This window comes from Epinephelus lanceolatus, chromosome 18 (assembly GCF_041903045.1).
Source record: "Epinephelus lanceolatus isolate andai-2023 chromosome 18, ASM4190304v1, whole genome shotgun sequence".
NCBI classification, from domain to species: domain Eukaryota; kingdom Metazoa; phylum Chordata; class Actinopteri; order Perciformes; family Serranidae; genus Epinephelus; species Epinephelus lanceolatus.
Window position 1 is genome coordinate 21717128 of NC_135751.1, and position 125734 is coordinate 21842861.

Consider the following 125734-nt stretch of genomic DNA (forward strand, 5'->3'; position numbering starts at 1 on the left):
TTGCCTTCCCACAGACGCCCCAGGCTCAATGACTTTGACTTCCCACATTTAAGAGTAACTAAAAAAAGCATCTTCAAATTGCAACCATAAGTCGTCTTTCTTTTTCTTCTCCCATACATACGCACACAAATACACGTATACACACACACGTACACTCTAACAATCCTAATGGGGGTCCCAAACACTGGGAAAAGTCAATTCTCCAGTGAAAAAATTAGTCGTATTTCACCTGTCATTCTCTCCATCGACAGCACTCTGAGAAAGGCCAGCAATGTTGTTCTGTGGGATGCATACTGAGCTGGAGCTTACAGTGAGAAAACAAGTGGACTGGGGAGGGATAAAGAAAGAGGAAGAAAAAGAGAGTATAGAGAAGGAGCGTCCTGGCTGACTGCACAAAGGGGTCAGAGGTCTGTTCCCGGAGGATATGTGAGTTTGACTCCTCCACAGAATGAAATAGAGCCACTTAGTGAAATCACTTCCTGTCAGTGTTTACAGGGTGGTAAGATCTTGGGCAAGTGTGGCACAGCAGGAGAGAAGAAGCTGGACTTGTGCTTGAATAAACACTCGGCAAAGTTGGGCTATCATTGTACAAGCAATTCATTTCACTGTGTAAATGTACCTTATACAGATATAGTGGAGTAACTTACCCATTGTAAATGTATCCACAGTGCAAGCTTTATCTTGCTGAGGGAGTTTTTTAAGGCTTGATGGTGCGGTATGGAACTTGATCTCTGTGAGATAGTCTGACAGTTTATCTTTCACACTCATCCCAGCAGAGAGAGAAGGAATGGAGTGCGATAGGTGTGTTATTGTTGCATTTTCAGCGAAACAATGCTGGCCCATTCATGAGGCCTCCCTGATAAAGCTGACATCAGAAAGACTGAACTACAACCACAGTCTTATCTCATGTACCATGTAGTAGGCCCACATCAGGGTTCATGGAAGCGTGTACAAGCTTTAATGTGAGAAGTGTCAGGGTCAGGCCTGGAAGCTGAGTATACATCACGAGGAGACATTACAGAGTGTAGGAGGAGGAGGAGGAGGAGGAGAAGGAGGAAGACTTCATGGTCAACAGCAAGGGCAACGTGCAGCTGGATACTCTCAGAGATTCAGACAAACAAAATATGCAGTGGTGAAGTGTATCTACATTCATTTACTCAAGCACTGTACTTCAATACAAATTTATTCATATTTTATTTTTATATATATATTTATTCATTTTAACTCTGTGCCTGTTACTCTTTATTCTACAGCTCAATAAAAACAGACAGATAACAAAATGGGTCAGAGGGGTGCCTTTTAACATCACCTAATGGTTATATGATTGTAGGGCGTTAAAGGTTGCTCTATTTAACAGCTGCACAGAGCAAGTGTACACCAAGTTGTGTCTTCACAGGAAACATCTCCCTGTTTCAGTACATGACTGTGTGACAATAGGGATATTACATAAAAAAGGTGACAGTATCCAGGAAGAGGTGAGTCCACACTGATGTCCAGATGTCCAGGGGAAGGGTACAACGGATAGGCACCAAAGAGTAATGCACAAGAGGTCAAGCTCATGCCTGTCCATCCGCTTCCACATAGTTCACATTGGCCTCAGTTCAAATTCAGAGGGAGTTCATTGTCCTGCAGGCAGCAGACCCGTACACATACATCCTGAAATATACCTCTCATAATCCAACACTTTTACATTTACACAGATGCAAAAAAAGGCAAGAAAGGAAACTAATGTAAATGAAAACTCTTGTTAATCCCCCAGTGCATTAAGATGTGGTAACTACTTCATCCAACACTTGAAAGTGTATCCATACAAAGTCTCAAGGAAATAGTCAGCCTTTCCATACTGTAAATTTCCTTTACAGTCCCTATTCACTCTGATTTTGTAGGGGCTTCTTGAACCATCATTTCCTGGTTATGGGTTGTTTTTACTGGCTGTGAGCCGAACTTGGAGAAACTCCAATACAAATGAGTCAGAAATGCTGTTTTTTTTATTTTATACTCTACCACATTTATCTGACAGCTTTAGTTAGGTCCAGCATGATCAGCTACAACAGTAAAATGCATCAGTAACATTCCAGCAATATTATATAATAGTAGCCTATAAAACACACAGGGGGCAATTTTGAGATTTTTTTAACTTGTGTTCTAAGTATATTTTGTTAATACTTACTATGATAAATTGAGAGCATATTAGGATATGGTTCTCATTGGAAGGAGCTGAGCTGGTGATAATTCCATAAACCGCTTATCAACAGCAGCAGTGCTGACAGAACTGACAATATTAACCAGGGGAGAAATGGAGGGTGGGCACCACAATGTCATTTGATGTCAGCAGTTACCATTTATTTTGAAGTACAGTGAATTTTCGACACAGAGGTTTTATTTTGAAGTGCTGTTTCCTGCTTTAGAGCAAGTGACAGAGACAACAAACGAGCTTGACGACATGGCCAAACCCTGAACTTATTAAAGTGTGCAGACCTTGAACCAATGCCTAAGGAGAAATCTGGACCCCATGGCTGGAGCAGTTGGGAACCACTGGTATACAGAACTTTTAATCCCTCTATTTACAACGCAGGACTTTAACTTTTATGCAGAAGCATTTTTATATTTTAGATTTATATGAACATTTGCCACTTTTACGAAAGGTATACTATGCAGGATTGTCGATTACTGTGCTCGCCAGCAAAAGTAAAAGTCAAATTCAATCGCAGATGCAATGTCGTTGAGCGTTTTGCCTCACTGTATTTGTGTTTTTCCAATGCTGTGTCTGTTGGATTGACACGCCCATAAACATCCTGAGCACAGACAATAGGGAGAAATTAAGAAAATACAGGCAGAGGGCAGAGTCTCTGCAGAAAAATACACCGATGCGAACCTCTAGTGGTTAATAAGTGGTTAGTACATACATTGTTTTTCAGGAAAATCCAGCATCGTATACCTTTAAATACAGGGTGGACCATGAGTGGGCAGCTGACAGCCACAACAGTGATGTAACAGTAATGAAACATGTGAATGGAAAACCTGTTAAAACTGAAATTGGCACAAAAATAACCTGAATTGAACAGGCTACAACACATTTACCAACCACATGAAAGCCTCTGAGAGTCATAAGCGACATCTCATCATCAACTCCAGGGTGAGAAAGTGGGCCCTTTGCTGGACATTTGTGTTTATGAGTCCCATTGGAAATATTCTGTCAGAGCTTGTAGCTACAGAGGAACTGTCACCAGCCCCAATAGCAGTCAGTCACACACCACTGCTGCTGAAAGCCCCTCGTCTCACCAGGCTGACAGTTTAAAACACACAACTCTATGAGGGTCCTAGTCAAACAGAAATATTTAATAAAGTCTGTCATGGTCCATAACTCGCAGTTCAAATGGACCTTAGTGACCCTTTCATTTTTCTACCTTCAGACATAAATGCTAAGCTGCGTTGTGATGACATAAGAGACCATAAGAGGAAAAGAAATGATGAGGTATAAAGAATTCTCCCTCGTTTTATTTTTATGTTTTATATCTTTTATGGTTGTGCAGCTCAGTAGAAAAGAGCAAATGCAGAAGTCTCTTGTTAAAACTGCCAGTAATCACCCAACATTTTGAGGACAGCAAATAAATATGCCAAGAAGAGTTATATGACCCTGTTTAAAAGAATAATAAAGCAGTCTTCGTAGCTGTCACTACAATAGTGGTAGGAAAACAAAGTCATCGTTTAAAAAAAATGTGGGGCCCACAAAGCATTTCCATGTCCTTGAAGCATGTTAATGTTAGCAGACGAGTCAAAAGCTATTAATTACAAAAACAAAAAACGTTTTTGCTTTGAGTGTGTACTTGCGCTTAGTCCCCTCATGCTGTACTTCATGTGTATGCTTTTGCGTCATTCAGAGAGAGAAAAAGAAAAACTCAACAGAAACTCAGGTTATAACCTCACTCTTGGCCCTCTGCAGTGGGGTTGTGAGAGAGAGGTTTCTTTCCCCAGGGTCTCTCCCACGCCATCTCCCCCATTCCCCTCCTCTGTATATGAGAATAACCATAAATCACAGCCAGCTTCGACCAGTACAGAGTGAGAAACTCTTTCTCTGTTTCGCTAACAGGGCTCAGTGGTGTTGCAGAACAGACACACCTTTTGCAATAGGCTACAGATATGAAAGTTGAGTCATAGCATCAGCGGTGCTCTGGGGTAAGGCTCAAAAGTTCCGAATGCAAGACATGATTGTTCAGGCAACAGTCACACACACTCAGGCTCGCAGACACACTCACACCCCTCCTCCTTTTCTCCCTGACTTAAAGGCCAAAAACAACTATACACGTCTCTCTCTTGGGCTTCATTAGATGGAAAACATAAAAGATAAATAAATGAACAAACCCCAAAATTGTTGTGCTTGCGTGGGAGAGTTCAAAATGTACCAAAATAGTCTTTCGTAAGGCCAGAGGAATGAGGGTCTGCATCGTTTCACCATACAAGGGCCTGTTCACTGTACCCTGCCGAAATCCCTCCACCAACCACATTCACCACAGTGACCAGTCTGCTGTGGGTTCCGCACATTTCTTTGTCCTTTGTTCTGTGACATTCTCTCATGTATGTACGAACGCTTAAAGGGATACTTTGCAGATTTTCAACCTGCTTTGTATCATAACAATGTGGGTAGTAGCGGCAGTATCTCCCTGCTCATCTCTCTGCGATGGATTTTCACTGGCTTTAGAGCTGTTGCTTGAACTACAGATTGCATTTCTGCATTTTTGTATGCCCGCCAACACAGACACATAGACTATAGAAACAGATCAACCATCTTGGATTTTTGGGAGCCAGAAGTGACCATTTTCGGGTGAGAGGCTGGAGCTGTGGGGGAGTGCAGGGTGGATCTGACGGAGAAACAGAGGACTTCACTTGAAGTTAGTGGCAGACAGACTCAAAGCAGCCCACCCTTAAGTCTTAATAAAATGTAAATGTGTAAGTTTATAAAAACTCACCTCTGTAGAGTTGTCATAAAGGGGAAAATTAGCTATAGCCTAGTGACCAAAACCATTTTTGATGCCAGACTGTAAAAAAAGTAAAAAACAGTGAAATACGTCTTTGAATGCATACACAGCCACAATTGTGGGGGGCGACTTTTCTTCTGCCCTGTATCTGCATTCAGTGCATATGTTCCTGAGTTCCACTGGGCGATGTGGCTCCTGGTACTCTGGTTGGGATGAAGCATGTTCCTGTTTCCACATGCACATGCTGTGTAACAAACATGCAGACACGCACATACATGCACACACATGCACACACGCTCAGAGGGAAACATAGAGAAAGAGACATACACTTGGGCAGATAGACAAATAGCAGCAGGTTGCGCATGGTATCAGTTTCTTGATAGCAGGAATAAGTCTTTAAGGAGTAATGTGAGAAGTCATTTGACTCCACGGAAGCAGGAGGGAAAGAGCTCTTTACATTTGTGGCCAGAGACTCACACAAGCTAGACAATAGAATGACTCATAGACACACAAACAAGTACACACTGATCAAGTCCAGACACACTTGCTTTCGTCACTTCAATCTTGCTGTGGTGTCGCTGCAACCACCTACTTTATGTGGACACACTTCTGAGGCTCCACCGCTTTGCTGATTTCTGTTCGCATATGTGTATATACTGTATATGTGTTTCTGTGTGTGCACATGCATGTCTGTAAAACCTTGAGTATGTGTGTCAGTAATTCAATATGTCTATGATGTCAACACTGTCGCAAACATCATCAGCTCACTATGATTGCAGTGTTTATTCTGTCATTGGCCAACAGATGGATCCAAGTGATACAAAAGCATATACAGTTGGAGCCAACTGAAATACTTGTCTGGCTCAAGAGAGTCAGTAGGGATAATCCCGTGTTCCTAGACCCTCTGACCTGCAGACGTTTAGTAGTGTTGGCACGTAGCTGGAGCTGTCAGCCCAGCATCTATGGGAGATCTGTGTTTAATTTGCAAAAGAGGACTTTGCCAGAATACAGAGAGAATAAGAGGAGAGAGGGAGCAGGGGGGAAATGAAGCCAGTACTTTTGTCTGTGTGTCTGAGTGTCGAGCGGAACTGCGTCTCTGAACTCTGTCGCGGGTGATAAGGCTGAGGCTGGGCTTTTCCAAACTATGTGCATGTGACAGACAGAGCCATTTTGAATCTTCCAGTGGTTCTGTGTGTCAGCTGTGGAAAGAGTTGTGCAAGTGCTTATATGTTTTAGTATGTGGGTGTACACGAGGGTGTGTGAAGGAGGGGGGGATTACTGTGAAACTGAGTAGTTAATAGTCCGTGTTTGTCTGCAGATTACTCTGGCACGGGCCTGGGCCCACAGGCCTGGGAGAATCCACCGCTCTCCAAGATTACCCAAATGTGAGCACAGCCAGTCTCAAACAGCTATGGTACCCAATCATGGAGAGTTGCTCGTCACAAAACCGCACATAGTACAAGACAGAACAACTTATCCTCACTGACGCTTTCTTTGTAGAAATTGTTGTTTTACTCTCAGTTCCTCCGTTTGTGTGTCCAGACTTGTGCAAGGGGGTGTGTAGAGCCGGTAAATTGGGGGATGACGGTGACAGGTAACGGTGATTTCTGTCAGGTTTTTCTGGTTTTACTCAGTGACTGGGACAGTCAAGCTGAGGCCTGCCCTCTTCCCTCCAGCCTGGGAACCAAAGCAGTGATGCCTGCTTACCTAAGTGCCTGGCTGCTCTCGCTGGGAGCTGTTCCCATCCCACTCATCTGTTTATTATTTTCCTGTGAGGGCTTGTGTTGTAAAAAGAGAAAGGGAGGGGGGTGGAGGTCAAGATGGAGGGAATATTCTCACATGTTTCATTGACAATACCTCTAGAGACTTGGATAGTGGGTTTTTGAATATGAGCAACACATAAATACATCTGAGGGGAACTGGAAAACATTTTGGTCAAGTCCCTGCAATGTTCGTGTAATAGTAAGCCCTTGATTTTACTAGGCTAGTCATTTTGTGAGGTGCCGCTTTCTGCTCCACTGGTTGGTTTGCTTTATGTCAGGAACAAAACATAGGACACTAACCTCAGGCAACAAGACACAGAAAACAGAGCTATAAAAGTGTTAAAAACAAAAAAAAGGACATACACACTGTACATAATAGACATGCAAGAATATCCAAGCTTACATCCTCTTTGAACTCTGGCACATTTCGGCTGCAGGTTTGAACACCTAGTTTCACCTGACTGAGCAAACATTACTCATCTGATGAGGCACTTACTTACACTCCTCAAGATGCAGGTGTAAAACCCATACACTGCTGATAACTTCCCCTGTCTCAAACACACATGCAGTTGTGTTCTATCAGACTGAGCACAAAAAGAATTGTGCAGCTAGCTGTGTAGCCAGTTGTTTCCACTGCTGCCCTGAGGGTTTCTGGATAAAGCTGTAACATCAGCTGTGGGTTTTGTGTGCTGCAGAGAGTGGGCACTGGGTACATCTGACCTCCGACCTTCCCACAGCCTCAGGAGGAGAAGCCTTTTTAGTGAGAAAGGGAAGACCCTCTTGCTGGTCCCACATGGTTCTCCCAAAGTCACATTCCAAGGGATGCTTTTCCCACCATGGACCAAACACATCATTCTGTTCTTTCCTGGAAAAAATCCAAGGAAGTGGGCGATCACATGAGTGGGGTCCTGCCCAGTACTCATGGCAGACCTGACCTTCAGCAAATGTCACAGTTAGGCCATTCTCTACAGGTCAGGGGAAATATGGAGAGGGCCTGGATCTGGGATAAAGGTCTGCTCTCTCTTATTCCATTAAAAATGTTTTCATTTTCAGCTGTATTCATTACTAAATTCCAAGACATGGTATGCATATTGTGACACGGGTAAAAGTATACTATGTGTTGATATTTATACAGCAAATTCAAGTGTGCATATATGTTGATTTTCTAGGGGGATGCCAGTTAAAGAGCGTAGGAATGTACAACCCAGTCTCACTCCAAAGTTGTCAAAATCAGGCGCTTGGGCAGTGACTGGAGGTGTCAGACACTGACACCAAAAGCTGTCCTTTAACATCGGCATGATACGCAGCTGGTCCCTGTTATACTTTAATGACGCTTGTCAGGGGGAAACGTCGCAGGACAAGAACGAAAGTTAAGGCAGCGAAGGTCAAAGTGGGGCAGGTGGGACGGGTGGTGGATGGGTCCAACAAACACTGACTTTCAACTGGGAGGGTGGTGTTCACGTCCTGTAAGATTCTAAAGCCAAACCCTTTTCTTTTTTCCTAAACCCAACCACTTGCATCAGTTGTTGGAGGGGGCAAAAGTCATTTAGCGTTGTTGTACTGACGTAGTGCGTTTATTTTGAGAGAGACTGTATATAAATGGCAAATTGCCTGTGAAAACTGAAGTTTATTTTGAAAGAAGACAATGCATGTAACAGAAATGACTTAACACAGCATCCCAGAACATCAACAACCAACACATCCAGAGTACCTTTCATGCCATATCTGGTCATGGAAGGTCTATGACCAAACATCGATATGTGACTAGGTCAGAGTGAGAATGCAGTGGAATGTAATGATGAAGTTACTTTGAAAAAAGAGAGATATATGACTGCTGTTTACACAAACTTTGACCATGTTTCACAATTTGCTTAATTTACCATGACAAGACGAAATGTTCTCTCAAGAATATTTATCAACATGTGGCCTTACAGAATTTATCATTTTGTCTTTGAAGGAGCTTTGCTTATTTGTCTGAACCATCTTTCCACTACGCAACAAGAGTGGCATCGCTGGCATGCTTCTTTAGTGCCATTTTTGGATCGAATCATTTCAAAAAATACAAAATGATACAGCAGTAATTTGAGGACTCTAATGAAAAAATGAAAAATAAAAATAAAAATGTCCTCCGGGTTGGACTTTACCTATTTTAGGAGCAGTGGGCAGTGGCAGTTAAGCACTTGGGTACCAATTCAAGTTCTGTGGCCAGTAGCAGTTCAGGGCAATGACAGGAGCTCTCATATTACCTAATATGCATGTTTTTTTAGGGTGGTTGGAAACTGGAGGAACCAGAGAAAACAGAGGAAAACACGGGAGGAACATGGATACTCCACACAGAAAGGCCTCAGTCGGTCCCAGTGTGTTGTTGTGTATTTATATATATATATTTTAAGGTTTGAATATATTTCAGTAAGGTATTTGTAATATATAGATGTCTTAAGCATTGTTTGGACTGAAAGTAAATCTAAGTTCTGAACAGAATAGCCTGTGTAAACACGCAGAGTGTGCTGTAGTTACTGTTTTGCTGGCGGTTGAGCTTGTTTGAGTAAAGCAATCACAGATTTTCAGAGAAGTGGTCAGTGAATGAAAAGTGATCCACAGTTTTGAAAATGGGAATTAGTATTGAGAAATAACCAACTGTGAGACAGATTCATACATTGCACAGAAAGGAAGATGATAGGAGCTTTCTTTTTACTGTCTTCTTCTTCTTTTTTATTTCTTAAGAATCGTTCAAATGCATTTCCAAAATAAGGCTCCAAACACAGCCAAAGGATGCACAACACAGTCAGTGCATCTCTGTCAATATGAAACAGTAGCCTGCATTCTAATGTGTATTATAATAACACACATTGAGTTTTTGAGATGTACTGTTCATTTTACATGCGATTTTTTTATCTTTACCCTTTTAAATCTTGCTTAACATTTCTTTGTTATACAACACTGTACTGTGTGCAGAATAATTAGATATTAGATAAAAACATCATGTCCCTCCTCCTCCTCCTCCTCCTCTTATTGCCTCTACAGCAACAACATCCAGTTAGAGCAGAGGAGTCTCTAACGCAGCTGTCAGTCATGTCAGTCACTTCATGAAATGCGGTCAAACTGTCAAACTAGTCAGTGCTGATCAAATATGAATCAGGATTTTGTTACTGCATTGCCTATTTCTCACCTCAGATGTTTTCAAAAACAAATTTCAGTGTGAAAACATTTGAGTTGGGAAACAGGCAGTGCAGTAACAGCATCTTGATTCATATTTCATCAGTGCTGCCTAGTTTGACAGTTTGACTGCACTTCACGATCAAGGATTGACATGATGGACAGCTGTGTTAGAGACTCCTCTGCTGTGAGTGGTTGTTTTCATTCATATGCTGTGGTGCCATTAGAAGCAATGCGAGGAGGCAGATGAGTATGATTTTTATTACAGATTATCTGTCTCATGTACTACTATGTGGATGTTGTGACAGTTTCAGCAAATATGACAAAAGGTAATTTTTTTTTGATAAAAGTTACCAGCTACAGCTTTAAAACAAAAGGACAAATGTTCAGTACAGTCAACAGAGAACATGCTGTGGGTTTATTTCTTGTGAGATCCAGTGACAGCACAGAGAACCTGGAGTGACGTATCCAGCTCTGGAGAGAGCCCACATCAATATGACCACATCCCTCCATTGCCTGAAGAGCAGGCATGTGTGCAAAGGGTTGGCAGTCATACACTTTCCAATGCTGAAAAGAGCTCCTCTATAGGATTCAGAAGTGCAGGCCCAGTGGCACATATAGTACTGTGTTGTGGTGAACTTTGGAGTCCCTTCCAACTGAACAGAATATTTGATTTCTGAATGTTTAATGTAAAAAAGTGACATATAGAATTACAAACTGGGTGCAAGCAAATGAAAGTGTTTGTAGTTTTTCATTGAATTCAGGTTTCAGGGATTTTGTCTCAGGTTTCAAATTCTGGACTTAATAATCATCCCCTTTTTTCTCTGAAATGTATCATGAGCTTATATCCATGTTTTTGTCGCACATAATGGTTGTTTGGATCTGGAAGTGGGTGGTATAGTGTGTGTATGTGTCTCTTTTACATAAGGAAACTGTAATCTTGAACATATTCAGGATGTGACCACCCCCGTATTCATCAGGAATCCAGCACAAGTCTTCCCCCTTAGGGATTCTCTTTACATCGCAACACTTCCCCTCAGGCAACCGAAACCAGGCTGTGCACAGACAAGCAGAGTTAATGTATGCCAGGCCTCGGTGTCAGTGCCTCAGGGAGAGAGAGACACACCATCTAGATGAGTAGATTAGATAGAAGGAAGATGAAAGGGAGAAAACAAATCAGAGGCCAAGGTGGGAGGAAGAGGGCCAGAGAGATTTACAGTGTGGTGTGATTTTTCTTTCTACTGCACATGCACACACACACTAATAAATAAGCATTTGGGGAGAGGGGATCTAAAACACAGAAGTGAAAATGAATTGAGGAGGGAGAAAATAGAATCTAATTTGCAGTGTTAGTTAATAAGAGACGGCCTGAGAGAGAGGGAGGGATGGAGGGTGAGAGGGAGAGCAGCCAAATGACAGAGGCGTGTTTGTGTTCTGATTAGGCCTAGCCAAATGGAGGCGGCTCACCAATGGAGATAACCAACAAAGACATCTCTTCACTGGGGACAAATCTACGAACATCTTTTCACGGTCAATAGACAGAGGCATTCTTTTGTTTTGATGAAGGAAAAAAAAATCAGCCCCGGTGGATCCATGAATGCAGCACAAAGTTTACTGTTCATCCGCTCTTGAATCAAACTTGAACAAAATGTGTACTGGTTGTGGAGTTTGGGGGCATGAAAGTGTTTACAAGAGCCATTTTCATCACTCCTTGCGCTTAAGCAAGCCCCTACTTGAAGCTATGTTATCATGACGTTCTGATGGAGTAAAAATTTGTAACGTCTATTCACTCTCACCCTGGCTGCCAAGATATGATGCACTCAAGCTGAATAAACAATGATGTGGGCTCTTTTGGGCTAAGACAGGCTTCCTGGCATGGGTGTGCCCGCACCCTGTTTGGTTTCTCATCTTTATGGTTGGAGACAGTGAATAGATCAGATCCATGGCAGTGCTGATGGGGTCCAGAGCGAGGTTTTCTCTCTGGCAGGGAAGTAAGTTTGGGATGCAGCCAGGGTTGCCAGGCAAGGACAAACTTCAATACTGATAGACTCTTTGATGAAGTCACTGTCTGTCACACAAAGACTAACTGTCTCTGTGACTTTACTAGTATCTATCTATCTATCTATCTATCTATCTATCTATCTATCTATCTATCTATCTATCTGACTGTTTGTCTGTCTGTCTGTCATCGTTCCTCTCAGTGTTTGTCTGTCTGACTCATACACACATCCGCATAAACACTCACTAAACTCACTCAGGCGCTGCCAGAGGCATAAGAGAAAAACACAGCCATCCTTGGGAAACAAATTAAAAGGATAATCATCCCTTGAATGAAAATATTCCCTCCTTGGTGTCGGTCGAACCAGAAAAGCATATGCTAGATTCCCAGACGTCTAATTACACCATTGAATGAGAGAAACAACTGAGCCATGGTGGAAGAGGTTAGAAACCCAAAGAAAGATGATATGTTACAGGAAGAAATGTCAGTGCACAGGATGGTGAGAAAAGTGTAATTTGTTTGTTCGAGTTTCTCATTTGTTTATCTGCTTTTTTCCATTTTAGACACACAAAATCTGTGCATCTACATCAGCGGTTTACCCGTCAGACTCCCCTTGTGACATATTACACCAATCTTAACTCATTGTCCACAACAAACACAAGAGCATGGTGTTACCCCAGCTCAGGTTACATCATCTCTAAGCCCAGCACAATCAACCACCATCCCCTTGCTTGACAATTATAATGCTTGTACACAGAATGAACCCTCTAATCACGGAGTTTCACAGTCATTGGAACTGGTAGTTTTGAGAGAGTGAACGGAGCGGAACAAAACGATACGGTAGTGGGCAAACTGCAGTCTGGAAATTCCTGCTGGATTGTTTATGCTCGGGAAGAGCAGTAGGGAAAGGGGACAACGCTAATGCTGTAATGATAGCGACAATAGCGGTTCTGTGTCTGTAAAACAATGTGTATGACTGGCCAGCTAGAGTCAAGATTCTTTTTGATTTATGTTCTGACCTCCGAACGATCCTGAGTCCAAACAAGCAGCTCTACTCAGAAAGAGAGAGATGATGACCCCCCCCTCTCCGTGTGTGAATAAACAAGTGACCCACGTTGGGTCCGTGAGAGGTCACTGCACAGCGGAGTTATGGAGATGGACAGAGGAGAGGGCAGACAGACAGTGGGCCTCAGAGAGTGAGTGAGAAGGGAGGAGAAAGGGAATGGACAGAGAAGGAGAGATAGACGTTGTGTGTTTGTTTCTCCCTGTGGCCTCTGCTGCCCTAATGGACCTGGCTGCCACAGGCCAGCCACAGGGCAACTTGGGCTTCTCCTGTTTTGACTATATAAAGATTGATAGCTCCCCTCAGACCCCAGATCAGCTTTATGGATATTGATACGTCCCAAGTGGCTACATCACATAAAGCCATGTTAAATGTTGGCTGACCTCCACCTTTTCTTCAGCTTTCATCTGTCTTGTTATGCCTTGAATATATTCCTGATCCACAGATCAAGTCGTATGGCAGCTCTGTCACGCTATTCAGCATTACTCAGGATGGATCCTTCATAGTGAGGATGACAGAAACAGACAAGTGGAGCCTAATCTTGATCCATCCTGACCTGGGATCAGCCTGAAGCACCCTGTCTAGACATAAGCGCCACTTAATGCCAGCATCTCACAGCACCCAGACCTCTTTCTTTCTTTTGCGTCCTCTGCATCACACTTTGCTTTTCTTTCCCATTTTCACAATTCAGTTCTCATAATTTTCTGACCTCCGCAGCTCCCTTCGATGTTTGATCCCTGACTCCTTAGTCTGTCTCATCATCACTCTCTGAGTCAAGCTTAGGTGTGGTTTTCTGGTGATGATGACAGTGAAAGGAGGATGCGGTAAAAGTGCTGAACTAGCAATGAACCAGCGGCACCAGGGGAGGCAGACAGATTTCAAAGAATGTATCCTACAAACATGCCAAAGATAACTTTTGAGGTTCCCCCTTTTTTCCTTCTCTCTACTCATGTTCACTGCCTAAAAATGCAAGTGGCTTATTTGTCAGCACACAGCAAGGGTACATAAAGGCAGAGCCTGTGCATGTTTAGTGGCTCAGTAATTGTGACAGGGTTACAATTAAGGGAAGACCTAACCATGTCACGCTGCCCTCATTATACTGCAATTACATTCTTGATTGTGAAACAAAGATATACAACAATGGTTTGATAAGACCTCTTGTTTAATGAGACTTTTCTGTAACTCCTGTGTTCATTCAATTAGTAAACAGGTCTTCCATTCAGGCCTGGGCACCCCAATTCTCATCTCCCCAAATGCAACACACCCCCACCCCTTGCTGCCCCCCCTCGAAACACCCCCACCCACCCCCTGCCCTTAGCCTTCAGCGTCCTACATTGGGTCTTGGCATCCCCCTGAACATTCAAGACACACAGACTCCTCCCCCAACCTCCTACCCCCCTTCCCCTCCACCTTCCCCCTGCACACACACCCATTTGATTGTGATTGACAGCGTCTTTGTTCCATTGTGCGGAGCTGTCGCCTCTGATGAAGACACATACACAGAGCCGAGGCACTGCACTCATTGTACACTGTGCAGAAACTACAGGTCTGCAACCAGTTGCACTGTCCTTTGATAATGAGCTCCATGCAATCAGTGAGTGTAACCAGCCTGGGCTCAGCCAAGTCTGGCAGGATGGGATGGGACGGTGTGTGTGTGTAGACGGGACAAACCAGGCCAGAGTGCAGGCATCTCCCAGTGTGGACCAGGGGGTCCTGGCCCTACAGGCTGAGGGGGCCAGCTGGAGATGGAGGCTCCGGGCTGCGCAATGTGTCTGAGGAGGCCGTCATTAGGGTTCACCCCTCCTCAGGGATGGGAACCAGGTCACATTCTCTCACACGGCACAAAGCAGGGTGTGTGTGTGTGTGTGTGTGTGTGTGTGTGTATGTGTGAGAGGTGGGGGTTCAAGGGAGGGGTTTTGATGGGGAACAGGCCATGACCTCTTTATATCCATCAACAGATCACTAACTTGGCCCATAGACATGCTCATACAACACTTTCACATACGCACACACACACACACACGCATGCATGCAAACACATGCTAATGTGTTTGCGTATGTGCACAGACAGAAACACACAGATGCATATGCAAAAACAAGTCTGTGCTCTGCAAGAGGCACCATGTGTCCTCACCTGAACGAGACAGCTTAAAATCTCTGTTGGCCGAGATGCATTTTTTTTACATGAAACATTTGCTCAGTGCCGACCACTAAGGAATATCTGTGTTTTCAAATTAACCATCCCAAATTATCAGTATGGATTGATGCTGACTATCAGGACCATGTAAGGAAATTTCACTTCAAGCATCAATGTGCACAGACTACTTTCAAGCAGATGTGTACGTGGTGTCAAACTGTGGAATTCTCCACAGAATAATTTAAAAGGTTGTATGAATTTTTTTTTTCAGTTCAAGAAAATGTATAAAAAAAGAATATATGAAGTTGTCAGGTAATCTGTCACACTAGTTCATGGTCAGTTATTGTGTATAGCTTCTTTTTCTTGGTTGTTACAGTAAGTAACTGTAATTGACAGATACAGGGGCAGGCAAAATAAGATTTTTTTTCTTCTTTCTGCTCCTTTTTGGTCATGGAATGTGTGATTACAGTTATGTTTTGATTGTGGATCTGATTAAATGATACTGATCTACTGCATTATGAAGCATGTGATATTACAAATCCATTGTATGAAACAAATATGTTAATAAGGAACACAATGGCCGGTGTAGGCTATGCGAGATTTTAACTACTCAATTATATTGCGCCTCTCAGGCCAACAAGGCCAAATTCCTTTATACTCCAGCTCGAGCTCTGCTCACTGATGATCCTGTGTAATCCACAGGTTGGTGGACAGGGGAAAAAAACAGTAAAATACTGCCCCCTCTTGATGCCAAAAGAGTCTTGCAGACAGAGAGAAAACCCCTTGCAGAACTTTTACAGTAGTATCAAAAACACATATTATGCAAAGTGGTCACATTTTCTTATTGATGTCATTAAAAAAAACTCATAAGAGTAAATCAGAATTCTGTTTATTTTTAAATCAAGATGCTAGATTAAAAATATCTGACCCACCCCTTCACAAACCTTGAAAAACATTCAGTTTATCAAAAGATTAAAAATATGATTTAACAGCAGTTATGACCATGAGAACACTATGCTCAGGCAAACATGAAATTAAGGGCACATCACAATAAAGCAGATATATTCTTTCTGTCTCTGTCATACATGTTATAACTCTGGTGAGCCTGAATGTATAATCATCTAGGCTACAAGTTATAGCATTATAATTTCTCTATATTTTAATTGTCTCTCTGTGTAACTGAGTTTGTGCTTTGATTTCTGTCCATGGGGCTCGTATCTCATGTCCTGTCTGTAAGTTCTCATTAAAACGATATAGACATCTAACCTCTATATAACCGAGCTATATCTGGCTAAGGCGAGGCCTTAGCTTTATAGTATGTATGTACAATAATCCAATGTGTGTGTTGTCTGTGTTTACATGTGAGTACATGAGGTCATCCTGCATTCAACATCTCTGAGACAAACTTGTGCAACTGTGCATGTTGTCTGGCAAAGCTTATCATGGTAGTGTCTTTGAACTAAAAGGCACCTCCTCTCTTCGGGGTTACTGGCTCTAGACTACCTGCTTAGGCCCAAAACCTCAGGAAAAATGCAGTAGGAACTGGGTGGGGTTCAACAAACTGGGAGGGGTAAGGGCAGGATTGGACGCCCTCTTCAGTTAGGTGAGATGGTGCGTCTGCGCAGGCAGCTGCATGTCAGGCACTTGAGGATGCTCATGGTGATGTGCATGAGAGGGCCGAAATTGAATAGTAGGTTGTAGAAGGTGTTGACAGACAGGCCACCAGTCTCATCTGCGTATTTTAAGGCCACAATGGGAGTGTAGAGGCTGTTGGTCAGATTCCTGAAGCGAGGGCTGCTTGACTCAATAACCTTTTTAGTGCACTGGAGAGAAACAACAGGAAGTCATTGCTTTGTAGGGTGACTCAATGTTTGTACCAGTTAGGGATCAGACACAAAAAAATGATTCTATTCCCTTACTTTGGCTATGTCCTCTGGCGTCTGGCCCATGGCTTCAAATATATCTATGGATGATGGCAGGTAAACGTCTTTAAAATAACGAACTGTGTCGGCGTCTACTCCTGGATACTCCATCTTGGCCACATCCTCCATCATCTTTGTCTCAAACTCAGTGTGCACTGGGCCAGGCTCAATCATGGACAACCTGTGCGGGAAGTCAGACGTGGAAAAGGTCAGTGAGGGAGTATGTGTGGTACAAAGCAAAGACAAACGTGGAGGAAGAACAAAGGAAAGAGGGTAATCTACCGGATATTGAACTTCATCAGTTGCACGGCCATACTCTCACAGAAGCCTTCCATGGCAAACTTAGAGGCAGTGTAAACATCATTGAACACCACTCCTGAACCAACAAAAGAGAGAGATAAAGCACAGCGTCACTTCATTGTGTTATCAAATATCACAGTACTCAGTTAAAAGCAGATGTGAATTAAACATCGTTTACACATAAAGGCCTAAGATATTGAAATCAACCAAGTAACAGATATTGATCACATTGAACAATACAAGCGTTATCAACTTCTCAGACAGTCTTTAACTTGTTCTGGTAAACTCCACCCATTTGGCACTCTATGAAAGCAAGTAAGAGACATAAGCATTTGAATTTTAAAGCCACTGAATACTTAACATTGATTAAAACACCACTGGATTCAAAGCACTGTAATATTTTACTTTGAAAACCATGTATCTAAATGTATTTGTTCTCACCTCTTTGAAATGAAATCTGATATTTCATCATTTGCAATTTCAAAAGCTGAATATGAACATATATTTTTTATGTTCACAAATCAAGTTTCAGAATTTTAATATATACATAAAAGAAAAACATCAAATATTGACATCCAGGCTGCCGAGGACACAGACTGGTAATTGTGCCTGAATGTTTTGACCAATCAAATTTGAATGATGTTCTATTACATCAAGTAGTAAATTAAAATTAGATGTGTGTACGCATATTTTCATTTTTATTTCTTCTTAATTTATGTGTTTTTTGGATAAGTTTATGATTTACAAGTGTGAGTTTTGTGTCCAGATGGCATATGTATAACACCTTTATTTATCTGTGTTCTTTAAAAGAAAACCTAATAAAAACTACAACAATGAGTACAACAAATAAAACCAGCTACAGTGTTTTCATTCAGCATTCAAAAAGTGCTTCTGTGATGTAATGTTTCAAGTTTGGTAAGTTACTGAAATTGGTTTGCATGGTATTATAAACTGATTTCTGATTTAATAGATCCTAAAGCACAGAACACATTGCATGATTTACAGCTCAATATAATTATACAGATTCTCAAGATGTCAGATTTCTACTGGTCTGTCCAAAAAAAATGAAATCTTGCAGCTTGCAGACATTTACAATTGAATTATCCTGCTTTTCAGCCAAGCTTTAGACAAGCTAAATATGTCAGCATTATATCAATAGCACTTTTATGACAGTGTGATGCTGCAGTTTCATTAGCTAGTTTACAATTTCTGAATTCTTCTGTCTACAAAAGTCTTAAAAACAAGTATTTTTCTTATAGTTGTTTAGAGTTGTAAGTATCTTCGCCTGTGTTCTTGGATCAGATTTAATTGGATTACAGATTTTTTTTTGCATTGTTAAATCCTCACAGATCATACCCTGAAGCCCCATAACACTGCTCATAACCAAGATGTGTCCGGAGCGCCTCTTTTTCATGTCTGGCATCACTTCCTTGATCATGCGAACGACGCCAAAGAAGTTGGTCTCAAATACTCTTTTCATCTCCTCGATGCTGATGCTCTCCAGGGGTCCCAGCAGGCCCACACCTGCATTGTTGACTGACAGGAAACACACAGATGCAGAGATGACACGTGGCTTATATTTCCAAGATTGCCACTAGAGAAACAGTTTAGATATTGTTGATTTAATATGACGTATAGCTGTATTGTTAGAACCCGTGTTTGCAGATGATACTACTGGATATTGCCACCAGATGTCAGTGTGTGACAATAACACAGAGGTGTGATGTAACAGCAGTCCATGTTGAAGGGCCTCTTGGTCTTGAGTTATTAGGTGAAGAGGGATGTAACTTGGATTTAGAGTGAGATGGAGGCAGGTTTATAAATAGAGCCTTTATCCAGACTAAAGATTTAAACACAAAGAACTGATAAGAGTCACCTATTCACAAGTAACTAAACTAGCAACATTCAATTAACCAAATTTCCATAATATCACTTTTTATAAGGTTTTAGTGATTGATGGAGTGATTGATCCACACCAAGGTCCCATTTACTAATATACTGCTGGGATTTCTGGGTTTCAAAATACATTGTCTGCTTTGTTTTAGCTTTAAGGAACAAGCAATAGAAAGTGGCATGGGCAGACAGAGCTGCAGACTCAGCTCAAGCTATATTTTACACACTCAGGATATCAGTGTGGTGGTCCTTTCTGTTTTGGTACAGAATCTATCTGCCCACTGGAATTTCAAGACTCTTCCAATCTCCTCCCCCCACCTACTCTTTATGTCAACTGCTAAACCACGGAGGAAAGTGCTACATGAGACTGACCACCAAAAACATTTCAGTTGCTTCAAAAACTTTGTCCTAAAGTCTTGATATTATTTCAGAAATGACACTGTACTGTGACTGTTTGCTTTTACTCCTACTGACAGAGCTGATAGATGTGTACTTTTAGTCTCTCTCAGAATAGTATGACATTACTGTTGGTGTTAAAAACACGTGACTGTCACTGGAAGGGTCAGGGTTAGTGTTCTGTCTATTTGGGAATCACTATAAGAAACTGAGTAAGGTCCATGGGTGGATTATAAGGCAGTGGGTCCCTGGGCAAGGACCTGACGTAGGCTCCACAATCACACAGACTGTATTGTTGTTTAGCCTCTTTGTAGACATAACGCATCTCTCCGTGGTTCTGTGTGTCTTTAAGGTCATTCTGTGTCTCTTAGTGTTGTGCCTCTGGTTGATTTGCCCTATACTGTAGTTACACTGTCTCTCTTTGTAGTCTCCGTGTGGTCATTTTGCATCTGTTTGTAGTTGCTTTGCAAGTATGTGGTAATTTTGTGTCTCTTTGTGGTCATTTTGTCAGTCTTTGTGGTTGTTTGCCCCCTTTTCATAGTCATTTTGAGTCTGTGTTTTTTGCAGCTGTTTTGCATCTCTGTGTAGTTGTTTTGTATGTTTTTGTGTCACTTTGTAGTCATTTTGTGTCTTTTAGTGTTACTTTGTAGTTGTTTTGTGTCTCTGTGTCACTTTGAAATCATTTTGTGTCTCTTTGCGTCACTTCGTAGTCATTTTGTGTCACTTAGTAGTCGTTTTGTGTCACTTTGTAGTCGTTTTGTGTCTCTTTGCATCACTTTGTAGTTGTCTTGTGTTACTTTGTAGTCATTTTGTGTCTCTTTGTGTCACTATGTAGTCTCTTTGTGTCACTTTGTAGTCTCTTTGTGTCACTTTGTAGTCATTTTGTGTCACTTTGTAGTCATTTTGTGTCTCTTTGTGTCACTCTGTAGTCTCTGTGTCACTTTGTAGTCATTTTGTGTCTCTTTGTGTCATTTTGTAGTCTCTTTGTGTCACTTTGTAGTCATTTTGTGTCACTTTGTAGTCATTTTGTGTCTCTTTGCATCACTTTGCAGTCATCTTGTGTCACTGTGTAGTCATTTTGTGTCTCTGTGTCACTTTGTAGTCTCTTTGTGTCTCTCTGCATCACTTTGTAGTCGTTCTGTGTCACTTCGTAGTTGTTTTGTTTCTCTTTGTGTCATTTTGTGTCTCTTTGTGTCACTTTGTAGTTGTTTTGTGTCACTTTGTAATCATTTTGTGTCACTTTGTAGTCATTTTGTGTCTCTTTGTGTCACTCTGTAGTCTCTTTGTGTCACTTTGTAGTCATTTTGTGTCTCTTTGTGTCACTTTGTAGTCATTTTGTGTCTCTTTGTGTCATTTTGTAGTCTCTTTGTGTCACTTTGTAGTCATTTTGTGTCACTTTGAAGTCTCTTTGTGTCTCTCTGCATCACTTTGTAGTCGTTCTGTGTCACTTCGTATTTGTTTTGTTTCTCTTTGTGTCATTTTGTGTCTCTTTGTGTCACTTTGTAGTCGTTTTGTGTCTCTTTGCATCACTTTGCAGTCATCTTGTGTCACTGTGTAGTCATTTTGTGTCTCTGTGTCACTTTGTAGTCTCTTTGTGTCTCTCTGCATCACTTTGTAGTTGTTCTGTGTCACTTTGTAGTCGTTTTGTGTCACTTTGTAGTTGTTTTGTTTCTCTTTGTGTCACTTTGTAGTCGTTTTGTGTCACTTTGTGGTTGTTTTGTGTCTCTTTGTAGTCGATTTGTGTCACTTTGTAGTCATTTTGTAACACTTTGTAGTCGTTTTGTGTCACTTTATAGTTGTTTTGTGTCTCTTTGTAGTTGTTTTGTGTCTCTTTGTGGTTATTTTGAGTCTCTACTTGGTCGGTATGTGTCTCTTCAACTTAGATTTTGCAGGTGAAGGCCAATAGGGTCACTAGGCCTGTGCCAGGTAGGCCTGATCAGGGTCATGTAATACATTATGCATTATACTAAAACTAGTTATCAACTGTTATTATTTATAAATAAATAATAAAAGAAACAAAATGGGGCATCAGTGGCTTAGTGGTAGAGCAGGTGCCCCATGTACAAGGCTGTTGCTGCAGCAGCCCGGGTTCAAATCCAGCCTGTGGCCCCTTGCTGCATGTCACCCCCCCCTCCCTCTCTCCCCCCGCCCCCACGCTTCCCTGTCCTGTCCATTAAAGGCAAAATGCCCCCAAAAAATATATCTTTAAAGAAACAAAATATATGCACACACATATGTTCTTCCACATACAGTGGAAAGATCATGTGTATTCAAAGCTGGGGAAGGTGTCAAAGAAGGCCTAGTTCCAGGTGTGTTCCACTCACTCAGGATATCAATATGGCGGTCCTTGACGTTGTTGATGCACTGCTTGACTGACTCGTCACTGCACACGTCTAGTGGAAGCAGCATCAAGGTCTTGCCATATGCATCTCCTGCTGCCTCCACCAGTTTGTCCTTCTTCTTCAGGTCCCGCATGGTGGCAATGACTGATAGAGAGAGATGGAGAAGTGGAAAATATTATTTTACTTGTATAATGTGGCTTCAGACTTTACAAAATATTGGAAAATGGTGCGTTAGAGTTGCACAGTAGCCAAACTTGGAACCAGAGCGCTCCAAATGATCAGTATCAAGATGACTTTTTGTTGGAGTCAATTTTTGTCCATTTGTTTTTAAAATCATGAATCATTACTTTCTGTTGTCAAAAAACCCAACAACTCTTAACCCATTGTCCCAATGATGAGGTGACGCACAGGAAACCTCTGATCTATGAGGCACCACTTAACGACTTCCTTAACACGAACACAGACAAACACGGAGTTGTGACAGAGCCAGGCGTGTGGGTCAGAGTTCCCAGTAATGACCACGCCAGTCAGTTTACACAACATAGAATTGATTTCCTCTGAACTTTACACGCTGGGCCACATTAACCCACATACAGCACAGGAATCTATCATGGACAGTGACAGCAGCTATCAGCTCAGTGTTGACTTGGCTTCCTCCATGTTGTGTGTTGTGCTAACACTCTGCTGACTGACATTATCTAGCAGAGAAAAGAGAGACAGTGCTGTTGCACAATAGCAATCTGTGGGAGTAAACAACCTCTTCCTCGCACATTCATCTGAATCTACCTGTTGCCCTCGGCAGATAAGAGCAAACCCTCACCTGATTCTTGTCTGAACAGAGACAAGGTTGGATAAGTAAGATTAAAAGAGGTTTTGCTGTGCTGTGGGAGGTTTGCATTGCCTTGCAGTGTTACTGATGTAAAATTTCACAATGTCTAATAATGAAACTAGGTGCATTTTTTGAGAATGTTGCTTTGTTTGTGTAATGCAACTTGTCTTTGTAAGTACATACTTAATGGGGTCTCATAATTAAGTCTAATCTTATGATTCGATAACTGTGTGTCCATGAAGCAACAAAGATATTTATGTGTTGGTTGAGAAGTGAACAAGAGTTCCATTGTTCTTCTGGCTCCTGCAGGAATTACTCTTGGGCTGCTTAAACATTCTTAAATGAACCACATTGCATTGCGCACACAGAGAAGTCTTTCGGGGGAGTTTCTCTTGAGTTTGGGGCATGCTACTGTGACTAATTATTACTTTATGCACAATGCAATATTTAATCTCTGTTGGATTTCCTACAGACCCTGAGAAAAGAGCAGATCAGCTTCATTGCTCACAGGTGGCATTAGTAAAATCAGGTCACATTGTGGAAAAAAAAAATCTGCTTAAACCAGTATTATGGGAGCTGTTAATCACTTTTTCTTTTCTCATCTATTTCACAGTTATAAATCCCATCAGATCCCGATGCCCCCTTGATGGCTACAGTGGCAAAACGGAGCAGCTTGGCTAACTTGAGTTTACTATTTTACACTATTAAAATCATAGGTTTCACTGTGAGCTCACTGACTGTAGGCCAACAGCCAATTAAACTCCATAGAGTCACATCTAACAACAAGGGGAGGGGGTCTTGAGGGCCAACTCTTACCAACAGGGGCTGTGGGGGTGGGAAGGTGGGTGAATGTAATTCTGTCTGAAGCTCCATGACACGGAAAGGTTTTGGATCTTCCATTCCTGGAGTGACATTAATGATGGCTGGGAAGCAGGAGAGGAGACGCACAGACCAACAATGTCAAAGTGGGACACCCTAACTCCACTGTGCACCAATGAAGACTTCAAACAAGGCCCTTGCTTTAGAGTGAACCCTCGCTTGTACAGGTCTCAAACTTTGTCCCCCTTTCAACACTCGCTCCAGTGAGGGAACTATAGGCACATTAGACACGGCACTAAACCGGAGCAGGCGGTCTACAATTCACTGCGATAAAAGGGGGCTTTGTGCTGGAGAAGTCACTTGAAAGAGAACTGACAAGACTCCTTTTATGATTCCGCCTGGAAAGCGGCATCCTTGCAGAGCCCTACCCTGGAAACTGCGCTTTCAGATGATAATTGTTAAACCAAATGGGGCGACTGAATCCCACTCTTTACAAAAGGATATGGATCCGATATCACTAGGTTTAGCTATTCCAGTGGCCACCACACCAAATCACTTCTTTGCGTTAAGACGAAGAGTTGCGCATGAAACTCAACCGAACTTTGTGCGTAAAGGAGGGTTGGTGCAACAGTAGAGCGTTGCAGGGAAAAGTAAACACGGAATAGGTTTTCAAGCGAACCACACTAGGCTATTATAGGCTTGCTACTAATAGGTCCGATCAAAGAAAACAATGTAGAAGAAAGCGCATTTACCATGGTAACGCTTCTTTTCATCTTTGGCCAGCGTGACGGCGATTCGTAACCCGATGCCGGAGGAGCAGCCGGTGATCAGCACAACTTTCTGCCCGCTGTTCGCCATGATTTGTCCGGGTAGGCGCTGTGTTTTTCAGCGGTCCTCTGCTCTGGATGGTCGCTGCCGAGGGGAGCTACCGATCACCGGACTTTAAAAAACTAAAGCGGATCATACAGCCACCGCAGCCATGTGAGCTTCTAATTCAGTCACATGTTCAATAAAATCAGTAACCGAAAAAAGGACGTGGCATTGCAAACACCCCTCGCAGACAAGACTTTTAACTTGATAGGTGCCGCCTGCCCTGAAAATGAAGTTAATTCCTTTAAAATGTGTGTGGCCGTGCATGCGCGCACGTGCGTGTTGGAGAGGGGGCAGTGCTTATTTGATTTCTGAGCTGGTGACCCCAACAACAAACAACTGTGAGATTCATACAGTTGTCACATGATGTTTTGCTCATACCTGATAGCATCTCTCTTTCATAACAGTTATTATCTTTAAAAGGAATCATTAGACGTTTTACCACGGTATATGTTACAGTAGCTTTTCCAACTGTTTTTCTTTTATTTTTTTTATAATTAAATTAAACAAAATTAGATTAGTTAATTACGTTTTTTCTCACTTTTTTTTAAAGAGATAAATATTTGGGTTGTGCATTTAATTTCATAACAATTATTATTATTATTATTATGATTATTATGTTTTTTGCTGTTACCCAAGCTATAGTTAAAGCTAAATTAGGCGCTTGTTGTTTGGCTCTAGTTGACTTCTTAATAAAACTAGTCCTCCCTTGATTACCTTACGTTTGGAAGGTAGTGCTTATAGTAACTGAATGCGCTGCATTGTACTGCCATCTGGTGGTGAGGATCGGTGCAGCACACCTAAGAAGCATTCAAGCTTACTGAATGCATATAATGCCTGATTAAAAATAATCCTAATTGCATTACTGTTATCTAAATATTAACTAACTATAACGAATGCTCTGAGTTTGTTTATAAGCCATGTCTCAGTTTGGTTTGACACTGATGTTATAAGCAAGGGTCAGTTAAAGGGACTGGTGTACCCTACTCGTGATGGATGTTGTAAGGGGTCAAAGTGCCGTTGATAAGATCACAAACCAGACTCTTTTGCTTTGATGAAGGGCCAGAGTGCAAGAGTCAGAGTCTGCCTGTTTGGGCCCTGTTGCTACATGTGATGCAACCACATGCAAACTGTAAGTTGTCCATTTACTCTAACGTTACCCTCATGCGGGGATGAGTGGACAGTCCAAAGAGCAATCTGGAGTGATATAATAACCACCTTAAACTGTTTTTGCTTGGCAGATTCACAAAGTGCTTGTTCCCTTAATTAAAAACAGACATAAATTCTTAATGCTTTAAAATATTTTAAATGTATTTAATGCATTCATGAAATAATAATATATTAAGCTCAGTTTCTTCTGTTTTTTAAGAAGTGGATTGAACTGGGATTTACTCTTGTTCTTTATGTGGACGGAGTAAAGAAGTATTAAACATTTCGTAATAACTAGTAAATATAATAATAAGTCTGATACATGTGGCAAAAAAGTAGCTCCACACAGGGAAAAAGGAGTTAAGGTGTGTTTTTGTTGCTTATTATTTTTTCCACTCAAGCAATTAAAATAACATTACGCTTATTTTCTGACACAAAACATTTCTTCACTTTAAAAATGGGCTGTCAAAATCATTTTAATTCATGGGACGAATACAGCCCAGTTTGATCTCAAGTGGGCCTGACTGGTAAAACCACTGCATAATAACCAATAAATAACAACACCTCCAAATTTGTCCCTTTCTTGTTGTGTAAACAACAACAAGTAGGCTACATTCTTAAAACAAAACAGATGATAAACAGCCTGAGATGTCTCATTAAGAAAAAAACCCCCCTGTAATTTCTACAGTATGTCTCAGTTTGTACACATTCGGTCAGTCTACTATTCACTGTCATTACATGTGCATATTTCATTTCCACTCCAGTGTACTAAAGTGGAAGTTGCTGAGGAACCAGGTTAATTTATCCCCTGCCTTACAAACCATTCACAAATCCAATTTTTTGGCAGTGCTATAGCGCTGTGGTTTCACCACTATTGTTTTAAGATGGAAGTTTTATACAGATGCTTTTGTACTGAAGCTGCTGAGTCACAATATTTTGCACAATGTTCAGTATCCAAATGTGACCACAAGACATAGTCTTTTTTTTTTCTTCAGAGAACTGTACTCTGGTCAGGGTGCAAGCCTCTGAAGCAGCATTATGAAAAAAGCTACTCACTGCTTAGCTTGCTCTTGAAACCTGGCACCTCTAAGCCTTCACAGGTGAATCAATATTAGGTGTGCAAAGTCATCTATTGGGATGGACTGGACCCTTTGGCGGGTCTGTTCTGGCCTGCAAGCTGTATGTTTTACACCCCTGCTTTGAAGGTCTGGCTTAAAGGATTTAGTGGCATCTAGTGGCGAGATCACAGATTGCAATCAACTGAAACTTCTCCCATGTGCCAGGCATGGAGAGCTACAGTGACCAATAGTAAAACATGAATGGTTCCATCTAGAGCCAGTGTTTGGTTTCTTCATTCTTGGCTACTGTAGGACAACATTGTGAACTCCATGTAAGAGGACTCGCTCTGCATGTAGATATAAATGGCTTATAGGGTAACAAAAACACAACCATTCAAATTTTCAGGTGATCATACACTTATAAAAATATAGTTATAAATGTTGTATTACATTTCTGCTTATTTGTATCCCCGTAAATCCTCCACACTGGACCTTTAAAACCTATTGCAAGCAGATGCACAGTGATGACTATAGGTCCCCCTGTTGCAGTGCTCCCCCCTGGTTAACCTTTTTAACCCCATCCCCATTTTAGCACGTGTACCACATTGTAAAGCATTTAGGTCACTATAAGGACAAGACAAAAGCAAAGGTGAAAACAGAGGACACTCACATACAGAGATACCAGCAGAGGGAACAGTGTGTGAGGAGAGGAACGGGTTCCTGAGATTTGTGGCCTGTTTGTCTCCTCCCAGGGTAAACTGAGGTTACTACAGGCATCATCAAGGGCAGCTATTCATTTCTGTCATAACTTTGAAGGGATTCTCCCAAAGGGAAGACATATTTTAACAATGAGTGGAGTCCTTGCCTGATCCATTTAGGGTCAGCCAGTATGCTTATGGTGCAAGGACAGGTTTAGTCAAGCTCAAGCATGTGACGCGTATTTCTTAACATATGAGAATACATCGTGAAAAATCTTCAATCATCACCGTTTATGATAAACTGCCTGTAATGCTGACATCAGAGAGCAGACTGTCAGCTTATATAGAGTTCGGGCCCAATTTCCTCTTGCTGTCTCACAAAGCTGATGTCTGCTTATTGAGAACATCCCAAAGCTATGACCCATTTCTCTCACCAGAAAGCAGAGGTTTACAATGAGATAATAAAAAGTATAATTTGCATTGTCAGATAAAGCAGCTTTAAATCCAAGATGACAGTGTGCAAAACAACATGCGCTGCAGTGACATTTCAGTTTATATATTTATATATTCAGCTGCATTTCAGATTTTAGGCATTTGGCTGACAATCTTGGAGTAACCTACAACGGAGTGTAAAAGCAGAATAGGTAGAATAGCAATAGAATAGACACAGCAAATATAAATGATATACGAAAAGAGCCTGTTATTGTGAGTGCACAAATCCATTAGTGCATGTCACCTTTTGGATTTTTATGGCAGAGCAACAGGTGGTGATCTGAGCAAATGTAATGAGCAGGGACGGACAGAGAGTGAAAAATGACCATGAACCTTTGACCCAGACGAGCCCACTAACACTGACCCAACAATTAAAGAATAACCCTAAGACTATTTTGCTGCCAAATTATTCACCTGAAGTCAGTTTTAAAATTATTTGACCCCTAATGTCATGTCACAGTACAAGAAAGTGCTAAAAGTCAGAAAACTCAGTAGAGACAAATCTTAAAGCTGTCCACAGGTGGATGTGGTGTTTAAAGGGCCGGAGTGAGCTGCAGGAGTAAGGTCATGGCCGTTCCTGGCATGCTTTCCCTTGTGCCTCCGGAGAAAGTGGACAGGTGTGGATAGAGATGAGGAGGGGTGCCGGGCAGCCACTGATGTCTACCAGCCTCCAAGCTATAGCTGTGGAATTTCAGAAGATTAAGGCACTAAGACAGAAGGAGTGAGGAAAGAGACAAAGAGGAGGGGATAACACAAGCCCATACATGCTTTCCTATGCCACGTGCCTTCTCTGCTTTAAATGTCTCGTTGTAAATCCTCTTTCACCTCAAACTTTCCCCTCTTCACTTTCTTTGCTTCACATCTGAACCTCTTTACCTACATTATTTAACCCTCTTGTAGCAATCAGTTTTTTAACATCCTTCGTCAGAATTCTCACCTGATTCCTCTGACACCTCCGTGCTTACTCCAGCTGTGCTCTGAGCCCCAATCACCCGTCCGTAACCTCTTTATCAAAGTCCTAGTCATAACAAATGACACCCCCATTTTCTCTTAACATACTTTTATAGTTTAAAAGTCAATTTCCTGTGTACTGACTGTAAGGATACACGAGCAGATGCTCTGGAACCTTCGCTATTTTCCCAGCTGACTTTACAAAGCTGATGTCTGTTTTCACTCATCATAATTAAAGATGGATTGTGTGATTAGGCAGAGATCCTGTTCTATATGTACAATGCACATCAAACTATTTGTTGAAATAAGCGAATGTATACACTGCATTTTATATTTGAAATATATCATTTATTGCATGATTTTCTTTTCTTTTTTTTCCACAGTAATATTCCTCATCATACTGACTTTCCATTGGATAAGAGGCAGATTCTGGTTGATGCTACTGGAAGGATAAGGGACGCTGGCTGTGTGAAAGGGCCCAGAGGACTGGAATGTTTGCCACAGGTCAGGAGTGGCGCTTTCTGCTCCTTTGTGTGCAGTCTGCAGAGGAGGTGTGGAATGCAAACTTCATGAGAATAAAAGGGACGAAAGGGAAAGAGTAGCTGGAGGTCGGTGGGCGGGAGGGAGACTTAAAAACACAGAAAGAATGGGTGCAAAGACTTAGAGTGGAGTGAGCTGGGAAAGTGTTTTAGGGGCTCTGAGGCAGACAGAGAACACAGTTAATTGAGAGAGAGAGAGAGAGAGAGAGAGAGAGAGAGAGAGAGAGAGAGTGCGAAAAGAGGAGCCCACGAGCTGAACCAAAAGAGAAGAGTTAAAACAGTTGCTGCAGCTGCAGACCACATACAATGGGTACTCCACAGAGAGCTGCTTTGAGAGCGATGACACTGTGGAAATCATAATGTGGCATTTCTGAGCACCAGTTAATGACATTCTTAGAAACATTTATGGAGTTACAGCTCATCAATATACGTCATCTGTACAGTCTCAGACACATGCCTGTTGAAAAGCATTGCTCAAAAAGTGAAAATAGGATTGGATTGAAAAATGTAAATCAATTTATTCAAATACAAAGGGAATGATTTTTGTGGCACAAAATGTCTTCACGAAAACAAGCTGAAATATAAATATCATTGCCACTTGGATAGGATATTCAGAGGTTTGTCCAATAGGGCAGTAAAATGAAAAAGGTTGGTGTCAGTTACATCTGATTTTACCAGCCAAGTCGCCACAAAGAAATGTTGGCATTGTACGTTTCTGCAAAGCAAGAATATGTTAAATTTAGACAATTCAAATGTATCATATCAACATTTTTTTTTACCTATGTTTTACCTATGTGAGATACCTGCCAAGCTGCAGGCCACTGTTCGAAACCAGCAAACAACAACAGTGGTTTCCTTTCCCGGCGTTTTCACCAGTGTTTGTGCCACCGAACTTGGGTGTTTTTTCATCAACACATTACAGTGTTTCCTAATGGCACTGAGCTACCGAACCAGGGTGTTTTTCACAAACGCTTTGCAGCGTTTCCTAGCAGCATTCGAGCCACCGAACTTAAGTGTTTCTCACTTCACATCACAGCATTTCAGCAGCGTTTGAGCCACCAAACCTGGGTGTTTTTCACTGACACATCATAGTGTTTCCCAAGTACCGTTGAAGCTGCCAAACCCGAGTGTACTTCACTGTCCCTGCTTGTCTAACAGCTTTTGTGCCACCAAATGTGAGTGTATTAAGCCAAATCAAGCTCTTTTCTCAACCATAACCAAGTGGTTTTAGTGCCTGAACCTAACCACAACTTCACAGCAGCATTGTTGAGAAACATAAAGTATTACAGTATGTGTTACAAAATATAAAAATGTAATGTATCTATGGTGTGCAGAAATGTTTTTCCTGGCAAAGAGGTTGGATCTGAGGCAGGCAGAGTACACAGATGGATTCCCAGGTGGGCTGTCCACTTATACACCATGGCACCATATTGCAGTCACCACTGACCAAAGTATATAGGCTTACTCATTCCTTGAGTGTTCCCAATATCAATATATATCAATACATGTTATATGATAATCTTGAATTCATTAGGCTCCTGCGTTTTCTACCATATTTGAAATGAAATCTGAATGCCCTCCACTCTGAAGAGACATTCAAAGAAATGAAGGTTTGAATCATATTTGGCGTCAGTGTTTGGATTTACCTTTAGTGCCCCTGCAAATACCAGTTTTCAATCTAACTGCCTGCTATTTAGAGATCAAAACACAATCACTGTGTTTTGTGCTGTAAACTAACAGTAAAGTGAAGGGTGCACAGCAGGGTGAGCTCGAGTGTGGTCGCCGGTTGAGTTTATTTAGTCTGTTTGTTTGAGCAGTTCATTTAACAGACATGGTCCTTAGATGTTAATTAGTTTAGTCTCCCGTCATCGCTCAATATTATAATTATCACCAGACTGGCAGTTCCCCCAGTGCAGAGGGGAAAATTTCCACACACTTTTCTCGTGGTCACGTCCCTGGTTTGGCAACTTAACAAAAGGGTTAAGCAACTGGCTGTGTGGAGTAATATGTCTGAAAACACAGCTCTGCATCCAATCCCTACTTTGGTTCTGATGGTGATCTTGCTTCTTTGAACAAGTATAGGCCTACGGCTCTTTTTCAAATTCCGAAAACCATAATTGGTTAAAGGGATACTTTGCTGATTTTCAAACAGCTTTGTATTAATTCTATGTGTGTATTATGTGTAAATGAACTGTGGTAAACTTTCCTCCATCTTACCAGCACCCAGATCTCCCTGCTCATCTCCAAGCTAGAATCCACCAAATGATGCATCATCTGGCAGATTTTTCGCTGGCTATATAGGGCTGTTGCTCAGACTACAGATTGTACTTCCACATTTTTGTATGCCTGCCATCATGGACACAAAGAGTATGGAAGTGGATTGAGAAAGTCGATGTGTGAGTGTGTTAAAAACTGAATAGCAGGTGGCACCTTGTATGGTAGCCTTGGCTACCAGTGTATGAATGTGTGTGTGAATGAGTGAATGTAATCCTTAGCGTAAAAAGCACTTTAAGTGGTTGATAAACTAGAAAAGCGCTATACAAGTGCAGGTCCATGTAACACGATACTTTGTAAACAGGAAGTGGGTACCATACTGTTTCCTGTATTGTAAAAATGGAGACTGAAAATGTGACAGTAAAACAGTAAAACTAAGCAGCTGTTACTACATTGCATATTTCTCACCTAAAATGTTTTCAGAAACATATTTTAGCTCACTGTTTAACTGTAATTCAAGATTGTTTGTTACCTGTCAACTGCCATACTGTTTCCTGTGACAAAACGGCCAAGCTCGAATCACGTCACCCACCAGTTTGAGCATTTATTGGTCTGATGTGGTGGAGTACATTCTTTTAGTTGTAGATTTTATACCTCTTGAGCAAAAGTGAATACCACAGCCCCTTTCTTGCTGTTTTCTCTGGTCAATGTAGCACCAATTTCAAAAGTATTTGCGTCTTTCTACTGCATAGAAGCCCCGTTTTATCAAAAAGCCATCTTTCCAGTAGTAAAATACTTCTTAAGGGGGAAGTGCAGTGGTGATTTAATACCAAGCTGACAGTCTCATCCTGTTTGATGTACCCACTCTGCCCCCCTTTTAACCGCAGGCAGGCGAACCCAGAATACCTGTTAGATGATGGATTTGTATGTCAGGGTGTGGTTTGGTGTAGCTCTTATGTAAGAACAAATGCTTTCTAATATATGGAGATACTATCATTAGCAGTCTGTGGGTGGCACAGTCACATTTCTCTTGAGGTGCTCTCATAGATCAGGGGTTTTACCAGCCTCTGACAGATTAACCTACATTTACCCCCACAAGCAAAATGTGCATTCGTTCAGTACCTGTGTTTTCTTGTCTTTGTACTTGTACTCTTGATCAGCAGTGGATGTCTGACTTTTTTCACCCACAAAAGCCACATTTGACACACATAAAAGACCAGATTTAAGACCACATAGCTTTTCCTCCATGTGATATATTGCATGCAGATGTTGGCTGTTACAGAAAAAGAAAAGCTGCAGTTGTAATCGAGGGCTCATTCATAATGCTGCTATAAATAGTGAAATGAAGTGACAATGGATAAGCTGTCAGGCTCCACCACACACACACACACACACACACACACACACACACACACACACAGACCACAAACTTAGATACACAATCATCATTCACACTCATCTCTAAATCCCCATTATATGACAGAAATTAATAACAATGTTTATCACACAATATACAACTAAATGACACCACAAGCCCATTAGGAAGCAGTGGTGCAGGATCTGAAATGATTTGTATGGTGGTTTATTTCACAATGACTACATACATAAAAGGTGGTTTTTTTTTCCTTTAAACATACATAAATCATTTTTTGGCAAGCTGGAAGAGTCAGCTGTGTGTTCCTTTGTAACTTCACATGCATATTTTTCCTGGATGTTGGCCTGTTGTCCTGTTCTGGCATGTTCTTCAACACAAGGAGCAGACCGGAGGCAGACTGAATTGGAAGCCCAGTTTAGGGTCCTTAATCCTAAACGCTCATCAGCTGCTCTTGAGGATTTATAAAGTTAAACTAAGTCTCACAGAGTCTAAAATGTGGTGATGACAGATTACTCCACTTCACCTTCCAGCCACTCAGTGATTCGATGATAAGAAAAGTCCACCATCATTTATCAGCACAGAGTGACCTGCAGAGGGAGAGAGAGATACTTCCAGTTCCAGTTTTTAACACTAAACCACATGACTGGGATAAATTGGAAGCATAATTTATGTATTTCTCAGGAATTAGGGAATAAATACATAAAAATGACAAGTGACTGAAACTAAAATAGGAAAAGTACAAAGACACATCCTCAGTCTTTTTTTTCCTTCCCCACCATCTGTGATAGATTCATCTCCTGCCACATTGCATCTGTGATTTTTCTTTCAAACCGCTTATCCATAAAATACATGTCAAAACACATACAGAATATGATTTAGTGTGCCGTTTCCATGTGATTTTTAAGTGTGTACAAAACAAAGTTTCTATTGGTTACTGACAGTTGATTATCAGGATAAAGAGACCCCCAGCATGAACTGACTTTATTCTCCGAGCTGAGCACTTTTTTTTTTTTATCAGCATTTATGTGTTTAAATCAGCTTGAAAAAGTCCAATCTATTTACCTTACATTAATCATTATCAGTCTGATTTATGAGATCCTCTTGGTTAATGAAAGATGACAAACTACTGGCGTGGGACAAGAGGAGTGACTTTTAATTGAAACCTTCCTGCGCATCACGGTCACGTCATGTGTCATAATTTAAATGTATGTGTTTGGTCCCAGGCCCAATCAATGCCTGTTTGGTGCCAGTTGTGTGGAAAAGTCTGGGTGAAGTTAATGCTAAGTGTAGAGCTCATCAAAAATTTGTTTTTCTTTGTTTAATTGTTTGTTGTGTGTTTTAAAAATGATTATCTGTAACAGGTTCTGTAGTTGGACAAAGGTACATAGCACATGCTCTGGAAATATTTCTCACCCCGACCTCAGACTACCCACTGCACTCTTAGTAACTATCTGCTAAAAGCTGTTAGGAATGTGGCTCTAACTCAGGCTGGCTAAGCTGGTACTGAGAGGGGAGACAGTGGGAGGTCAGGGGGTCCGTTGTTTACCCACCAGATCAGCATCAATCTGTCCAGCTCTCTGGGTGCTTCTGTCAAACCTCCTTCTATCTCCCACTTTCACGTTCTATCTAATTGCTCTCTGTCTTCAAGGCACAGGAAATGTATCTTTTATTGTCCTTATTTTGAAAAATGTTTACATGTCGCTGATGCTAACTGTTCTCCACAATTATTTATTTACCATGAGAAAGCAACATGTTTTGTATTGACTTCATAACTGATGTCACTGATGTTTAATGTTCAGTAAATTGCGGCTAAGAGCTGGGTTTGGCAAGAAATAATATGGAACAGCATCTTTGGATAAAGGAGAGAATTATTACGAATTATAAATGGGTGTGTTTCTCTCTCTGTCTGTGGTTTAAGACTCTTCTCCCTCAAGAAATGATGGTTTGGCTTCTTCTCTCCGCATGCTCTCTGGGATTTCAGTTCCATGTTACTTTACAAAGGCCTGTTGTAGCTTGGACTCTAGGAACGTTATCTTTGGTAATTTTCCAATTAGACAAGGTCTTCACAAGTCTTATCATCGAGCATGTCTCAACTGAATACCACAGTCTTCCTAGAATTAATTAGGCTTCTGGCAGGACTATATTCAGCCTGCACAGGTAATCGACACTCTATAGGCCAAAGTTCTGCCAGAGGATTGGGACAGATGTCCCCAGAAGTATAAAGAGGTGGCTGACTTGTCACAACCAATTATTTCTGCTCATTCCTGTCAGCAGTGTCCCTATCAAGGGATTACTAATTTGGTCTTGTTTATGCAAACTCAATTCATATTAAATTATACCTGAGAAAACACGTTCATTACAAAATGGAGAAGCATTTAATTATATCCTTTCATTATTGATGATGAGGTTAAAAATGTGCAAAATGGATCTTTACTTTTTGTGGAAAGATGACTTTCTATTGTCTGGTGGATTTTGTCTACGTTAAAGGAATACTTCACCCACAAAATGTCAGTTTGTATATATTTAGTTGTGCTGTGGTAGCTGAAATTAGTGTTGTTGTACATATCCTACATAATCATAAGCCAGTATATGTGTATAACCCATGCATTTGGGAAGGCTGTGATCATGCGACTAATGCACAGAAGAGAGTAAAGAGGGAAGAGGTCCCCATAAGGGATTGAATTGGTGTGGTGTATGGGCCACAATACACAGGACATTACCACAGGACTTTTCCCAGGAGACAGGTGTTCTGCACTGTGTGAACTTTTTGTCACTTTAAGCTACGTCATCACCATGTTTCTTTTCTTAAACCTAAGTTACGTGACTGTGCATTAAGTATGTATCTTTACTTTGAGCATGTAACATAATTACAAACCTTACTATTGGAGCCTGGCTTTGAAGAGAGTATAGATAAATCCACTGCTAGTTCAGTTTTAAATTTTTATGCTTTAGCAAAAATGCATGTATTTGGGAAGTGCTGAGCATAGGACTGGGTAAATGAGACTTGAATTACACTGTACGCGTCCTGCAAGAATTTGTAAAAGGATGTTGTGATATAGTTTACTGTTGTTAAACGTGTTTCTACAATCAATTCATAAATCAACATGTGCGCCGTTTCCGCTACAGGAATGTGAGAAAAAGTTTCTCATGACTTATTCTTGACTAATTGATTTACAAATGGTCATTTCGTGGTGCTATCCATGGTGTGATGTTCTCTCAAATTAGGCACTGTGCTATAACACACCTTAGTGTTTTAAATTATGTTTTTTCCAGGTGTTTCTTCAGTGCAGGACTTCTAACCTGAGGTGATTCAGCCGCCAGCCTCACTGAGATCAAGCTCCAGCCTGAACAAGCATCAGTAGGCTGCTGATGTGATGCTGGACAGAGATTAGATTTACGGTGAAGATAACCTGTCATGGTCTCTATGAACTGACCAGAGGTGTTATAATGATGAGATGTGTTTAACTGGGGCTGTGTGTGAACTTCAAAGCTTGGATACATCCTCCAGCTTCAAAAGATTTACACAGACCTCTGATCTTCACCATCAGGGGAAGGTAATAGGAAAACTGCAGGGGCCTAATAACAGGAGCTAAAAAAAAAAGGAGCATTATTGCATCACCATCATCCCCATCATCATCATCATCATTATGATGCAGTGGTGTGGACTTGAATCAAATGGCTTGGATTCGACTCAGATTCAAGTCAAAAACTTGATGACTTTGGACTCGACAAAATGAAAAAAAAAAAAAAAGACTTGCAACTAGACTTAGACTTTAACACCAGTGGCTTGTGACTTCACTTCACTTTTAGCGTCCCCGAGTCCAAAGATTAAAAATTACATATGGTATTTAAAAAGTGTGCCATGAGCCACTTCATTTTCCTTCATTTCCTGAATTGACAACATTAATGCTATTCATTCTAGTGATGCACCGATCCGATATCTGGATCGAATATCGCCCCGATATCATCAAAATAGATGGATCGGGTATCGGAAAATGCAACCTATACCTGAGGTGATCCTTTCCCTTTAAATCTATTGTGACTCGAGCTACGTCATACGTCATGGAGCGAAGGAGAGAATCTGCTGTGTGGAGGTATTTCACACTATTTCAACTGCTGTTGCACAATTGTTAATTTTGTTAAAAATAAATAGTTCATCATTGCATTAAACAGTTTCATCTTGTTTCATTTTATCTTAGGAAAGAACTGTGTTGTCATCAATGCCTGATGCCTCTAGTCTTTTCTGTTCTTCATGTAAAGGTATATAGCTTTTTAGGTCAACCATTTTATCGGATCGGTATTGGCTGATACTCAAAGCCACAGCTTCGGGATCTGTATCGAAACTGAAAAAGCTGGACCGATGCATCTCTAATTCATTCCCAACAAGTCGACGCTTAATTCCTCCTCCAGTTTGTATGAATGAATCCGGCAGCATCGAATCAAGTGTCAAGAAAGAACCATGAAGAAGTTAGGTTACGTTACTGAGCGCTAGTTCGAAAAAATGATACCAAAGATCATTTTTGTGCATGTAAAAAGCTGAAATGGTGGTGAATAAAAAACTTACAGGTTGTTATAGAGATGCGACAACTTCTAACTTTGTTGCATAAGTCAAGGCTAACAGCGAGTTAATGACTAGCTAACGTTCTCTTAACAGCCAACATTCTCTTAACAGCTACGTAGGGCCTAACATTTCAACAATCTTATTTTAAGATGCAGAACAACCACCGCATCACCTGCACTGGTGTTGGCAAGGTGCTGGAAAAATCAATAAGTCCAAAATGGTGGAAGATTTCCGCACACTTACATCTATGCAGTGTTAACAAATGGATAGCTTATAATTTCTAAAAAGCATTTGTGATTTTAAATATATCATTATTTGTTGTTAAAATTGCATCATATTTGGTAAAGAGCACATTCTGATTAGTTTAGGACTCAAAACTTAAAGTTTAGGACTTTGGACTCGATTTGGGACTTGTCAGTCTTGACTTGGGACTTGTATTAGGATTTGACTACAAACACTTGAGACTTTGGTTACTTGTGACTTGCACAACAATGACTTATTCCCACCTCTGTTATGGTGACAGTGACATATTCAATCACTGAGACATCCTGTTCAAATCCAGTGTAATCCCATTTCCTACACTGAGGTGTCCTGAGTCAGAGTTAGGGTCTCTGTGGATTATATAACAGCCTACATCTGCAAAACTCAGGAAACTGACAGGTCACATGGTTAAAGTGCTGTGCTCTACATCACTTCTGTGGCTAATGACCACCTTTACATAGTGAAAACTCATAAATTATCGCCAGTTACAAACATGATTTAAGATGGGAGTGTTTTTTTTTCTTTCCTTTTCTGCAGGCGCACTGCTCATCCATGCGTCCCCAGGACCGTCCTATGGGAGGGAAGAGGCGGAGGAGGTGGAGAGCAGAGGGAGGGAGTGATGGTGAGAGGGAGAACTTGAATGAGAGGGACTGAGCGACACTAAGAGGAGCCACCACAACAAAACTTCCAACTCCAACTCTCAAGCAAGTGGGACTACAGACTGGCTTCGACCCTTTAATCCCCGCATGGCTGCTGAGTTCCTGCTAATATAACTTCAGTGTAAAGTTCTGGTGGCGGAGGCAGAGGGGGGTCTCCGCTTGGAAAGATGGAGCATTTAATAAGGACCAGGTCGCGCAGGAGAATACCGCTATTTCTTTTGATCCTGCTCCACATAACGACGACAAGAGCCGGTAAAGTATCCAGTTGAACATGAATGACGCACGGTCCCCTTTATCTAAGTTTCCGTGCCTTTTATTCAGGCACCTTCATTCATTACTTGGTCCCCAGCTAACACGTTACTGGCGCAAAAGCATAATCTTTACTCTGTCTTTTAATGTTCACTTCTGATCCTGGTGCATTAAGTTCTTTTATCTGTGCTTTGAATCTGGATGTTTTGGTGATGCTGCTACTTGCTCCACAGAGTCGCTGCAGGCTGGGATTAAAAACTAAGAGCTGGCTCAAATGACTTACAGAAGTTGTCGTTCCCGTGCAAATGCAATTATGAATAAGTTTTTTTTTTTCCTGTATGCATACATATTAATTATCCGCGTCGTTGCACAAGGGAGTTTTGATTGATTTAGCGTTTCCTGCTCCAGCTTGCATTTCAATTGGACACATTTCCAAAGTTTTTTTTTTCTGAATTTCAATGTTACTTCCTGCGTCAGGTGAGTTGCAGCGACCTCAGGAGATGTATGATGTCATGTTCGAGTTTGCTTGTGACCAGCGTCGGTTTACTGTGAAAAGGTTTAACGTTGGCTTGAGAAAGAGGTGAATGGCTGAACACTGACCAAACAGAGTGGATTAAAATTCCTGTCATGGATCTGTTTAATGTGCCCTCTGCACACATAGGTCTTAAGTGAAGGCGCTTAGCACTAACACTCTTACTGCCTCAGTTATGATTATTCTGGCACACTTAAATATTTTACATGTTTTATTGCAGGCTACTACCCCAGGTCATATTTTACACACTTTATGTCTTGCAGGAGGGAAGTAGCTGGACTGATTTGTTCAGTATCCACCTGCGGGAAGAGGGCCTGGTCTCTGTCAAACAGCTGTCCCTCTCTGTGTCTCTGGTGTCCACATATGTTGCACTTTCAGGCTTGTTGAGAGGACAGACTTTGTTTGTTGTGTGTGCCAGGTGAAATTGAGATTTCTTTTTTTCATTTTACTGTCCTGTTTACAAGGACTTGACGGATGTGGTTTTTAGTAAGATGCCAGGAAGGGAAATGTTTCTGAGAGGGCAGAATATTTTGTTTAAAACCAAGCTATGAAATGAACTGTAAGTTTGAAATCAAATGTTTGATGTCTTGGTGTCTTGGAAACCCATGAAGGTTGTGTGCATGACACAAAATAAGGGACATTAATCAACCATAAGCAAGTGTTGCACCCACTTTAAGAGTCCCTTGTTCCCAAGATAGCCAGTAATAGCCAGCTTGTGCATACATACTGTATGTGATTTGGCCCACTGCTGTCTGTCACCCACACAGGCCTCCATGCCCTGTGGCCGAGTCCTGAGTATCTCCAACTGGCAGCAGACTATTTCCTTGCAGGTGCTGCGGTTTAGAGACTCCCTGATGGAGTGACATGCCTGAACAGCAGGATTTAACCCTGTGGTCACCAGAAGTGCTTAAAGATTTTCAATCATGGCTATCCACATGCACCCACTTTATGGCTGGTGGGATTTGTGGGAATTCACTGGCTGACATAAAGCGATGATGGGAGGAAGTGGGCCAGTCGACACGATCACACTCAAGTCACACTGTGTGCTGTGGTGTCCACTGCTCTCTAATGAGGGGCCTGTGAAGTGAGAGGCTGAGATGATTTCAAAGTGCATGGGACATATGGTGGTGCTGATATGGCAGTCTTAGATATGTGCATGTGGTTGATAATGTGTTTGTGTGCATGTGTGAGTGTGCAGTGTCAGACTGTTTTCCCATATGCTTTCTGTGTGTGTTCAGTAGAGATGAGAGAGGACTTTGTAGTTATGTTTGCTGACAGGAAGTGAGACATTCTTGCACACGTCCACAGCTAGTTTCAGTTAGAATCCTCTGTTCTTTTGCCTCAACACATTTGTGTTTAGTTTTTCTTTCCCTCATTCCTTTTGTTCTGTTCCTGGGAATAGGCGGTGTTTGTTTTTATTTTATATGCCTTATCTCTTCTTTTACATCATCGTTCTCCTCATGCTCATGCCCTGCCTCATCCTTGGCTGGTTCTGTGACAGAGGGGAAATCGTGCATACAGCCCCCTCACTGCGTCCCGTTTGATCCAGCCTTCTTGCCAATCCTGCACCAGACTCCCAAAGGAAGACGGCAAGCCTTGTTCGCCTTTGATCCAGCTACAAATTAGTGGCAAATGAAAACAAATGAAAAAGGCAGCTGAATTTAGCAGGATAGAGAATAGAAAAAGAGGAATTTTTACGCCTGTTACAGCGCTTGTGTTTTTCTTCTGTCATGTGAGTTTGTGTTTCTGTAATGGGAAAGATTAAACATCAGAAGTGTCAGAGATGCTGATGTCTGTCCCGAGTTGCTGATGCTGCAAGTGTCATATCAAGCTGCTTCTCAGACTTCTTGATGAGGCAAACTGTTTGGAGTGGCACCAAGTCTTTAATATGTAGAAATTATGCTTAAACACTTCATGGCGCCGGACTGCAATCTATAGTGTTCAACACACATCTGGCTTCCAGAAACTCAGCAACTCCCTTCCCCTCAGGCTTCTATGGCTCTGCGTTTCTGATCACTGGATGCTTCAAGAAGCTTTCAGTGGGACTAGTTGGAGATGCCTTCTGTGGAATTGCAATGAGCAGACATCAGAGGGGCTGACTTCTTTGCAGTGTCCCCTTACATGTCATCTGCCTCTTTATCCCACTTTATGGGCCTTAGAGAAGTTTATATCAGTCATCCATCAAATGCACATGCACATTTTAGTAGAGGCCATAAGAGTCTGAGAGACTTTCCTCCAAAGCCATCTGTGTAGACTCTTGAAAACAATATGCTACCCTCAGTGACATTGTGACCTGGCTCATATTTCAACTTCCTTGAACCTGCCAAGTGTCCTTTAGCATAGACACTAAGCTGCAAGCACAGCAGCCCACACAACTTTTTGAGAATTTCTTTAAAGTGTTCCTCAGAAGTACAAAGGAATGGCACTTCTTAAAGAAGTATATCCCTGCTGGAAAGAAGGTCTTTTAATAAAACTGGGGTGTCATAAAGTTTTGAAACTGGTGCTACAGTGTACGTGACCAGAGAAAACTGAGGAAAAGGGCGGTGGCATTTGCTTTTGCTCAAGAGGTAGAAAACCTGCAGCTTTCAGAATGCACTGCGCTGCACTGTGATGAAATTCGAGATTGTTTTTTTTTCTTTTATAGAGGAAGCAATATGGCTGCTGGCTGGTGACAAGTGGTATCAAATGACAGTTAAATGGTAAGCTAAAATATGTTTGTGAAAACATTTAAGACAACGCAGTAGCAAAAGATGAGCACTACTTACTTTTACTATCGGATCTCATTATTTTCAGCCTTACATTTTTACAACACAGGAAACCGTTTGGCACCCGCTTCCTATTCACAAATCCTCATATTACAGCCAAACAGTGCACTAAAATATGTTTCTCAAAACATTTAAGACAATGCAGTAACAGAATCTTGGTTCGTATTAGATCAGCACTACTTAGTTTTGCCATTTCATCTAATTATTTTCAGCCTTCATTCTTACGGGAACAGGAAACAGTATGGCGCTTCTTCCTGTTCACAGATTCTCATATTACAGCCAAACAGTGCACTAAAATATGTTTCCAAAGACAATTTTAGAAATATAACTGGGCAATGCAATAATAGAACCTAGGTTTATATATTTTATGGGTTTGGTCTGCTTTTGAGAGGAAGAGGGGCAGGTCTCTGTCTTTGTGTCCGCGGTGGTCAAAGGTGGTAGTGGGCATAGGAAAATGTGGAAATACAATCTGTAGTTCGAGCAACAGCCTTCGAGTGGGTGAAAGTTGGACTTGAGCCGAGAGATGAGCAGGGAGATCTGGGCTTTGGTAAGATGGAGGGAAATTTATCACAGTTCATTTACAGATACAACCCACATTGTACAAAGCTGGTTGAAAATTGGCAAAGCATCCCTTTAGGGAGCATGTATACTGTATATACCAGAAGTGGTGTGTGTTTGTGTATGTTGTATATAGTGTTATACTTTGATTTGGCCAGCTCTGGTGTTACATTTCATAACAGCTGCCTCATTGTTATGATGTCTAAGAGACTAAATGATGGCTTGGGGTTGAAACTTGAATGGGCTTGGTCATGTGTACGCTTGCATGTTTGTATCTGGGTAATCCTCTGCCTGAGGAATGTATGCACATGTGCATAAGAAATGGTGTGTGTGTGCACTTGTGCTTGTACTTGATGTTATGTTACATATTTATGAAGACCTGATATCCTCAGAGGGATAAAGAGATGAGAAAAGATCTTCCAACATCAGGACATTTTAAACCCTCAGCCCCACCTCTTACAGGGATTTTAGTGATTAGAAATGGTGTCAGTATTAGGTATGCGGTGGAGATTATGGAAAGGGAGTGGATTTACTGTCGTCGAAGAACATCCTCGCAAGTATAGAAGTACAAGTGTGTGTTTGTTCTGAGTGCCTGTCCAGTTATGGGCCTTGAGGGGCAGGTGTTTTCTCTGAGGGCCAAGCAGCTTTTGGCCTGTGTTGGCCCATCATGCTGTGAACAAACATGAGCAGAACAAACTGTGGAGATTGAAGAATGTGGTGCTGATGTGAATTGGAAGGAAATGTGTAACCAGATGCTACCAGAATCTTCAGCAGCTTCAACACCAAAAGTAACATCAGGACACTGACCCATATTCAGCACAACACTTTGAGTGGGAGAAATTGTTTAAATGATTGTTTAATATTTGGGCCTTTTGGTCATTCACCTATAATCTGTGCGTCTGCCCTGTGTAGTACAAAATGTTCGAGGAGCAATGTAGCCTGCATGCAGTACTGTATTTCAATAGAGGCACAAACTGAAGCTATGTAAGTCCACTTATTATGATGAGCAAATAGGATTGTAAGGTAAGATAAACACAGTGCCTACATTTGTGCAACTGGCAGGCATGTTTGATATGATACAACACAGTGTGCCCTGAGGTATGATCATTTCAGACATTGTTCTTCATGTATGGTTTATCATTGTGGTTAAGAGACAGTCAGTCAGTGGATTTCCCACTAGTATGAGAATGCAGATGCACAATAAATAGTTACAACTAGAGCTGCACAATTAGGGCAGATGATTGGATAATGAAAACAATCATTTGTTGCAGCCACAGTCACAACAATTGTTAGTATAACACATTTTTAAAAAAGAAGACAGATTCTCACACACACACACACACACACACACACACACACAGTATTGTTTATCCTGCACTCTTTTCCTCATACTTGACCATGTTTCACCTAATGTAAAAGGCTTGCTCATATCTTTAGGGAGCAAAAGGCAATGCCCTAGTAAACAGCTTTTCTTACTGAATGGCCTCAGCAGTGTCGTTTGCATGTAAATCCAGAACATTTCCTGTTGCTGGTCAACTCGGGTCCAGTCCTCCCTCTCACTCTCCTTCAGTGCATGTGTAGTTCAGCAGAAAGCTCTCCAACCACAGAAGTACTTACATCAGCCATAATCTCTTTGTTTGGATGTCATTGGTTGTCTTGTATCTCATCAGGCCTACTAAGACAAGAGAATATAATTATATAGATATTAATCTGCCCCTGATAATGTGGTATTACAAATACTTTATTGCAGACTGTGTGCTTAAATTGGATCAAAAACTTAATTTTAGGCACTGTTGGTTGTTTTCATTGTCTCTTAATAACATCCATGACTTTGTAACCCCTCACAATATGTTAAAAGCCATTGCCCAGCAGTCGTCTACACAACCGCTGACTTGACTTGCTGCTAAACTCTCAGCGATAACTCAAAGCAGACTCAACCACAAAGCACATTCGGGGTGATAACTATCACTTCCTTTCAGTTTGCATGCTTCCAGCGCAACAAATGTCTCCGTTACAGTAAATTTACCTTTGTCATAGATATTTCTAACACGCTTTTCTTTGTTTTAATAACCTCTGTTTATATGGAAAAGAGCAAAGTGTTTGACAGATAAAATAGTACAGTGATTCAGAGAGAAATTTTAACTAGGGCAGAGGTCCAGAGTACTGTTTTTTCCCCCCTCTGTGGGCGTTATAATTGAGCTACATATAAACAGTGTGCTCAGGCTGTTTGGTCATACTCTGTGACTGTGTGTGTGCAGTCGATGTATCATCTTATTTGGCTGTTCACGTGTTTACATTTTCATCTGTTCAGTGCGTGTATTCACTCTCCTCACCTCATGGTGTTCTTGTCCTCACACAGCAGTGACCCAGACAAAAGGTCACACCCACTGCTAATTAGATTAAGGCTGGTCTTCTCGGAGCACGGGAGAAACAGTGTTTGGATTTATTCAACCACTTCCACTGGAGCTGTCATGAATTTTTTATTATTAATCACCTTATGTTTTGAAGCTTGTGTATTAAAAATGTTTTCTGAAGAAATTCCCCTTCAACGGTAGTTTTTGTGGAATTTCAGAAGAAGGGTTGCTTTTCTTCCACTCATCACAGGGTGTGGTCCGAGATGCTATGGGAAATTGTCATTGCCCAGATTCATTTTGGCTTCATTTCTTGTTAAAATTCCCCAGTTCCCATGCGCAATCGTTTTTGACAGAGTAGTATTGTGTGTGTGCGAGTGGTATTTTCAGGCTGAGCTGGGAGTGTAGGTGGTGTGAGTCATAAAGAATGTCTTCAGAGACATTAGCTTTAGAAACACAGAGAACACATTATGTCCATGTATGACTGAAGTGGTGCTGAGTTGTATGACCGCAGGGCATGGAGAGAGTGTGTCAAGTGTCACACAGTCAAAGACACACAGATGGGGACTGTTTGGTGGCATTTCCAGGGGGATGGAGCAGGATCTGTGAGGTGGAGTGCTCAGCTGTCTTCTGTCAGGAGGACTGTGGACAGCTCTGTTGCTGGGCAGACATGGTTGTCTCATAGAAAAAAAAACACACACACACACACACACACACACACACACACAAAAAGAAATGCAGAAATGCCAGATGTCTGTGAAATTGCTGGAAGCTTCAGCTCCTTCCCATGTACTCTGACCTTTTGGTATGATTGGAAAACACTCTGAGTCATCAGTCCTTAGAGATTCTACAATGCTATTTCAAACATGTTGAGCCATATCTTTAGATGGTGGGGACAGCATGCTGCACATGCAGAGATCAGTGGCCATAACAGTGTGTTCTTTTAGACGTTGATCTCTTTCATGCTCATTCGCTTTTCCTGCGTGTCTTTAGAAGTCACATATTTTGACAGGTGAGGTAAGGACATGATTTGCTCAAAGCTTAATGAGATGCGAGAAAAGCCTTCTCAGACAGTCAGTGCTGCAGGATAGGTAAAGAGACTGCAAGAATTGGCATGATTTAAGGTGACATAGATAGATCCAAAGCTAGGAACATATAACTTTCTTTTATTGATTGTTGCACGGATCCAATCTTAATATGGCTGCCTGCCACAAGCCTGGGGTTCTTTACTTGACGCCAGAGTCGGGGTTTGTGGTATTGAAATGGTGAACGGAGGAAACTGCACAGAAAATTGCTTGTATTTTATGTGGGTTGTTCTCATTCAGCTTGCTTTTGATGTTGTTGCAGCAGCTATCAGGGTTCCATCCTCTTAAGTCCAGCGCAGGTTTTTCCCACGTTCTCCGAATCAGTTTGCCAAACTTATAAGAGTTTATTTTGCACACTTGGGTTTGGGATGCCTGTTATTCCCTGCACGTTTAACTGACAGACAATTGAGAAGGCAGTTTCTTTTTTTGGAGGAATTTCTTCTCCTTGTCTCAGATTTCTCCCTTTGGCATTGTTGCACATCTTGACTGTTCTCTGTTGTTCTCTGGTGTCAGAGGTCAGCAGTCTCCCCACAGCCCATAGCTGGAACATGCTTAGAATTGGGCAATAGATATTTTTGAAACTCATAGTGGTTGAGGCAGAAATGTACTTTATGTGGTTCACAGGGTGCACTCATCTCTGGATTACTTGAAATGAAACAGTTCTGCTGCAAAGTTAATTGTGTTATTTTGTTTTGAGGCCATTTTGTCAGGTGCTGTTCTGGATGGGCTGACAGTAACCCAAGAATTCTGTATAATTAGATCCATGTTGCTTCAGTTTAGAACATTATTCAGACTGTTCCAAACATCACAGCCTAATGACCTCTCTTCCTCCCTGTGCGTAAGTATATATGAGAGAGAAATAACAAGATAGATAGACAGCAAGATAGATAAATGTAGAGAGAGAGAGAGAGGGAGAGAGAGAGATTACTGGACTCTGACCTTTGACTAAAACACCAACTTTAAACTTTGCTATCCAAAAGGAAATTGATTTGCAGTCAAGGCCACAGCAGAGCTACAAAGAGCTCATTTGGGATAAGACAAAGACAAAGATGCTCCTACCAATTCAATTAAATACAAACATTAAGGATTAGGACCCAGACATGATGTAAAGTGCAAAGTAAACTGTTGTGAATGATAAAGTGTTTGACAGAAATGCAGATGCTTGCTTATATATTTAATAATTATATTTTAAGAAGACTGAGCCTTTAGCCATAATAATAATAGGGACTCTGGCATGCAGCTCGCATTTGTGCTGACTTCCTTAATGGAAATATCATGAAGTTTTAGGCAACCAACTTTCCTGGCCATCTTACAGCTGGAGTGGGCAGTTTTATTTTGGCGTCACTGGGAAAAAAAATCCCTCAAAAAACTTTGAACGTATTGTAATTCAAGTGGATTGGGAGAAAACTAGACTTCTGCAACTCTTCTTGGCTCTGTTTTCAGAATTTAGAAAATGTAGCCAGTGATGGGTGACTCAGGCCAGTCACAGGTCATTTCAGAGAGAAGGTGTTCCCTACAGTAAAAGCAGAAGGAGAGATGGAGAGAAAATGTTGCTAAAACTTCAGCCTTCTGCTAACTGCAGGTAATGGCTCATGTCTGCAGCTAATTCAAGTTCATGTTTCTGTGGCTAACATAAGCTAAATCCTCAAATCACTGTCCTCCACCCATAGACTGTATAAAGATGGACGACATGACCATGCCCCAAAAGTGAAGCCAAAACATCTTGATTATCCCCCTTGTGGCTGGCTGCAATACAAGTCATAAAGCCCATCACCTCCATGTTAGTGGATGGGGCATGGACCAAACTAAAAACTCAAAATACACATCAAATAATTTTTTCCCTAAAGACGGTTTCTGTCATTTTAGGTAGTTCTGTTCATGCTGCTGTATGTTCAAGTGTTCGGATTGGTTTGGTTTTGGTTTGACGTCATGATTGACAGCCAATTGGTGTACTCGTGATCGGTGGTATTGCTTGCGATTGGTTGGTATTTGGGCGGGAACTCGACACGATGGAAATCACTAGTGTATGGACTCTTGCTCCAAATGACGTCAACATATTTTGACTTCATTTTTGTAGAGTGGGGGTAAGTGGAGACATGTCATCCATCTTTATATACAGTCTTTGCCTTGGCCTAGTTCCTTGCAGCTATAGACCACTGAGCTAGGCAGCAGCTATGGTGACCGACCCCTTGCGGCTACAGCAACCGACATTGCAGCCAGTGCAAACCCCAGTTCTGGGGAACCAAACAACCCAGACTCCCTGCCAGATAAGCAAACTTTCTGTTGCTGCTGTTACACAGGTTAGACCCAGTGCTGTTGGGGGGCTGGCACTGGCTAAATTTGAGCCACTACAGCCGCTGACTTAAGGTCTGTCTCTCGAGCTATATTGCCAGCTCTCCTCCAGGGGTAGCAGTCCGCAGTGCTGGGGGGCAAGGCTTTGGGGTGGCTAGCATGCTAATTCTTGTCTCATTTGGTTGAGTGGTTGAGTGAATGCTTTGCATGCAACTCAACAACAAAAAAAAGAATAAATGAATCAAGGTATGGGAAACACTGGGTTACTGTATGAAGTGCATTACCTGTGGTCATCTGGTGGGAGGGGCTTAGGGCAGAGAGGGGAGAGCGGCAGGAGGAGGGTGTATTTTCAAATGCTACCTTTTTCAGTTTTCTGCCTACCCGAGCTTGAACCAGCATTGTCAGTTAATTTTACTTTATCAGGCAACCGTATCACACCAAAATGAATAAAGACTCAATTTGAATGTGAGAATGCAAAATCAAAAACATGGTCAATGTCCTTATTCTTGATATACAGTAAGTGTGGGCGACTGGACTGTAACCTTTTTAAAGTCAATAGACACCTTATTCCTTGACATTTAGTTCTTGGTTGATTGTCATGATGGCTAGAGCAGATCTGAAAATGATCCTAGACTGTGTGTGGGTTGTGGGTTTATTACCACTTGTTTAAATAACAGCCTGAGGTTTTTACTGTTAGAAGCCAGAAACTCCTGTGATTATTTAATATACAGTGCTTGTTTATGACTCTATATAAATTCAAAATTTAAGCCCTAATGTCTTAAATACCTTTAGATCTGTGCCTAATGTTTTTCCATTGTTGGAGCCTGGCTGTAATTTACAGCTTAACCTATTTACAGCCCCGTTGCTATGCTAAGGGACTGAGAGGGCGAGCTCCCAAAGCTGATTGGAATAAACTGCCTGTACTATGCAAATAAATAATGCCATAAAATGTAACGTAGTGTTTTTCTGCAAGCAATGTCTGGGCAACGGTAAACTCTCTCCACATGTTTAATTAACAAGGAGAATAAAAGGCGAATTCTGTATGAGCGGCAAGAGCTACAGGAGGCAATTTGGGGTTTAGGATCCTCATTTCAGATGCCTGGAATGCTAAGTGCTGAGTTACCCGGAACGAGCTCTCTCTAGCAGCTGGTGGGAGACTGGCTGCACACAAAACTCTGATCCTGGCTAATGCTCACGGCAGCACTTTATCAACATAACATCTGATAACACGACCAGTGGACTGCAAATAAAGCTCAGGCTCATTGTAATGAGAGAGCCAACCCTAGGAGAAACCTCATAGCTACAGAGGCTTTCGCTCAACAGAAAAGGGATCCCTGTTTGCAATTAAAATCAACTTGTTTCAAGATTTTTTAATGAGAATACTATCAATTCTCTTGATAGTCTTGCAGCAATTGGCCTTATTCTGTCTTGTTCCTAGATATTTATATGCGCTTTTGGAAAACACCTGAAACAAGGGAATTACATGTGGAACAAATAAAATGATCTTACCCCACTGGCAGAAATCTTTCTTTTCTCAGGAAAATAAGCTTCAAAGGTTTAACACAAAACTAGCTGACTTGTTAAGACAGAATAGCAGCCAGAATATATGAATCACTGATGCGCTTTGTGCCAGTGAAGTGTTCAAATTGTGATAAATGGGATGTGGACATATTGTTTGCTCACTGGTGGAGGGTGAGCGGTGTGCAGGTGTCAGCTGTCAGGTGTGCTGCAGTAGGATTATGGGTTAGGCTGTGTACCACCCCCATCCTATAATAACACCCACAGAAGCCTGGCCACCTGCCGCCACATCTCAGAGGAGCTCGTCTCTTCCGACTCCTAGGAAGCAGGAAGCCTCCACACTTTAAAACCAGCTTCCAGCCACACTAAGCCCTGCTCTTCAGCTCAGTAACAACCAGCACTTAACTGAGCCAGACAACAAAGTGCTGTCACACCAGAAGAGTTTAAGTGTTACACTGACATGACTAAAAGCATGCTGCTGCAATCTGACACCCTATCATAAGTAGTTTTTACAGTTTTTCGCACAATGCTAGAAACAGGCATAAACAGAAAGCGGCACTTATTTAAAAGCATGTAAACTTGTTCAAAGAGATGGAATTAGCCACAGTCTGAGAGCATGAAATAAAATATACCAGCATATTTCTTCTATCTGCTCTATAACAATGTGCAGATGGTTCATTTTTTTTCTCTCTTTCCATGTCCAGCTGATCCCATTGATGTTCTGCGAGTACTGGAGCTGTCAGAGAACATGGAGGGGGTGTCCTTGGAGGCTGGTCTCTGCACCAGCAGGAGTGGCCTGGAGGAGACGGACCTGGCCTACAAGATAGACAAAAAGATCCAGCTCAGTGCTCCCACCAAACAGCTCTTCCCTGGTAGTTGACTGTATTTTCTCCACAAAGTGGATTTCTGAAAATGTCCCCTAAAGGTCCTCAAATGTGTCACTTTTGTGAGGGATTCTTCCCTCAGTAAAAACCTTAAGAGATCTGACTTTGAACTCCCTTTACTCCTCCCCACGGGTGCCCACTGCTTTCATGGGCAATATTTTTCATCATTATTATCTTTACTCAGGTCTCACTGGCAGCGGGTGATGCCTGCATGTTATAAAAATATCTGCACCCTGCTGTGCTCTCCCTTGTACGACTTAACATCACATCTCCTCTCCTCTCCTCTCCTCTCCTCTCCTCTCCTCTCCTCTCTCCTCTTTAATCCACTCCACCCAGATTCCCCATTTCCCGAGAATTTCTCTGTGATGGCTACAGTGCGAGCTAAAAAGGGATCCCAGTTCTTCCTGCTTTCAGTGTATGACGACCAGGGGGTGCAGCAGCTGGGGCTCGAAGTGGGCCGTTCACCTGTCTTCCTGTATGAGGACCAGCACGGGCAGCCCACACCAGAACTGTACCCCACCTTCAAGAAGGTCAACCTCGCTGATGGAAAGTGGGTAGTTCAAGGGCCTATTATGTCTCCATCAAAGCAGATATTAATGAACTATCTGTTGATTTGACAGCACACTATATGTAATGTATGAGTTAATAGGTCTGAGATTCACCAGCACTATGTAATGTATATTTACTGTGCTAGTCTAACTTACCCAAGCTTTGAAATATATTTCTGTAGCCTGATTCATACAGCTTACTCCATGTGCTTGTGCTTGAGCAACCTTAAAGGGAATAAGATGCTTGTGGATTGCTAGCTGCAATGATTTCACTTGATCAAAGGATCAGTCCTCTACATTCTCAGGCTCAAAGGCACCTTTGGTTTGCTTGACTTGAAAGAGGTGTGAAACAGCTCTTTGCATTGCTGATTCCGGACAACCAAATGCTCAGACACAAAATCCACTCCTTCCACTATATTTCCACACTAACTCCCTCAACCGTCTCCCTCAACTTGCTCTGTGTTCTTTCAGATGGCACAGGATAGCCTACAGTGTGCAGGACAAGTCTGTGACCCTCTACTTGGACTGTGAAAGGATAGAGACCCTGGATCTGCTGCGAGGGGACAATGCCGTTGTCAGCACAGACGGTGTCACCGTGTTTGGGACACGGCTGCTGGATGAAGATGTGTTTGAGGTGAGACATTATCAAAGTATGGGAAACTTTGAAAGCAGTTTTTTTACTTGGTTGTCATACGCTTAAATGTACCTCTTTAAAAAAATCGAATTTCTTTTTTTTCATTGTATTTATTCAAGATTTCAACATATTTGGTTTGGCAGTTATTATACAGAACAAGACATTTAAGTACATCATGTACTGTGGCCAAAGAATGCAGCAAGTGTGTTTTTTTTGTACCTTTCTGCATTGAGGCCAGACACAGGCAGTAAATAAGAGTTAATATCATGTCAGCTTTGTGTCATTAAGTACACAGGTTTAATCATAGGAGACTGTTTCACTGGGGTAACATATAATGCATATGCAAAGCATATTACCCGAATCATCTGACAAGGCGCAGTACGAGGACATCCAGATGACCTTGTTTTGTCTTTTTCTCACAGTACATCTTGTTCAACCAAATTCAGTGTGTTGTATCCACACTGCTGCTGTCTTGAACATTTCTATAGCCTGTTGAGCAAACTGATGAGGATTTAGAGAGTTTATCAGATTAGATGACCTCTTCATTCTGCACCAGTGGCCAAGCATTGCTCATGTCCTTTTTATTTTGAATTATTGTCAAAATCTAAAACATGTCACGTATGTCAAGGTTGCGTTGTGGAGAAATGTGCATAAAAATGTATGAGAAATGAGGCTGGGTTTGAATTGTTTCCTTCATAACTTGAATGCATTACCAAATACATAATGTTGTGTATATGCTTTACATTATGATTCAATACACAGTTGCATATGGGAAATGTTGAAACAAAAGGAAAATAACTTGTACGTGGCACTGTGGATTTTCCTCCTTCCTATCTTTAAAGCTACCTTAGAAAAGTGAAAATCTCAGTTCAAGGGGCTATCCTGTCAATCAAGTGCTGCAAGAACAAAGCAATGTAGAGAAAAAGAGGGGTCTAGGAGGGAGTGGGGAGGAGGGGATGTGCTGTTCAGACATGCCCAGCCCCTCATCCTTTCCATTGCAAAGCCAAGAAATGACACATTATCTTTGCTTTTTGGTCAGTATAGATCTGTCAGCTGGATTAGGGTTAATGTCTGAATGGCCAGCTGTGCATTTGGACATTAACAACATGCCTGACTGTGAATGTGTGTAGTTTGGCAGGGGCAGACTGGCAACAAAAAGCAGCCTGGGAATTTGCTGTCAAGCTGCCCCAACTTGATACATCGTATTCAAACACAATCCGTAAATAATATTTCCAATGATGAAACTTATTTGCCAAGTTTTTAATTAACGCAATAATCCCCTGATGTCTAATTTGAGTTAATGGCCTCCGAATTATTTAAAATACTGCAGAACAGTAAACAGTGTTTAAATACAAAACTAAATTAAAACCAGCAGACTCTATCCACCGGAGCACACAGTAGTCACACTATATACTAACACAAAGCACACTGTATTTACACTGAGTTAGTGTTTAACAAATATTATATGCCTTATATGCAGTGGAAGCCAACACGGTGCCCTGAGAGCACCTGGTGACCTGCAGGGAGCCAATGAGTCGCCCGCAGGGCATGTTCTAAAAATAGCTGCAGTCAAGCCAGCCGTCACTTGCATCTTTGTGGTCAAATCAGCCAAAGCTACAAGTGTAGTGCTCTCATATTCCGACAGTCATGGTAAATGCATTCAAACAGCCCCAATCAAGCTGACGAGGACAGCTAGTGAGTGACTTGGCAAAGTTAGCAGAAGAATACGTGTGACTACATCTGGTTTTCAAAATAAGGCGTTACCATAGTGTGTATAATGGCAGAGTTGGGAAAAAAGACCCTCATGGGTCCGGGAAACTTCCTGATGGCCAGTCTGCACCTGTTGTTTGGTCATGTCTTGTGATGGTTAGGACTCATCCTCTTGCAGTAAAAATACCTGCTTCTTGTACATGTTGGGCTTTTGTACATCACTGAGAAGCAGGAGATGTGTATCACAAATAAAGCTGTGACTTAAAGGTATTGGTATAGGATCTAGTGGCATCTAGTAGTGACGTTACAGAACTGAAACTCCTTCAGTGTGCTTAACATGTAGGTGACAAGGGTGGCTGACGCTAGAGTGCAAATGGCCCTATTTAGAGCTAGTGTTTGGTTTGTCCATTCTGGGCTACTGTAAAGCAGCATAGCAGACTCTGTGGAAGATGATCTGCTCCATATGTCGATATAAACGGCTCATTCTAAGGTGACGAAAACACAACAATTCTTATTTTTAGGTGATTACTAATACAGAAATGAAAATCATATACAGTTTCTGTCAATAGATGGCCCTAAATCCTACACACCGGACTTGTAAGTCTTTCCAAATTGCGTCTATCTGAAAAATATGATAATTTCATCTTTTTGGAAGCTGACATACAGTTATTGGAGTATTGGAATACTGTTTGTTGACACACGTGTATCAATATGCTGGGACAAATAGAGCAAGTGGATTCAAACTAAGCTCTAGGACTGGTTCCAATTCCTCCTTCCCTCATCTGTAACCTTTATTGTCATAAGTCATTCTCTGTGCTACCCATGACAATATGCAACCCTGGCTCCATTGTCATTCAAAATGAGGCTCCACTCTAGATCTTTTGCCCACAGCATGAAATAGAGATCATCTCAAGCCCCCTCCCCTGTCATGCCCTCAGGGCTCTGTCTCTGCTCAGCAAAGGAGCAAGAAAGAAAAGGAAAGACAGACAGAAGTGTAAGGTACAGTCGAGTTTAGAGAAATGACCATCTTCCCAACCCTCTCTCCCCTCAGTGTCCTAAGAATACCCCACAGTTTGCAAAAGGGAACATACTGTTAAACTTAGAGGGAGGGTTGTTGTTACTCCCTGTTGGCCTAATAGACAGAAACCTCAGCTTTTTCACTTTCTCCAGGAGAAAACCAGATGTCCTCCTGACAAGTAATCACCTACTGCCTTTGGGTTTTGTGAGTATAGTCAGTAACTACCTTCTTAACCTCGTCCACACATTAACCTTACCTTCCCTATGACCTATAAATTCAGCTACCCCTCCCATGCTATAAGTTACTCTCCGCTCCCTCCTACCCTTCCCTCTCAGACACTGACAGGCATTCCAGTTTTTAAATTACTTTATATCCCACATCAGTTAAGAAATGTTTCTCCTTGTGGGCTCTATAAATTTCCCTTTTCAGAAGCAATGGAGAGCGTTTCACCTTTGGCCTCACTCCAAAAACACTCCCATGCCTTTATTCGGCGTCCTATGTGAAGAGATATGATGATGATGATGATGATACATTATTTATAGTGATGACTAAAACCCCTTGAGATTAGATCCATCCTCAAGTCCAATCCATGCACTTTAGGTAGTTGTTGTGGTCATGTGTGTCAAAGTGCACTTAATTTAATTTAAAATTAAGTCTTAATGTCTTGTTTTCCGTGGGGCAAGAGGAAAATCCTCAAATGACCATCTGGTTTAGATTTTTTTATTGATACATGTGATGTCAAAATATGAGTTTCAGTGTGTGTATTTACAGTATGCATTCACAGCTATGTTTGTCTGACTGTGCATATCGAAGCATCAGTGCTGTGCACCTCAGGCGAGGCTGGTACCAGGGGAGGAGAGATTAATCAGACTGACCTCTGGGCCTCTGTTCCCAGGCCCTGGTTCTGGGGGAGGAGGCCGGTGTTCCGGCCTAGTTCTCCCAGCGTGGGAGCTCAGCGTGGGAGCATGGGGACCGTGGTCAGCCACTAATGTCTCTATTGCTTCCAGATTGCCCTACAAATGATTGCAAAAGTTTGGGTGTTTAAACTCAACACTCTGCTTGCATTTGCACTAAAGCAAACATCAAACTGTCTACAAGTCTGGTTGTGCTCCTTCTTGGCGGCTGTGTGCCCCATGTGTGTGCCTCCAACACGCTGACTGCTTCGATAAGATCCAGCCCAACATTTATTTGTGAGGAAATACAGATCCTTTCCATCTCGATTAGTGCCTGAAATAAGAAATGTTTTTGGCTCACAGTTACAGGCGTGTTGAAACTAAGACCTGTCAAGCATATCATTAAAGGGCAGCTTTATTTGAATTCTTAGCAACCCCATCGATTTACCACACAAATCGAGGAAGCACATTAAGTCGGTCAAGGTCTGTTTAAGTCATATTTTTGCCTTGGCAATGACTAATGTTTGATGGTAGTCAGATGTTTTTGGTTAGTCATGAGCATCTGTTGCATTTTAAGCAAATGAGGAGCATCAAAATGCTGATTCATTACGGTGAGCTTGTTGCTCCTTCACCCACACGAGGTTGTGACTCACACAAGAGCCAAGTTATCTCTCAGAGATTGAGATCTGATTAAAGCACTGCCAATGAGTGGACAGCAGCTCATAGGTCTAGTTAGTTAGTGATTTGGCAAAGCAGTATGACTGTTGGTTAGCTGGCACCAGACACCTTTTTGCAGACAGCAGGGGAAAGCAAAGGGGTCATTCTGTGAAACACTAATGAACCTTTGCCAGCGGTGCCATGTGTGACCTCGTGCGGGATGTTTGTGAGCCATCGAAAGTTTGTGGATTCAGCTGAGGTGCTTTCCTTTTCAGCACATCCTCACATGTCCTCTTCAGATGCCCTTGCCCCGTCCTAAATGGAGAATGGCAGCACACACATGATTTTGGGCAGCACTTTGCTCGCTGTGTGTTTCTAGAGGAGAGAGCCCCCGCTAGGCAAGAAAAACAGGAAAACTTCTCTGTGAAAGTGTTGCCTTTGATCTCAAATTGAGATTGGATTAGATTGGATTAACTCCCCGTTGCCTTTCTCTCGCACTCTTTCTCTCTGTCTCTCACCTTAGAGTGCAATAATTTCCTTGGCTTGACACTGGCTTTTGGCTGAAACAGGAAGAAAAAGTATAACTGGATCACAGCTCCTTTCATGTTTGGTGTCACACATGAAAGCATACTGCCCACAGTTATTCCTAGATTCACAGTTTTCTGTATGGTGATCCAGACTTTGTGCTGAATTGCAATGCTGATAAGGCATGAGCTGTATTTGAAGATATATGAGCTGGTGGTGGGTAACGGAGAAACGATATGTTATGATTTGTTTCACCTCTGGCCTCTAAAGCCCAATTAAAGAGATTACAATGGGACTATAATTACCAAAACATCAAGCTGTTAATCTGACTTGATTTATCACAACTGGCTGCCCAGCTGTCCCTGGATAACATTTCACCCAGCAATATGTTTGCAATGGCCTGTCAGTGACATAGATTCTTATCGTTGATGCAATCTAAATGTTGTCAGACACTGTGCCATGGGGCTGCCTGCATTTTGTTTATATTGAATTACTCTCTGACCCGTGTCTCAGAGAATTAGCCCTGCAGCTCACAGTTATTTTCACTATCAGTGGGGCTTTTGGATATATTGTTTTTCATTATTCAACATGTAAAATGCAAAAAAATAATGAAAAATGCCCATCCCAGCTCACTTAAACCGAACATTTTGCGTTAACACTGTTGTCTTAATTGGTTATTGTTGTAATATTTAACAGTTGGCATTTGGTATTTTGCTTGACAACTGACAAATTTGTACTTTAAAGGTGTAATGTTTAATACCCGGCCACGTGCCCCAAAGAAATAGGTGGCAGCATTTCACCAGTCTACTAATGGGTCCATACAATCTTAATTTACAGTCATTAGTTATTAAACACTGACACAAACACTTAAAGGAATCATGGTGTTCATGTGTTTCTTTAATGACAGCAGTCAATAGTATAACAATTGTTTGAATTGTACATTGAACTAAACATCGGAACATTTCTTCTTCACCGTATTCACCACCCTAATATAATGGTAGGGGAAACACTGACCTGAAAAGCCACACCATTGTTTAATCACTCTTGTTGTACTTCTTTTTAGTGTAAATCACTTCAATTGGGGGGAATGTAGCTCTACTTCATCCTCCCATGTTGGACTGAGGGCAGACTGAACATTGCAGTGACTCAGTATCACTTTCCCAGTTATAAGTGGTATTCTGAGACAGGATGGGTCGACAACCATTCACACATTAACATTCACATTCACACTTACGGCCAATTTAGAGTCACCAGTCCCCAACCTGCATGTCTTTGGACACAGAAGGGCTCCCTCCTGGGAGTGAACCATGAACCCCCTTGCTGTGAGGCGACAGTGCTAACCACTAAACCACCATGCCGCCTTACAATACACAGATGTTTTTGACATAATGTCAAAACTGTTACTTCTTTACACACATTGTTAGTTCATTTTTTAAATGTTTTCAACTAGAAATAGTAATACAGTCTCTCTCAGTGGCTTTGGCTCATTTCTTGAAAAAGTGTTAACATTCTTAAAGCCCCAGGTACATTTATTAAAACAGCGTATAAGGTAAAGCACAATACCATAGCTCCCCTAAAACATTTTTTCATGCTTCAAAAGTTATTGTCTCAAATAAAAAGTCAGTGCCCTCAAAAAAAGCTCCTTTGGCACTGTGAGGTGGTCAAAATGTTCAGATGTGTTGACAGTGTGGCAGTGGACCCTGGAGATGGTCCTCATATTAGTCTTACATCACAGTAAAACTGAAGGGAGCATGCTCATGCAGAAACCTGCAGCAAGTCACGTCTGGCTTTGTGTTAGGGAGGTCAATTTGAGACCACTGGTGTTTTCCCCAAATCCATAACATTAAGAGCATTCCCTCTGTGACACACCCTGTGCAGACATTTTTTATGGCTCTGTATCTGTCTTGCTGCACAGACCTATTGTCCTTAGGGGACAAGTGAAAGTTTAAAGTTTAAGTTAAAAGTGAAACAGAAAACTTACACAGCACAGTGTAATACAAAAACACATCAATACAAAAAGCAAAATATTTTACAGCCTAACACCATAAAACAATAAATCTCATGTGCTCCACACACTAAAGACTCCACCTCTCTGGATGTCCTGTTGCTCCTTTCTGTCTGGCTACAGATTCTCATCGACATCACACCTGATATCTTTCCTTGCATGGGGGAAAATCCTCCTGCATGCAAGGGAAAATACCATCTCCTGCAAGGTTCTGCTGTGATTTGATCAAAAGCAGCATCCATTGCAGCAGGCAGAGACATTTGGATTTGAAACCAATGACAGATTTTGACGAATGGAATATTTTGCATGTGATGACTTACACAATGAAAGATTTGATACATGTTTTGGTGAGTGCAATTTTTTAACTGAGAGGCAACTTCATCAGTTTTGATCAGCAAGATATATTCAATGAGTAATTGTGCAAAGTAACTCGTTTGCATGGATGTGCTAAAACATTTGCAATTTGTTTAAAAGAGTGACAAATTCAAATCTGTCGTGAACAACTGCTCTGTGATTTGGAGGTCTGCACATGTTTTGAAAATATTCATCATCACTTGAGAATTGTGCCAAAGCAATTGAGAAAAACTCTAACATAATGTGGACCGAAGACAAAAGTGATGCTGTATAGAAGGCCATTAAAGCTAACAGAGGCTCTGGGCTTAGTGCTGCAGGGCCCAGCAGTGTTGTCTCTGTGCATGTTTGTATATACACACTGGCTACGCCTCCAGGGCAGGATGGGAAGTTAAAGGTCCTGACAGGGGGGTGAGAAAGAACTATTTGACTGTTTCGTGTACACAATCAGGCCCCTGCTGGAGTTATGGGAACACAGAAGCAATAATCCGTAGCAACTGTACAAGTTGTGACAGCCTGATGATGCTACTGTATTATACTTTGCTTTATATCTGTGGCCAGTTTTGTCGCTCTCATAATGTCTATGGTGTGTTGTTACAGGTTCAGCATTCTGGCTGTTGAAATATCTCTCCACTATACAGTATAGCAGCTGCTATATGTTTCTGTCAGCACTCCACTGAGCATTTCTTCTTCTGTATGCCTGGCATTATAACAAGACACACATTTCTGTTTGCTTTCTGGTTTATTTCAGGGAGATATTCAGCAACTACTGATTCTGGAGGACCCTCAGGCCGCTGCCAACTACTGTGTAAACTACATACCAGACTGTGAATCTGTTTTACCCTACAACAGCCATGCACTGGTCCTGCAGGAGGTCAGTACTGCCACCAGCAGGAGGTGGCAATGCCCACTGGAAAAACACATGTAAATCTTCATGCAGTTCTAATACATGAAGCAAGCTTTAAGTGCAAACACACTGCAGACATGATCATATACTGTATTTGTATCTCAAGTCATTCTATTGTTTTATTGTGTTTTCCACATTTCCTTAGAGGTCCTATGTTTTAAAAAAAAGTTTTAAGAAACATGATGAGCTTTTACTTCTGCCACACATGTTAAGACATATCATGTACTTCTGGCTGCTAAACTGAGCCTGCAGAAGCCCTTGCTTCACAGCCAACCAGTAAAAGGAGCTCAAGCATGCCTATCAATAGTGCTATGTGTCCCTAAGACTCGTGTGATTTACAAGCAGCCAGCAGCCTGGGCCAAGAAGAGGTCTGAGTTCAGTGCAAATGTACTGAGTGTTTGCAAAAAGAGACTTGAGAGATTAAGACAAGAAAGGCCATCAGTCAAACAAGTGAGTGTCTTCTTTCAAATGCAGCCAGCAGTGGAGCATTCTTAAGGTCAGGTGCTCACACACACATACACAGAGCCAGGAGCCTATAACTTATACATGATATAATAGCTCTTCCCCTCCTCTAGGCGTGCATAAAAAATTGAATCAATCATGGATATGAATTACTGTATATTTCTTTGGTGGTGTGTGAAAGATAGAGATAAGGAGGAAGGAGGCAGCCAGAGGAAAAAAAGGCAGATGTGAGTGTGTGTGTGTGTGTGTGTGTGTGTGTGTGTGTGTGTGTGTGTGTGGCTGGGCTTCAAGGAGTACACAGTTTTCACCGAACACTTAAATGTTTTATGTATGTCTCCACGTGTGTAGAATCATATCCGTGCACTCCCGTGTGAGGACATGTCTGCACGCAAATGTATGCGCCTGATCATTGATTATGCTCTAGAGATGGACCATTAATGATAGTGTGAGGCCATTCCGATAGCCATCCAGCTGGCTTTTAAAGAACTACAGCTGACCAATGAGCTCCGAATCCAGAGCATGTCAACATCTGTCACCCCACTGACCTACTTCCCATCATTCTCTCTTACACACTGACCTTGTTTACAAGTGGATCTAAATCACGTCATTGATGTCTTTCACAGACTGGGCCTTCAGTGTCATTTTCAGGCAGAGGCCATTCATATCACTGACACGCAGTGGACATCACTGACGAATGACTCAACCCATATTTGCCCACTTGCCAGAGCACACTGAGAATTAGCACCTCTGTAGGATCACAGACAGCGTGACCCCCTGATCGCTCAAGCAAATATGTCCTCTGTATGCATGAGGAGGAAACAGCTCTACATTTGTTTGTCCCTTCTCATTTCGTGTTTGCTGTAGGTTTTTGCCAGCTCAGTGGAAATCACAGTAGGTGTCTCACCCTATAAGGGTGTCACAGGACTTTACTGTTGCGGGCTATTTCCCTTATTGTATTATCATTCACAAGAGTGTTTGTTTTTGTTTCTCCATCCTCCACATGTGCCCTCATCTTGCATTCCCTTTTTCATAAAAGAACTCTCAACTTGGGTCTGATGCCTTGAAGCAAAGTGACCAGCCCGACGAGCCAAAGGAAAACTCCAAAAAGGACAGAAAAGGCAAAAAGAACAAAAAGAAGAGGGACAAGGGCTCTAAAGGCAAAGGCAAACGCAAAGGCAAGGGCAAGGGCAAGGGAAGGAAGGGATCCAGAAAGAAAAAACACCAAGAGGAGGGTCTTGAGGATGGCTACCTCAGAGTATCCACAACACTGCCTGAGTATCTATCCCAAGAACCTTTTCGGCCCACAGAGTTGCCAGAAATTAAGAGCACCGTAGAATCTGTCAGCCCCACTGAAGTCTTCGACAAGACCTTCATGGAGATGCCCACACATGAGCCTGATTCTACGGCTGAGGTCCCCACTGTGATGCCCAGTGCATTGCCTGAATCAAAGGTTACCGAGGAGGTAGACAAGTATACTTGTAGATGCCCTTTACCCCAAACCCCCTCCTGCAGTTTGCAGTTCTAACCAATCACATCCCTAATACTCCCTAACCATAGAGAGCACCTCTTCCCTCTCCAGTTGCTTACCACCGCCACTAACCAGCACCATCCTAATCATCACCTCTACTACATCCCAACCAGAAAACATGGAGAATGCATCTTAAATGAGACATTTTTGATGACCGTGTGTTTTTGTAGAACATGCTGCAGTACATGCATACCATATATCCAAAAAGTATGGTATGCATGGTACATACAGTATATATCTTCCTGTATTTGAACCTACAGAAAGAGTGTTGTGTCTCCAGTTCATTCAATGTGAATATATACTCAGATCTCAGTCTTTTAAATTATGATTTTGCCATTTCATCTTTTTTTTTTTTTTTTTTAAATCCAAGCAATTTTTAACTTCCCTCTGCATCAAACAGGGAGTGTTTGTGTACGTTTCCTTCATTTTTATTATTTGCTAATTTGCCAAGTAAACTAATTCTTCATGCTCTTGCTGTTTCTGTAGCTGCTGCAGTCTCTGCCATGCTGCGACATGATTCTGATGTAGTCCATCAGCTAATTACACTCCAGTGTTGTAATTAACTGCACACCTGTCAACCTGTATCCTGGATAATCAACACAATCCCGTGAAATCCACCTGTTTTGCTAACATTCATATCGTGCATCACAAAATGTGCCTTTACTTGGAAGTGCTGGGTGCTAATGAGCTGAGCTCAGTGTCCCTGGGTTCATTTTTGCTGTGACTCATTTAAGCCCGTGTGTTGGCCTGCAGGAGGACAAGCCAGTGAAGAAGCCTGTGATGGAGGAGCATGAAAATGACCTTTACCAAGACCTCTATGATGATCTCTCAGTTTCCACGGTAACAGTGGGCCCGAATGTTACTGACTATGAGGTAGGTTAAATGCAAATGCAAGAAATGTCTCCACCCTAGCACAAAACACTAAGAGGTTATTTTGGTACGCAACGCACCTGAATGGAATTTCTTTTTTTTTTCCATTTCTTAACAGATTCTCGAATATGAAGATTACAAGAACGACACAGAGTCAGAATATGAAGAGTACGAGTTATACGAGGACAGCTTTGAGTTTGCAGAGCGGGAAAGAGCAGAGACGTGGGATGGAGAGGTAAATCTCAAGGTGAACTCACACATCAAGTGAGTGGTCACGTCTTCAATTGCCTGAGTCAAGTGATTTCTAACATCTATTCATCTGTTTCTCCTCCTCAGGCTAGACTCAGAGCAGAGAAAGGCCAGAAGGGAGAACAAGCTATTATTGAGCCGGTGAGCTACTAGAAACACTTAATGAATAGCCCAGTAACTTTTGTTATGACTGTGCCAATGAGTTGATACTCTCTGAATGTGCATCTCATTTCACCTGTGCTTATTTTCAGGGTACATTAGTTGAAGGACCCCCAGGTCTCCCAGGACCACAGGTATGCTATGCACTGCTTGAACACACAGGAAAATGGAAATTTTGACAGTGATTTTTCCCTGGTTATTATACAGGATGTGGCATACTGTAATACAAGCAGGCACTGTCAAGATGTGGTGCAAAATGTTGAGAATTTTGGATTCTAGCCATCAGGATGCAATGTGGTGTTTTTAGAAAAGGAAGCAGGGTTTTCAGAGGTGACCACCCTAAAAATACACCCCTGCACTATAATGCAATGCAAAATGGAACTTTATGAAAGACTGGTGAAACAAGGAAGTGAAAATATTTTCATTCAAAACTACATTAAATAAAAAAACAAAGATTATTGTCAAGCATTTGGGGCGTTAGAATATGATAGAAGACGATGATCATTTTGTTGAAAACTAAGCCACAATATGGCAGTGTTCTATGATGTTTGTTTATGTGCTGCGACTGTTTCTTTCACAGGGGCTTGCTGGCCCAGCGGGACCAACAGGCCCTCCAGGACCCAGGGGAGATCCTGGTGAATTGGTGAGTGTGACTTTGGCGCAGACCCGGTCTGACCCCTTCACAGAGCTGTGGTTTCCACTATGACCTCACATTGAAACATGTCCAGTCCTGAAGTGAACCTGCTGGACTTCAGGGACAGATGTTGACTCACACGTTTGACCTGATTCTTTTGTGTGTGTATGTGTGTGTGTGTGGGGGATTGCTCAGATACGTGTATTTGTCTGTGAATCATCACAGTTGAACACACACACACACACACTCACACACACACACTCACACACACACTGACAGATGCTCTGTCATTCCCCTGTTGTTGATGTTTTTTATCATTTCACTTTGCAAAGATGTTGATGGCAGTTTATTACCATGCAGAGTTATGGCTTACAAGCTCATCACCCTCAGTCATTGCACACGCTTTAGGAGCTATTTAAAGTTCAGGTTCAGCCCACATAACAGATAAGTCTTTATTTTGTTTCCTAAGATGAAATCTGCTTCAATTATGGTGGATATCACTGAATCAAATAGGACTGAATGCTTCAAAGCTTAGAGGCTTCTACCATTGCCGTGGTAACTAACGTCCAAATCAGTATTTCTTCTTCTTATTATTATTATTCCTCACCATTTTACATATCATTGAGGCTTAAATTTATGCATAATTAAGGGCGGGCTGCTTTGAGTGACAATGACAATGTCCAAGGCTTCTCAGTCAGATCAGCCCCTCGCTCTTTCACAGCACTAGCCTCTCGCCTCTCGTCATGGTAGCTACGTCCATTATTTTTACAGTCTATGGCATTACACCAAAGAAATAGTAATCCAGCATTATCCAACACTGGCACAGGCTACAGTCTGTCTTTTAGATTAATTTGTTTATATGCTTACATGAGAGTAAATTTGGTTTTATGGGGCTAATTGGTATAAAGGAAAATCCTTAAAATCCTTGAAGTCCCTAAAGTTCTTGTCTATTATTAGACTCATAATTACAATATTAGCAAAGTATATAAATAATGGCAGCAAGTTTGTGGAAAGTGTGATAGCTTGTGTTGCCCCCCGGCAAAAAAAAATTGGAATATTCATAGATAATTCTCACTGAATCTTCGAAGCCCCAAAAATAGTATTCAGGAGAGGCCTAGAATCTGACAGTGATATCAATAAGTGAGGAAAGGATGAGCAAATGCAATATCCACAAATAATCTCTCATGGCATTGAAAAAAGCATGAATATAAATCACTATCAAGTTTTGCTCTGAAAAAGTACACAAAACAAAGGACTACACTGCTTCTTCATGTATTATATATACTGAGTCTTGCCCTCACTATCATAGATTTATTCCCAAACATTCATTTATAGGATTGTTTTAAAAGCCTACAAAACAAATCACTTATGCACAATTTATTCAACAAATACATGATGCCCATTTGCACAGGCTAGTATAACTATAACAGCAGCAATAGCCTCCAGGTCCTCCTGACACACAGGTACTGTGAGTTTTACGTGTGAAGTAGCCAAAGGCGCACAGAAGGAGCTCTTCCTTTGTTCTTGCAGTGGCATGTGACTCATAACACACTTAAGCATGTTGAGCAGTGATTGACACATATGCATTAGCTCATGTCTTTAAGCATTCATGTAACACTTATGAGGACATCCTGTAGACATTCAGTGCTTCAGGTGAAAAATCATAAACCTGCTGTGTGGTTTACTAGAACTAATTTTAATGCATATTGAAGATTATTATATATATGTTTTTTAAAGAATCAAATAAAATGTTCACCAGTAAGGTTAGATGATTAAGCATCTTTCCACTTCTGCTTCACTTGTGCCATAAACTTCTTGTGTCAATTATTTGACAAAAGGCAGAACCAAGAAAATTACCCTTCATCCATAAAATATTGTCCCAGTAGAAGAATGTATCTTACCGATTTGAATACTTATCAGATAACTTTACAGTAATCTGACGAACACAATCTTAATTACTCAATGCTGCGTTAAATGACTTGTTAAAATGGAAATTTACAGAGTGTAAACAGGAGATAAGGTAGTGTGTATGTGTGTGTGTGTGTGTGTGTGTGTGTGCGCGCGCGCGTGTATGACATGCCCTGTGGAAATGGAGCAAAGGTTGTTTTTACAGTGATTAGGTTGCAGGGCTGTTTTCTCTCCGTTTAGACCCCCCCTCTCTCTTTTTCTCTCTCTCTCTCTCTTTGTCTCTCTCTCTATCACACACACACACACATACACATCACCCACACAGTAGCTGATGTTTATCTCTTTCCCCGACCTCTCTTTTCAGGGTCCCCCAGGACGTCCTGGTCTTGCTGGGGTTGATGGGATTCCAGGTCCTCCAGGATCGCTATTGATGCTACCAGTAAGACCTTAAAGGAGAAACATGCATGCTCACACACACACACACACACACACACACATGCACACACACAGTTACACACACACCTACACACACACACACACACACACACACACACACAAAGCACTTTTACATGCACACGCACAGTTACACACACACCTACACACACACACACACACACACACACACACACACAAAGCACTTTTTTTTTTCCCAGTGTGGTGTAGTGGCACGACCACAAGGGGGGGCTGTGTGATTGAACTTCATTTACATCTGGGGAATCCTGCAGTGGGAACTGATTCCTGTTTTTTTTGTTACCTCCAGTTCCAGTTTGGCGGTGACTCCCAGAAGGGACCAGTGGTGTCTCCCCAAGAGGCGCAGGCACAGGCCATCCTGCAACAGGCCCAGGTACACTTTACAGAAACCCATACTTTAGTGTCATCAGTTGTTGCTGTATGAAAATCAAATAGTTGCATATTAGAAGTCAGAAGGTATCTGGTGAAGTGTACATTAACCACCCAGTTGTGTTTTTCTCCCAGCTGTCAATGAAGGGACCTCCAGGTCCGCTGGGTCTTGCAGGGCGACCAGGCCCACTGGTAAGACACTCCCCTGACCTTGACCAGATTTGCATCATACCTCAAGGGCTCCCACAACCTTTAACCTGAACTTCACATTCTGCCTGACTGGGCACAAGCTCTACTCTCTCCCTCCCATCTTAACTACATCAATATGCATGCTCAGTATGTGCAAATTGCTTGTGAAATCACTGCAGGGTTGCAAAAATGAACAGATTTTTAAGATGGTCTGTTCTCAGCTCATTTGTTTTGTGTTTGATCAGTGCTGAATTTGAGTTGAATCGCTCCTGTCCATCATGTTATGCTTTAATGATTTTTTTTAAATTTATTTTGCAGGGACTTCCAGGTCCTACTGGGCTCAAAGGAGACAGCGGAGAAAATGGCCCTCCTGTAAGGCCAACCATTATATTTACCGCATTAGTGGCTTCCATCATCCCATTTTTTTGTTACTGTTAATTTTCTTTTGCCCTTCCCTTTTATTCCTCTCTCCATTTGGCTTGCTCTCGTCCTTTCTCATATAGGGACCACAAGGGTTGCCAGGCCCTCAAGGACTTAATGGAAAGGCAGGAAAGAGGGTGAGATATCTCGAGTATTGCAGGTTTCCCATGGAAAATGCATATTGTGTTAAAAGCATACTGTGGCTGATGTACCATGAAGCTATTTTAACTGAATGGTGAATCTTGTAGGGGCGTGCGGGAGCAGACGGAGGCCGTGGAGCTCCAGGTGAAACTGGCTCCAAGGTAAGCTCTCACTAAACTGCATTGCAGTACTGATAATCTCAACTAATTGAGCTGCATGAAGAGCCCACAGATTGTTATGTGTTAACGTCCTCATGGCTTATTTGGATATTAGTTAATAGTTGTGTCTTGTGTGAAAGTACATTGCCAGTTGTTAGACCATATTGCTTATGTGTGGTGTTGAGTTTCCTTGAATTCAGTTTCCTGTTTCCATGAACAATACCACAAGTGTTTAGGCAGCAAGGTCTTGTATGATAACGAACTCCACTTGCAAGTGTAAGCCTCTAGGTATCCGGCAGCCCACAGCTTATTATATGTATTGACAACAAGGCAACTCAATACCTAACAGCTGCAGGAAGAGCTTAGCAAATAAATCAGGCTCCCTTGATGCCGGGTCTGACAGAACAGCAGAGTCTTTATCAGTCAAAGCAGCATTTTAGCAGACCTACAGCTAATCTGAAAGCTCCCTCTCCCCAACACATACTCAGAGCAGATGGCCGAGGCTCTGCCAGGGGAGACTTTCAGTACAATTCTGCTAATGTTTACACATTACCGTATGTGTGTGTGTTTCAGGGTTTAATGCACTTGCTTCTCTATTACTTTTCAGGGTGACAGGGGTTTTGACGGCCTGCCAGGTCTCCCAGGAAACAAGGGACACAGAGTGAGTAAGATTTGGTAACTTAGCATTGTGACTGTATTTATGCAGTAATACAGGCAATAACACGCTAACACGGCATGCATGACTACCTAACACCTCATATGGCAGGTGTTTATTTGCACATTGTGATCATGATGATTGTGATTTCTGTGATGACAGTGTACACCGAAAAGCATCTGCTGGATTCTGCTCTGCTATAAACAGAATATCTTGAGGCTTGCGGCTAATGCTTTTATCTTGTAGGGGGACAGAGGAAAGCCGGGTCCTCCTGGGCCTGCCGGAGAGCCAGGAGAAAAGGTGAGTGCACAGTACTTTACAAAATATACTTGAAGCAAACAAAGCCTAGAAAACACATCCTGCAGCAGTGCTTTGTTTTATCCTAATTTTTCCATCACACAAGGTTAAAAGGGAAAACCTTTCCAGATCAGTGAATCAATTCTACAAACCATTTGCATGGTAAAGCACCACGGATCAAAGCAGGCTTTGCTGAATGAAGTCATACACTCTCAAATATTTTTTAATTCGGTTACGCTGGCCTGAGTTCATTCAGTATCAAAATTTGCAAAAGACATGAAAGCTATGCAGCGCATCCCTGACACAGAATTGAAAATATGAAAGATAGAAGCTCTGTCAAGATAGTATCAATCCATGCAGGCGGGCGGGGGAAATTTGAGAGAGCGGTCTATTAGTCTTTGCTCGAAGATAGTTGAGCCTTATCTGTCAGGCAGTGAATTTCTTTAATGAGCTATTTTCACAGATTATGTCTGTGGGGATATAAATGTATCCACGCCTCAGGTTGACTTAGAGAGGTGCATGAGATGTATGTGTTGAATCTGTTTCCGTCTTATATTTTAGGGATCTGAGGGGCCTGTCGGGCCAAGAGGGCAACCTGGCGAACCTGTGAGTAACCACATCTTGAATGATATAATGCTCCAGTGTAATGCACATAATGCAATATCTAATGTTTATTGTTTTGCAACATTAAAGATATTGACTGTAGAGGAAATGCAGTGCTCCCATGGTCATGGAAATCCTGGAAAAGTTGTGGAAATTTGTTGTGTTTAATGCAGTTAATTGTTACAATTATCTTCTGTCAATAACCTTCCACGTAGCTATGTAATGTAGCTCTAATATGCATCGATACGTGAATTTTTGTTTACCCCCTTCTGTTTTTTCTTTATTTTTTCCCTGTATTACATCTCTATCTCTGTGTATTCCAGCTAGCTGGAGCTGTGGTTAGATAGAGTTTTAATCTTCATTAATTTTTCTCCGTAACCGCTCATCCTGTTAGGGGTCGCGGGGTTGCTAGAGCCTATCCCAGCTGGCATTGAGCGATAGGCGTAGTACACCCTAGACAGGTCACCAGACTATCGCAGGGCACATAGAGACAGACAACTATTCATGCTCACATTTACACCTACGGCCAATTTATAGTCACAGACTACCCTGAAGTGCATGTCTGACACGGGAAGAACATGCAAATTCCTCACAGAAGGGCTCCCCCACCCCGTGTTCAATCCCCCCACTTCGGGTTTAGACCAGAAACCCTCTTGCTGTGAGGCGACAGTGCTAACTACTGCACCACCGTGCTGCACAGAGTTTTAGTTTGAATTGTTTGAATAACGTTTAGGCAAGTGAGGCAATAAAAGTAATGTTGTGACAGCATGATTTAACATTTAGATCAGGAATACTCAACTTGCTTTGCCTGAGGGGCCCCTTTTGCAAAATGACAGGAGGCCAGGGGCTAGATGCAGGAGCCCCAGACAGGTTAGGTGTACGCAGGGTTGTTTCTGGGAACTGAGGACATTTGGGGCATAGACTGGACCTCTTTCTGGGAGGTTAGGGGATCCTCTCCTGGCAATTTTTTGAATAAAGAAGTTCTATTTTATCCTTTTTTTTAATGCACCCTGACGGTCTTATTTATATTAAAAGTACAAAAGAATTTGAGTATGAATCAATTTATTTTCATTGGGAAATAAGAAATGGTTGAGGGGGCCACCCAGCACCCTATCAAGGGCCGTCAGTATCATTGATGTAGGCTCATAAATCCCAAAGTCTCTATACTTATGCCCCACTACTACTTTTAAATGGTATCACAAAATTTGAGCTCTACTGCTCCAAGTCAGCGGTCTGCCTATAATAAAATAAATAACATTTAATGTAAAGTGTACTATACGGTTCTGTTCTTTATATACATTGTAAATGGTCATGAAAAAATTCTTATGGGTCCTTGAAAAGTCATGGAAAAGTATTGAAATTGTGTCCATGGAAATGTGTGGAAGCCCTGGATATATCTATCCTGTCTTTGCTTTGGGTTCTCAGACAAAAAATATTCTTAGTATATAGAATCACAGAATCAAATGATTTCCACGACAAACCATGAGGGGATTATAGGAGATCACTAGATTTAAGCTCAAGCAGAAGATTCAGCCAAAATCTCACAAAATATCTTACACAAGTACAAAATCTACTGCTCATACTGTACATGTACAAAACAACAGAAACATTGCAGAGTGTTGTACAATATACAGTTATATATATATAAAAAAACCTTATTAATGAAATACTGCCACATTGTTCATCCTAGCAGTAAGCAAGAAAAGGTCACTGGGAAAAGATGCACAGCTTGAACACAAGAATATACCATTGCATAATGTGCATAATATGTATATTCAAAATTTGTCATACAGACTCTACCTGCAAACTAAATCTGGATCATAGAGAAACCACAGAGATTCTTGAAGCACTGAAGAAGAAGCTGTCATCTTTTCTGTGTAGCTCTGCGGTGAACACTGGTTGATTGGTTATGACTCACACTCTATCTTTCTCCCAGTAGGTGAGGCTGGGGCTCAGCAGGGTTCTGTCCCTCCAAATGGATCATCTAGTGCAGGAAGAAATAGAGTGCCATGAGACATGTTAGGAAAGCTGTGTTAAACTACAAATATACCGGAAAAAGAGAGGAGTTGGCTGTTTTGATGAGAGAGGGGGAGAGAGAGGGAACGATGGGAAAAGTGAGGCAGCGAGAGAGACAAACGCGAGGCAGAAATTTGGTTGGTGGTGAAAGAGATAAGAGAGATGGAGAGAGGAAAGAGGAAAGAGAGAGAGTCGGAGAGGGAAGAGATAAAATCCTGGCCTGAATGATTATATTTCCATATCAATCACTTCCCAGGAGATCACAGATGTGGCTTTGGAACAGGTGGCTTGGCCAGCCTACAAAGAGGGAGGCTGACAAAAACAGAGCACACAAACACACTCGTGCAAACACAGGCTAGTGCAGTCTCTGTAGCTAGCACATACAAAACCAGATGCGCCCACACACACACACACACACACACACACACACACACACACACGCACACTAAAATATATTATTTGTCTCTCCCTGTTTTCCACTCTCTCTCCTTAGTTCTGATTTATGATTTAGTATTCCACCCTCACCCAACCTCATCATGAATGCAGGTTAGCTGCTGACTATTTGCTATGTTTTGTCTCCAGGGTTCCCGGGGTCTTGCTGGGCCAAGGGGGCCACCTGGCCCACCTGGCCAGCCGGTAAGTCAACATCACCTTGATTGCACGATCAGAGCTATTCGGTCTCTTCAACTCTATAAAGGGTCCTCTTGTGCATGGAATTATCAATATGCCACTGAAGACAAACAAGGAAGCTTTTAAACTGTGTCTCATTTTTGCATCAAACTTTGACATTTTATCATTTGTTTTCTGAAATCTTGTATTTTGTCAGGGTATTCGTGGAACTGATGGAGTACAAGGGGCAAAGGGCAACCAGGTCAGTCCTGCTACTTTCATAAACACGTAATTTCACCCCTGTAACTGTCATAATATACCACTGATGATTGCAATATATGTAAAAGTAATTAAATGACATTGAGCATGTGGGTATATAGGGATGAAATGGTGTCAGAATTTAATATCACGTTAATAGTGACCAAAATTTTTAGGGTTATCAGTATTAAAGAGTACTGATACACACACTAAAATCATTTCATTAGATTTTTTTTTATATTGAAAACCACAAATAAAACTAGCAGCACTTTCTGTCTGCATAAACATTAAAATAACAACAACATAGGCAATACCCAGAGGCTCACCTAGAGAAGAGGCAAACCAGGCAAATATTTGGGCCCCCCAAAAAGTTAGGTAAAAGGTGCCCCCAGTAGCCGCTCATATTGGCACATTTTCCAATGACACTATAAACCCCCTTTTACCTCTAATAAAGATATTACTCAGTGCGCTGCCGCTGCCCCAAGAAAACCCTAATGGGGCCCCTAGAGAGAAAGAGGCAGAGAGAAAATTTTACGGTGATGGTGATGGTGAAGTTGTGGCGACCAAAGCAGAGAATATGAATTAATATGTAGCAGTGTATGTTTGTACAGTTTAGGCAATTTACCAGTGAATAAATGTTACAACTCCTCAAGTCCTAAGCCAAGTTCCCATGTCTTGCTTGCCACATGCTGATCACAGTGAAGGGGGTTAGCCCCAAAGTTAGCATGCAAAGATAGCCTCCCTCAAGGTGGACCGTTAAGGTGGACCAGTTGTTCTCATTATAGTGACAATCTCAGCCTCTCCAACACAGATAATGGATAAAAGTCTAGCTGCTGAGTCCCTCGAGTGTAACACAGACAAATATTGTTCCACACTCAAGACTTATTTCACTGTCGTTAAGGCCGTAACTGTTATTTAGTGTGAAATTATTATTAAAGGTTTTATTCATTATGTGAAGTTGTTACATTAATATGTTATTAGTGTTTACAGTATAAATATATGAGTATTCTTGACATAAAGTACACTTTAACTGGTAAGAGTTAATATCTTCAATTTCAAGTTCAAATTTGGCCTCCATTGGCTTCTTTGTCAGGGCCCCCCAGAGCCTAGGTTCACCACTGCCAATAACTTATGTAAACATTAAACCATATCAAATGTGCATATGCATTAAAGATAGCTGGCATCTGGGAGACTGTTGCTAACACAGGTTGATGCTGGACAGTATTTACCATTAGTTTGTGTGTTAATCAAATAAGGTTTTAGTGATAATTACATTTTGATACGATGAGATATGATACGATGAGATACGACACGATACGATTCAATACAAGATGATGCAATATACATTAATGTTCCTGTTAGGAAATTCTTCTTGGACTTAGGAGCTGCACAAGTTGTTTTACAATAATAGTCCAGAGTAAATGGACTACACATAACAGTATTGCACTTCAGCCTTTCATGTATTGCACATAACACCAGCACACAACAGAACAGTGTGGATGGTGATACAGTACTAATTGTCAGGAATTTTACCACATTTTATCATAAAACCAGTGATTGTTTCATCCCTAGTTGGTAACAGTTTTTGATCTCAGCTACAAAAACATCACCTGGAGTGGCTTAGTGTGGCCCTCTAATGAACTTTTTCACCAGTCATGTGATAATGAACTTATGACAAAGATCATGTGGAGACAGAGTGTGTGACTACCAGTGTTTTGTGTTTTTAGGGTTCAGCTGGAGAGATTGGACCCCCAGGTCAACAGGGAAATCCAGGAGTACAGGTACTGCACTGTCGCTATGGGAGTTAATCCACTCATTACACGTCCTATAAATGTACTCAAGTCATAGACATGCTTCAAATATGCACAATCACTTGCAAACAGGCAGTTGCATAAGAACACAGTCTCTCTCTCTCTCTCTCTCTCTCTCTCTCTCTCTCACACACACACACACACACACACACACACACACACTTTATCTCTGTGTTTTTGTGGCATAAAAACATCCTGTTTGTTATGTTTTTTTTACTTCAGCCAAAGGTTTGCTTGTTCTTCTGCATGTTTAGAAATTTTTCCAGCATTTTTGCATATAAAAGTCTTTCACAATCTAATTGCATGACACTAAAATGTATTCAGGATACAAGGCTGTTCTTATTATCTTATCAAAAGAATGTTTTTGGAGATACGAGGTTTCCACCCACACGGCAACAAAATGTGATTTAAAAATGCCGTCAGAGACGTTACAATCATTTTAAGAAGATTTAATCATGTTTTCAGCTCTGAAGCATGTCAACAATCCATCCAGCCACCCAGCCCACACAAAGGGCATCCACGCGCTGTTCGTGACTCCTGTACACACATACCAGATGCACGCTTACACACAGACTAGAGCAAAACCTCAACTCCCAGCCTTCTCCTAGTCTTGTGACACTTAACCTGATTGATGCTTTGTTCTGGTCCAGGGCTTGCCCGGTCCTCAGGGTGCCATTGGATTGCCAGGAGAGAAGGTATGTAGCATGTCTCTCACTTAATTTTAGAATTAAAGCTTGTGACCTTGTGACCCCTGTCATCAGATACCCAGGGGAGGCCGGTTGAGCTGCTGAGTGCGACACAACCACTTCTGGCTCCCGTTCAGACGAGACACGGCTAGACAGGAAATCAATATAGAAGAAACACACACAGGCAAAACAGACACTAGGGACAGCCTTGGCCACTGCACATCATGAGGCTACGCTGACTGAAAAAAGAAATAAAAAGTGGACTTAGTCATAAATACTATATGTTTGGTAGAGGAGCAAAAAAGTGGGAAAATGGCGTCTCTTAGGTATAAGTTAAAGTACTATGTCATATATGAAGATCACCTCAGTATTCATAGCTTTCTCTGTCCTATACAGGGTCCCCAGGGGAAACAAGGCATGCAGGGGCTACCAGGCATTGATGGCCCACCCGTGAGTACACACACGCACACAATTACACATGTGCATGTATTATATTTGCACAAACATATAAACATGCACATATCCATGCAAACCTCTGCACATCCAGTATCTGTGTACATATAAATAGAGAGCCTACTGCTGCCACCACTGCTGCATCAGTCAGCTCGGTGCTCAAGTGACAAGACAACTGAATGACAGCTCCACAACATCAACTGATTCACTAGTAGAGTCTGTGACACATTTTGGCACAGGTTGTTTCTCTGTTTTTTTACAGAATGGGTAAAAACATACGTAACTTATAATGAGCAAAAATCTACATACACCACATAATGAACGAAAGAGGACTAGACCCAGAGGACTGGTCTCTATAGCAACGATGGAACTGGTGGCCTGTGGGCCACATTTTGCCCAACTTGAACTTATCATCTGGCCCCGATATCTGATATCTAGCATTTCTTTTCGTCTAATATTGAAGCAACCCCAAAAACAATTGGGATGGAAATAATCTCATAAGGAATGATTACCAATCCCAAATCCGGTGTTTGACCCATGAGTTCTTAAGACATTATAATGGTTTAGGTAAGATAACTAGAAAATGTCATGGGTTATGAATTATTAGTTACTTACAGAAATATTGCGTGCAATAGTCCACCTTCCACCTTCTCCCCCCCCCCCCCCCCTTTTGCTCTTTCCCTCTCTCTCGCTCACACACACACATGCTGCAGAGCTCAGTCTCCGTCCTTGTCTCTGTTCTTAGTCCTGACAGTTGTGCTACTATAATGCATAAAACTGGCAGAATGCAAGTCGGATACGGCTGGTACCATATTTTTGCTGGTTGCTCCGTACAGATTGGATAAATTAAGCTGAAATCAATTTCTGTTTTTGTGTCTTGTCAAGTTCTGTCCCATGGAAGAATGGGGACACACTCATTGCTCTCATCTAACAGTTTGTTTTATTTTTCTTCCCACATGCTCTTATTTAACATTTTGTTTGAATTACTTTTAAGTTCTTATTCAAGCAATTGTATTATATTATATTGTTAAGTAGTAGCCTATAAACAATTATTAATTAGTTAAACTAATTAAGTACTAACTAACTAAGTACTTTTTTGTTTTTGTTTTTTTAATTCTTGCCCTTGGACAAATCTAGCCTAGTGTCAGACTGAAGCTCCCAGAACCTTCAGTCTGACATGGCTTCCATTGAAGGCGATTTACAAGGGGGAGGGAATTTGATTTTTCCCTAACCAATCAGTAGAGATCAACGACTCACCCAGAATCTGACGTCATTAGTATCCATGCCTCGGGGGTGCCGAAAACAAGCAAGCATTGCCCGTTTAAAATGTCTCCATCGTCGTGCACGCCCAGCTGCATCGCCGTTAAATCCAGTTTAGCAGCTTCCTTAATTTGGTCCTCCATTAACGCGAGTAGTGGCGAAATACCTCGATAGCATCGTTAATGTGGTCTGTAGGAGCTGTAGCGGTCGCCATTGTTGCAATCCTCACCAGTTACCCACTGGCGTACAGCTTGACATCAGCGTGATGCTGATTGGCTAATCGCTAGACCCCCGGCGTTCATTGGTCCGTCCAGCGTTTGGACGAGATAAATCGCAAATTCATTGAAGTATGCCAGACCAGAGATGCAAGCCTACTCAGTTGAGTGGGCAGGGTCTATGGTCTGGAACCAGGCTATGCTGTCTCTGTCACGTAGCTGTATGTTAGTCACTCTACAGCAGGAAACGACGCTTCAAAAATAAAAGCACGACGCCAATTTTTTTTAAAATGCACTTTATACAAACTCGTTCGCAAGTCACTGGCGGTCCATTCAGAATGGACTCATGACCCACTTTTGGACCGCAACCCACCAGTTGGGAACCACTGCTCTGTAGAAAGCTGCACCTCTATTACATACATTTCAAAATAAAAGCTCACATCATGCTATACCAACAAAATACAGCCAAATAAGTTGTGTATATATCCACATGTTTATGTCTACTCATATTAATCTAAAATAGCCAAGAGGATAAAATTTGCCAACCTACACTTTTCTGTGGCATGACATATAGCAAAGAATTAAAATCCTCTAAAGCCTATACACACTGGGGGTGGCGAGAAGAATAAATGACACAAAAATGAGAATCACCCACATCAAAACAATTCATACTGGCCACAATGCAAATTTGCAACAGTTGCAATGGGTTCCTTATTGTTGTTACGTTGTGACATGACATCTGTTGCACACAAAAAATGTGTGAAGAAAAATGACACCACTTTTTTGCCATGTAATTTTCAAATTCTGTGTGAAAGTTAAAAATCTGTTGATGTGTGAATTAAATGCATGAAAAAAAAAAACACAGACACACAGACACACACACACACAGAGTGTAAAGGCCTTAACGGTGAGGCTTTTCTCATCTCCAAGAATTAATTTGAGATTGCAGTCAGACACATTTGAATGAGTTTCACTTAATGCTCCTTGTATTGTTCTGCAAAGCTTTGTGACACACAATGATATTTTTATGGGGCTTCACTCTCACTGCTGCTGGCGTTTCCTCTTTTTCTCTGGTTGGTTGCATTTGGAAATTTCCATCAAGGAGTAATACAATAATGATGTATTTGCAGCGGCGCTAAGTCAATCTAATTCCTGTATTTTTTTTTCTGTTCCAGGGTCACCCAGGAAGAGAGGGCCCCGCGGGAGAGAAAGGCATCCAAGTGGGTAACTGCATATCTGAGGCTTGTCTACTGCAGTGTCATAGCAAGATATTAAAAGTGCATGTTGTTTCTTGCAATCTGTAACTGTGCACTCACTCACATTAGGTTATAATAATGCTCACTCCTATCATTGTAATCATTGTGTTGCTACAGTGTCATCATCTTTATTGTGCAAGAGCAGCAGCTCATTAGAGTCAGCAGCACGCTCTCATCAGCATCATCTTTTTTGTTTGAAAACACTTATTGGCGATTAAGGATGCGGGGAATGAGTGCAATGCTTGTTTATATCCGGTCAGGGAAATACAGATTTCCTGCCTGCTGCCTGCGAAGACTAAAGACTGTTTCTTTTTTTTTTTTTATGTAGGGTTTACCAGGCGCTCAGGGGCCTGTTGGGTACCCAGGGACCCGTGGAGTCAAGGTGAGACAGAAATGCATCATGATCTCAGGTGTAATGTCCATTGAGATGTTTATTCCCTCGCACATTTCATTCAGCTAGTATGTCTACCTGTGATGGACAAGCTGTTTGAGTCTATGACTGACAGCTGACAGGTGGAGGGAAAGCACCTCAGTTCTCAAGGGGACTGCTAACAACAGAGTGAGGAATGTTTGACGGATGGGAGAGTCAGATAGAGCAGCGCTGTGTGCGTAGGCTGTGGAGCAGTCCATTTTGACTGCTTTTGAAATTGAAGAATAAAAGTGAAATCATGACAAAGGATTCTGCTTTGTTTTTGTCACCATCAAATGTATAGTATTTTATCTGCTAGTCTGGCTCAACATCCTGTAGGGGAAGCCTGACCTTGTTGGCAATCATCTGTATAAAATGAATGTAAGGTCAAAAATGAGTCAATAACAGAGCGATGTTAGGTCAAGAGAAAATCAATACACACTTATAAATCATTTCAGTGTTTTGAGATGGGGCATTTCTGGAAGTGTAGGCAACCAGTGATTTTTCTGTGTGACGTCCAGAGACATTTTCTTGAGAGTAGACTTTTGAGTGATGTTACATTGTTGAATCCCCTCTTTTTCACAGGGAGCGGATGGAGTTAGAGGTCTAAAGGGGAGCAAAGGAGAGAAGGTGAGTGAAACAAACAGTGAGTCTTCATTTGTTGTCCAACTGTGGAATGTGACTGGGAGGACACTTGACGAATTACAACGTAATGACGCCATTTATCATCAAGGACTTTCACTTGACAACAGCTCTTCTCAATGCATCACAGGGAGAAGACGGCTTCCCCGGATTCAAAGGTGAAATGGGCATCAAGGGAGACAGGGTGAGAGCTTCCACAAACCACAAGCCTCAGTAACAGTTTCTCCAGTTATTCTCTATTAGAGAGCAAATTGTCACTTCCTTTCTACCATCATTCGTGACTTTAGGGTGATAACGGAGCTCCAGGTACCCGTGGAGAGGATGGACCAGAGGGGCCAAAGGGCCAAGTGGGACTCATGGGAGATACAGGACCTCTTGGAATAGCTGGAGAGAAGGTACATATATATATATATATATATATATATATATATATATATATATATATATATATATATATTTTTTTTTTTTAAAGTTTTCATTTACATTACAAGACAAGGGTAGGACACGAATGAGGAGGATAGGCTGCCAAATGATGAGAAAACTCTTATCTTATCCTGCATTGTGCTGCCATTATAATGTTAAGTGGTACAGTTTCATTTCTTTAGCTCTGCTGCGACAAAGCTTTCTTATAAAATGAGTGTCTGAAAATCACTGAAATACTTAACATATGGATTTTAATGCCCTCGCATTTATTACAACTGGTTACAGCCCATTCCTAAGGCAAAGCTGCCACTGAAACAGTGTGCGTGTTTTAAGCATTTAATCTTTCTGTCAACACTATGTGCATTAATTTCAAAGATACCCTGCTGTATAGGTGCATGCATAGTCAGCAGTGTGTCATAAAAATCTTAATTTAAGTGGTTCTCATGCACTTTTCCTCTGTTTTTTTCTTCCTCCCCTATTATTTCGCCGGTTTCTGCAGGGTAAACTTGGTGTGCCTGGATTGCCCGGATACCCAGGAAGACAAGGTCCTAAGGTGATTTAGCATTGATGAGCTATTATGATCAGCTAATGTGTCCTCTGGTTCCTTTATCAGAGCTTTAAGCAGCAAGATGTTCGTCTTTGGCTGGACTGTTTCCTGTCTGATTAAAAATAAAGAATGATAAATGGCTTATTAAAAAAGGCTATTTTATTAATAGTTCATTAGTGACATCAATTCATTACATGTTGATGAATGGTGTATTTAAGACTGTGTTGGGCTCATGGATTAGATTTGCTTTAATTTGATACAGTAGTTAATTATACGTTAATGAGGCATCGGGGGTGATGTGTGATGAATGGAAGGCTGAGGCTGATTAACCTCTACGTGTGTCTCCAGGGATCACTCGGCTTCCCTGGTGTGGCTGGGGTCCCAGGGGAGAAAGGACGAAGGGTGAGGACTGCGGTGACATTTTATTACATTCTGACTGCTGCAGAATATGTAAACTTCTCTGCATGGGAGCTGATAAATAATTGTTGACCTCTACATTGCAGGGTCCAGCTGGTCAGCCAGGGCCTGGAGGCCAAAGAGGTTCCAATGTGAGTACAGCTTAAGTTGCCATGCCTATACCACCATGCTTTTCTCAATGTATAAAGTTTTGCTGTAATTAGATGCCATCAGTTTACCACTGACTTGTGGGAGGCACACTGTTATTTTACCACAGTGTTTTCGCATCAACAGACGTTTATCTTCCACCTCCAGATGAGTTATGCATGTGCTAATCAGAGTGTTGTTTGTTTTCCAAAAGGGACCCCGAGGGGGAAGAGGAGCAAACGGGCCCACTGGAAAGCCCGGAGAAAAGGTGAGCTTATACTGACAAACACACAGACACACACACACACACACACACACACACACTGACATAAACAAAGACATATGCACATACAGTTACAGTCACATAAACACACACCTGGCTGTCTCATAAAGTATGGATGAATGCGCCGACCGAGTTGGAGCTGGTTGTTACTGTGCACTTCTAGATGACAGGCCATCTGGTGCAGTGAGAAGCGACTGTCTGGCAGGGAATGCTTGAGTTTACACTCTCACCCTCGAAGACCATCTTGGGAAAGCTAAAGATTTGTTGGCGGACAGAAAACTAAAAAATGTTTGAGTGGCTCATATTTTGGTACTATGTTTTTATTTGTTTTCTGACTTGTCCACCTTGTAGGGTTCTGCTGGGCAAGATGGTCCTCCAGGATCCCCTGGGGAACAGGTAATCTTTTCACTCTCGGATAATACTGCACATACAGTACAATGCCTAAATAAAACCATGGATGTATAGCGACAGAGATGAAAAACATATCTTGGCATCACAGATACACAGTCTCATAAATCAGTGTAGGACAAAGAGAAAATACAATCTGGGGTTTGAGACAGAGTTCAGACAATCTGTGTTATTATTTTCTAGGGCCCCCAAGGACCAGTGGGAAGAAACGGTGAACCAGGACCTAGAGGGCCTAATGTAAGTGAGCTAAGATGTTGTCTGTGTGTTTGCCCTGTGATTAAATGTAACTCATTTGACCTCAGCCAACATTTTATGCACACGTTCATAACAATGATGTAAGAAAATGCTTCTGTTTCAGGGTCCACCTGGAAAAGATGGATTACCAGGTCACCCAGGCCAGAGAGGGGAACCAGTGAGTCACCTTCAATCTCAATACAGCTACATATTTAGTATTTAGCATTATTCTTCCTAGTCCTAACATGAGTTAGCATTTTTGCATTTCTGTTTCCGTCATTTCCAAGTCTTTTCAAAGACTTTACGTTTAGTTGTACGACATAAAATACATCAGTAAATACCCCACTTCTGAAATTTGGCCCTTTACGTGTCTTTAAAAAGGCATTTGCTAACAAGTGGCTAATTGAGACTTCAGAACATCCCAGTGCCAAACATGGCTTTACAGCCTTCTTGTGGTGGTGATGTTGAAGTCATGTGACTGTGGTGTAGCTCGTTCATAGCCTAACATTAGCTTATCACTTCTGGTGATAGCATTTAGGAGTCAAAACTCATAAAAGTAAGGTTCATTTGTGAAGATGATGTTGCTGAACAAAACGTATAAATATCATAAACTTTTACCACAATAATCCAAAATCCAATTGAACAATATCATTGGCTTTTTGTCAAGGGAACCGTGTTAGCTTCCAGGTTGGCCTGCAAAAAACATTCCTGCACCACTCTATTAACTTAACAGAATTAAGAGTCAACATAATCTACTACATGTGTCAACGCAGCAAGTAAGTCAAAAGCTATAACTTAAGCAATGAATTACTGATGTCACAATGCAAGTTGAGAGGTCAAAAATACAAAACCCAAAACCAGTGAAGTTGGCACGTTGTGTAAACCGTAAATAAAAACAGAATACAATGATTTGCAAATCCTTTTCAACCTATATTCAATTGAATACACTGCAAAGACAAGTTACTTAATGTTCGAACAGGTAAACTTTGTAATTTTTTGCAAATATTAGCTCATTTGGAATTTGATGCCTGCAACATGTTTCAAAAAAGCTGGCACAAGTGGCAAAAAAGAGAAAGTTGAGGAATGCTCATCAAACACTTATTTGGAACATCCCACAGGTGAACGGGCTAATTGGGAACAGGTGGGTGCCATGATTGGGTATAAAAGCAGCTTCCCTGAAATGCTCAGTCATTCACAAACAAGGATGGGGCGAGGGTCACCACTTAGTGAACAAATGCGTGAGCTGATTGTCGAACAGTTTAAGAACAACATTCCTCAACGAGCTATTGCAAGAAATTTAGGGATTTCATCATCTACGGTCTGTAATATCGTCAAAAGGTTCAGAGAATCTGGAGAAATCACTGCACGTAAGCGACAAGGCCGAAAACCAACATTGAATGCCCGTGACCTTCGATCCCTCAGGCGGTACTGCATCAAAAACCGACATCAGTGTGTAAAGGACATCACCACATGGGCTCAGGAACACTTCAGAAAACCACTGTCAGTAACTACAGTTCGTCGCTACATCTGCAAGTGCAAGTTAAAACTCTACAATGCAAAGCGAAAGCCATTCATCAACAGCACCCAGAAACGCCGCCAGCTTCGCTGGGCCCGAGCTCATCTAAGATGGACTGATGCAAAGTGGAAAAGTGTTCTGTGGTCTGACGAGTCCACATTTCAAATTGTTTGTGGAAACTGTGGACGTCGTGTCCTCCGGACCAAAGAGGAAAAGAACCATCCGGACTGTTATAGGCGCAAAGTTCAAAAGCCAGCATCTGTGATGGTATGGGGGTGTATTAGTGCCCAAGGCATGGGCAACTTACACATATGTGAAGGCACCATTAATGCTGAAAGGTACATACAGGTTTTGGAGCAACATATGTTGCCATCCAAGCAACGTCTTTTTCATGGACGCCCCTGCTTATTTCAGCAAGACAATGCCAAGCCACGTTCTGCACGTGTTACCCGCGCTCTTTTACTATGGAGCCATGCTGTTGTAACACGTGCAGCAAGACAATGCCAAGCCACATTCTGCACGTGTTACAACAGCATGGCTCCATAGTAAAAGAGTGCGGGTACTAGACTGGCCTGCCTGTAGTCCAGACCTGTCTCCCATTGAAAATGTGTGGCGCATTATGAAGCGTAAAATACGACAACGGAGACCCCGGACTGTTGAACAACTTAAGCTGTACATCAAGCAAGAATGGGAAAGAGTTCCACCTGAAAAGCTTCAAAAATTGGTCTCCTCAGTTCCCAAATGTTTACTGAGTGTCGTTAAAAGGAAAGGCGATGTAACACAGTGGTAAAAAGGCCCCTGTGCCAACTTTTTTGCAATGTGTTGCTGCCTTTAAATTCTAAGTTAATGAGTATTTGCAAAAAAAAATAAAGTTTCTCAGTTTGAACATTAAACATCTTGTCTTTGCAGTATATTCAATTGAATATAAGTTGAAAAGGATTTGCAAATCATTGTATTCTGTTTTTATCTACGATTTACATAACGTGCCAACTTCACTGGTTTTGGGTTTTGTAAATCTAGGAACCCCCCTGCCCTCTGTGCATCCTACTGACTCTGTTTCAACTTTGAGGGTCACCAGACTCACTTGTCTTTTCTTTAGGGCTTCCAAGGCAAGAACGGACCCCCCGGCCCAGCAGGTGTTGTTGGACCACAGGTAAGAGGATCAGCCCCTGGTATATGATATTCTTCTGCTAACAGCTGTCTATATTCACATAGCATGTTTTGAGATAACTGTTATGCAATATGTATTGTGTAATTTGGCTATTTTCAGGGCAAATCTGGCGAAACTGGGCCAACTGGAGACAGAGGCCATCCAGGTCCACCGGGACCACCCGGTGAGCATGGTTTACCTGGACCTGCTGGAAAAGAGGGCGCCAAGGTGAGTAGTTTTCATCATAATGTCAGGATCATAATCACTTACCAGCATCACCTTATTACTGTTATATTAGATAAAGCCCAAGGACTCTCTCAGCACTGCCTGAATATCTTATCTCCTGGGTCTCATCCTATCCACTAATTTGCTAATAAATAACAGCGGAAAACCTTGCGGTGTTGAGTGTATTATGGCTCATAAAAGATAAATGTTCCTTCTTGGTGTGACTTGCTGGTTGGTGTGATTTATGACTGCATAAGGGCCTGCTGTCTGCTGGCTACTTGCCGTATATCTAATCACGTGTGTATGTGTGGTTTCCAGGGAGACCCAGGTCCACCAGGAGCCGCGGGGAAAAGTGGCCCTGCTGGGCTTCAAGGCTTCAGAGGGAGCAGAGGGACCCCTGGTGCAACGGTAACACAGATTACCCTACATTTCACTTCCTTGCCTTCACTAGCTGACATCATCAGATCCTCTTGAAATGTTCATTTTGCGATTAGATCACATTGTAATTCACTGATGATAAATCTTGTAATGGATGCGGCTGAGGATTGGTTGTGAAGGCTATTTATGTGTCTCCCCAGGGTCCTGCTGGTTTGAAAGGAGGAGAGGGCCTACCTGGTGTTGCAGGACCTATTGTAAGTCTCATTTGGTTAATTTCTATCCCATCCTCTGCTCTCTGCCCATCTTCTATGTTATATAGAATTCGAGGACATATGAAGGAGGAGGCTGTTTCCATGGTGATTGCTGATGGTGACCACCACATTAAATCAAAGAGTGAATCATGTGACATGCTCACCTCACCTCCACTCTCACCTCTACTTTTTTCCAGGGTGCAACTGGAGAGAGGGGCCCCGCTGGGCCGGCTGGTGCTATTGGCCAGCCAGGACGACCTGGCGGCGTGGGACCTGCTGGGCCGATGGGAGAGAAAGGCGAGCCAGTAAGATTTGGAACACTGCTAATTTTGTTTCTTAGGCAACAATATCCACTAACACATACTGTACCATCTCCTCCCACCATTGGATAGTAAACAACATGCTGTGTCACTTTGGAACATGTCATTATGAAACGGAGAGCAGGAGAGAGGTAAAGGAGACAGAGAGAGAAAGGCCAGGAGAAAATATGAATGTGATCAAGCCTGCTTTCTTGGATGCGAGTTTTCTTCCTGGTTTGATTCATTAATCAATGTGTCATGCTGCTATATGAGGATAATAAGTACTGTAGCATTTGCTAGATGTGCGCTGTTTTCCCATCTGTTCCCCAGGGAGAGAAGGGGCCTGTGGGGCCCGCTGGGCAAGATGGGGAACAGGGACCTGTCGGGCTGCCAGGGGCTGCGGGAACTCCTGGGCTTCCAGGAGACGACGGAGATAAGGTATTTACATTGGACAGACAGCATGGACTGCAGCGCTGCAGCAAAGTGCTTGCTTTTTGGATGTAACATTTGTGTGATCACGTGTCTGCATTTGTCCTATAGGGAGAGACAGGAGGACCAGGCCAGAAGGGCAGCAAAGGAGACAAAGGCGAAGCTGTAAGTTTGACGTTTACATGAATATTCCGAACATCTCATGATTAACTTGTATCACAAGGATTTAGAGGTCAAACAGCCTTATAATGACTGTTTGCCTGGACTGTGTATCATCTGGTGGAATGAGCAGATGGTTTTAATCATGTCTCTCCTATTGTGAATGTACATTGAACTGTCCTTCTGCTTTTCTAGGGACCCCCAGGACCTGTTGGAACTCAAGGGCCTGTGGGCCAACCAGGCCTGCCAGTACGTTACATAAAACTCAGAATGCATTGTATAAAAACACATCATTGTATAATAATTTTGATTAAGTTGTGCTGTGTTAACAGTGCTGATCTGTCTGTGTGTCTTTCAGGGTGCAGATGGTGAGCCAGGTCCACGTGGGCAGCAAGGCATGAACGGAGCAAAAGGAGATGAAGGACACAGAGGTTTTAAGGGGGCAACTGGTCCCTCTGGACTGCAGGTAAAGAATTACTATCAGCTCCACAAGCTAACTGTATCTCCATTGGCTCATCTCTTATTTCACATTTCTATTTAACTTCATATTTCTTTCCATTTCATAACTGAGACTGCACTTCTCACTGTATCTGCATTTGCAGGGAATGCCAGGGCCATCAGGGGAGAAAGGAGAGAGCGGGCATGTTGGCTCAATGGTGAGTTACTGTTCAGCAATCTCAGCACATATAACACTCATCTCAAGTCCACCGCTCTGGTCCAGTGTCTGTCTCAAGTCTGTTCTCAACACCACTTTACTGACATCTCACACTTTGCTTCATTATTACCATGACTTTGACTTGTCTTGGGCTTGTCTGATATTGGATATCGACTTCACTTTCCTTCACTTTCCAAAAAACCTTCAACCTTCGTCCACTTTTCTTCATTTTCTCCACAGTATCAAAGTAGTTTAATGGATCTTTTTGAAGATCAAACACGTGTGCATTCATTAGCAGAAAAACAGTGAATTATTTACCAGGAATATTTAGGGTGTAATGCTGCAAATAGAGTAAATTTACATTTCTGTTTGACATGGGCACTAGATTGTCAGAGATGATTACCCAGCTCGGTGTTTTCTCTGACTTTCAGGCAGGTGGTACTGAAATGTCTTGTTAGTGTCAGAAATCTTGTTTGTGTTTCTCACATGGGTGTTTTATCGATACTTTCACAAGGTGCACGTCTGATTAAAGCATTCTTGCATGTAATAACGACATCCAAGAAGAAAGGCCATCCCCCTTTGCTTCGAAAAATAAGATGGTGCGCACAAAATTATAAGGAGGGTGCACTACTGTACAAACAAAACAGCACCTACAGCAGTGATAAAATGTTGCCCTATTAGAGGTGTACCATAACACACTGTGTACACGTTTAATATTGTAGTTGTAATCACATTATTTGATACCTATAGTTCAGGGGAGCTCAAGGTTTTGAAGACTGAGTGCCAATTTAGGGAGCCGGCATATAATGAAGGGCTGCACATGGAAAGTGCAGTTGCAAATTTGTCCACTGAAATTGCTAACTTTAGCTAACAGCACTAGCACTGATGACAGAATGTAACAATCGTGAGGTGCCACCAGTCACCATGTCATCCCCAACCTGACAGGTGCTTGTTCGGGGGCACAGTTTGACGCAGTAGCCTAGTGGTGTCTGAAAAGTGAGCTATTAAAAGTGAAAGTATTGAAATGGACTGCACATGATTTAAAACATGAGTGCATTCCACGTCATGGTCGGGGGCCGCCATTAGCCAGCAGGCTACACTTTAAGCAAGCTCTGACCTACTGTTGCCAGATCATTGTAAAGTACAGCACTATAAAGGTTCAGCAGTCTATGAACTACAGCTGTTACACACACAACCCACCATAGCTCTTCAATCGTTAATCATTAGTGTCGTCTATTTTGTTTGTTAGTGCTAGTTGTGTTGATCCAGCTGCTGTGTTTCAAACTACTGAATCAACCTTTTTCGTCCGCCGATATTTGTTAACGTTACCTGCCCTCAGACCTGGTTTGTTCTGGTTCTTGATTGGTTTCAGTATCATTTAGACCCCAGGTGTACAAAGAGGTGTTAACAGATCTTTGGAGTAAAGCCAGTATTGGTTTTAGCACTTAGAGCAGTCTAGTGTTGAGAGTCTTGCACAAAATTTAAGATCGATTTAGCTACTCTGCTCCCGGATTACCAAGAGCTGTGTTTCCATTGTAAAACCCTCGACAACACTTGACACCTTACAATCAAAACAGCCTCATCAGTTTAGGAACTGAGGAAAACGACTATATCTGTGGTTTCATGAACGAATGAGCATTTTTGAAAGCAGACAGACTTGTCATAACAGATAAAGCACAGGTGTAACTAAGAGCATTAATGAGGATTCTGCTGTAGGTATGTAAAGGATCAGACATTGATTATAGTTTGTATGGTACAGACATATCATAATCATGACACGCTTAACAATTGAAGAACACTTATACTTTGTGTTGGGTTTTGAAGTGTTAGTCAAAGCAGGGAACAAAGCAATTACTTTACCAATTTCTGCATATAAAAGTAAATATTTACACGGTAAAGTAACTACTTCCATTTGTTTATTAAGGCACACAGTATGGTTTGATAAGCCTATTTATTGTAGCCACAACAGGCCTTTAAATCAAGCATCACAGGTTAGTTTTTAGTATTCAGCAGAATTCAGTAAGTGTTTGACAGGTATTCCTTATCGCAGCAGGCCTAATGAAATAAAAGTGCTAAAAGTCATTTACGTTTATTCTTTGTAACATTAACATTAATTTAAATCTTGCACATGGAATACAGCTTCCCACTATAGGCCTATTTTTTTCACTGATCTCCAGGAGGGAAATGTAATGACAGTTTAGCGCTGATTGATTGACTGCTTTATGACATTTATTGTGCTGCTGTAAGGTCTGGTGACTAGTGGCCCTGCAGTGTTCCAAGTAACGTTAAGTTATTAGTAACTTACAGAAACATTGCGTGCTGTAGTCCACCTTCTCTTCCACTCCCTCTGTCACTCTCTGTCACAAGACAGAGGGACTGAGCACCGCTCACCCGGTCCAGGCGTCATGAGGGGTGACAGTAGATCGTAACTCTATATGTCTGCTATGATCAAGTCACGAGTAACAAACACATTTAAAGTTTTGTAATTGTAATTGCCTTATTCGATTTGAAAAAGTATTTAGTTACATTTCTCGTTACCACCAAAAGTATTGAAATTACAGCAACGTGTTACATTTGTGTTACTACTTTTGTGTTACTCCCAAAGTAGCTGCAAACTAGTTAACCATACAACCATGGCATATATCACATATTGTGTTGAAAGAATACAGCCTTAGGTTAAAAAAACACATGCACTCCATTCAGCTGCTCTTTTACTACTGTTTCTTATATGTCTGTTGGCTTTGGTTATAGCTTTCTTTTATCTGATAAAAACGATATCCACGGTAATGTTGTTGAAAAGAAACCATAAAGCTTTTAACAATCTCAACTCGCCTTTTCAAAGTGCGATTGATCTTCAAGGCTGAGTGTGAATGACAGTAGACCATGTCTTCATGTGCAAGAAAGACAAGCCCGCAGAATGAAGTGGTGGTCCTGTATGCAAAAGGAAGAAAGGAATAAAAGAGGAAAGAGAGAGAGAGCGACACAGAGGATGCAGTGGAGCAATGGAGTGGAAGGAAGAGGCGTGGCACTGATTGTGAGCAGGAAGACGGTGTGACAGCTGCTAATCAGATTAGCCTCAGCCTTGGCTGTCTAATGAGCATCCTCCTTTGTGACAGTCATCTCACAACGCTGTCAACCATGAACACACGCTCAACAAGATTCTCTATAGCCCCTCTTCTCCACAGCCAGATTAGGGAGCGAATGCATCAGAATGGAACCAAAACAAAAGAGAGAGAGAGAGAGAGAGAGAGAGAGAGAGAGAAAGAGAGATAGGAGAGGAGAGATGCTGAAGACTCAGTGGGGAAGTTTCATTCATGTGTGAGCGTTGCGGATCACAGAATTCTCCCCTCTAATGCTCAAGTATCTCTCCGGCAGAAGGATATGTGTTTCCTCTAGTCCCACACAGTTTCTCTCTGGGCAGATTGTCTGTCTTTCTGTCTCAGTGTCTTTACAACACATGGCTCCCTCCAAGACTTCAGAGTGATTCAGAGCACAGCTCAACATCTACTCAACTGAAACTGAAGCTGAGCACAGTTAGGATTAATTGCTTGCCGCTCTCTCTTGAGCTGCACAGAGGAGTCAAATCACATGCCGTCACTGTGGCTGAGAGAATATGGTCTTGCACATCACAGGCTAGAGGTTTCTTATTAATAAGAGAGAATAAGAGAGAGGAGGGGAGAGAGGAATCAGAGCTTGTGTCATATTGAGGGTAATGACCTGTCTGGATGTCTTCATCATGTCACTACGATAATGATCATAGATACTGGGGCCATTGCATAAGCAATCCACCATGGCCTGACTTCTAACGCTCATTTAATTTAGAAGGCACCGGCCAACCCCTAGCTCACATTCAGTTTGTATTTCTGTTTTATTGATGCAGTATATCCTCATTGTTGGCACTGAGATCCTACTGACAACATTTCATTTCTCTCTCCACAGGGGCCTCCAGGACAGCATGGCCCACGAGGCCCTCAGGGACCCATTGGCGGAGAGGTAGGGTGCAGCATGACTTTATAATCCATTTCATCTTCTTCTTTTTAATCACACATTTGGATTCAGATATGGGCATGACTACAGTGGTATTCAACGCATCTTGTTATGACAGTTTGTATGGTATCTATCAAATTAGCGCCCAACAAATAAGTGCCTTGGTTATGCACCCTAGGTTATGTATAGGTAAAGAATCATGGTTGGGTATTGTCATGTTACGTACTTAATGTTAAATTATGTACTGAATGTAACATGAGTTCACTGGTTTAACAACAGGACACAAACACCTGTCTCCTGGGGGAAAGTCCTGTGTTTGTTTGACCCATCCACCACCCCTACCTGCCTCCTTGCATGGACTTTCGCAGTTTAAACTTCCTTCTTTACTCCTGTCAGCACACTGGTTAGCACATCAGTTTATGATGTCATGCAAAGAAGCTATTTGGATGACATTTCAGCCCTCAGGCCTTCTTCAAGATCACTGATCATAGTCAGATACAGGCACTGATATGTTATATAGGCTATACAGTCACACACCTGATGTTGATTAGATAACCATGTTCCACCATCCACCATGGCTGAAACATCATATGAATAAAAGAGAAGTGCATATGGAGCCGGAGTGTGAGACGCTTGTTTACTACTTTAATATCCATCTTTATAACACAACTGTAAACATTCCTTTAAAAACATTACATTCAAACCAACCTATAATGATTGTTTAATTAGTTGAAACAGTAAATGCATCATTTCATTCGGCAATGCTAATTAGCACAATCAGTATTGCCAAATATAATAATTTCTTATTCATATTTTTTTTCATGATTTCTCTCAGACTTGATATTCTTGCATTTTTTAAATATTTATAATTAATTCATTGAGGTTTGTAAATATTCATGCTTTGTTTTTGATTTGTTCATTTTGAAAATGTATCACTGAGGCTAAATCATTAGTTTTGTTAATTAAACGTTCTCTATTTTCATGCCTTTGTGACTCATAAAGAAAACATGATGGTGGATCAGCTTAATTATCAAAAAGACCTCCATTCAATATCTAAATTTCAAAGTGAACAAAAGCTTAGTCCTCACACACCACAGACGTTTTGTATTTTCCAGCTCCTCATCTCTTCATATACAGTTTCTTCATTTTGAACACTTCCTGCCACAGACCCTCCACTGCTTTTGAAACTTGAATTATTAAACAGTATTAGGATATAATCCCTGGGAGAGAGTTATATTTACTGCTCTATGAATCATTAAGAAGTATTAGACTATCATCCCTGAGAGGCAGTTATATTTACCTCTAGTAATGGCTGTCTCTCTGTAGCCTCTCACACCGGTCAATTATTCAACAGCAAGCTGCAGCAATCAGTGTGAGCCATGCTAGTGCTTCATAGCAGGATGCATAGAAATACAAGGGTGCAGAGATGGAGGGATCCATAAATGGATTGATACAGGAATAGTGGAAGAGAATGAAATGGTGGTGGGATGGCATGTGAGGAAAGCAGTTGACAGCAGGAGCTCAGCAGTAGTGCGGGGCTGTACTCAAGCTCTCATGTTTGTGCACTCTACCGAAAACATGCTTTTACTGAGTTTGTCTCAAGGCACAAAGCACAATACACTGGCACACAAGCATGTTAGCTTACATGCATGCACATACACATGCACAAACGAACAAACAAACTGATTGAGAAGGGGGGAATAGCATCCACCCCACTGTGTGACTCAGACACTATCCACATAGCAAACCTGACACTCAGTATTTTTCCTTGTGTTGTGATAATTCTGTTCCAGTTTCAGCAGAACTGCTGACAAACAACAAAAACAACAAAAAAACATACTGCACCAAGAACTTGATTTTGAAAAATCAAATGAATATTTCAAACTTGCCTTTGTTTTATGATATTTTGGCTCAGGCTGTTTTCTCTCCTCCTGCCTCAGGGCCTACCTGGATTGCCTGGTGGAGTTGGTCAGCCTGGACTTGTTGGAGAGAAGGTCAGAATTTCTCATTAGCAACTACACAGCATGTGCCTCTGCACACAGAGTATAATAGTGGTTGTTTGTGTGTGTGAGCTAGTGCGCCATTCTGTGTGTGTGTGTGTGTGTGTGTGTGTGTGTGTATATATGTTTGTGTGGTGTGATTTTATCTCACTGACTGTTCCCTCTCTCCCAGGGTGAGGACGGAGAGGCTGGAAACCCTGGACCAGTTGGAGAAACTGGCATTCCTGTAAGTCACGTGATCTCCATCTTTCCTTCCTTGCAACCTCATCCTATCTTCGCCCTTTCCTTGATTGTCATTTCCCATGCTTTTGTCCCAGGGTGCTAAAGGCGATGTAGGGGAGAAGGGTGACTCTGGCCCTCCCGGTGCAGCTGGTCCTCCAGGACCCAGAGGAACACCAGGGGAGGATGGAGCCAAAGGCAACCTTGTAAGTCTTCATCTTTCTGGATCAGTGACTTTTTCTTTCTCTAGTTGTCAGGTCAGTCAGTCTGTTATTGCCATGCCATGCATGTGATGGTTTCTAATTCACTGTATTTGCGCATAGGGCCCTATTGGATTTCCTGGAGATTCAGGACCCTCTGGAGAAGCTGGTGTCAATGTGAGTATTATTGATATTCATTTGATCACTAATTTGTCTATAAATTATATTATAATAATTTTTTTCTACATAACGTTTTCTCATCCAGGGTATAGATGGTGGACCAGGGCCTAAGGGAGACAGCGGAGAGCCTGGCAAAGCAGTAAGCAATGATTGTTTTTCTACTTCTTGCATTCGTTGCCAACACAAGTGGCTCTTACATGCTTAACTGAAGTCTTTATTCTCTTTGACATATTGAGGTTTTGCATCATGATAATTATGGCTGGACATTCTTCTCAGTGATTTGTGACTGAGTGGGAACATGTTTATATTTAAATTTTTTCTGTTTTCTGCAGGGACCTCCGGGAGCCTCTGGAGAGCCAGGTCCTTCAGGACCTCCTGGACGGAGGGTAAGCTACACATTTTTTGTGTGTGTGTGTATGAGTATGTGGTTACATGTGTGTTTGTTTGTAGTCAGTAGCTCTTGTCTTTGTGTCAGCAACACTGTCTCTCTCAACCCCAGGGTCATATCGGTGCTGCAGGAAAAGAAGGGAAGCAAGGCATGAAGGGAGCCAAGGTAAGGATAATGACTGACCCTGAGCTCAGTGGTTGTGCATGGTGACTTCCAACATATAGCCTTTCTCAACTATTTTGCTCCTAATGCCTTGCTGTTTATGGCTGTTTTTCTGCTCTGTAGGGGACAACAGGAACCCAGGGTCCAGTGGGGAAGACAGGCCCAGTGGGACCCCAAGGACAGCCAGGGAGGCCTGGTCCAGAAGGTCTTCGAGGCATCCCAGGTCCCGCGGTCAGTATACAACGTAAAATGCTGCTTTAACATTATTCTGAAGCTGGTACCGTCTCTGAGTCTGAGGCAACATCACTGAAACTGATCCAAACATGAGGTCTCATTTGTGCTTAATCATTGTATCAAAATACTTTACACTGCAAATTATGTGTTTCTTTTCTAGGGTGAACAAGGATTAAATGGGCCGCCAGGACAGACTGGACCACCAGGACCATTAGTAAGATCTTTATATTTGATTGTTACTGGAAAAGGGCAATTTGGGACATTTAAGATAATAAATCATGTTCCAAACCCAACACAACCAAACCAAACCACGTTTTATGTACAGTATCTACAGCACTGGCCAACTAATACATCTACCATTGTTAACAGGGGCCGCCAGGACTTCCAGGATTAAAAGGAGACCCTGGATTTAAGGGAGATAAAGTGAGTGTTTAGTCCATGCCAGAGAGAACACTCTGTACTAGTTTAAACCTTGGCAACCAGTGCTGATGTACCATGTCTCTGTCTGCAGGGTCATGGTGGGTTGATCGGTCTAATTGGCCCCCCAGGAGAGCCCGGTGAGAAGGGAGACAGAGGCCTGCCAGGAATCCAGGGTATACCAGGGCCTAAAGGAGATGGGGTACATGTAGTTTCAACACAATGCATCTGATTCTCTGCGACACAAAAGAAGTTCAGTTCACTAACAAGATATGCTTGTCCTCATATCTAGGGTACAGCTGGCACACCTGGTCCCACTGGCCCACTGGGACCTCCTGGACTGGCAGTAAGTGTCTTAGCCGTTGCAACATTATATATGCTTTTCTATGGTGGGGTTATAAACAAGTATGTCTTCGTCTACTGTACGTGACAGTAATTTCACATTGCAATTGTTTAACTGCCCATATGGAGTTTATACCTGTGGTCTACTGCATCTTGTTAATGCACATGTAAATCTGAATCAGGAGCGCATCTTTTAATCTCAAGCCATCCGTCTGCAATTACTCTGCAGGCGTAAAACAAACAATGAACAAAATACACATACCCTATGCTGAGAGAGGATTTCTTAAAAAATAAAAGGCATCACAAAGTACAGTCATTGTTATATCTCTATATGCTCTCTATTCTTTGCTCCATAACTTTGGTGCAAATTGGCATAATTTCTTCACTGAAACTCAATAAATAGTAGGGATGTCCCGACTGAGTTTTTTTCCCCCTGATCCTGATGTGAGTCATTAAATATTTGGCCGATACTGAATCCCAATCCGATACTCCTATTTTCCTAGATAATACAGCTGCACAATGCACACTTCAAGTACTTTAAAGTTATTAAAATCAATCCAATGAGTAGCTCTGCAATGGAGATCCCTGCATCCAAGCTATTTCATAATGATTTTTTTTTTAATTTATTTTTGTTTTTCACAAAATAACAAAGTATAAAACAACAAACCCTCTCTGTAATATTTTTGGCCTTGTCGCTGTATCTAGGGAATTTCTCTGTCCCGTTAAGAGAGAGCATCTTTTAGTGTTTGTTGCTTCGTGCAGCCTTTGCCTGAGTGACCTGAATGATGATTGCACGGATTAAGCTACATGAATAAATTACTCTTATTGGCTTTTTGCTCGCAGGGCTTTTTTTGTTGCACTTGCAGTGGCGTGGTGAGACTAGTTGATCTGTACCGCTGTCTTCCTCTTCTCAGAATAGGGCGGTGAAACACCATGCGCCATAGATGACAGCAAAACACAAGAGACTCTCTCACTGAGCTGAACTGAAACCAGTGCTTATAAATTTAGTTCAATCAGGAGAGACTTGTTTTTATAGTAAAAAGATTATTTATTAAAGCTATAGTTGGTAATCCTGTTCAGAAACACTTCTTGTTATACTGGGTGAAATGGTCCTTCTATCCTGAAAGTAGTCAGTACATAATGTGTTCAGAAAAAGGGATAAAAAAAGGGAAAAATCCGACCTCTGTGGCAGCTGCAGGCCTGTAAAATCTCTGACCAATCCCTGCCATTCGGTGCGAATGGAAAGAACCAATCAGATGCCTTCATGTCTCGTCCTGCCCGAGCCCCCCTCTGTCCCTCCCTCCCTCCTCCCTGCGTGCACTCATCACGTGTCACCGTTGCTGGAAATATTCAGCACACTCCTCAGCAGAAATACCGAGTTAGCAGGAGCTGGCTGAGCAATGGCAGAGAAAATGCAGCCAAAATTACCACCTCCAGCTTTGCTTGTAACGGCTCGCCCCGCTAAACAGGCTGAGAAAAGAAAGTCGGAGGCAGAAAAGGCTGCGATGAAAAAGGCTTTGGATAAAGCGAGAGGACAAACCAGACGTCAACATCGGTGCAGCTTTTGAACGGTGGAGACAACTAAGGGAGCTCAAGGGCCTGAAAAGTGATGCAGAGGTTGCTGTCTTTCTGTTGGACAGGTAATTATTTGTTTGCTTCGGGGGGGATTAGTTATTTTACTCGGCTCTCCTCTGCCCTGCTGACTCCTACCTACTGCAGGATGCGCGTTCAAGTTTGTGGAGCCGTGGCTTTGGACGGAGCACTGACGGGAGGGGGAGGAGGGGGTGGAGCTTAGAGGAGGTGCCGCTTTCAAATCTTGCTAGCTCTCCAACATTACCAACTATAGCTTTAACGTGCACATAAGAATGAAAAATGTGAAAAGTCTTTGGCGATTAGACCCCATCGAGATGGTGTGATTTAAAGAAGGGTGATGAATCCAGAGTCGAATAGGGAACCCCCCGGGGTCTAGACGCTGGTGGTGGTAGAGGTGGTGAAGATGAGATGAGAAGAAGATGGAGAAGTGCTGGTGATGTGGATGAGTAGGAGGATATGATGGCTTGAGGTGAATGGGGTGGAGGAGGGCGCGACAATTCTGCCTAAAATGACAGCTGACAGCAGCAGAGGAGAGAGCAGATTTAAAATTTTGTAGTGGCATCTGGATTGGCTGATACAGATTGAGGCAAAGTTATATTGGATAACTAGAAGAGTGAGCCAGCTGATTAGAGGAAGCAGCGGGAGTGGGAGGGAGGGAATTGTAAATGGATGAGCACAAAGAAAGTCTTCCCAATTGAACATGCGCTGAGCTTCGTTAAATAACACAAATAAAAAGTCTCATACTGCATTTTGCTGTTGTTTATGGCGTGTGGTGTTTCGCCATGGGCGGGGCTGAGCAGAGGGGAAGAGAAACAGACAGAAGAGAGTTGAAGAGTTGCCGAAAGCTTTACTTGTGCATGAAAGCTTCGAAAGTAAAAAAACCTGCTGACATCAAAAAAAGAATCAGATCAGGCTCTATATAGCTCAATATAGCCGATCCCACTCTGTTAAAAAGTGTGTTTATCAGGTCAGGACATCCCTAATGATTACTTATACACAGGTCATAAAAGATTTAGCTCTCTGGGATTTAAGTGATGATACCAGCTAAGCACCGTTTTATCCAGAGAGCATACAGTCCCGTTATTACTCATTGTTACACATAGTGAAAGTAATAATTCTGACCTGCCCTGTCGCAAAGCAGGTGCATGATTTTCCATTGAATAGCTGATTTTGTAGTGCTTACTTGAGTAATTATATAGTTTAGTAAGCATTTATCCTTTAAATTTATGTTTTCACTACTTACTCCTCCTCTCCACTCTTAGGGTGCAGCTGGCGCGAAAGGATCGAAGGGAGACACGGTGAGTTCAGTAATCTGTCTTATTTATACATTGCCATTGCTGTACTCACACCTTAGCTTGGTTAGCAGCTGCTTGGAACATATGTTATGGGGAGAAAGAAAAAGTGTGTTTGTTGGCTTAAATGTACCATGCTTCATAATCATAATGCTCCACTGTGTTTACTGCATGTCTTTGGAACTAAAAGCCTGCTGTACAGCCACGCTTGCCTTGTGTGTGATTTTTCCATCGGGCCCTTTTAATAGGATTTGGTTCTGGTGTGTGTGATGTTATGAAAACCACTATAGTGTGTCTTGAGAGCCAAAGCTTTGACCACAGAGTGCTGATGCACATAGCTGGATAATCCTATAAAGCAGCAGCCATATCTGCCTGGATAAAGCTGGGATTTGGCCAAGTGGTGCGAGAGAAGCTCCAGGTGAGACATGATTGAGACAAACTTTTGTCCTCTTCTATTCTTCAGGGTATCGTCGGCCCCAGAGGAGATCCAGGCCCTGCTGGACCCCCAGGACCCCCAGTGAGTATCGCCAATGATCCACACCATGGCCTTCTCAGTGTCAGCTTTACCCTCTTTCTGTCCCTTTTACCTCTTGCTCACCTCTCTGTGCTGCCTCCAGGGACTCCCGGCGACAATCATTGAGCCCCTGCCTATCAGGGAGGGCAGGCGGAAGAGACGAAGGCACTCCGATCGGGCAGGAGGAGCAGTCCAAACCAGGGAGGAGGATGTGGATGTGGATATGGACGAGTTCCTCCAGGGAGATCAGCCTCTGGAGGATGCTGAGGGAATGGAAGAAGTTTTTGCCATCCTATCTTCCATGAAAACAGAAGTGGAGTTGATGAGGAGGCCCCTGGGAACCTTTGAGAGCCCTGCCCGGACCTGTAAAGAGCTCATGATGGTCCAGCCTGACTATAAAGATGGTTAGCACAGACATTGCTTCATAGGTTTTTATCCAAGAAAACAAGTCCAGGAAAAACTGGAATGCATTTCAAATATGCCCACATCCCCTAACATATAAACTTTATAAAGGCCAAATGCTCTTTATCACTTCATCAGCTGCATGTTACCATCCTGTTACGCTCGATGTATTCATTATATCAACATCTGGTGCTTGATTGTTGTCCTTTCTTTGTGCTCATTGTAGGAGACTACTGGATTGATCCTAACCAGGGCTGTAACAAAGACTCCATCAGGGTCTACTGTAACTTCACAGCTGACGGAGAGACATGTCTCTACCCTGACAAGAGGATTGAGAATGTAAGTCTCCAATCTCTTGCTGTCAGCCCTTACAAAGTCGACCTCGTCATATTACATCAGCGCACAAATCGCTCCCTATATCTCTTGAGCCTAAAATTTTTACTCAGCATCCTCTCTCTCTCTCTCTCTCTCTCTCTCTCTCTCTCTCTCTCTGGGTGTCTAGGTGAAATTAGCAGCATGGAACAAAGAGAAGCCAGGAAGCTGGTACGGCCAATACAGGAAAGGCAAGCAGGTACAAAAAAAAACAAAAACCCTCCTCTCCTACCATTAATCTCAGCTGGCTCCAAATGCCAGGCAGTCTTTTTTTTTCAGCTAAATTACTCATCCTAATTGAAAGCTTTTGAATGATATTCATGCATATGATTGAGGCCCGAGCATTTGTACAAATGTGTTCACGTGTATGTGTATGCACACGTGTGTGTGTCCATCCATGTGCAAATGACTGCATGTGAATGTTTATTTGTATATTTGCACATTGTATAATTTGGTATCAATTTATTAGACCATGTGCAGCGAGAGAGCCGACTTAATATTGCCAGCAGTTGATTTCAGCAGTCTGGATGACTCACACAGAGCCATTGCCAGCTCTTTTATTGACTAGCATTCAGGGCAGCACGCTCAGAGCACTGGCCTTTCATGTGCACCTGATCAGAGGTCTCATACCCCTCTCAGATAATCACAGAGCTGCCAGCACAATTGCAATTTACCAACTTTCACACAGAGTCCTTGGATCTGCTTAGAGTTTTTTTTTCTCTTTCCTTAATTCCCCTACTTCCTACTTTACTTTCCCTGTCTGTTTTGATTTTGGAGAGAAGTTGCTGTAACTTTTTCACCCTGGCTTACGTAAACTCCTTCATCAGCACAAGCTGGGAGATTTGTAATTTTGGTGATGTAATTAAAATTAGAACTCATATTTGTCTGAGACAGATTACAGGCTCAGACGTGTTTTTCTGTGGCTTTGTCTCTTTGAGAGAAAACCTGTTTTTGTGTATTTGTTCTCATCCTGTGAGATTTGGTGTAATTTAAGGGTAATGGTGTTTTATACATTTGTCTACACACAATATATTTCTCTGCCTGGTTAGTACACCAATGCCTGTGTATCTGTGTCATCCAGTTCTCCTACATAGACAGGGATGGGAACCCTGTGCATGTAGTTCAGCTGACCTTCCTGAAACTACTGAGTGCCACGGCCAAGCAGAGCTTCACCTACACTTGCCAGAACTCGGCAGGCTGGTTTGACAGCACCTCCCGCTCCTACCAGCATGCCCTCCGCTTCCGGGGCAGCAATGATGAGGAGCTGACACAAACCAAAAGCCCCTTCATCAGTGCAGTGCATGATGGATGCCAGGTCAGTGCAGGAACTTGTAAGGGAAAGGGAGTAACTGGACAAATATGTTAGACTTAATGAAACTAATGTGTTTATCAATTGTGCTGCAGTAGCCATCAGATCACTGACTTGAATAGGGATTCAGGCCAGAGAGTGGGAGGAGAGCTAGTTAGTCGTATTAAGCCAAGCAAATTCTAATAATGGCTTTAATTTTTCTCTTTCAGTCCCGCAAAGGTCAGGAAAGGACTGTTCTAGAGATTGACTCCCCCTCGGCAGAGCTGCTCCCTATTATAGATGTGGCTCCAGTAGACTTTGGCAACAGCAACCAGAAATTTGGATTCCAAGTTGGACGAGTATGCTTCAATGGTTAACGAGATGCCAGGAAAAAAACAAAAAACAAAACAGACCTGCACAGCAAGTTTTCAGAAAAAGAAACTGGACTTTTACCGCTGCCCCAAGCAATATTTATTATATTATGTTCCTGTATGTGGTGGGTTTGTGGTATACTATTTAAGACTCTTCAACAGCCGATGAAATAGGTTCTATGGCTTTACAACAATAAGAAGAATGGCGAGAAAGAGGACATGTACCAGTGGGAACAAAGCACATTTACCAAAGGGAAACATTCCAATTAGATATATTTAATTTTAAGTGTCTTTAAGTGTTTTCTTTTATTCTCACTGTTTGAGTGTGCTGTAGTTGATCCTCTAGAATAAAGAGAACCGCACCACGTGTCGATGACCACTTATAAACAAGACAGATCTGTCGGAAAGGAGCCTGTCATTCTGTGGTGTGGGTCAGTTGAGTGGGACATCTCAGACCTTGGATGAGCTAGTTGCTACCTAATGTTTTACAAAGACTGGGACTGAATAAATCAGAGGTGTTGCCGTGCTCATTTGCATGCTCAAATTTCACTATAATGGCAATTGCATAGCAGTTGTGAACTAGCCTAGCATATTAATTCCACACAAGCGCCATAATTAATTTCCTATGTGCAGGAATGATAAATGTCCTTTTTACCCTTCAACTGCAGTTTGCTCAGTGAATAACCTTGATTAGTATTCAGTAGGCGTAGCTAGTTATTGAACCTGACACTTACTTGAACGGATAAGGTTGTTTCCTCTATTGGACTGCTTCCCTCCATGGGCTTGATAATAGCCTTTTTGAGCCCTCCATGTTTCCAAGGACTACAGTACTGTATATGTCAGACTAACATCCTGTCTACAGCAGTATATACCTGCTAATGACATACCTCAGCAACCAGGCTGGGGATATTTCAGGGGATGAATTATGAGCATGCTTATTAAAATGTTCTCTCATCTTAACTGCAGTTCTTAATACCAAGAGACATTTCACGCATCTCTTGAAAGCATTTTATAATTGCTGACATAACCTGTTTTCACTTTTCTGCCCCACTCAGTTTTTTTTTTCTTTTTGTTTCTTGGTTTTGTTCATGTGTTGAAATTTCGACGGAATATGTTCCTGTTCATTTGACAGGATTTGCTCTTCAGTGGTGCTAAAGATGATTCTGTTATTATTGTGTCACTGTGTTTGTGTGTCTCTGTGGGCAGGATTATCGGACTAGAGAGGAAGAGGGGTTATTGCTCTTTCAGCAGCACAAAACACCCTCAGAGGCTTGGGGACTGGTCTACTGTGTTTTTTGCACATCTTCTGGCTGATTGTGCCAATTTCACAGGGCCAGTGAAAGGAGGTTAGGGACAGTTCAGAGCAATGTGGTTGATAGCTTTAAAAGGAAAATCCGTCTTAAACCGAATTCACATTGCGACATTCTACTGATATAGTAAAGCCAGTATCTACAAATGCAGATGACTAAACTAGAAATTCCAGCATCAAGACTTCATCAGGTAACATTCTGAAAATCCATTGTATTTTCTTTTTAATATTTATTTCAAATTTCTTTTAAAAATTGTAGAGCTGTGAATTAGAAATTGTCCTCACATCCCACTGAGCTTACCAGGGTGCCATTACAGTGCCATGTTATTTCATTATTCACCGTCTGTGGAGCAGCTCCAGGATTTGTTTTTAGATGAAATTATTACTGCCGTCTGTCGCTGTACGTCAGCTTAAACAGACTTGTTCAAATTAACAAATGAAACTGTGAAATATTACAGAAGATGACATATGCATGTGAATTCTATTTTACGGATGATTTTCCCTTTAGCAAATGAAATCTTAATGCTCTGCCTACCTTCTCCGACTCAAACAGTAGACCGTGTTCCCAGCGTGTGTAATTTTGCAGTTCACACTATTTGTTTCATAGCATTTAAACATTCCACTTATAAACTCCTCTCCTCCGGTCCCATCCTGCGCTGCCTCTCCTGTGTATAGTGTTTTTGTTGTACTAATTTTATATACTGTACAGTTATTCTGAGGAGTTTATGAGCAGTAACCTGCTGCCTGAATGAAAAACAAATGTATTTGTCACAAATTGAGGTGCGAATAAAAACAAACAAGAAATCATTCTGTTATCTTTTACCATTCCAGACCCGCCATGCAGGCAGGAACAATATCCATGACAGAATGTGGCTGTCTGCAGTGTCCAGTCAGAGTGTAATACACAAACAAGGCTCTTCATTACCAACTAGTTCTGCAACATTCCCTCAACAAGCTTGCAATCAGCATCCCCACGCAGCCGATGTAATCAACTCTGATTTGCTCCCCAGTTCATTTATTTCAATTAGCTCTGTTTCAGTCCTCCAGGGAGAAGGTGGGGAGGAGACAGAGGCAAGGGAAGGATGGAAGGATGGATGGTGAGAACAAGAGAAGAGATCTGTAATGAAATGGCTGAGGCTGAGAAACGCAGCCTTGGAGATTTGGTTGGTTTTGGGGGAAGTGGAGCTGTTCTGATGGGTATTGATGTGAGACAGACAAAAAGCAGACAAAAAAAGAATTGTAAAAGCCCCACTACTTTATTTCTAAGCAGTGTCTGAATTTCTCTTAGCCCCTTTCACATGCTCTCTCTCTCTGTATCTCCGTCTGCCTACTTATCTCTGTTGCTACCACAAACACACACATGCAATAATTGCTTTTTGCTACATCTCGCAAACTCATGCACGGACACAACATGCACAAATACACACATGTACATGCACAAAAGCCTATTCTCTCACACACATTAAAGTACAAGGCGCTCATCCCCTTTGGGGCCTACTGTTCAAGGTTAGCGTCAATGGCAGAATAAAGGTTACCATGTTTTTTCTCCCCTCCTTTCTGCTCTCTTCCACTCAATTGAATTTTAACCACACTAAGCTCTTGACCAGGAAAGGTCATCTGTTGCCACTAACTCAGAATAATGATCAAGCAGAAGAGCATTGTGACTGTCAATATGGTATTTCCGCGGCACCATGCCCTTTTCTCTCACTCACATTCCACCCTCTAGTGCCCGCCATTCCTGTGACATTGTGTCTCCAGAGTCTTGTATTTCTTCTGCTGAGAGGTGAACCTTTTGTTAGATAGTATCGCTGCGGTGCTTTACAACTATTTCCTCTGTTGAGAGCTGGAAATCTTTATGATGGGCTAATGTACAAGAATAGCCCACTGAATTGAGTCGTCAAACACGACAATCATTTGGAAACCACTTATACATAGTCTCCACATTGCACAAAGATAAACCAGCTTGTATAAGGCATCAAGAGGAGCTCTTCATCCAGCTGATCCCAGAGCTCAGCTTTGTGAGAGGCAGTGGAAATCCCATGGAAATGCACTCCCTGGTGAGGAAAATTGATACTGTATGCTCACATACGCAAACATATAACATATATACAACAATGCTGAACAGTGTGGGTGAATAGAGTTTTCTAACCTGTCAAATCACAGTGCTTGGAAAAAAAAAGACAATGAAAAATGATGTGTTGCTGCTTTACTAATTCTTCCCTTCAGGATTCTCTAAGCTGTTTCATAAGAGATACTTCAAAAACTACAATAGGCCACTGAATAGTAGTTGTGGAGCAGACAGCAGAAAACAGGAAGCTTGTCATGTGTCGTTTTGAATTGGCATTTTTTTATATCATTATCACCTCAAAAAAAACTTGCTCTTTTTTTTAACAAGATGTTTTTATCATCTATTATTTTATGATTTCTTGCTTCCGTCTTTAAAGGTGCAATGTGTTAGATATGACCATGATTTTAAAAAATGAACAAACATCAACAGAATTTTATAGAAACAGTTTTGGTATTATATTAAAGACATCTACAGTATATACTGTGTTGTTACTGTGTAGAGATATCCACTGATATGAGCATGCTAACCAGCTAGTCCCAGCCTATCTTGTCTAATAGCAATCACTCTAGAATTGGATTGTTTTGCCAGTCCGGTCCGGTTTATGAGCTCAGACCAGTTTGATTTTATGCACCGGCATTTGTCATATTGACATGTTGACATGTTGCCTACATTAGCTATCTGTTCTGACCGTGTGATGACACTGAATCCAAGAGAAGAGTGGGAAGAGTGGCCCATGTTGATTTGTTTACTGGAAAGCTCGTGTTTTTTGGGGTGACGAAGCAAGACATGGTTGAACAGTTTTGAACAGTATATACTGTAGATGTCTTTGACAAAGCTGAACGCTTGTTTGCTGTTAGGACGCGAGCGGACACGAAGTGCGACACCTGGTAAAATTCAGTATACAGTATTCGGTATATATTTTTACACTGGCCCACCCCCGACCTCAAGGTGAGTCACTGTAGCATCCAGTCTGCCCTCAGTCCAACATATGAGGATGAATAAGTCAAGTCCCATTTTAGTTTTTGTTGTTTTGAAATACCTGCAATCTCTTACTGTAGTATCGTTTTGATGTGGCTGATTTCTTGCTACAATGGTCTTGTTAAAACAGCCGCATGTTAGTAGTCAGATGCAGGTGAGAGGTGTGGGGGGATGGCTCATGAGAGTAGTACCAGGTGAGTTGATTGTCACAGCTGTTGCTGGTTTGTGCTGATTTCATCTCTCCCTTTTTCGTGCAGTAGTGTGTTCCATGGATGAGTGTGGTTCAAACCAAGGAGAAGGACACTGCCTGAAGTTTTGGTTTATGACTGAATGGGCTGGAGGAGCCGGGAAGCCATAGGCACATGTCGTGGACTGATTTTGCTGTTGTGTGCTGGGCCGCAGTAAATAAAAGTATTGCATTTAGACGGAGTGCTGAATCCGTGCGTCTGTGCTGGGGAACTCACAGGTGTAGCAAGATGGCTACACTATGATATGGTGACCGTCTCTCAGAGTTTCAGAAGTTTGGTTGAAGTTTGCGAATTCCCGCCTTGCTGTTACTTGGTAGTTATTCCAGTAGTTTGGAGCATGTGGCAAAGTATTACACATTGCACCCTTAAAAAGTAACTTTGGTTTCAACAGATGTCTTTGACTTTTTATTTTCATGTCAGCGAAGCACGATCTTTGGAAGACACCGCCCCTGCAGTGCTCTGTCTTTTAATGCAATCTGGAAAGGATTGTTATCTTATAATAATATCTTTGTATCTTTGTTGTATCTCTCCTGCTGTATCTCAAGGGTGACACACCAAACCCAATGCACTCTGATTTGCAAATTATTACCTGTGTTAGATACAGAATATCTACCTTGAAAGCCTTACCCTATAGATGAAAATCAGGTGAAAGTATTAGGTTTACTCTTGAGCTAAGCTCCTGGCCAGCTCTACATTACTGCTTGCTGCTATTCCATCAGGGATTTGAGCAGAGCTGTGGGTCTACAGTTGGCACTGATGAGCTACTTTTAGGCCCAAGAGTACATTAGCGTAACCCACAGGCAGGAGGATCCTTGGTTGCTGCATATTGGGAACAAGATTGTCTCTCTTATTCCATCTCTCTCTTATCTCTGTTCTCTGTCTCTCTGGCTCCCCCCTCTCCTGCTCCTCTCACATCTCTGTCTCATTATTCTGGAGTTGAAAATGTTAGAGACGTTTCTTTGTCATTTGTTGGACTGTCTAGTCTCCCTCCTATATTCACTCTCTCTCTCTAGTTTCCCATGCCCTCAGCTCCTCTCCTGTGACGTTGATTCTAACTAAGCTGAACGTGTCACAAAGTCACAGAGAGAAACGTACAAATTAAACAGACGTTCATTAACGAGAGAGCGAGTCAGCAGGAATATCTACATTTCCGGGTGAACAGGGACACTCCCTTGGTCTCAACACATCCACCCAAATCCGGATGTTGTGTCACAGTAGATAACAGCAGACATTATTTTCCACACCACTGATGTGTGTATAAGTGTGCATGCTGCTTTCAGTTTAGCATCTTGCACTGTACAAGTGGCAGGGAATAACTTGGATCATTTCTAGCTTGTGTCGAACGTGCTCCTTGATGCGTAGGCCTGTAGATGTTTCTGCGTGGGTTTGTGAAATCATAAGGACTTGCGGCTAAGCAAGGGCGCTCTTATTAGTGTGCATGCAGGTGCCTCTCCTGCCAGGTCCCATCCACAGCTCCTTTATCTCAGGGAGGGTGGGGGGAATCATTTCCGCAGATGCCTTTTCCATCAAAAGCGCTTATCGACAAAGCAAACATTAGTAAAGCAGTTTGAAAAAATGACTTGAAGGCGAGGTAGGGCAATAGAAATCCCCGGGTGAGTGGACAAAGAGCGTGGTGACGGTTCAGAAGCCCAAGACCCTGTGCGTCTGAGAGAATGTCAGATGATTATCTGGCAGACAGAGAGCCCAGATTCAAACGCACAGCTTGAGAACACCCCCGCCGCCTCCACCACACACACACACATCCTACTCCTAATTTGCCGTCTGCTGCAGCTCTCAGCGTCCACAGCCACAAGCACTACTACTGCCATGCCATCCTCACTTAACTTAGTCCTTGGTAAAAGGAGGACCGAGTTGTCTGCGAGCTCCCCAAGACAGCCAGAGTAATCAGTGGTGTCTTATTTACCACAGTGCGAGAGGGACACGGAGAGAAATTGATGTATGATGAGAATGAGAGAGCAGGAAGAGAGAGAAAGAGAGAGATAGTCATTCATTTGACAGGCTCGTGTTGTATGAATCACTCAGGCCAATTTAAACATGCACAGCTGTTCATAAATCCAAGGCAGAGCGTGTTAATGAACAAACTTAGCCCTGATCAGGAAAACAGGAGGAATAGTCCCAGGGGATCTGTTTGACTTTGTGTGTGTGTGTGTGTGTGTGTGTGTGTGTGTGTGTGTTTGATTTGTTAGTGAATGAGAGTAAGCTAGAGAAAGTGAGGGAGAGAGTGCTAACTGCATGACCCCATCGCTCAATAGAGATGATTTTTCCCCATAAATCAGATGAGGCAGCAAGGGGAAAGAGCGCGAGAGAGACAGAGACTGAGCGATTCAGCTGTGGGAGTACACTGGCTCAGACCTCAGTTGAAAAGCCAGGGAAACTAATCGTTTCCATTCACCTCAACGAGCTTGTGGTCCTGAATGCAAAGAAAATCCTCTTCCTCTCCCTACCTCTCACTCTGTCACCCCTCCGCCCCTTTCCCTCCACTGTCGCTTCCCTTTCCTTCTCTCTCCCTCTGTGAATGATCAATGCACCCTGTCCTGTATCAGTTCCTGCAGCGGCACTGACATGGTTGTTATTCTATCACAGAGAATCGGATGTGGCAGCGTTTCATGGGCACCTGGACACTTTTCATAAATCTTGCAAAGGCAGAGGTGGACTGCAGAGAAAGCACAGCTTGTTGTGTGACAGACAGACCTGGAAAACCTCATTTAGTCTAAAGAAAGACATAGTAAAAATACCCTGGTTGAGGTCTGAGGAGGCTGAAACACATGTAGTGGTCAGAGACGGTTTCCTGACACTTGTACAAAACTACCACTGTCGTGTAATCTCTGTACTTACACCAGCAAAATGGATAAGGCCAAGTAATCAATACACCTGCTGACGAGATAAAGTGCATTCCTTTCTCTCCGCTCGACAACTGGCAACGTTTGACTTATGCTTTCATATGTTTCACAGTAATGAGTACAATTGGGCCTGACTCTGCTGCTCTTCAATAATTCAGAGCCAACCTGAGACATGAAGCAATATCCTGAACCTGCAATCGGGAATTATTCCTGCAGTCACTCGCTTTTCTGTGTGTGTCTTTCTCACTAACTGTGATTAGCTCTTTCTTTTTACTTTTTCCTCTTTTTCATACTGTCTACTGTAAGGTTAAAAAATCTTTTTATCTCACTCGCAGATACAGTGCGCACTCTCAGTATTTTCACACAAGGCAAGGCCATTCTTTTGTATAGCATCTTTAAGACACAGAAGCAATTCAAAGTGCTTTACATAAGCAAAAACGTACAACACAAATACAGCAGAAAATAAGGCAATTCATTGAACAAAACAAACAAAAATGACAGATTTAAGGGACATAGGAGGCATACAAGTATAACAATATAACATCTTTAAATGACCTCGGGAAAAGTGGTGGCAAACAGAAAAGTTTTAAGCCTCAGTTGAAAAGAACAAAGGGTTGGGGCAGACCTCAAGTACTCAGGAAGTTTTTTTTCCAGATCTGTGCTGCATAATAACTGAAAGCTGCTTCTGCATGTTTGGTTCTGACCCGGGGGACGGTGAGCAAGCCTGTCCCAGATGATCTAAGCGCTCTTGATAGCTCATAACAGAGCAGCATATCAGACGCATTATTTTGGCCCCAAATCATTCAGTGCTTTGTACGTTAATAATTACAGTTTGAAATTAATTATTTTATTCATAGGAAGCCATTGTAAAGATCTAAGAATGAGGGTGACGTGTTCCACTTTCTTGGTTTTAGTGAGGACACAGGCAGCAGTGTTGCTTGACTAACACTGATAAAGACTTGATTTTGACTCAGTATTCATGACTTGAGACCTGACTTAGACTTGAGACTCCTGAGACTTTTTTTTTATTAAATATTTGCAGTGCAGTGTGCACAAACCTGGCACCCACTAGGATGAGGCAATGCACAAGGCAGCTATCATGGAGGGAGCTAGTCCAAAAACAGTAAATTTGGGATGCAAGGATTATGTTGTGATGAAGGCAGAAAGAGGAGAACAGCAATATGCAAGGTCTGCAGCTCAAAAAACAGTGACATGACCACCACAACAGCCAGCTTCATCCAGCACTACAAAATCCACATTGAAAGGCATATGAATGTGTCTTTTTGGCTAACTAATAAACTAATCAGCTGCACAAATGTTAGCTAGAAAGCTAAGGTTTGACCAGATCATTAAAATGTCATATGACCTGACTTGTGACTTGCTTGGCTTGAGCAATGACTTGACTCCTCTTGCTTGACTTTTAGCAGGGACTCGACTTCCTTGACTCTCACCACAGAGATTTGCTTGTGACTTGCACATGTGTGACATAAGGCCTTTTCACACCAAGTATTTTTTGCCCGAAGTTGTCGCATGTTTAAAATAAATATGACCTCATGTTGTGTCGATCACGTTTGCACACTGACTCTGAAACTAAAAGACAGGTTCAATACTGCATTTTTTGCATCCCTCAAAAGACTTCAGAGAGCTGTTTGACCAAGAAGCAGAGAAGAAAATGTGGCGTAACCCACGAGACACATACATCCGCACACAGTATCATTTCATAACTCAGATTGCTTACCTTTAACAGATCAGATGGTAATATTCAGGTGGATGATGAGGATTAGAAGGAGGATGTGGACCGCACACTGTCAGGTTGAGAGACAGTGTGGAGACAGAGAGGGAGGACAGCTCAGCCCCTTCAGCTGCGGTGCCAAATCCAAGACGTGGGGAGAGAGTGGTGACAGCCAAGGAGGAACCTCCAATAGAGAGAAGCAAGAGAGCAAAAGTGTCAGTCCATTTTGTCTCATAATGAGAATTTTTAGACTCAGTGTGCAAGGTTTCTCTGTGTAACAGTCTTGCTGAGACATGAGTCCTTTAAGTCTAGCTATATTTTTTAATTTACAGTGGGCTGATTTTATAATTCTGTTAATGTGGCTTTTGAAATTTAGGCATACGTGCAGACTGCACCAATATTCCTGATATTGTTTAAGATCTGAAACATCTGGAATTGAGGTGAGTACTGATATTTGATGCATCAAAAACAGCTGTATACATTTATTCTCATTATTCATAATCATCTTGGTTTATTTTAATGTAAATCTGTGTGTCGTCTGCATAATTATGGTAGGGTATTTTATTGTTTTCCAAAATATGACTCAGTGGGAGTATATAGATAATAAATAGAGCTGGACCAAGAGTGGACCCTTGAGGAACTCCATGTGTCATTGCTGTTTGTTCAGATTTGTAAGAACCAACTGAAGAAACAAAAGTGCACCCATGGCTTTGACTTTCAGGTTCAGGTGGAATTTCCTGGCAGTAAATAAATTCAGTAATCAGTAATCTGAGAACTGTAACCATCACTGCATTTGATGATAATTTTCCAATCAACACAGCACCTTAAGTTGACAAGGCCTTCTCAGATACATCTCAAATACATACAGAAGGCTCTTGAATACTATGTTCTACCATGTAATGATAAAAGTACCAGTCTTTGCTACTGAAAAGCCCTGACCTGTTTCTTTGGGGTATAGTAGATGGGTATGAATGCAAAGAAAGCAGGCCAATAGTAACACTATCCCACATACTGTGCAGCACAAGCAGAGGTCTTTAGCTAAACCCCAGTACTCTCTCTCTATCTATTTCCTCTAGGACACATCAAACAGTCGTTTCTAGTCAAGTCCCATATGCACGCCTGTTTCAGCATCAGATGAAAGTGCAGCGATATACTGATTGAATGCTTCGCTGTCTGAATAAACCAGAACTTATTCTGTTTAAACCACAATGCTTCAATTTGAATTCCATTGAAGATGCTAGCTCTGCTGATGCTTTGTACGCTGTATGATTTTTTACAACTTTATACATGTATCCAAGTATCGCGGTCATGGTGTAGAATTCATGTACGCATGTATTAGAAAGACTGCGTGTTGATGCGTGTGCCCATGCTGCTGCAGTGCTAATGAGAGACTAGGGGTTTCAGGTGCTGGTGCTTTGAGAGAGGAGGTGAGTGACAGGGCTCATGAATAGTGATGGCCGACAGCTGCTCATTAACCAAGAGACTGTCTGTCAGCCAGCAGACTGGAACAGCAGCCCTTCCTCTGTGTGTACACAGAGTTGCACATAAACACACACACGCATGAAAAGACATACAGATTCACACAAGCTCATGCAGACACACACACACACACACATAGAGTTCTTATCTCCTTCATCTGGTTCCCCTGTGCCTCCTGTTGAGTGGAGGCCAATCCTGCCTTTCCCCCTGACAGCATGAGCCGAGTGTGCCCATTACCTATGTGCTCACACCACTCCCACTGGGGCAAGCCCCTCGCTGAATATGGAAACACCTGCCAGATGTAAATTCTGAATGAAGCCCAGAGTGCAAAAGGTACAAAAGACTAAGGCTAAGGCACTACCCATCAAAAAAATTATATTCACTTTTTAAATGGTTCTAAACTCCTTGGCAAAGGAATGTCTGCTGCCTTCATTTAATGCCTCACTTTCATTTTAACAACCTTTAAAGAAAGTTTTAAAATTCTGACACAAGGTGACCTAGATACTGTACACACAAGTGTGTGTTCATTACTTTTGTGTCACGTTGCTCTTCAAAATAAAACTGATTAAAATTGCATAGACATAGTAACAAAGTCTGCACGCCTTTGGTGGTCACATTTCCTTACAAGAATATTCACTGGAGGCTTATCCAAGGGGACAATGTAAGCCTGGTGCAACACAGTAAAATGTAAATATTGAAATTATCAGAGCGTTATGTGTCATGTTGTTATTTTTCCTACCAGATGCAGGTAGCTCAGGTGATGGTGAATTGTTTCCCCTTTGGTGTTTATGACTTAAAGGTCCAGTGTGTAAGATTTAGGGACTACTGGCAGAAATGGTACATAATATTCATAACTAATGTGTTTTTGTTACCTTGGATTGAGCGGTTTATATCAACATAAGAAGCGGGTCCTCTCCACCATATTGTTCCTACAATTGTTTTCGTGCCAGCCACCGTAGTTCTCCTACACGCTAAGCAAACAGGAGAAGTTGCAACCTCACTATTAGATGCCAAAATTCTACCCACAGGACCTTTAAAAACAGATGACAAGAAGTTTTTGTATTTTTTTAAGCTTTAAAAAATTTAATCTGTGAAACAGACGTTTTTCCAGGATCATGTTTTCTGAGTTCTGAATAGGAGAAAAAGCATTCATGTTTTCTTCCAGGTGAGTTTTAAATTCAATGTTCTTTAAACACAAAGCACACACTGTATATTGTGTGTTACCAAGTTACGTAACATTACTGTCATGTCTTTCTTTTGGAACATGGGGAAGTGGTGCACCTCAGCTTCTTCAGGCTGATAAGAGTATCACAACAACAAAGAGATACTGAAAACCTTTTTTTTTCATTAGTTTTTACATATGGAAAAAGTAACTCTGAAAACTTTTTTCCACCTGTTTCACAGATGAAAAAATAAGCAATGGGGAACTTAGAAAGATTATCCTGGCAAAAGCTTTTGTCAGCTGTTTTTAAGTCATAAGCACAGGTGGGGAAACAATTTAGAAAATGACTCACCAGATTTTTTTTTTTTCACTTACCCTCGTTGTTGTGTCTCTGTTGGTTGCACAAGAGCAGAGTGGGAAGACTGTCACTCCCATTTCAGTTACACTCTTAGATGGATTTGGCAGAATCTTGGTTGCTGAATGACAAATAGCAGAACAACATCTAAATTAGGGTCTGTCTTCAGTCCAAGTCCCTGCATCTTTCTTTCTTTAAACACTTGGAATGCATGCCGACAATCAAAGATTGCAAAGCATCCTGAGACCTCTCCATTAAAAGCACTACATAACCAGCTGGCAACCTCCAGGGCTGAAAAATTAAGCCAGCGCTGAAGTGCCAAAAACCGTCCTTGAGTCCTTGACTTGCCACTGGAGGCTGTCTCCAAGAGTCAGTCAGTCCCCAATGACCCCCATGTTAAAATGCCAAACTTTACAGCAGCCTGGTCTATATCTAATATCCCCGTATGTGACGACTGTATGGGGGGGTGAATTTTTATATAACTCTCCCGTTTAGATGTTATTAAGGCTCAAAGTCATGCACAATTAAGGTAATGGCCACTTTGAGTGACTCTGAGTCGCTACCATGGCAACAGCATTGGTTAGGTAACGTAACATGGTGTAATCCCAGACTGTAGGTGAAGCTGTAGTTGTGTGTGTGTTCAGTGTGTTCAGCTAATTGTAACATTTAGTCATGAACGTTTTGTTCTGTGTTTCGTTGCACTGGAGCACCCTCTCTGGAGTTGAATGTGTCATTTTTTCAGAAAATGCATTTTAATGGTTTTAAGGCTGTGTTTCGCTAATGAAAGTTAGCATTAGCACTAGTATTATCCCACTTAAGCATAGCTAGAAATACACTTTGAAATACACTTTTTTTTTTACACTAGGGTTATCTCCACCCAATTGTCCAGGGTCATTTCTGGGTCCAAAAACACAAGAAGGTCACAGCCAAAAACTCAAGGCTTCAAAACGGGAGTCCACAAACCAACAGGTGACATTGCAGCGGCTACATTGATTATTTTATACAGTGTACCTGAACATGTTAAAGCTTAAATCGGTAGCTCTACAGTAAAGACATCAGTTGTTGTTGATTGCGTAGAGGTCTGCTGTTTACTTGCACAACGTGAGTATGTTTGCAGCTTGTCTGAGGTGACGTGATCTGTGAAAATTCAAATCTGGTGTGAAATGTGTTGATTTCAATGTGCTGGTTCCATTTTGAACTTACTTTATTGGTATTGTCGAACAAGCTCCAAATTACAGCCACAGTTAATGTGTGTTCTACAAATGTGCACCATATACAGATCTATGGTACTGACAGTTTGTTAATCAATTAACATTACAGGCACCAGTTTAAAAAGGTGTCTGTTTAGACATTGCAGTAATGTGCTTAATTTTGCATCACACCACATTTGTTATATTAACATAAGTCAAAAGACACTCAGTAATTCCATAGGAGCTGCTCATGCTGCTGATACCTCTGACAAATGGCTCACTTTAAAACCCAAAAACAAATTTTGTCAAAGGTACAAAGTAAACAGGTGACAAATGAATAAAATCAGTTAACAGGTGAGAGAGGCACATATCATTTTTCAGGATTCAAATGCCACTAATTATTGGCATCATATCTCACAGGTGGTTGGAGACAGAACTTCAATAGGATGCCCATGTTGCTCTCTTTTATTTGGATGTCTATGTGTCACAGTGACTGGCACCAGGACACACACTGGACTCAAATGCTGGCAGATGACTTGGCAGGAAGGCTTAACAGGCAGTTTACTTAAAACAAAGATCAAAAACTGGCTTTTTTAAAGTCAGCAGGTGGTCGGATAAAGTAAACAAACCAGAAGGGCTGAGACAGGAAGACAGGAAATAACAGGTGAGCCGCAGATCATAGACATGTTGTCACTTGCAGACAGGTTTCACAACAGATAACACAAATGATCTGGTGATGAAAACTGGTAAACTAGGGCAAATTTAACTTATCCACATAATATTTTTGCTATAATATTATTTTATTTTATTACAACTTTAATAAAAGAAAAGCTGAGACTTCTCCTGGTTAGAATTCCTTCCATGTTCATTGTTAGGGAGGTTTTTAACAGGAGTCAAAATACCCGCAGAGGTCTCCTCCTCTCCAGCACAAGCAGACTAGGTGATTAAACCTGGTAAAAACACTGAATAAAGCAGTTTCACATCACAAATCAGTGCTTCTCCTCTGCTGTTACACACGTGACAGACGAGCCACAAACCCAGCACCTGCTAATGTGTGCTCACCTTATTTATGATCCAGACGTTCAGGAGGTTTTTACCAGGAGCTGAATCATCCACAGGAGTCTCCACCTCTCCAAATTAAATAGACCCGGCGATTTAAACCTGTAAAAACACTGAATAAAGCAATTTCATGTTACAAATCAGGGTTTCTCTGATGCTGGACAGGTTGCTTGCCTAGCACCTGCTAATGTGTGCTCACATTTCAGATGACTTAAGATCCAGATGTTCAGGAGGTTTTTATGGAGAGCTGAATTACACTCAGAGGTCTCTTCCTCTCCAAAACAAACCTAGTGATTTATATTGGTAAAAGTACTGAATAAAGCAGTTTCACTTTAAAAATGGCCCTATCTAGATCCAGTGTCTGGTCTATCTGTTCTGGGCTACTGTAGAAACATGGCAGTGCAACATGGCGGTCTCTGTGGACAAGGACTTGCTCCCTATGTAGATATGAACGGCTCATTATAAGGTAACGATAATATAACAATTCTTATTTTCAGGCAATCATACACTAAAGAAAACATACTTATTACAACTACAATCTTAAAAAAAATGGTATGTGGGTGTGTTATTCTGAATATGATGCCTGCAATATGTTACAAAAAGTTGGGACGAGGGCAACAAAAGACTAGGGGAGTTGCTGAATACTCAAAAAACACTGGTTTGGAACATTCTACAGGCAAACATGTTAAACTGGTGACTTCTCAGAGGGCACTACATCAAAAACTGACTTGACTGCATAAAGGATATTACTACATGGCCTCAGGAACACTTTGGAAAACCATTGTCATTAAACACAGTTTGTCCCTGCATCCACAGATGCAAGTTAATAATCTACCATGCAAAGTGAAAGCCGTGTATCAACAACATCCAGAAGTGCCGCTGACTTCTGTGGGCCTGAGCTCATCTGAGATGGACTGACATAAAGTGGAAAAGTGTGCTGTGGTCTGACAGGTCATTTCAAACTGCTTTTGGAAATCATCAATGTACTGTCCACTGGGTTGAAGAGAAAAAGATCATCCAGTTTGTTACCAGCTCAATGTTCAAAAGTCACTATCTGTGCTGGTATGCAGAGTGTTAGAGCCCATGGCATCATGGGTAACTTACACATCTATGAAAGTTTAATGCTGTAAGGTGCATTCAGGTTTTGGAGCAACATAAGCCCCGTTTCCACCAAACACTTTTAATATGGTACCAAAAGTAACTCTTCTGACATGGTACCCAGACCCTAGTGTTTCCACCGCAAACAGTACTCTTACGTGGGCGGGGATGTTGTCACTCACTGCTCGGTCCAGCACTCACTGTATTTCCTGGCTCTTCACCAGTGACACAGAATAAGTCTGCACCTCATTTATTGTCCACAGAACAAGGTTGCATGCAGATGTCTTCAAAACAAAATAGACCAGGCTGCAGTGAGATTCTCTCTCTATGGGATATTTAAAAATAGCGGGTTTGTGTATGTAGTCCTTCTCAGGCAAGCTCCGGTTTAGTGATGTTATAGGCCACTGAAACGCCACTCTGCGACACCTTTTTTCTCTCCTAGTGAGGATTAGAATATACTGTTTGTATCACATAATCCAGTTGAAACTGATATATTTTTAAAAAATACTGAGGATTCACTCATTACTAAAAGTCTCAGTCATCCAAGAGACACAGTAAAGTGTACTGATGGATTCACAACATCAACTCATGCATTGAGTAACATTACAAGTTAACGTTCCACTTTAAAAGTTGCCAACAGTTGGCTCAGTGAATAAAATTATTTTTTTCTCAGACTAAAGCTGCTGTGAGAGGCATCAAATCATTCTACTTTAATGGTCAAGTCAACGGACTGCAGTGTTCACAGCTCCACCTTTTACTATCGGATCTGTGTGCTAGGTACCCCACAGAGGGGGAACAAAAATGGGGATGGTATGAAAAGGTTCTATTGGTACCATCCACTGTTTCTAGAGTAGAAACAGACAAAAAGCATACTGAACTGAATGGTACCACACTGCTTGGTGGAAGCAGGGCTACAACAACAACAGTATGACTTTGTGGTAAAAGAGTGTGATTCTTTACTGACCTGCCTGCAGTCCAGACCTGTCTCCCATTTAAAATGTGTGGCGCATTGTGAAGCACAAAACACAGCAACAGAGGCCCTGGACTGTTGAGCAACTGAAGTCGAATGTCAAGCAGGACCAGAAAAAAAAAAAGTCTTTCAAAACCTCAACAGTTCGTGTCCTCAGTTCCAAAACACTTAGGTGATGTAACACAGTGGTAAACATGGCCCTGTCCTAAATTTTTTTGAACATGTTGCAAGAATTAAATTTAGAATGAGTGAATATTTACAGTATAAAATAAAAATAAAAAGTTCATGTGTTTTAACATTAAATACCTCGCCATTGGACTGTATTCAATTGAATATGGGTCAAAAAAGATTTACTAATTATTGCATTCTGTCTTTATTTTAATTTTACACAGCGTATTATGTTTCATTTCTGCCAATATATCCTCCTAAAACCTATACACTTCAAAATATATGTTGTATTTTATATTACTCCAATTTGCCTGCTTACAGAACTATGACAAATTCATATACATGTGAAGATTTATAATGTTTTGCAATTATTTTTTAATTCCGTTTTTCACTGCTCAGTAACAAACATAAATGACTTGTAGAGAGTCACTTTTCCAAACCATGATGAAGTTTTCAAATGGACATAAGTGAGAAATGTAGTTGTTAATAATCATTATGTTGTCGGTGAGTTTGCTCTCAAACGACTTGGTGACAAATTAGTACATCAAATACTGAGTTACTCAACTCGCTTGTCTAATCTGCAGACATCTCATGATCGTGCCTATTATTCACAGCATAGTACCGTCTCCACCTCTTAGCAGCGGGGGATGTAGCTAAAATATTCATATGCAAATTAGCATACGATATCATCTTAAGACTTGGACTTTTTTCAGCAGCAAGTAACTGCCTTCCCTTTGAGGAGGAGAAATGGTCTTACATGAAGACTGCTCACTCTAATCTCACTTTAATGCTAAACGTCTACTTGGGAGGAGAACATCCATTTTAAAATCACTCACTCACCACTCTTAAAGTCAACTCCCATTTCTTGTGACATTGTGACATTCAAAGGAAAGGAACAATGAGCCCGCCCGCTATGGATGGCGATGCATGCAGTGGCACCTCTAGTTAAAAGCCTCTGATGGAATGCTCCTTTTGTTTGTAATCGATTGAGAGAGAAAGGCATCCACCGTGTAATTGTAGCCTCATTTGATCTCAAATAAACCATGCTGTCCTACACAAGGGATAGAGCAGGGCAAGCATAAGCTGGAAACACCTTCATTACACCAAACACACACACTCCGGCACACTTACTTCCTTGGCCTGGCTCTTGCATGCACACACACACACACACAATCTCATTTGCACACTCCTTTTAAATTATATCGCCCTCCCTCTGCTGGTCTGTCTTTTTCTCCAATCTCGCTCTGTGTCTTGTCTTCAATCATACTCAACAAACAGCTATACACACAGGGCGCACACACACACACACATACACACACACACACAAACACACATTCACTCTCCCTGCCTATCTTGGAATGAGCCTGGGATTGATTCTAGTCACACTAGAGTGGGGCGAAATGAGCAGTCACTCTGAATAGGCAAAGGCGTCAAATAATACAGATATGAACGTCAGAGGAATAATTGAAGAAAGTGTTTTATATGTAAAAGACAGGGGAGGATGGAGTGGAATTGAATCTCAGAGAAAATGAGGATCGGGTTGTGTCCCAGGGGAGTGACTCACAATGCCTGAGCCTTGTTTGAAGAAAATAGAGGATAATTAGAGTGGTCAGTGGCTTCCACAGGGCCCAACACCGCGCAGCCTCACTTCCTTTATCTGTCCTTCCTTCACTCTCTCCCCATTTGTTAGCCTCTTTTTTTAGCATCTCTTACTCAATTGTCAGTCTATGTTCATATACCCCATGTCCTTGTTTTCTCTGTCTCTTGCTCTTTCTTTGTTCTTTCTTTCATCTCATCCATTGCTTTTCTATTTGTACTCCCCACGCCTTTTTTTTTTTTATCTCACTCCCTCTATCCCTGCCTCCATCCCTCCCCCAGCAGGCGCAGAGCTACATCAGTGGAGTTGATCAGATATTCGAGGCACATATGGACAGCACTGACAGGCATAAATCATGAGTATTTTTGAAGTGCCCATGCAGGGTTCTTCAGACTGCTTGTAGTGAGCAGAAAAAGCTCGGTGGAACCAGCGCATTAAATCCCTCTCTTCTACCTCCAGTTTCACGCCAAATCTCTTTCTCTTACTTTTCTTTACAAAGTGTCAGTAACCTCTGCTTCTACAGGCTTTCCCACTCTCTCCCATTCTCCCTCCTTCCCTCTCTGCGCCTTTCATCCTGAGCCAACTCAATATATGTTAATACTAATGCATCCTCCAAACCCTCCATGTCTGAGTGCTGTACACCCTCAGCCTGAGAAGTGACTGATTTTCAAAAGGAACCGCCACCCCACTGCTCCATGGCAAAGTTGTGAGCATCTCCGTGGTCTGATCCCCGTGTTTTTTCCACATTTCATACTGGCTATCTTGTCGGCATGACAACAACATGTTTCTATGGCAACAGACTAGCCAGCAGCTAGATTACTGGATGTTTGGACACGTAGTGTTGCCTGAAGCTTTCCCCGGGTCCCTTGGTGGCAGGACACCACATGACAATATCTTCTTCTGAGCCAGGAGGAGTTAAAACCTAAAACGTGCTCTCAACTATCTGCATCAAAGTATCACACAGGCATTATATGGGCCTCAAGTTACTTGGCGTACTGTCTAACATCACACTCGGTAACGAAAACAAAATAAAAAATAAAGCTTCCCAATAACGGCCAACATTTCATTGCTCTGTTTTCCAATTCCAATCAGCTGTGTGTCATCATAAACCAAAATTGCTTTGGACTAATATACAGCTAGGTCAATATAGTACAGAAATGGAAAATCATTACAAAATCAATTGACGTGCTCCATAATCACAGAGGAGATTCCTGGAGCTTCCCATAAGCATTTGTCTCCCTGTGTGTGGCCACAAACCGACAGGCAGCACAAATAAATCTCCATGCTCTGCTCTGTCCTTGCACTCTCTCTCCCTCTGCCTCTCTCCAGATGACTTGTCCTCTGTCTCCCTCTCTCGCTCCAAGTCCCAGGATATTGATTGGGACCCTACTGGTGGGAAAGGAGTAAGATAAATAAGGAGTCAGTGGCCATGAACACTTCTCTCGCTTGCCCTAACATGAGGGGAGAAATCATCTGTCAGACCTCAGAAAATGATCATGTATTTTCATGCAAATGACCTCACCCATTACCTAAACCAGTGGTTCTCAGCCAGGGGTCCAGAGACCCCCATGGATCCTTGATGGAGTTCCAGGGGGTCCCCAGAAAAATAGGAAATGGTTTATTTTCATATTTATTTCACTAGTGAACCCAATTTAAGTGCCAAAGCAGGAGTCATAAGCATCGGTGTAGAATTTCCACCAAATGCCCCCCTCAGTGTTTAGAACATGTACATCTGCACTTCCCAATAAAAACATGAAAGTACAAACTGCTAGAACGTGACTCATAAGCCCTTTTTACACAGAGATTGTGCTTTAAGACCACTCCAAAGCCCCCTCATTACACTGCCTTTGCATTTTTACACAAAACTGAACAACGGCATCATGGCGCTCCAGTGTTCAGCATGCCAACATCACCAAAGTAAAAGAGAAATAATGGGGCTAACATGTAACACAGCTGTATTAGACTCTAGCGTGACAAATAACATACACATTGGTAGCACTTAATAAACATTAGCTATGGCAAACCATGGCAATAGCAATCATTTACCGTCCCTCTTAAATAGCAGCTAATCTTTTTCTCTGCTCGGAGGGTAAGGAGCTACTGGATCTCATGGTTTTCCCAATATATTCTTCTTTGAGTTAGCTGCTAACTGCCATTAGCTACTTGGGTTGCATGCATTACACATCTTGGCAAAAAAAGAGGCAGTGTAAAAGGGGCTAATGGTGCATTCATTTTGTACTTGGAGCACAGACGTCGGAACTAGGGGTGCGGGGGGTGCGGCCGCTCCCATCTGCACCCCCGCACCCTAGCCTCCCTACCCACTGCATTACGCTTTAAAAAAATAAAGAATCTGAATTTAAACTCAATTTGTCTGACTTACATTCATCTCTTTCATATCATTAATGCATAATTCTATGCTTTTGATGTGATATGCAGCCTGTCTGACTACATACAGTAGCCTTGGCATCCAGGATGTTGTGTCCACCCTGCAAACCTTGCAGCCCCAAACCCGCTCCATGCTGTCGGAGATGGAGAAGCTCATTAAGCTTTGTCTGGCCCTGCCCATATCTGTCATGGCATCCGAGCGCTCTTTCTCTGCCTTGCGCAGGCTCAAAACCTGGCTGCGCAACACCATGACGCAGGAGAGACTAACACATTTGGCCATTATGAACACTCACAGTGACCTTATGGATGAAAGCAGTGTCTCGACCCTGCTTAAAATAAAAAGGTCCACTTTTGGAAATGCATGAAAGCCCTGAGTCAGGAGCGCAGACTTTTCTTTTTTCATTCAAGGTTACAAATAATGTTATGTTCCTTAAATGGCTTGATTTAGTTATCAAAGTTTCATTTTCTTAACAATAAAGATGCCATGTTCATCCATTCTAGTTCTCTTATAACTGCATGTTATTATGAAATAACTTCAAATCAAATCCTTAATCACTGATAAGTGTGCGTGCTTCCCCCGCCCCTCCCAACAAAAATCCTGCCCCCCCTCTCAGAAAATAGTTCCGACATCCATGACTTGGAGATCGGAAGTCGGAAGTGGGAATGACGTCCCCTCTGAGTTGACAACAGTTTTTGCATTCTAGTTGACAACGGTGGACAAGTCGGAAAAAAACATGGACACCTGCAAGAAAGCCTTTGTTGCCCTTTCACTTTCAGAGTATAGACAACTTCAAAACCATTATGCACTCCAACTGCTGAACGCCGTAGATGAAGCTGACCTAATGTAAAACAAAGAAGATAAAATTGCTATAAACAGTACTTTAGCAGTGTTTACCGGCAGCCATCTTGAATTCGTAAGTCGGGGTTGATGCAGTTTCCAAGTTGGAAATCCGATCTCAGGGTGCGTTCGAGTTTAAACTTCCGACTGGGAATTTCCGACCTCCGAGTACAAAACGAACGCACCATAAAGATACTCAGTATGTTTACATGGACAGTTTAATTCCACTTTTAATCGGAATGAAAGGCAATTCCGATTAAAAGTGGTCATGTAAACGGTCATTCCGATTGAAAATTAAATCCGATTAAAGGGGGTGGTTTATTCCGTTTGTCATTCCGAATGAAAGAATTTTGTGTGCATGTATACACTCATTCCTCTTTAAGTTCATTCCGGTCTTTCTGCGCACGCTCGTTTCCTTGCCCTTCTGGTGCAATGACGTATATAGCACGCATAGCAACGGGCTGCATAGCAACGGGCTGAGCTAGAGCAGTCGGACTCGTTGCACTCACCGGTTTCCATTCGCCACAGCACAGTATTCTATCTCCCTTCGCCTGCTCAACAGATGAAGCATTAGTAGAACAAGGTTGTTGTCGTACTGCTGCTTTAAGAATATAAGCAAAACACGCCCGAAAAAGGCACTACGAACGGCGGCGTCAAGCATCTTGTTATCCGGAGCGAGGACTACAGTGTTTTCTTCCAGTAAACGTAAACACGTAACATCCGCCCGCCCTCTATCCAATCAGAAACCTTCCCTGCCCCAAACCTTGCGCAGACCTGAATACAGGCGATTAAACTGATCTCCTGTGTAAACCCTCATTCGGAATGAATATTTCCCATGTAAATTACCTGGAAAAACTTTATTTCCGAATGATTTCATTCAGATTTATTTCATTCCGAATGAGAAGCCATCATGTAACCATAGCCAATGCCTCTAGTAGCGAGCTTGATGGCAGTATGCAACCTCAAAAACAATGGTTGCAATCTGCCATAAAACAGAAAGAAGATAACAAAACTATGCACAGGTAAAGCAGGAAGATCCATGACATTTCCACCATAAAGTGATACAAAGAAGGCATAAATTGTTGCAAAAAAATTCACTAGAGTGCAGGAAATTGAAGTGTTTGACGTTCCAAATATTCCTGGGGGAGGACCCCTAGATCCTCCGCTTAACATGTGTGCCCCTGAATATTGAAAAAAAAAAAAAAAGCATGCCCTTGGTCATAAGAGTGACTTTTCTGATAATAGGTTTCACTTCCGCTACAGTTTTCTCTTCAACTGTGATTGACAAAGAATTCTGGTCTTGATAATAAGCAAAATATTTTCTGATGGAGGTCCCTGAAGCAAATTCTATGAAACTGGGGGCTGTCACCTACTGTGTATCAATACGGAGTCTTTGACAAGAAAGGTTAGGACCACTGACCTACACCACCAGGATCCCAAGTTTCAGCATGCCTCCATAACACTGATTTCAGTGGCATTTTGGTGATTTCAGCTGAAAAGTGTTGTGGCACATACAATACAACTCGTCATACTTCTCATATTTTTTTTGAACGGCTTATAGTTGTGAATGAAACCCCCTGTAAAACATCTCATCATCAAAACTGAAATAAAATGAGGTACAGCTGCAAACATTACAAGTACTTAACAGAAGCCTGGTGCACGGTGCCTCCTCAACTGTGCAGTGGAAAAACAGCATCATTTAGGCAGGTGCCTGCCTGTTTTCAGTCCGCTCAGGATAATTATCTAAGTAGTGCACAAGGCATCAAGTTCTCCTCCACGGACCATAACACACCACGTCAAACTAGACCTCCATCAATCAAGCCAGATTTCACTGAAAAGCAATGAGGAGCAAAACTGATTGATTGTCACACATCACTATGTACAGCAAAACACTGCTATCTGCACACAAATACACAGCACACAGGCATGCGTAAAGTCATCTGTAAACACGAGCACACACAGTGGGGTAAATAACTGCCGGTATCTCTTGCAGCGTCGGGAGCAGTGGCGCGAGGCTTCCCCTCAGATTTTGAAAGCCCTATCTGTATCAGGAACAGCAAACCGAAAAAGCAATTTGCTTTGTCACACAGAGACATGCTTGACTACACTGAATAATTGCACTGCAGCTCTGGAAAGAGCTGTTTTCCTTTTATCTAATGAAGGCCTTCAGGGGAGGGAGCATGGGTGTGTGTGTTTTGTATCTCTGTGTGTGTTTTATGTGTGTGCACTGTGCAATGTACGTGTCTCAGGACTTCTAGATGTATGTGTCAACATATATAAGAATGCAACTGAAAGATAAACGGTCAAAGCATAAAGAATACTTTCATTGCTGTGTCTCTATCTGATCCAATCTTGCCGGTGTTCCTTTGTTGCTTGCCTACCTTCCACACGGTTCCACTGCAATATATTGATTCATCAAATCTGCATGTTGCATCTCGGCTGTGTCCAGTTTCAGGTTTGAGGCAGTCCCCTGATTCAATAATGCAGAAGCAGGCTGGAGAATAAAAGCCCCTGTGCCTGGCCTCAGACACTAACTCCTGAGAAGTGCTGAGTCTGCACACTGCTTCCTGCCGGCCTGCCTCTGTGGAGCTTGGCAGAGCAGTTAGGAAGCTGGAGGGACAACTTCAGCCTCCAAACCCCTACATAACTAACAGCACAGAGGACCAAAAGAGGCCCGAGTGAGGATTTAGAGTGAGGTTAAAGACAAGCTTCTGTAATAACTGTCGCAGCAGTATCCAGAGGCAAATGAGAAAACTGTGTTTGATCATGAGGGGCAGAGGAGAAGGGCATGGAGATGGGAAAAGTGGCAATGAAGACAAAGAAAAAACAAACATGAGGGAAGAAGGAAAGCACCTTCTCTGATGACTGCTTGTGTGTTCAGGAAAAGGTTTGTGAATTGCAGTAATCTCTCTGAAGCATTTGTTCCACTGTGGAACTGTAATTAAGCCATCAGCCACAGTTTGGAGTCTTTAACTTCATAATGAGGCTGAATGTGCGCAGTTCGTGCTCTGTGGATAAGCTGCTGTAATCACTTCTATCTGCTTAATTATGTAAAACCATTCTTTTATCCTAGTAGTGTCTTGCTCTTTATCTCTCCCTCTCTCCCTCTCGGTCTCTGTCATGGTCTCGTCTTTTGAATAGGACTGGTTCCATAAAAGCATGGGGACGCAGTAGCGATGAGCACACGTGCTGGGAGATATGAACCTGAGACAGCTATGCTGGGAATTGTCGGTCCAAATGGCTGCTGTCAGATAAAGTACAGCGAGAACTGAGTGTTAACAAAGGGCGCTATAAGAAGGAAGAGGTGTGTTAGCTGCAGCTACTTTAAGTATTGCTCTCACCAGTCAGAGCAGCGTTTTATTTCCTTTCTCCATGCACTCTTAGTATTGGTCAGAGGGACATTACAGCTCAGATGGATGTATTATATAAGGCATTTTGCTTTCTTCTCCGTCTCTCTTTCAAGCTCAAAACTTAACTTGCACACGTTTCCTGAATTACAATCAGACTATTATTATCATTAACGGTCCTGCTCTAGTGTGAAGGAAGCAAAGATGGGCACTGCAGGTTATTTGCAATGGAAGTAAACACCTTCTATCTCCACGGCCCTCACAGAGACAACCTGGTTGTCCTCTTTTTAGACAGACCTACATCAAAGCTGTCCTCCTATGGCACTTCAGAGATCACTACTACCGCTATATGCTGCACACACACACACACACACACACACACACAAACATGTACTCTCACCCACACGTATACTCACTGTTGTGGCAGTGGAGAGTGAAATCTTGTGATGCTCGGGAACTTTACATCACAGACAGGCTGCAATGGGGGAAATAAAAGCCCTAAGTGCATGAAAAAACATGAAGCTGCCGCTGTTTCAATGGAGCAGAAAAAACAGTCGAGAAAAATGTCAACAACAAATAGCTGCTGGTTTCTATTGCCGCAGGCGACATGGACTTTGGTTCCCTCATGTTTCTTTCCTCCCGCAATATGCATCATCTTTTCATCCAATTAAACACAAACACAGGCTACAGAGTACAACTGAGGGAGCATCTTAGTACTGCTCGTTTGGGGAGAAACAGACAGAAGAGGGATATGGAGGGGAAGAAAGAGGGAATGGTTTGAATTCAAGTGATTGTGT

The 125734-nt window shown here is 42.0% G+C and overlaps 2 protein-coding genes across 4 annotated transcripts; one reads left to right on the forward strand and one right to left on the reverse strand.

The window, feature by feature from the left end:
• Nucleotides 1–15967: 15967 nt before the first annotated feature.
• rdh8a (retinol dehydrogenase 8a) lies at nucleotides 15968–24674 on the reverse strand. Its single transcript, XM_033643704.2, has 6 exons — nucleotides 24348–24674; nucleotides 21930–22091; nucleotides 18673–18852; nucleotides 17299–17392; nucleotides 17014–17197; nucleotides 15968–16917 (listed from the first exon to the last, which is right to left on the reverse strand). Exons 1-6 carry the CDS (start codon nucleotides 24451–24453, stop codon nucleotides 16690–16692), a joined length of 954 nt encoding a protein of 317 aa, XP_033499595.1. The 5' UTR covers nucleotides 24454–24674; the 3' UTR covers nucleotides 15968–16689.
• A 13649-nt stretch (nucleotides 24675–38323) lies between these two features.
• Nucleotides 38324–102209, forward strand: col5a3a (collagen, type V, alpha 3a). 3 transcript variants are annotated; one of them, XM_033644993.2, is made up of 67 exons: nucleotides 38324–38674; nucleotides 50477–50644; nucleotides 50993–51206; nucleotides 51676–51838; nucleotides 59749–59871; nucleotides 61403–61828; nucleotides 62648–62767; nucleotides 62883–63011; nucleotides 63101–63154; nucleotides 63265–63306; nucleotides 63753–63815; nucleotides 66079–66153; nucleotides 66475–66558; nucleotides 66690–66746; nucleotides 67062–67115; nucleotides 67247–67300; nucleotides 67412–67465; nucleotides 68070–68123; nucleotides 68364–68417; nucleotides 68976–69020; nucleotides 71616–71669; nucleotides 71860–71904; nucleotides 73628–73681; nucleotides 74362–74406; nucleotides 74794–74847; nucleotides 77501–77545; nucleotides 77910–77963; nucleotides 78576–78620; nucleotides 78763–78816; nucleotides 78920–79027; nucleotides 79555–79608; nucleotides 79951–80004; nucleotides 80106–80150; nucleotides 80360–80413; nucleotides 80780–80824; nucleotides 81020–81073; nucleotides 81195–81248; nucleotides 83686–83739; nucleotides 83857–83964; nucleotides 84280–84369; nucleotides 84540–84593; nucleotides 84788–84895; nucleotides 85220–85327; nucleotides 85430–85483; nucleotides 85673–85726; nucleotides 85836–85943; nucleotides 86080–86133; nucleotides 90072–90125; nucleotides 92060–92113; nucleotides 92292–92345; nucleotides 92437–92544; nucleotides 92662–92715; nucleotides 92804–92857; nucleotides 93051–93104; nucleotides 93218–93271; nucleotides 93392–93499; nucleotides 93663–93716; nucleotides 93872–93925; nucleotides 94014–94121; nucleotides 94212–94265; nucleotides 97117–97152; nucleotides 97610–97663; nucleotides 97764–98064; nucleotides 98289–98401; nucleotides 98565–98633; nucleotides 99516–99749; nucleotides 99953–102209. In XM_033644993.2, exons 1-67 carry the CDS (start codon nucleotides 38590–38592, stop codon nucleotides 100097–100099), a joined length of 5646 nt encoding a protein of 1881 aa, XP_033500884.2. In that variant the 5' UTR covers nucleotides 38324–38589; the 3' UTR covers nucleotides 100100–102209. The 3 variants fall into 3 exon arrangements, with proteins under 3 accessions (XP_033500884.2, XP_033500885.2, XP_033500886.2); XM_033644994.2 differs by having other exon boundaries at nucleotides 62883–62999; XM_033644995.2 differs by lacking the exon at nucleotides 61403–61828 and having other exon boundaries at nucleotides 38325–38674.
• Nucleotides 102210–125734: the final 23525 nt, after the last annotated feature.

What these genes read in the sequence shown, in the direction of transcription:
- rdh8a (XM_033643704.2), bottom strand. Translation starts at nt 24,453, where the DNA reads ATGGCGAACAGCGGGCAGAAAGTTGTGCTGATCACCGGCTGCTCCTCC. An exon ending in CCGCCATATTGATATCCTGA is followed by an intron (nt 18,853 to 21,929) that starts GTGAGTGGAACA and finishes GTTTCCTGTCAG; the next exon opens with TCAACAATGCAGGTGTGGGC. An exon ending in CGCCAGAGGACATAGCCAAA is followed by an intron (nt 16,918 to 17,013) that starts GTAAGGGAATAG and finishes GTTTCTCTCCAG; the next exon opens with TGCACTAAAAAGGTTATTGA.
- col5a3a (XM_033644993.2), top strand. Translation starts at nt 38,590, where the DNA reads ATGGAGCATTTAATAAGGACCAGGTCGCGCAGGAGAATACCGCTATTT. An exon ending in CTGGTGTTGCAGGACCTATT is followed by an intron (nt 84,594 to 84,787) that starts GTAAGTCTCATT and finishes ACTTTTTTCCAG; the next exon opens with GGTGCAACTGGAGAGAGGGG. An exon ending in AATACAGGAAAGGCAAGCAG is followed by an intron (nt 98,634 to 99,515) that starts GTACAAAAAAAA and finishes TGTGTCATCCAG; the next exon opens with TTCTCCTACATAGACAGGGA.